Raw genomic sequence first — 129,902 nt, forward strand, 5'->3', positions numbered from 1 at the left:
GGAGCTGGCACAGGTCTGCGTTCAAAAATCCACCCCTTTGTGCAGATGCCTTGTCTTCCTTTTGCCACTTACCCTGTTTCACCCTTTTCCTAAGTTTCCATAAAGCTGATGTCCAAGATATGCTCTCAACAGGAATCATGGACATGCAAGGTAAACTTCCATAGGAAAGCACTGTTTGGTGAAAAAAAGTAAATAAATGTGTGTGACTGGTGTAACCAAAAGCCAGTTTAATTGAGAGTGGTTTCAGCCTTCTGTGGATGGTCTGGCAGCAGAGCAGCCTCTGAGGTGAAGAGGCATTAGAAAGATAAATGTGAATGTGGGATTTTTTTTCAATTTCTTCCAAACCTCTGCTAGCATCTAGCAAGGCATGCAGGCTGCTTGCATGGCCTGAGATGGCAGAAATGCTCCCAGCTGCTGTGCCAAAGCTCTTCCTTATCCCAAAGCAAAGCTCTGAAGGGATCAGAAAATGAACCTCTCTCAGCACAGGTCCCCACAGAAACTTGAAGATAATATCCACTAACCCCAACTCTGGAAATTTTTTCATTTCCAGAACGGGCAAAACCAGTAACAGAATAAAACAGAGTGAGAGAGTGTGTGGGAGTTGGGGGAGGGTGGGTGGAATCTGAGGCAATTTTATTTTTTTTTCATTTGCCCAGACAGATTCCACTGTGAGCATGTAATGGTTTTCACTGAGGCACTGTGTTATTTTAAGGTAAATCTGCTGACTTCAGAATGCATAATCAGTTTCATGATCGTAATAAATTATATCACAGTCATCTCTGGTGGGAACATGGAAGGAAACTCACAAAGCAAGGGTGCCAGGACAGCTTGCTGGGTAGGATGCTAGCCTAGAAACCACATCTTTCTTGCTTTTTTAAGGAAATCATTCCAAAAGCATCTAGGTCAATTAAAAGCTCGTTCACAAAGCCTTGTAGACACTCACAATTTAAGTCTGTCTGAAAGATACTTTTGAAATAATCGTTGCTGTTCAGTCCCACAGCTGCAAATTGGAAATTGCAGCACTTCTTGCAAAGCAAGATGTGTGAATAAAATATATTTGAAAGCAACTGGGAGCAAATAGAAGCTCTCTGCAGCCTGCACAGGCTGTGGCACTGACAGCATCATTCACTAGCAGCCACAGCTTAGGCACTGGGGGCATCCCCCCTCCTGGCAGGCTGTTCCCAGCTCCTGCATGTGCTGCCACAACTGTTTGCACAGCAGTACAGTGAGCTGGATCAAGGAACAGATCCAGCTGGTAAAAGATAGAATATATGCTGACTGCATGGCAACACAAAGCACTGTGCCAGCCAAAACACTGCTTGGCACATAGAGCCCAGCAAGGGCTGTGAGGAAGGAGGATGGGAGCTACTGAAGCAACCTGCTGCCAAATCACAGCCCCTTTTGGTTTTTCAGGTGCCTTAAGTGTTGATCTAGAGCAGTAAAAGTCGTGTTCTAATGTGTAAAAAGGACTGACTGTGGTCTGATGAGACAACTGGAAGATTTTTTGTCGGAGATTTCTACGCAAGGAAAGCTGGCTCTCTGATTTATGTGTTAAAAAACAGAAGTAAAATGAAACTGAATTTTTTTACAGTGGAAGTAGCTCACAAAAAAATACTGCTTAGAAGTCATATTGTTGTATTTTGATTCTTCCAAAGAATATAATAGAAAAGTTAAAAATGGACCACTGCCTCTAAAAAAGACAGTATAATTTTTTATAACTTTTCTTAGAAACTTGTGTTATATGTCTTTTCTAGTAGTACTTTTTAATTACCACTATCTAATTGTGAGATAAATCATTGCTGCATTACTCTTTTATATTTGAGATAAAGTCCTCATACTTTAGGCTTGTCTTTCCAGGCTTCAGTGGTGGCATGCTAAAAATGAATTTCATCTACTCCATGTGACACAGGTTGTTTAACAGGAAAATGTTTTTATTAGAAGAACTGGGTTAAGGGTCCATCTGGAACCAATTGAATTCTCTAATGGCCTAACCCTCTATTTCTAGAGGGAGAGAGGAGGAGAAGGAGAGAGCAGATTCAGGCTAACAGTTCTGCAAGTGAATTTAAGAACTTTCCCCTCTGCTCCCCCCCAGCCTCTCATTGCTGCTCCCCTGCTGCAATTTGCCACCTCTCCAGCTTTGTACACACAGCTATTTTCATGACTTGCTGGAAATTATTCTGTTCAAATAATTGCTGTTCAAAGTCATCATCCCAAAAAGGGTGGGGGACACTTAAATGGGGCAAATGAGGGAAGGGTAAATTGTGCTGGGAAAAGGAAATGAGTGTGGGTCTTGTCACTTGAGGCAGTCATCCCTTCAGCCCATGTGCCATTTAATTAATTCAGTGATCAGCAGCCCTCTTTAATAATCAAAGTACCCTGTACCTCCCAGGCCTGCATGCAGAGGCTTTCTCCAAATATGAAGCACCATAAAGATGGAAAGCCTCATATTGCAGCTGGATTCAATGGCCAGTGATGATCCCAGATGTATTTCTGTTATTCCAAGTGGCTTTGGCTGAGCTAAAAAAGGAAAAAAAAAAAAAAAAAGCCCAAACCAAAACATCTGCAATAACATTTCTTTAGAAAGGACTTAATATCAAAAAGGCATTGAGGCAGCAATTGTCTTGATGTTACATTGTGTATGAACTCAGAATTTATTTTTATTATTTATTTTTAATTATTTGTTTTTATTAATTTAATTTATTTTATTTATTATTTATTTTTTATTTTTTATTTATTATTTATTTTATTTATTTTATTTGTTTTATTTATTTTCATGTTCAGGCACAATGTTAAGCAATTTCTTTCTCAAGTGCAGAATGGCCTGTTAGACATCAAATACTTGTCCAGGACAAAAAGGAGTACAGCACATACATTAATGTATATCCTGGGATTCTCCATACTCCATACTAGATTATTACTTAGTTTCCTAGCAGGAAGTAAGAGTCATTTTGGATCTATCACCACACTTACCTTTGCCAAAGCCACCTTGAATGTTTGTTAGTGATAGAGAAAAGTGATAGAGAAAAAAAATTCTCCCAAAAGAAAACAATTTTACTTTCTGTAGCTGAAAACATTTTATTTCTAAGTCGGGTTGCATTATTAACTCATATCAGGGTGGACTGATAGGAAAATGTGGAAAAATAATATTATGTTGCTAATAGAAAAAAAAGCAGCTAGGAAGTCTGAAGCTGTGGTTTATGTGTAGCTTGTGTTCCTTAGCACCACATCTCTGGCAGAAACAATATAGGGTAGGGCACAGTGAGAGAAAATGAACTTAAAAAGTGTTGATTGTAAAATATTGTTGAGCATATTCATGTGTGTGTTTGGGGAGGAGATAACTGCAGTTCACTCCTTACCTTCTCTGCCTAAATACACCATGTAGTTGATTGAAAAACCTTATAAAAAAGATAAAATCCTAAGTGCAAAGAGCTAAAAAGGCATCCACATTGAGGAACTGTACCCAATTGATTATTCAGCTGGCAAAATGGGAATTTCAAGTTGCATAGACAGCTAATTGTGGCCTGCCTGTGGAATGACAGGTCTATAATTTTTAGTTTTGTGCACATTCAAAGCCAGTCACCTTGACACTTAACAGTCCATTATCTGCTGGCCACCGACCATATGATGATATTCAAAGAGTGACAGGTCTTTTCCATTACAGAATGATAAAATGCACTCTGCTTTATTTGGATAAAGCTGTCTTCAGAGGCAGCACAAACCAAATGCTTATCTGATCCTTGCATGCAACAATGACACTGAGACACCTTTTACTCCACAGGGCTGACCTGTTTCTTGTTGGATATTATTTTTTTTTTTGTTGTTGTTGTTCTTTTGGGATAAAGATGAGTGAAATTTGTATTCCCAGTATTGTTTTCTGGAAGAACAGACAGGCTGGCATTCATATCTATGATTTCTTTCAGTATTAAATAAGACAGATTGCAGGAAGCACTGGGACACAGGTCATGCAACTACATGATTCATAATCTAAGAGAAATGTTTGGGGGTTTTATAAAGAGATTGTTTGTTTTCAGCATGAATACAGAGCCAGGTCAAAAAGCATGTCCCAGGATACTTGCTATCAAATCACACAAAAAAAAAAACAACAAACCAGCAGATCAGGCTGAGGCTTGGCATTTGATTCCCAGTGGGCAGGGAATCAAATTCCTGCCAGCACAGTTTGGGTGCAGGAGCTTGCAGCTCTCCAGAACCTCCTGGGAGATGAGCCCACACCAGTCATCAGCTTCCCTGTGGCCTCAGCACCAGTTTCTGTGCCAAGCCATTCTCAGGGAAATTTATTTACTTATTTCTACATGTCAGTTTTGGGTTGTGAACCCTGAGTGTGCCTTTTGAATAGCTGTTTTTAAACTGCTTCTGGAGTTTCAACAGAGAGTCAGGATTGTTTTTCTTAGCCAGCAGGGCCAGCTCCAGCTCCCAGGGACATTAGTGAAGAGATGCTGACTGATTCATTATGTGCTGGAGCAAGGGCTATAGGAGGAACTGTGCAGAGATGAGTTTTTTGCAGGACATAACTTTTATCAACACTTCATTTTGTAGTGATATTAAAATGATAAAAATCCTGTGAATTGCAAATTCACAGAGGCCTTTTCTGGAGCATTTGGAGTGAGCAGCAGTGACTTTTGCCACTGGAAAAAATGATTTGTGGATTTTCCAAATAATACACAACTATTATTTCAGTGTTAAATATTATTTTTTAGGCCCTTGCTTACTCAAAAGTGAGTGATGATAAAACTACAATATTTTGACGATTTTTTTCCCCACAAAAATATACTTTGCATGCAAACTTTCAGTCTTTTATGTTCTTATATGTGCATACTGCAAGTATTTCTGCACAGCTCTGGAGGAAAGGCTAATGAACAGAGCACACTCTGAAGAGAGCAGGCAGGAGGCTTCATTTGTTCCCTACATGCTGCAATAATACTAATACACCTTTTACTCTGCAGAATGGCTTGTACTTGGGGAATTGTGTTTTATCCAATTTTCTTGCAAATAATGAACAAGTTCCCCCAGGTTTATTGGCACTATCCTATGCACACTTTTTTTTTTTTGGTGTAAATTATTTATTCTACTAATTTAACAGCAAACAGTCCTGGATAGTGAGCTTAGTGAGGCAATTTCGTATGTATTGGCTGTAGGTTAATTATTTAGGGATTGAGATATCTCTGGTAATGCCAAATAAGTGCAGACCTAATCAGAGAAAGCAATCTAGGTTTTCCAAATCTCAGATGATGCAACTATTATTTGATGGTCATTAGGCTGGGTGTTTTATTGCAAAAGCTCATGGATGTGTTTTGAGGTAGCCCACAAGTTAACCCTTGTAGCTCCTTTCCCAGGCAATCAAATTTTGGATCCCTTTGAGCCAGCTGGCCAGAATGTTCAAACCCACACACCCTGTTATCTGAAAGTGGAGGCTGTTTAGGGTGGTTTTGGATGTGTGTCTTGTGGGATGGCTTAATGGTTTGGGGGCTCTGGACATGTGAATGCTGATCAGCCAACAGATAAATCACATTTAGGGCTACAATAAACAGCCTCTGCTGATCTTCTCTAAGGTGGTGTGCTCACACACACAGTGGAGGTGGATTCACTGCTGTAATTGTCACTATTTCTACAGAGAGGTTTTGATGCTAGTAATTTGGAAAGCACTATAGCATCACTATCCAGTGACAGTTTAATGGGTTTCATGTAATTCTTTTAATTCACTGAGGAAAACATTATTCTTATGAGGACTTTTCATGCCATAACTGGGTGATTCATTCAAGTGAGCTTTGAGCAGAGCCTGGGAAGACACTGTAAGAAAAGCAGAGTGAAGAGAATTCTGTGAGCAGTGCTTGGTGAGGATAACATGTTGATGTTGAGGCACAGTTGTTTCTATTCTACCATCTGTATTTCTACAGCAAAATCACTGCTCTGTGCTGAGCTGTGCTGGGCTCCTTAGAAGGCACTCAGGAAAGCCCAGCAGGAGGGTGAGAAACTCATGTCCAGGTTCTAACACCTGTTCAGAAGCAGCTGGAGGTGTTTTATTTTTTGAGATGGGGCAATCTGCTGTGTAGGTTGGTTTTTTGGGGGGCTGGGGGTGGTAGGGTTTGTTACTCATTCTCTCTGTGCTTGATTTGGGGTGTTGTGGTTTTGTTTGTGTTTCATACAGGTGTGGATTCATTTTTAATGTTAAATTTAAAACAAGTTGCAGGTGGTGGGGAAGATTTGAGATGATGCTTTTCTTTTCCTAAGGCGGTTTTATTTTAGGTCAGCCTTTGCAGAAGTGCTTGTTCATTACAGATGAGCTGAAAAGATGCCCACAAGAATGGGTTTGTTAAGGCCTATCCAAGGTTCTAGGTGGAATAAAGAGACACTTCCAGCCATCAGCTTTGGCATCATTCAGCAACTTCTCTTTTATGGAAGCTTTTCCTTTTTCATGGGAACTAAAAACTAAAAGCATAAAAGGAAAACTGCAATAGTTGGAAGAGTATAGGAGAAATCTTGGTAAAATTGTGAAATAAAACATATACAGCTGTGCTAAGGAAAATATTGGACTCAATTTTAAATGCCATGAGTCATTAGGATGTGTTAAAAGGCCAAGTACAGCATAGTGAGTTTCTCCAGCAAAAATGGGGAAGGAAAGTTGAATCTCACTTCATTGTAGGAAGTTTTAATGACAGGAGTATGCTGTCCCTGGGCTCATATGTCCATCAGCTTAGAATTGTAAAATTACACATGGAAATTGAAGCACAGATAATTTAAGGCTTCAGAATTACACAGGGTGAATATATAGGAAAGGCTGAAGGGGTTATATGGGGAATATTTGATGGGATGTGTGCTAGTTCTTGTTGTTTGAGAATCTTGTTTTGTGAAGGTGCCAATGACAAGTAAGAAAAATCATGTTTTTTCATAATGCAAGAACTAAACCTGATAAATTGGAAGAAAAGAAAGATTCTCATAATACTTGGTTTATGTGGACTATTCACACAGTGAAGCTGTTTTCTCCTACAGAGTTGAGGATGTGTGGGAAATTGAACTGTGCAGTGTGATTAGAACCGAGGAATAATTTTGTGATACTGGCAGGTGAGTGAGCACAACAAATGCAAGACTTGACTTTGTAAAACAAATGATTTTCTGACTGTGATAAACCAGTATAAGGAATAAAAATAGATATGGACTCAGAGAGCAGTGATGGATTGGTCTTTAAAAGCCTGCTAGTTTGGGGAAAAATGTTAAATATTTATTTTACTAACAGAGATGGAGACACTTTAGCTAGTCCAGAGATTAAAACTGTGCTTGTATCTTAGAGTTCTGTAAAGAGCTACCTGAAACAGAGGTAAAGAAACAACCCAAGTATTGAAAACAATCTGGTTTCTCATAGCATGGAGCTCAACAAGCCCTAATTTAATTGTTCAAGAAAACAATGGGTTTAAATTCCTTGTGTTTTCTTTCCTGCTTGCAGACTTTAAATCATCAGTGCAGGATGAAATGGATGGGTTGCAGAGGTGCAGTTTTGTTGGTTGTGATGCTGCTTGTGGGTGAGTATTCAGGAAGAAAATCCCAGATCCCATTCTGCCCATTCAGGAAGAAAATCCCAGATCCCATTCTGCCCATTCAGGAAGAAAATCCCAGATCCCATTCTGCCCATTCCTTGTTTTGCCTTGCTGCTCTCAGCTGAGCTGTGTTTGCTGCAGTGTGACATGAGATCCAGCACTGACACATTTCAAGTTCCCCCTTCTCTCCTGGGCACTGACTTGAAATTTTGAAGAGGGAATATTGTAGGCAGCACAGCAGTGAGGATTTTAATCCTTCTTGTGAGAAAACTGGGTGACAATCTTCAGGAACTCCACAGTGCCTTGTGTGCTGGGCTTTGTGCAGTAATTGCTGCTGTGTTTGTGCTGGGATCACTCCAGTGCCAGCCAAGTAGGAATGGCTGTGCAGAAGGTGTGATGCTCTCTGCTGGATTGCCAAGCTCTTTCCCAGTTTACTCCTGTCAGTGGCACAGAGGCAAAGCTCACAGCCAGTCTGCCTGGAAAGGAGGGCACAGGGCTGGTTTGGATGCAGACTGATGAGGGAAACTTGAAATAAGGACACCTGACAGACTCAGGGGTTTCTGGGTGGGATGTAACCTTTAAAAGCCTCAAGAGAATAACACATGGTCTTTCAGTGACATGTCTTTCAATGGGTTCTCTCATTTTCCCATTGTTCTTTGGCATGAAATGTTTAACAGAGATTCCACCTGCCTGTTCCACAAGTAGGTCAGCATTTGATGACTGCATTAAAATTGTACTTTCCTAAATCCTCTCTCTCACTATAATCCTGCCTGTCCCTCTCAATTTTCCCATGTTCTAATGTGCCATTATGGAGAAAATGTGGAGCCTTTCTTTGAATTATTTCCCAGTTGTCACCCACAATGAAGCTGTTTTGTTTTAGGCTTGGATCACATTTCATCCCCAAAAGCTTCTGAAGATAGGCATCACAGATATGATGCCACACAGGAAAGGTTTTGTTATGCCCATGTAAAAGTCTGTGTCTTTTTGTATTGTTCTGGGAAAAAAAAAAAAAAAAAAAAATCCCACAAAGTGTTTGGGTTTGTGAAAATGTCTTAAAAATATATTTGGAATATTTAAATATTTTTGGTAATTTACCTCTTCAGGCTAACATTCAGCTCATTCTCAATGTGGCCTATCACTTCTGGTGTGACATTACTGAAAACCTTCTGATTAAAGCCAGCCCTCTTATGCATACTTTACCTCTGTGACCTATGAGTAGCTTGAAACCATTTGAACTCTGTCTAAATTGGATCCCCCTGGTTGTAAGTGTTACTGCATGTCAGTTCTGTGTCAGTTGGATGGAAATCTTGCTGCAGAGGATGAAAGTTCACAGCTCAGTATTAATCTACTGGGCAAACTACATCTAATGCCTTCAGTTTTCTTGAAATATAGCTTCTGATGACCTCTGACAGTAAAATACAATACAGGATTTTCTAATATTCATTTTTTAGTGCAGCTGTTGAAAATAAAGCATGGATCATCCTTCTGCACCAAATAAATGCTGTGAGAGACAAAATTAAGAATGGTGACAAGTGGATTATTGTACGTAGAGACTTTTGTTAATAAAATATGCCTGGGTCCATTACTTCACAATTATCTTGGAATAGGAAATGCAAATCCTGGCTTTGCTGGAGGAGGCTGTGTATGGATGAACTGCTGGCTGGGATTCCCTTGCTGTCTCTGGGATGAGAATTTCAAACTGCTGCATGTGCTTAACAGAAAAAAAAAGAAAAATCCTGAAGCTGCATGGCTTCTGGAGCAGGCAGCACAAATCACTGAGTGCTGCTGGAGTCTCTAACTCACAGATTTGGAACTTTGGATTTAGCACCAGCTACTGTTTAAAAGAGAATCTGTAGAGATTTGTGCAGCTTGGATGAAACCATTATCAACACCCTGTGTCACACAGTGACACCTTTGAAGAATTCCAAGTTCATTACAGTTGGGTTTGCTTTTGAAGGGACTTTTTTGGACTCAAAATCCAAGCCTAAAAAAGGAAAAATATCTGATGGGTGCAGGTTTGTAAGTCTGCAACCTTCTGTCACATCTGTTTAAACCAACAGCAAAACTCTTCCCTCTTGCAGAGCAGCGAGTCTGACTTCTGCATATTTGTTTAGAGTCTGAAAGGAAATGGATCCTGCATTCCTTGCAAATCCCAAACTGTGTCTAAAAAGAGTGGGGTTGGGTGGGAAGAAAGGAGTCACCCTTGAGCTCTGATTTGCAGGGGGATGATGATGGTGCTTTGATGCTTTTCAGGCACTGGACAGGAACCAAATCCATCTTTCTCAAATCCCTGCTTCAGTCCCACAGGGGACAACTGACAAAGTGTGCTTTGCCTCTGCAAGAAGCCCCAAGTGCTTTAGCCCCAAGTGAAAAAGAGAAATTGTAGTCTATTGAGAGTGTACCTACCCAACAGCATCCTTCTGGAGCTCCAGTTTGTCATTATAAACATTCCATTTGATAAGTCAGATAAAACATCTCATCTGATGGCTCTCATCCTGTCATTCCTCTTAGGGAAGTACAGAACAATAGCAGTAAATCAGTACTGGGGTGGCCAGAGGTGTTTTAAGGCAGTGGCAATTGGATCAGTTCTTGGACAGTTTAGGAGTATATTTTCCTGTTGTTTCCATTTTTAAACCAGACTTCTAAAATCCTGACAGCCTGGCTCTTTTTCCTGTGAGTCACACGAAGAAATAAATTTTTGATTACAACATGTGCAAGGGCCCAGATCCCAAAACCTTGGAGCTGGTTTCTGTCAGAGGCTCTGAGACCTCAAATTGAAGGATCTATATCAGATGTGGGTGCAGATTTGGGGTCACACTCATCCCTGGGAGCTCACCCAGTCCTGTAAGTACCTACACACCTGAAATAAATACAGAGTTACAGCCCAGGCACTCATACAGCAATGTAACCACAACAAAGCATTTGAAGAAATGGAAGATTAGGTAGCTTGCAGACTGTGGCAATCTGGTGGCTGGTGGGCTTTAATCATTGATTTTTGCTTTGTTAATTTGGCTTTATTGAGTGTGGGTAACTGTGGTGTTCAGACCAGACAAACAGGTGGAAAAGAGCACACTAATGAAAATCCATCAGAAAATAATCAGAGTAACAGGAGAGTGTGCAGGTGGATTCAGGAGTGAGGGAATCACAGCAGGACTGACAGTGGTGATCCCTTCCCTTGCTGTCCATTGGCTCACACTATTCATTTTGAGAGACCCCCAGAAATGGAGAAGTAATTTACCCATATGTGGGAAATCTTCTTGAGCTTACAGAGGGCTTTATGGCAGGCAAAACTTGAAAGGATAGAAGCCAACAACAGTGAATAAAACAGTCTGGCTTAATAGTTTTTGCACATGAAACAGCTGGCTAAAAAATAGTGTATACTGAAATGAAGTTTTTTATATCCACAACTAATGTCTAATATCAAAAATAAGAGTTTGACCTCAGGCAGGGCAGAATGTGTGCTCTCTTCAGTTTTATCAGTTTAGCTAGAAGTGAAGCCCAGGATTTCAGAGGGATGAATGTGATCCTGCATCTTCTGCTGCCTGACCCAACAGCATAAAGTATAGCTCTCAGTCTGAAGCTTGGCAGAAGCTTAATTATACATTTGTCCAGGATTATTCCAGATTTGACCTTCTTCAGGCCAGCAGTTTGTTCTAAATGGGAAGAAATCCCAGTCAGATTATTAGCTTATCCTGCTTGTGGGTAGAGACACAAGCTGGTCTGGAAAAGTTTTGTGCCTGGAGCTGTTTTAAAAGCTGCTTGGCCCTATACTGGACATGCCACTGGGGTTGTGGAAGGCTGGAACTGAACCCCTACTTTTCCTTTGCCTCCTGCATTGCCATATTTGTGTATTTAATTTTTCCCTTTCCTCTCAGTGGGTGGGTCACTGTGACAACAAGGTTGGTACAAACAGACCCTGGGCTTCTCTCAGCCTCTCCCAGCCCTGCCAGAGGCTGTGCAAGTCTGAATGCACATCAGGAATCCACAGGAACCCTCCCTGGGGGCACACAAAGGTGCCCTGGTTAAATTCTAACTGAGACTTAGAGCTGATTTTATGAACTGCTCTTCTTTGAGAAGGCAGATTTTGGAGTATGACCTCAGTTTTGAATTCTGCAGTAATGACATCACAAAAGATGGAATTGTGATCAGTAGGCTTGAGGGGGGAAAGAAACACTGAAACACTGAAAGGAGGCTCCTCAGCTCCTCAAACCAACTGGTTTGGGTTAGCCAGTGGAAAAAATGACATTTTGACACCAAGGTTTTGAGCTCACCTCATGGGAAAAGATACCAGGACCCACACCTAGATTAGTTTAGAAGCCTGAATGTATTAGCAGAAAGTCCTCTCAGGATTCCCTTACCATTTCTGTACTAAACCTCCTCTCTCTATGTACCCTGATGGAAAGGAATCTTCTAGGTTGTGGTTACACAGCTTTCTAATTTTACTGATAATGAATCTGAATAAATCCATGTGCAGAAATGTCTCATTACATGATATAGGACATTCAAGAGGAGTTTGTGTCTGGTCATTTTCCATTTCATGGTTTCTGCCATGCATGTGTCATGGTGAGATTGAAGGTAAAGTTTAGTTAAATTTTCAAATTTTATTTATTATTTATATATATATATATATATTTATTTATTATTTATCCACTGCTTGATCTTGACACTGTAATAATTATGAGAGATAAATATTTTAATTTATAATAACACTGTTTCTATAATTTCGGTGTGTTTTGTTTTGTTTCATTTTGTTGTTTATTTGTGTGCTTTTTCAGGGATTTTTTTGTTTGATTGTTGGGTTTTTTTGGGTTTTTTTTGTTACTTCCCAGTCTTTGCTCAGCTCTACAAGCACACTGTGATGTGTCAGGAGAAATAACATATAGCTTGCAGTCCATCATCTGCATTCCCTTTGCATTAGGTGTAACACTGGCATGAAAATCAGAGCCACTGCTCCAATTTTTCCAGCTGTCTCTGTCTCCCTGTGATCTTTTTGTACAAATTTTCTGGCAAGTCTACAAATGTGCACGCTTATATCCCCTTTCTTGGGCATACATACACATTTTTCTGTCTCAAAACGTGGGTAAAACTAAATAGAATATTTTTTTTCCAGTAATTTGAGTGTGTTTACTGATGTAGGCAAACATCAGTAAACAAAACATATGTATATAATATACAAAAATTACAATATCTTCTTTCTTTGTCCTCTTGCTCCCAGATTTCTATGTAAGTTTGTTCTGTTTTCATTCAAAATATATGAATAAAGCAATATCAGGATCTTTTCACTGCTATCTTCAGGTCTTACTTATACCTTTTCACAGCTTCAGAAATTGTTAAACTTTTAGGCAATAAATGCCATCTTACTTCTGAGGTTACATTTGCTTTACTCCCCTCAGTAATATTATTGCTTTAAAACTGTGATATGTTTTCTATTTTGGTATTTTTCTGTTGCCCCAAGGGACTGGAGCTGTAACTGGGATTTGCATTGGTTCTGTTCTTATTCTGCACATGGTAATGGGTAGACAGGAGAGAGTGCCAGGGCTGAACATGATATTCTATTGGAACAGCTTGTGCCAGGATTTTGGGCTTGAACAATTTGGAGGAGACATGATGTCACTGTCTCAGTCAAGTGCATTTGGGCAGGAAAGTTGTGCTGTGTTTTGGGCATGTGTTTCAAAAATAACAATTAAAATAATTAAAAAATAATAATGAAAATAATCCCTCAATTTTTGTATTTGCTCTCTGGTTTCACAGCCTCTGCACTGCCCTGCTTGTGTCCTGGTGGCATTTCTGTTCCATTATTTTTCGAGCAGGGTTTGATGACACTGATTTAGCAGTTTCTCACAGTTCACTGCTCCAGTTTTCATCAAATTACACTTGTAGTTATACTAGACACTTTCATCATCAATTTCCATATGCCTCAAAGACATGCAGGGACCAGTTTGCCAGCACTGAACTCAAATACCAGGCAACAACTGGAATACAGGATTTCTTTTCCTGAGGTGTCTGAAACAAAGAGTGGAAAATCCCTCAGTTCTTAGCAAGTGTTTTCAGCCTGGATGCACTCAAAATCTAGACAGTAACTGTTATGAATATTGATCCTTAAATGCCAAATCAAGGGATAAAAATGAATATTGACCAGAGATGATACCATAGGACCTTCACCAGGAGCCTGTCTTACATTGAGCACTGCCTGTGAATTTAAGCTTTGCTCTTTCCCCACAGAATGGAGGATTTATAAGCAATATGAGGTGTGTTTTCTGTCCAGCACAGTTTGATGATGATGATAATTAACACCCAGGAAAGATTTTGGCTTCAGGCTCTTAGGTTTATGTGTGCCTTCAGATCAGCAGGGATGCTGGGGACATTTAGAGTGACAAGGCTCCTGAGAAAGTATTTTTCTTTATTTAGGGAGTCTTGGTCACTCAGATTGGAAAGACACCCATGTAGGACCACCTGACACCTTTAAAGGATTTCTGTTATCCTCATCCTACAATTTTCTATAAGGGCACCACAGTCCTGACCCAAAGGGAATCTGGGTTCCATAAACCAGAACCAGATGCAGATTTGCTGGAGATCACAGTTATTTATGTCTGTCAAAAGCATAAAGTTAATTATGCAGGGCATGAAGTGAAGCTCTGCTTGTTTAGATGTAAAGAGGTTAACTCTGAGTAGCTGCTGACAATAGTCATCATCATCAGATGAATTTGCTGGCAAATCTGTAGTCTTAAAAAAAAAATCTTCAAGATAGCACAGGAGTAATACTCTGTGAAATGTGAAGTGCTTTATTTGCACTGAGAAATTAGATCTATTCCAGTTTTGCAATTCGCTTTCCATGTGGAATTTTGACTGACTTTGAGAATTTCATACAGAATTTTCCATGGAATAGGGACCTTCTCTCAGGAGTAGAGAGAAGAATTTTTCTCTGCTGCAGGAATTTCAGTTTGTGGGGCTTGACATTTGAAAAATGCACTCAGTATGATAGAAAACCACTTCACTGAATCTTCTGCCTGAAGTCAGAAGGACATGGGCAGAGCTAGAGTGTAGACAGGAGGCCAGCTGGTATCTCTGTGACTCCTCAGATCATGGGGACAGTTCATGTTACACCCAGGAGCAGAAGCTGTGTGTGGCCAGGGACTGCCACAGGAGGTAATCTATGTGATGAAGAGTTAAATAATTTGAAGGTCAAGGAGAGGAGAGGTCTGTAATACACTCTCCTGTAGTACTAGTGCCTGTTTTCTGACAGACCATCAGGTCTTGGGATTGTTTGGTACAACAGGCTTTGAGTGCCTGAACTGCAGGTGAATTAAACTGAAGGTTTTCTCATGCACTCAATGCATTATAAACTAATTAAATGATAAAATGATCACTTGGGGGAAAAGGCATCCACCTTCTAAGCAGGTGAATGGTTATGCAAAAATAGGATGTTCAAACACCTCAAGTGACTCCCACAGCTCATTGACCAGGGTGTGACCCCCCAAAACCTTTCCTTGCAGTGTGCCCTGAGCCTCCAGCACCTGGGAGCTCCTGCAGTGACTGCTCTGCATCCAACAACACCTGGACCTTAAGCACAAAACAAAACTGAAGTCACTGCCTTCTCTATTACAAAGAAATAAATCACCCATTTTCTTAATTCTGAAAAAAAGAATGTTCAGTGGTATGTTCAGGGAAAAAAAAAAATTAGTTATTTGACTATCAGTTACATTGGGAGTTTTTAGAAGGACAAACAATTCATCTCCAACTGGGGTATTTTTTGCATCACTTTATTCCTACAGAGGGTAAGTACAAAAATTCCAATCAAATATATAATTGGATTTAATTTAAAGGGGCAAGGCAGCAGACAAGCATTATCCTGTGCAAAGTTCTGGCCCATCAAACACAACAAGACTGCCCAGAGGGCAGCTGTTGATATTTCCTTCAGGAATCTCACCTGATGCTCTATCAGCAGAAGAATGATGTGCTCTTCTGCATCTGCAGATTCTGACAGAAGGCTCAAATTTCCTCTTGGCAATCAGCATCTTCCTCCAAAAGCTGCTGTGTTCCTATCTGGGTTCTTCTGAAGGTGTAGTGTTTGCTGGAGAATTGAACAGGTTAGTTTCTGGGCCCCTGTTTGTGAGGGGAAGAAGTCAGATAAAAATTCATAATGGGACAGTTTATGATAATCCAAAGCCATGAGGTTTGGGGGTTTTTTTTTCAGCTTTTAGGATTCAATTAGCTGCTAGTTCCAGTCTGCAATTTTGTTAAGAAGCTCTAAGAGCTAAAAAACCCAATTTGCAAAATTGGAATCCTGTTGTTTCGGATTTTTTTTTCCTGTTTGTTTGTTGTTTATAGGTAATACTCTGTTTTTCTGTTGTTTCCATGTTGTTGGCCATCATGCCCACCAAATGTTCTGTGACTTACAGCCTAGAAGTGAGAGAAGAGAGCAATGGAGAACTTTGAATCTATCCAACTATATTGCAGATTTGGAATGTTGTGGGGCTAAGTGGGGCATGAAGCCTAAACTAATGCAGTTTTCTGTTGTCTTCTGCTCCACAGTTAAGGAATAATTTCTGCTCTGATGAGGGGAATGAGCCTAAGATACAGTTTTTGGCAGAACTGCACTGGTCTGTGCTGACACAGTGACTTTGGTGAAGATTGCTACCAGTGGCCATCCACTGGACCAAGCTCTGATTTCCTGAAATGTTAGGAAATTAAAGTATGCATTGTCTAGTACTGTACCAGCACATCCCAGTCTCTGCAGGCCAAAACTGAATTGTCTGCAGTGCAAATGAGAGCCCTTGGTCTGGTCTTAAAGTGGCTTAAAAATCCAGGAAATAGAAATAACCACCCCAAACCCTCTGGTAGTGTGTCCAAGTGATCAGATAGTGTGGAGCACTGACTCTTTCAGGAGGTTAGCACACCCTGTGCCAGCCTTTGTCCTGCACTGCACACTGGGGCTCTGTGCTGTGCCAGCACAAACATTCATGATGCTGCTGTGGGCTGGTCTGCCTCAAAACCCTCCCTGCCCTTTTGGGAGGAGCCTTTTTGGAAACCAGATTTGTTCTTCATGTGTGGTTTGCATGTGTTTGAAAGGGTTTGTTTTTTTTTTTTTTGTTTGAATTCCTTTCTGTAAAAGTTCTCTCAAAAAATCTGATTATTTAAGGAATGAGTGCTCAGAGGTGGACTTCAAATTATGCTTTCTTGTACTGCTTTACTGATACTTAGGAAATTTTTTTCCTGAAGTAAATAGCAAATTAGGTAGTTGTCTGAACAACCCTGTGTGTGTCTAATAAGCTGTTAGCTCTGTCCTGTGCTTGGCAGTCACTGGAGGCAGTGATACCTATGAAATAGATTAAAGATGACATAATAGATTGTGAAGGATGTGTGTGCTCCTCAGGATACCATAGTGTTTTGTAATTTTCAACATGCATCTCCTAAATCTGTACATTTGAAGATACTCACTTTGGATTTCTACAAGTGAAAAAACAAAATTCAGTGCCAACTCTGAACATGACGAAAGCTTCATGTATAACAAACCCTTTCAGTATCATTAATAGGAAGTGTTAAGGTAAAGAAAAGCTGTTTGTTCACTGTTTTGAATTTCACCCAGCTAGAAAAATCAGCCCTGTGACACCCAAAATAAATATCTCGTTTACTTTTTAGTTTTCTGAATTTATCTCTAAAATCCTTTTGTTAAGTGTGTGTTAATAAATATACGTTCCAGCCATAATACAGATATTTTGTTTTTGTGTACTTGCTGCTCTTGTGAATTAGAGAAGAAAGGCAACAGGATTCAACTACTTTCCTCAGAAAACCCTTTAATCAGTTTAAGTAAAATATTTTTTCCTTCTTTTAGCAGCTCTGGGGCCAGCACATTACTAAGGTGAGTATCTCTTTGGAAAGCATAGTAGTTTGTAAAAGAGAAAAGTTTTGTTGTGTGCCCTTAACAGAAAATATTTCAGAGTTTTTCAGATCATATATTAACAAAAATGCTCCTGATGACTGTGTTACAGCTTGCTGTTGTTGCTGAGCACATTTCACTGTCTGCTGTGGAAAAGGTGTGACCTCAGAAGCAGGTCCCACTCTGGATTCATGGAAACAAAACCCAAATACCACCAACTCTGAGGCCACAGGGTTGCTGTGTATGAGGACAGTGAGGCAGGTAATGCTCATTTCAAGGCTGAGACCCCAGGGGAATGCCTGATCTCTCCCCAGGCAGCAGAGAGAAGGTCTGTGAGCTTTCTAATTCCCAATCCAATCCCCAGTTCCTCTACCCTGCTCTTCCCTCGGTGCTAGGAGCTCCTTTTTGGAGTATGTACAAAGACAAGCACAGAAATGTCCTTCTGCTCCAGGGCAGGGTCAGACCTGCTCCCCGTCTCCTCCCCTCCATGCTCCTGTGCTGCAGCTGGCCCTGGTGCCAGGAAAGCTCTGCTGCTTCCTTTCTGCCCTCGGCTGCTCATCTCATTCCCTGTCTAGTCCCAGCAGGAGAATCTGTGCAGCTGGGAAGTGGATTGGATGAGGAGGCTGACCCACAGCAGAGCAGAATGTTTTTCCCTGGTGCTGAATGGATCCAGGGCCATTTTGTCTGACACAGGAATTTTCCTTTGGTGGCTCACAGTGCTCACTTCCACCAAAAGCGATAATGGCAACAGTAAGGGTAAATTTGGGGAAAAAAAAAGTCTTATGCCATTTAGTCTTTTTTCTTCAGGTTAATTTTCTTAGTTTGCCATGCTTCTAAACAGGACAATCCACCCCAGTGGATTTCTGCCTGGCAATACAGAGGACACTTCTCATGGCTTTCAGCAACAAAGAAAAACCTGCCTGCTTGCCATGCATAGCTGAGGGTTGTCTAGAGTCAAAATTACTTATTTAAAATATATAGGTCACTCACTTACTGTCAGAGGCCTGCTATTTATTTTCTGTCTGCTCGACTATTCAAAAATATTTGGGGCTTTTTTTCATTCTTTCTTTTTCTTTCTTGCTTCCTTTCGTTCTTTCTCCTCTTGATATATTTTGGAAGTCTCCCCTTTGCCTTTGCTGTCTTGAAAGTAAAAGAACAACCACGTCTAATCTTTACTTTGTTACTGTCCTGGCTGTTGACACAATTTGGCGGGGGAAGAAAAAAAGGGGGAAAACAGAGACAACAGCCACGTCCCTGATTCTGTTTTTCCATCGAAAAGCCCCAGTTACCCTAAGACAATGTTCGGCCTCAAAGGCGAGCCCTGGTGTTGCTGAGGTGAGCTTACCTCCGGAGGAGCAGGGCACCGCATCCATACCAGTGGGCAAAGGGGCGGCCGAAGGCGTGTCCAGCATTTGGCGATTGTTTTTTGGTTTTTTTTTAATTGTTGCTGTTATTACTTATTTATTTTGCCATCTCTGCCGATGGAGCGGCGGGAGGGAAGGGAAGGGAAGGGAAGGGAAGGGAAGGGAAGGGAAGGGAAGGGAAGGGAAGGGAAGGGAAGGGAAGGGAAGGGAAGGGAAGGGAAGGGAAGGGAAGGGAAGGGAAGGGAAGGGAAGGGAAGGGAAGGGAAGGGAAGGGATCCTGGCGGGACTGTGACCCGGCAGAGCCGAGCTCGGTATGGGGAGGCTGTGCCGCCCTTGGGAAATGCAGCAGCGCTCGCTCCCTCCCTCGCCCGCTGCCCGGGGGGGTGAAGAGCGAGGCAGCGGGAGGAGCCGTGTGTCTGTGTGTGTGTCTGTGTGTGTGTCTGTGTGCGTGTCTGTGTGCGAGCAGCGCCGTGGCCGCCGCGTTTCCTGGTGCCTGCTCCCTGACCCCAGTGGCAGCCCCGCTCACTGCACCGCCCCGCCGCCGCAGCCCAGCCGAGCCCAGCCGAGCCCAGCCGAGCCCAGCGGAGCCAGCGCCGCCGCCGGAGCCGCCGGGGGTCGGGCGCAGGCTCTGCCCCGGCCGCGCCCCCGCAGCCCCATGGAGCGGCCCCGCTGAGCGCGTCCCCGAGCCGCCCGCAGCGGCAGCGGCAGCGGCGGAGGGAAGGTGAGCGGGGCACGGCGGGGCACGGCGCACAAAGCCGCGGGTTAGAGGTGCCGTGTCATGGGCGAGCGCGGGGGGGGGAGCGGGCGGCAGCTCCGGCGGCGAACAATACTGAGGATGGACGCGGGGCCGGCCGCGCTCCGCGCTCCGCGCCCGCCGGGTCGGGTCGGGTCGGGTCGCGCCGAGCCGGAGCGGCGCTGCCCGCAGCCCGGGGAGCCGGCACCGAGCGGGCTGCCGTGCCGAGCCGTGCCCTGCCGTGCCCAGGCCGTGCCCCGCTGCCCTGCCCCGCTGCCCGGGGGCCGAGGCCGGGAGGTGCCGAGGCTAGGCCGGGGAGCTTTGTGCTGGCCGGGGGCAGCCCGGGGGTGGCGGCGCGGAGGGGACGCGGGCGCGGGGGCGGAGGGGGGGACACGCCGCCGAAGTGAGGAGGGAAAGGCGCCTTGGTTCCGCGTTCCCCGGCGGAGTTTGCCCCCTGGCCGCTCCGCAACCTTGATCCCGGAGGCCTCAGACACTCTGAACCTTTGTGCGGGGGTCGGCGCCGGCGGAATAAAAAGCAGCGGCATCGCCCCGCCGGGCCGGCCCCGCCGCGCTGCCCGCGGCTGCTGCGGAGTTGATCGCATCCCTCCCCCGAGCATCCTCCTCCCTCCCCCCGGCCATCGGTCCGCGGCAGCGCGGGGCCGGGGGCGATGCGAACTTTGTGCGGCGCGGCACGTAGGGCAGGGCAGGGCAGGGCAGGGCAGGGCAGGGCGGCGATGCCCCGGTGCCGCGGGGCGGGGGGCGCGGGGCGGGGGCTGCGGCACCGGCACCGGGACGGGGCCGCGCCGGGGCCATTGGCCGCCCGGAGCCATCAATCAGCGGGGGAAGAGCCCGGAGCCAGGTACCGGGGGTCGGGGTACCGGGGGTCGGGGTCCGCATCTGCGCCGGGCTCGATGCCCGAGCCCGGAGTTGCCGGCCAAGTGCAGCTCAGCATCCCGGGGAGCGCCCGCGGATCCCCGCGGGGGAACAGCGCCGGCGTCGTGGATGTCGCGACAGGAGGTGTTGACACGGGGTTAACCCTTCCCAGCTTTTCCTTCAGCATTCTGTGCTGCAGCCCCAGCCCGGCTAGAGGCGAGTTTTTGAAATTCAGATGAGGAAGGCGTAAATATTTTATTTGGGGAAATGGGTTTTTCGCAGAGCTCGTGTCCGTGGCTCTCCGCGCAATGTAATGTTACACTGAAAATGACTTACCTGTGTTGATTTCCCGGCAGTTTCTCGACAGGGCGCCAGTGTCCAGGTTTACAATTAGCTGTGCCTGAGTTTGGGTCAGCCCTGTTTTCCCAAAAAGTGGTTTGTACCTGGAACACGGAGCAGATGTGTGCAGTGGCACATCTCCTGCCCTGCTGCCCGTACAAATAAATAGGCGCTGGGAAAGGATACAGCCTGTATCTGGGAAAACGCAACACGCTGGAAAGTCATCATTTCTGTTTTTAATGTAGTCATTCCTGCTTCAAACTGCCTCAAAAGGCGAGGAAGATATTACACGTTGTTTTACTTGATTGATGGGAAAATAATCCAACTTTTATTTTTTTGTACTCCTGTGTGTAACCTTCAAGTAGCGCTCATAGTTGGAGAAAGAAGAACGATAGCGATTTGAAGAAGACTTTTTTAAATTTTTTTTTTTTTTTTTTTAATCTTGGGCCTAAGATACGTTTGTTCTAAAGTTTTGTACTGTTCAGCTTCTTCTATTTTCTTCAGAGACGTTCACAGCAAAGAAGGTAATAATTAGATACTTCTAATAGTTGAGCTGTAGTACTCTGTGGAGCATTAAAGGGAAATTAAGAGAATTGATGCAGAAGCCAGCCTCAAATTATTATTTTTTTTTTTTTTTACCTCCGGTCTGGCATTTGTTGTTGAATTTAATTTTAAAAGGATGCTTTGTTCAGCTCAGTCTCAATTTTAGTAGAGATTTATTTTTAAGATTAAAGATTAGAACAATGGGAAGCAATTGCAGCTTATACACTTATAATCTTACTGAGAGTCAACTTGAAAGTGTTTAATACAGCTAGTTAAGTGTCCTCTTGTCATTTGTTTTATGCCAGTTAGTTGTAATTCCTTTCTGTAACATGGACTGTTACAAACATTGTAAAAAAATGCCTATTATCTTTATGTATAATTCATTCTCGTGAACAAATTAGATTTTTCTTCCATGAGTGAACTATAATATGAAATTTAATGTTTCGACCTTTCTTATGCTGGGTTGCTGAGAACAGTGTCATTTAGCTTTTCTGAAAGCCCAAGCATATTTTTGTTCTTGGTTTAACGCATTGTTTTATATTGCTGCTTTTAATTGCAGAGAAAAATAACATTACACATGTAGTTTTCACACTACTTCTTAATATATGCAGGCTCTAAAGTTCTTGCAGTGTAAAAGAAAAACTGTATGTTTTTTTTTCCTGGGAGCTCTGATGGCCAGCATTCTCATTAATGACAGTCATTTCTCTGGCATGAAGATGTTTTCATTTGTATTTACTTTTCAGCACAGGGCAATTATGCTGCTCTGTGTTGTGCACCCCTCCTAGTTTCTGTCTCAAAAGAACTGCAGCTCTTGGAACAGGACTGCAGTTTGAAGCAGGTGTTGTGTTTTACTGTTATGCAAAATAACACTAAAATATAATTGCAAAGGAAATTCAGGAAACAGCTGCAAACTTGGCGTGGCAACCACTACATTATGTGAGCAGTTGTTGCAGCATCTTACACCGCATCTAGCACAGCAAAGATTTGCTTATTTTTGCTGCTGAAACCTTGTTTCTCATGAGAGAGGTCCACTGGGTCTCACAGGGGAGGACCAGACCATAAACAGAGTTACAGTGCTGCACCATCTCTAGTGACAGTTTTTTAATTGGTGCTTTAACTTATAGTTTCGGTTTTTATATATATATATACTTTTTTCCTCCCAATGTTAAAAAAAAAAAAAAAAAAAAAAAAAAAAAAAGAAGGATAGACCCCAGTTACTGGAATGGAGGTTACAGAATGCCTTAACCCAACTAACATATGGAAGCCTACATAGGCCTGAGGTGGTAAAATAGTAAAATAAATGGCCTATAGCAGGCCATCTGCCATTGGCAGAGCGTTTTCATCATGCTTCATGCCAAACTGGAAATTAGGCTTTGTATTAAAAATATATTTTGAATACAAATCAAAGATTTCGAATGCTTAATGTTACACATGGCAAACACATTTCTCTCTGGGAGCTAGAGAAGCCCAGGAAAATTGCACTGGAAAAATATTGCTTGGTTGGATGCTTAGGGCTCAAGTCATTCTCTTCTCTTTCCCATCTCTTTGTCTTCCCTGTAAGCACCGATTTACTTCTGTAAAATTCACTCCAGATATGAAAAGTCCACTCTTGCATGTGGCAGCTAAAGGGAAGAATAGCAGTGGGTTGCCAGTGTGGTGATTTCATGTCAGTCCTTGCAGCCAGCACAGCGTGTCCCAGCTGAGGACCTGCCTCATAAACGGGGCTTTTAAAGAGGTGCTCGTCTCGAAAGTGTTCTTCGAGCATCAGCTGATCAGTTTGAACAGTCCCTCTGAGGGGAAGGCAGCTGAGGTATCCTCAGATTATCGACTGAAGAAATCGAAGCTCAGATTTTGCGCGAGAAACTCAGCAGAGCGTGTTTGGGAGGTTTCTGGATTTTGGGTTATGCTGATATTACATCCAGTCCTAACTCTAAATATGTTTAAGAGCACTCTGAAGAAGTGAAAGCCAGGGATGCAGAGAGAGGGAGAGCCTGTTTCTTTCATCTTATGCTGAAATATTTCTGTGTAAAATCGCGCTCGAGCCAGATAAATCCTTGCTGTGTGGTTACAGCGAATCCAAGCCAGTTTCAGCGCTAGTGAGCTCTAACACGGATATTTTGTTAACATTGCCTAGACACTCGCCTTTCTCCTTCACAGATACTTCCATTCAAAGGTTTTTGGGGCTACTTTTGCTGTGCAAGTGTAACACGTTCTTTACATCAGTTTCTTCTGTGTTTCTCAGTTGTTCTCTAAAGCTCCAGCAGCGCCTTGAAAACAAGCGTGCACATTTGTGGAAAGTCATTTGTCCTTCAGGAAGCTGGGTCCACTTGTGAGTTTTCGTGGTTGCAATTAACACAAGTTGTTATTTAAAACGAAGCGTATGGAATGGGGAGTATTTAACAGGAGCTTCCAACACAGATATTTCATTCCCCCCTTCCCCCACGCCCTGAAGATAAAGCCTTACTTTAAGCATTCATCCTTTGGATGTGTCTAATGATGATGGAGTTGGATGATGAGGTAATTAAAAAGGAAAAAAGTGAATAGTAATGCGTAGAGAGGGGTGATGGGTACACCACGAATACAGAAGAAGATCTCAGGTCTGAAATCGGGAGTGTGGAGTGTGTGTGTTCCCCTCTGGTGGCTCACAGCAGCCTGTGCTGCCCTTCTCTCCGGCAGAGGTCACGGAGTTGATGCGGAGCTGCCCGGAGCACAATGCCCTTCCCTGCCCCTGGCCTTGGCAAGTGGTGAGCCGCTCATGTCCATAAGGAGGAAGGATGGCTCATGGAATTCCCTCACAAGGCAAAGTTACCATCGCGGTGGATGAGTACAGCTCCAACCCAACGCAGGCGTTCACGCACTACAACATCAACCAGAGCCGCTTCCAGCCTCCACACGTGCACATGTGAGTATCCCTGACCTGCTGCTGCCTGAGACAGGGGCTTAAAAACGGGGACGTTTGCTTAGTTAGCCACGGGAGATAAGGGGCAGCATGGTTTTATCAGACCTGCGTGTCCGGGCTCCGTCCTCTCCGTGCAACTCGTGTTCTCAGGCTTGTCGCTTTACTGATCTCGCTTTAACTCGCCTGAGGGACCCATTGCTTTAAGGTTTAAGCTCCTTTCCCCCAGCGAAGTGGGCCTAATTGGGACTAATTGTCGCCCCATCAGTGAATCCTTTGTCCTCCTGGTTGCCAGTGGAACCTGTGCCGCCTTCCGTGTTCCACTTTCGGCACAAGAACTGCAGATCCTCCCTTTAAACAACAGCCAGACCATGGGAAATGGGAAATGGGAATGGGAAATGGGAAAGGGGAAAGGGGAGGCTGGAGGTTCCTCCTCTCACCTTGCTATTCCTGGATATTGTGGCACAAAGGGCTGGCACAAAAACTGCAAATCCTCCCTTTAAATAACACCCAGACCATGGGAAACTCACCTTGTTATTCCTGGATATTGTGGCACAGCCAAACCATGGGAAATGGGAGGCTGGAGGTTCCTCCTCTTACCTTGCTATTCCTGGATATTGTGGCACAAAAACTGCAAATCCTCCCTTTAAACAACAGCCAGACCATGGGAAATGGGAAATGGGAAAGGGGAAATGGGAAAGGGGAGGCTGGAGGTTCCTCCTCTCACCTTGCTGTTCCTGGATATTGTGGCACAATGGGCTGGCACAAAAACTGCAGATCGTCCCTTCAAATAACAGCCAGACCATGGGAAATGGGAGCTGGAGGTTCCTTCTCCCACCTTGCTATTCCTGGATATTGTGGCCCAATGGGCTGCTCGCTTAGCAAAGAGCTAAGTACCAGTTTCAACTCTGAATTCCCTTCCCATTGTTTAGTGGGGTTTGATCTTTATCGGTTATTTATGTGAAGGTTCTTTTTTTTCTGGCAGCATTAATAGACTGAAAAGCACGTGAAACTAAAACAAAGCCGACATCTCTTGACATCCTGCGGGCCATTGTTAGGCAGGATTTTGAACCATGTCCCACTGCTGAATTTGATAAGGATTTTGCATAATAAGGGGGAAAGTTGTATGGTACTTCGTTGCATTTTTGTTATGTAGAAGGCTGCCGGAAGAGTCACAATGTAGGAGTTCAGCACCTTCTAATAGGATTTCATGTGGTTACAATGTTCCTAAAGGCAACTTTGGGAAGGATGCTGAAGAGTGTGGTGCATTCACTTTTCAAGGTGAAAAACTTTCCACTAATTACATTTGATTTATTGCTACCATCATGACGTAACTTTGATTTTAGAAACATTTCCATGTCTTGATTCGCTTTTCTGACCTTTTGTCAGCAGATTTCTGTTGTGTGTTTTGCACTCCAGGCTGTGCTTCTGACTGACATGAAGTGCAAATCTTATTTAGAGAATGAATTCAAAGCAAACAAAAGAAAATCGGAAAGGAGTTTTAAAGAACCCTTTCCTATTGACATTGACCTCAGTGGGAGCTGAATTTAGGACTAAGTGTGGTGCTCAACGCTGTAAAAATTGTTCATGCTTTGTTTAAAAATCTCACAAACATACAGTCACTCCTCTAAGGGATAGTGTATCTCTTAAATGATACCAACTTGATGGATGTCTTGAAAGATATTTGTTTGGAAAATCTATGTAGCTGAAATAAAAAACTGAAACTTCAAAGCAAGGCGCAGTGACAATATTTTAAATAATTTTAAACTGAAATACTGCAACTTTCTTAAAATCAGAAGTTTGGTTTCAGCAGAGGGTGTGGCACACAAAAGGGAGATCTAAATTTTTAAAAGTTGGAAATGAATTAGTCTCAGATTCACAGTGGAAGCAGAAACAGCAATGTTCAGGTGAGTTCAGATATAGGTTTGGATAGCAAATGATTTTAGAAAAGCTGTTGAGAAAGGAAAGAGGGGATTCTACCAGGTGGGCAGAGGAAAGCAAGGAAGGGAGGATCTGAGTGTGCTGAGGGTTTGTGTGGTGTAAGAGCAGCAGAATTGTGCCTGGGGAGGGGAGGCTGGGCTATGTGGGAGCTTCAGATGGAGTCTCTATTTGTCTTCTTAATGTGCTGCAATGGAAGTTTTGTGTGTTCATCTGAGAGAGGTTGTCATCAAGTGAGAAATCTTAACAGAAAATTGGTAAAAGCAGTATTAACAAAGAAGCCATGATCTTTTTACCCTATTACATCTCTGTTAGTGCCACGTTGCTGCAGCTGCCAGGATTGATTTGATTTGGTTTTGCAGCCTGCTTTTCTTTGTTGCTGTCCCTTAAAGTAATGCCTGTGTGTGGTTTGTTGGTTTCATTTTGTTTGTTGTTTTTTTTTTTTTTTTTACCCTGAGAGGGAATTTGAAGAAGCTTTATTCTCTGGTGAAAAATTTATTTTGGAAATCCTGGGATGAAGAGAAATGAGTGAAGCAGCATGGGAGCTGAGTTTTGTGACATGTGTGAATAGCAGGACAACCTATTGCTGCATGCCATAAATCAGCAGCTGGCTGCAGGCTAAGGACAGTGCTCTTTGCTAAAGGAAATACTGTTTTTAGGAGTAATTCCTTTATGGATATGCATCCTTGTGTCCAAAGGTGAGCCTTTATAAGGCCTTGTATCCTTTGGGCCTGATTTCACACAGAGTGAAGGAGAATAAATCTGGTGAGCGAGGCACTGCTGGCAGTACTTTGCCTGTTCTCATGTCCTGGACTTTTCCTCACACTTTTATTTTGTGTTATTCATGTAGTTCCATCAGCTGGGATAGAGTTCTCTTCTCTTTATATGTATTTTTTACACCAGCACTCCTTAATTTGTTTAAGCATAGTGTCAGGTAGACAACAGTGAATTTATTACAGCTCCCTTTGCTTGGGCTGGCAGCAGCAGTTTTGTCAGTATAACTTTTTCAGTTTGTCCAGCCATTTAATTTCATTTTATTTCATTTCATTTCTCTGCAAATTAATGTTTGAACAGGCATTCTAAAGGCAGTTTTTGCTGCACAGTTGTTTTGCATAAAGGGATGCAATTTTAAATACTGTTTTGTCATCTTGAAGTGATGCTCCCACCCACAGGTTTCACTTACTTTCTGACTGTTATAAAGTGTCCAATTAATGTTTACTTTCAGTTAGTTTTAATTAGTTGCAGCATCTTAGTTCCCTGCTTGCAAAATAATAAATAACAACTATAATATGCTTTCCTGTGCTTCATGTTGATTATTGTTCTTTTGAAACTTCATACTTTCAATTTTCTTTTGTCAAGAATTGTGACTTACAGAGTAAAGTGCTTCTTGTTCCTCAGGTGTATGAGTGTGTGTTTGAGGGTTTTTTTTTGGTTTTTGCTTATTTGTTTGTTTTAAGCCTGTTTATACTTTTGAAATATTCTGTGTGAGGCTGCTAGCAGTGGTACCAACAATACTAGTGAGCAGCAATAGGATGCAGCCTGAAGACAAATTCAAATGAAAAACTACTTCCTTAGGTTTTAACCAGTCAGAAAAATCTTCCTATTTAGATACAACACCCATTTACTTGCAGGGAAAAAAAAAAAAAAAAAAAAAGAGAAGAGTGAAATAAACCTTGTGTATCTGTATGGAAAATTCCCCTTTGGACAGGGCTGTCTGCTGAGGATGAGGGAGTTTTGAGAAGATAAAATAGCTGCAGGCTGAGCCTTTTAGAGGAGTTCTTTAGGTTTCCTCTGGCCTCACCAGCATGGCTTGGTGCCTTCTTTTTAGGGTGGTTTGAATGCATGTTAACACTTTGTTATGGTTTAAATTCAATAGTAGGGGAGCATGAAAAATAGAAGTTTTGCCAGAGCAAAAGTCCCCTAAATAAGTTTATTCATACCTGGAGATACATTTTTCAGTCTGTGACTATATAATTTTACTGCTTTTTTTTGTACTAGAGCAATCCCTCATGTGAATATTCTTATTTTAAAACAAAGAGTATAAGCAGAGTTTTATATTGGTAGAAGTATGTGTCTGGTTGAATAAAGTACAGAAATATCTGTGTGCAAATGTGTAAATAATAATAATAATAATAATAATAATAATAATAATAATAATAATAATAATAATAATAATAATAGCAATGCTATTTGATCATAGAAGGAAAAACTTCCAACTGTGATGAAACCTTACATTGTTAGGACTCAGAGTAACAGTGATGGAGAGGATCTTGTTTGTTTTTTGTTTTTGTTTTGTTTTTCCTTGGGGAAACCATCCTGCATTTAACAGGCTTTATAAACTCCCACTGAGATTAGTAGGAAATCATCCATTGATTTGCACTATTCTGAATTTTTGTTTCATGGAAGGTGTGTGATATTTAGCAGGAGGGGAAAAGAGATGGCATTAGCAAAATATGAACTCATTTGACATTTACAGAAAAGTGTGGAGCTGGTACATTTAATATTATTGGCTGAGAGAATAAGAGATTTACCTTGTGTGCCTTGTGTGACTGGGCAGTTGTTTCAGCTGCTCCTGATGTGACAGTGTTGTAGCTTTGCTGGAAATTATTGCTCTGGCCATTAATAACAGTCAATATTTTTATTTTTATGTTTTTAACAAAAGCATACACAGCTTTTGACCACACATTTTTACTTATTTATCCAAACAAACAAATCACTATTGTCATTAAAAAAATTAATTGTCATTGGTTCTTAATTGTCATTAAGAAAACTTTCTGACTGGTGCCTGTGAGTGGAGATCTCTGCAATCTTACTGGTTTTACATTGTTCAAAGTTTCTTGTGCAAAAATCTAAGCAACATGGAAGTTCTAAACTTAAATTTTATATGTAAAATAAAAATTTTTGAAGCAGCTACATTTATTTGGGATGCTGGAGTGTGGAGCATACTAAAAGTGTTCATGCAGTGGTGATGTAAGGCCCAGGAATTCTGTTATTAAAATTCAAATTTAGGCCCTTTGTGTTTATGCACTGCAGTCATCATATGCTAAGCACTCTTGAAAAATGGATTAAATTTCTGACCTTTCTTTTTGTGATTAGAAAAAGGAGTAATACCAACCTCCCTTTAAAAAAAATGGCCTGGCACCCTTGGAAGGGCAATGCTGTTCAAGTGCCAATATTATTATTGTTATTGTTGTTTTTGTTCTTGTTGTTTTTATGAAGGTAGGACAGGTTTAAAATAATTTTTTGGCCACCACTGCTGATTGGTTTTAATTTTTTTTGTTGAGCTCCTTCCAGTGCTCTCTCTCTTGGTGTAGCCTTACCATGGAGGGTCACAGGGGCACAGGGAGCTGGCACTGTGCTTGTGGATAGAAGGAAAGGGACATTTGTTCAGCTTCCATACAAACTGATGAGTATTTTCATTGGAGAGTCATCCTGGCTGCTGTTGGTAATCCCTGAGAGGGAGGAAAAATGTTTTTGTGTGTTGGTGTTGTATTATGCTGTATTAATCATGCAGAGAAGCCTTCAGGTAACAAACACTTTATCTGTAAGGTCCCATCTCAGTAGCTATAAAAGGATTATAAAAGGAAATTTTCCTGACATTACCTCATAGTGTTATCTGTGGGGTTCATTTAGTCATACTGACCTGCACTTCCATGTTTATGCACAACACACAAATGTGTTCTCACCTGTGATGGGATCTGACCAGGAATGTTTCTTGCATGGCTCCTGCCACAGTACCTTGTGCTGGAGGGATGCTGCTCACCAAGGAAGCTCTTTGCTGTGAAGTAGTTTGACAAAAAAATGGATATATGTTGCAATCAGGACGTTTTACTGTCACTGGAAACTTAATTCCTTTTTTTTAAAGTATCAGGGCAGTAGGGGTGTTGTTGTGGAAGCAGCAGATTCTTGCTTTTATTTAGTACTTGAAGGGTGAGATAAAATCTGTCCTGTGAAACAACTTCTAGTTGTCCAAACAGAGGGTTAATAACTAAATTTGAGGCCCCAACTTTTGCTGATGCTTTTCTCCTAGTGGCAGGATGGTTTTCCCTGACAGCAGTGATGATGGAGCCTGTGACACATGGCTCTTCCAAGGAAAGTGCTGCATCTTACTCTTCTCTTTTACAAACCCTTGTTGGATTTTTTTTTTTTTTGTTGGACAAATAAGCAGAAGGAAAGCCCTGTAAGCAATGTGAGTTTAGATATTTATATGTTAAATTATTATATACACCTTCCTTATGTTTGATGCAAGACTGTTTCAGATGTAATCAAGTATTGGTCATGGACATTGTTTGTTTTTTTTTTTTTTTTTGCACTCAGTGTTGGCATGGTAATTTTTTGAGTTTACATTTCTGATCATGATCTCCCAGAGGTGGCATAACTTTGGAGCCAGTTGCCTAACATTGGTATCCATGGAAAAATTCAGAAATGGAGGGCTAGTGTGTCTCCTCTCCAAGGAACACTTGAACAGTTTGGTTTGAATTCTGCTATATGCCATATGCCATTGAGAAAATAAATGCTTTTAGGCACAGCAGAAGTGCAGTGGGGCAGGGACATGCCTTTAAAACTTGCATCTCTCCTAATTCACACCAGCTTTCCCCAAGCCCCTGGAGTGGATTTTCCAGCAAGCTGTGAGTTTTGGTCCTTGGTGCAATGACTTCTTGTTTGCAGTGGTTTGGATCACACTTGGCACGTGCAGCTGCAGTTTTATGGATTTCACTGAGGCTGTTTCTGCTTGCAGAGGGCCTGATAGTGGCTCTCAGGTCTTTTCTGTAAAGTGAATATGCAGAGCAGTGCAAAAGGGGCTGCCTGCATCTGTGCATGCACATATTTCACAGCAGGGATTTCAGAAGATACAAACTTGTTTGATTGGATTTGGAAATTCAAGTCTCATTTACTTTCAGTTATGATGTGGGACATTAAGGTTGCAGTTTTTAGATGGTGTGTTGTAGAGAGCAAGTTTTGTGTTACTGTGTGGTTGGTTGTAATTAGGAGGAAGCTGAATTATGGATTTGTTTAGGTTGGATTATCAACTCCAGCCATTAATCTAGCACTGCCAGGCCTGCCACAATATAAAACAATATGTTAACTGCTAGAGATATTAAAAAAAAAGTCCAGGAAATTAGGATCACATAAAATAAAACAGCACATGTGTGCATTTAAAACAGTGAAGTCAAACTAATTCTGTTCTGTGGTAAATGAGACTACACTCCATTTAATGGTTTTTATTTTGCTGCTTTTTTCAAACAAAAAGCTAGGGTAGGACAATCTTGCACCCAGTAACATTCCTGGAGCAGCACCAAGTGTTTGGAGCAGAAAAGGGCAAGTCTGGATTCCAAACAATAAAGTTTAGGTACCTGGCATTGCAGTAATTTTATTTATCTCCTGAAGAGTTGGCCATAAACTTGGTCACAACCTCGATAAACCTGGAGATTTCTCCCAGCCCTGGAGCTGAGTGTATCCTGCAGGGTGTCCAAAAGTGCTGCTGAAGCTTTCAGAGTGGGGCAGGGAGGATTCAGCTCACAAAACCCAAATAGGACCCAAAAATTTGGGTCCTCTTCCCAACTGCTGGGTCCTGTTTAATTTCTGCTGCCAGCAGAGTTCACCTGTGTGCTCTCCTCTGACAGAGCCATGCTTACCCTTGTTTTCATGCCCTATTTTATAATGGGCATATTTTCTAAATTTAAATCATTATGCTGGGGGGAGTGACAAATAAGAGCCCAGCTGTCTCCTGTTTTTACTGAAAGATTATTTAAATAACTGCACTGTCTTTTGAGCTTTGTTTTTGTCACAGGTCGTGGGTTTCATTTTCCCCCTCTTCCTTGCACCCTGGCTGACTTTAGGGCTACAGAGGATTCTGCTGGATGTTGACAGGGAAAAAAACAGCAGCAGAGGCTTCCTTGCAGCAGTCTCCACTTGCTGGGCATTAACTTCTATCCAGCACATTAGGCTTAAAAGCACAGAGCCATTAAGTGCAGCCCTGCCTTCCCAGGAGGGCAGCAGATGGAGGGAGGCTGGGGGAGGGAGGGAAGGAGGAAGGAGTGTGCTGGAGGGACCTGATCTGATGGATTTGTACAGCCAGGGAACTTGCTGTTTACCACCTTTACAATTTCCCTGGGATGAGGAATGGGGGTGTAGTGGCTGTGGGTGTGAAGGTCAGCACATTACCCCTGAGTGTTTGGTTATTGCATCAGTTTCTGGGGAGGAAAAGGTGCTAGCCCAGTAGATCTTCCCTTCTGCTCCTTTTATATAGGAGCACAAAGGAAAAAGTCATTACTTTTTAATTACTGCAGCCTTCTTTGTTTCTTAGAGCACGTTCACTTTTGGCCAGCAGTGAGCATTAACAGTGGGTTATTTGCTTTCCTGTGAATGGTGAAGTAGTAGTTTTGGGGAAAGTAACATCCAGAATTAAAATTTCATGTCATCCAGCTTATTTAATAAATAGGAGCCTTGTCCTGTTCTTGTAAAATGCAGTGATTGGTGGCATCATTATTGCTTCCAGTGAGAGAGGACCAGCCACTTAAAAATACCTGATTAAGTGGCTCCCTCAATTTTAAGCAACAATCCTTTCAAGGACTTATTTTCTCTGCTTGTTAGCAATGTACATATGATCATTGATGGATATTAAGGAAGAGGGAAATTTTGTCTTTGTGGTGTGTTTATTTTGTAAATTTAAAGTAATCCAGGCATTCACTCTTCCTCTTGGTGGAAAGCAGTGAATAAATTAAAATTAAATAAGCACACAATTATGTATGAAAAAAAAATATATATATAATAATAACCTGGGTGGAATCTTTTAATTACTTGAAAGCTTTTATATATAATTGTTTCATTTTGATTACATCTCTCTTGATATTAGTTTGATTTTCCATCATCTTGTTTGCTAAACAGGGTTGTTTTCAGCTTTGACAGGAAGAAGAATTGGCAAGAAGAATTAATTCTGTTCTGCTCCCAGTACTGTTCTGTGCCTTTAAAGTTTCCACTTACATCCCCTCTTTGGGTTTTTGAGGGACAGTAATGATCCAAATTGTAACCTGTTAGATGTTTTTCAGGTTATTTTAATTGTTTGTATAAAGTTCTGAAGGCAGTTTTTCTCCTAGAAATGCATAATGAGACTGCACAGATCAAATGCTGCAGTGGGAGTTTCAAACTCCCTCTGGGAATTAAAATGCTGGTGGTAATTCCAGGGGTGGTATATGATTTTTTTCTCTCATTCATTTTAGATATTGTTATTGCAGAGTGTATTTTCCTGAAAAGAATCCTTGCATCCAGTCTAGCCTGTCAAGAGGAAACATTAATTGAAGTTGAAAATTAATTTTGGATCACCTGGATTACTTGATAGTCTGTCCAAACCATCATTTCATACTGTCAATATTTTCAGTGAGTTTTAAAGCTCTCAGAAGCTTTTTAAGATGTCATTCTACAGCATGAGAGAGACTTCTTGTGAATAGTCTCATTCAGTGAAGAGTTAAAAGGTATGAACTGAAACCCTTATAGCCAGGAAGTTGGTGGAGCTTTTTTTATTTATCAGTTCACATTAAATGGGCTCCTAGAGAAGATTTACAATAAGACATGGCAATTTTCTGTACATCTGTCCATAAAGAGACATTTCTTTGGGTCCAGATACTTCTGTAATAAAATGCAGGAGGAATGTACTGGAGATGGACCAGTACAGAATAAATGGAAGTTGAGATTATAAATGATCTCAAATGCTCAGAAATAACCAGAGATAAGATGTTGGCCTGAGTTCTCAGCACACCTTGCACCTGCTGCCACTTTTGTTACAATTTTAGTGCCTGCATGTGTCTTTAAAGACTTTCCTGCCCTGGCATGAAGTGGAGCAGTGTGATATGTGTCACAGTATTGCTGTGGTGGCAGTGTGGGAATCTGTCTTTTGTGTTTGTATGTGTTTTTTTGTTTTCCTAACAAAAAGGTATTTTAGATTTTGAACCTCCAGACTTATGCCTTGGAGTTGTTTGCACAGAAGTGTGGCCATGCTGACCTTGAGGTTGTTTATAGGAATTAAAGAATTAAAGCAGAATTCTTTCTTGTATTTTGTTGATTTTTGTGGGGTTTTTTTGTTTTTTTTTTTTTTTAAGGCACCAAACAGCTGTCAGTGGGGTAGAATTTCTGTTTGTTTAGTGTGTTATTAGATAATGAGCTCTAAATGAAAAATCAAGCATCCTGCTATCTGTCCTCTGAGTCATCTAATCCTAAACAACATGCTCTGCATTCACACAGCACAGACAGTGCTGACAGGTATATTCAAAGAATTTGTGGGTTTTTTTTTTTCCCCTCTCTATTTTCCAAACAGAAAAAGACAGAAATTTAAAGAGCTAAACATGCTGATTCTTTAATGGCATAACTGAAATAATATTATGTATCAGCTGCATGGGGAGCTGCTGCAGTGACCAACCTTCTGATTTTAGCAAAAACTGCAGAAGATTTGAATGGAGCATGAAAAAGTTTCTTGAGCTTAGTTTGCAGTTAGTTTACTTGAATGCTTTGACCTGAAGCAGTGACAATCAAGAACCCATGTGTCTGGGAGAAGTCTAGAAGGGAGAGTAAAATCTAATCTTAAAGCAGTGAATTACAGAGGGCACAGCAAAACCCTTTTCTTTGCCTTATGCTGCTGCCTGTGTTTTGAAATCTGTTGCACAGCTACACTTGTATTTTCTCTGGGGAGCCTCGTGGCTGTAGTTTGGATGTGTCTTCTGCAATGTGTGATGCAGCTGCCAATTGACCTGGCAGCTCAAACTGAGCTGGGAGGTCAGCTGTACAAAGGAGAAAGGAACCATATTCATTAACCCCCGTGGATCTTTTGGTACTTAGGGTAATTACAGAAAGGACTTGCAGCTAAATGGAGACATTTCAGTAGGTATTTCCCCCACTGTGAGATCTGCCTTGGCCATGGCACGGGGTGGGGGGGACAGCAGTCCACATGTGCAGCTTCAATAGGTCTGGATTTTGCATCATAAATATGCACTGGAGAGAAAACCAGCACGTTCTCTCAGGATGCTGTTAGGGCCAGGCAGAATCTCATTAGGGACAACTTCAAAGATCAGTTCCTCATGTCCATAAAAACAAGGGTAAATTATCTTCTGTGAGCCTGCTGCCAGCAGTTGCACTCTTACATTATGCATGTAGCCCAGGCTGCACATGGTATCAGCAAACTGCACCAGCTTTCATTAGGGTTTCATTTTTATGCTGGCCATGGCAACTTTGCTATTTACTGTTGTAGTTTTGGCTAATGCAGTATTTGACTTAAAATTTCCTGCTGTGTTAGCTGCTGGTAGTGACACAGTGTCTGGAAAGGTCTCTTAGGGTTCTGCAGTGCCTGTGTTTTTATAGAGGAATGGCATACACACAATTCCCTGTATTGGCAGCTCTGGTTGCTTTCTCATCCTTCTGCTTCCTGCACTTAGTGAGAGGGTGGCTGATCCTGACCCTCTTGGAATGAAACTTGAAGGAGCTTTCAGTGATGCTGCTCTGCAGCAGGGGATTTAAATGTTTATGAAAATGATAAAGAGGGTAAAATCCAATGCTGTGTGCTTTCACTGGGCCACATGCCCTGTCCTATACATGGGAAAGGCCAGCTTCTAATTGTTGCTGGGGAAATGTTTTGAAGTGGTGAAATGCAGCCTCTGTGCATGGAAGTTTTGTGACCAAGTTTCTATGGGATCAGGATTTTTGACATTGCATTGGTTGTCCTTGCAGAAGCAGTAAGATGCCATGGGATATTCCCCTGAGCTATATTGCTGAAGAATGAATAATATATTTTTATATTTTTCTTTTCCTGTAGTATTTTTGCCTCTTTGGTATGGTTTAATCATGGATGAAAGAAAGCATTCACCTGGTCAAGGCTTGCCACTGCCTTCAGATGTGATGTTAATCTGACTGGGCCAGGAATCTGATTTGCACAGTGATTTCACAAAGACCTGCAACTTGGGGCTGCTCAGACTAAGTTCTGCTGCAACATCCAGTGTGGTTGAGTGTGTCTGATTCAATCCAGAATTGATAGTGCCAGGAGGCATGTGAAGCAATGGTTTTAGGAGATCTCTTTTGCCCTGCTTGTTTGGACTGCTGGTGCTGCTACATGGGTAGTGCTGCTCTGTGTGTGTATTGTACATGTGGCATGATTGGGAATTCAGAGCAATCCCTGGAGTTTGAAGCCCAGTTCAGCTCTCCAGCCCTGCTCACCATCTGTCCCTGTGCAGCACTGGCACAGCAGGAGCTGGGCACAGCCAGAGGGGCAGAGGCTGGCACTGCTGCTGGAGGGTGAGTTACTGATCTGTGTCCCTGGTTAATGTCTAAAGCACAGCACAAATGCAGCAGTGAGATTCAGGATGGGCATGGGATGTAGGGAGGGGGAACAAGGCTGCCAAACACCCCCAAAGTCCCCCAGCCCATTTCCAGAAAGGTCTGCAAGAACAGACTGTGCATGGGAACTAATTGGCACAGAAAGTGAAAGTCTTGTCTCCAGGATGAATAAATCGATATAAATCTATAATCTATCTAAATCTATAATTATATAATCTACAGGAAGGTACCCTGAAGCCTTGGTGGAGCTGTGGGCATGGTCCCACTGCAGGTGGAGTGAATGGGGCCTTGGACAGGAGAGGATGTTTTCCACCCTTAAAAACCCTCCATTAGAACTTCTACCTGAGGAGGAAAGGACAGTGAATCTGAGCAGAGGCCAGATGTGCACTGCAGCTGGAGAACTTCTAATGTTAATCATGTTAACAGATCTGAATGACACAGATTGTGATGGTAAAGCTTATAGTCTTGATAGGAAGTAGCCTGATAGAGAAAAAGGATGGTGACAAAAGTCTTGCTAATTCCTAGGTTTAGGGTTTTTTTGTTTTGGATTTTTTACTCTTACAAAAACATTGAAAAACTTATTTTCTCCATCAGGCGTCAAATTCTAGTGCAGAATTTTCTGAATTTTAATGGAATTAAAAAAATACCATGTCCTTTGCTTTGGAAAAGTTGCTGCTGCTTCAGCTATGCTTTAAGGTCTCATGAGCTAAAAAACTTCCTTTATTATTATTATTATTTTTTTTTTTTATTATTATTATTTTTTTAAACAGAAGAAAATTTGATTGAGGAATCAAAACATCCCCATGGTGTATATTTGTAATTTGTTTCCACATGTGTCTGTGTATGCACACGTCCATATAACTGGAGAGAATGTTTGCACACAGTGAGAGCTTTGCTGTTTTCTGGAATGCTGCTTCCTATTTGCATTCCCTTGCCTTTTTAAAGCCTCTAAACCCCCATCAGGGTTTGTGATCTTGCTGAGGAGTGATCAGTTTCATCAGAAGTTCAAGACTGTGTTGGGAGGAAGCTTTCATTTAACATCATTGTTTAGGGCTGGCTCCCTGTCTGCCCCCAGCAGCCAGTGCTTGAGCAGAGATAAGATAAGGAGTGGCAGTGATAGGCATGCTGCAGGGTTACTGGGAGGGCATGAAACAGCCTGGCCAGGGCCCTTCTGAGCTCTGATTCTGGCTTGGAATGGGAGATTGAAATGTTCTTCTCCTAGCTTGGCAGTTAATGTGGCATTCATGTCAGTGTGTCCCTCAGGGAAAAAAAAAACTGGTTGTAGGAAACAAAGAAAAAGCAGAGTCTGTAAAACTGGGCAGAGCACAGTTTGGTTTTTTTGTGTGCATGGTCACTTGGTGCTTTTACTGCTTAAATAACTACATGAGACCATGTGAGGATACAGTTTTGCTCAAGGAAAATATGAGAGGAATGAAGTGTCAGCAAAGCCTGGATGGTTAGGACTGAGATGCTGTGACCAGAAGGTGTGAAGAAGGTTGTGAAATGCAGCCCCTCAGCACAATTAAGAAACTGCAGCCAGGGCTCTTATTATCTCACTGTAGTAAAGATATTTGCTTTACCTTTTTTCTTTCTTCATGGGGTTTGTTTGCTTTTAATTTGCCTGTTTAGAAGGATGTTTCCCATCCCAGCCTAATACCATCTCTAACAGAAGGAGTCATCTGGAAGTCAAACATGCAGTGCAAGACCAAACTGTGTCTGCAGATACAGAAAACTCCCATTAGACCAAGGAGGTTCTTTTTTTTGCCTTAATAGGGTGAAAACCACCCCACTTACCACTGTGTTGATCCAGCTTCTGCAGAAAGGAGGCAGGGGCACCATGAGAAGGTGGAGCACAGGACAGGGCTCCAGCTCTGTGTGGCTGCTGTGTGAATCCTCCTTTCTAGGCTGTGATTCCTGAGGTCTTGGCTCACAGTGCTGCTGGTGGAGCAGCTGCTCTGTGAATGGGACTGGGAGGAGGTTTGGCTGAGCACATGCCTGGTGATGGGTGATGGGAGGCTGTGAGCTCCTCATGTAGCTTCTGGGTTAGTGGGAGAGGAAGCAGGAGTTACCAGACCCATGGTAAGCACCTTGATAGGCTTCCTGGTCTGTTATCTGCCATGAGTCAGAGCTTGGTGAGGCACTCAGAGAAGAGAGAACCACACTGAGAACGAGCAGGGAGAATCCAGGGCACAACAGGGCTTTGTGGTTAACACTTTCATCAGCTTTGCTCAGCAGTGTGAAGAATGACAGCACAGTTTATGGGTTCAGCAGCACTTCCCATACTTAATCCAAACTGTAGAGGTGGCTGTACATGGGATTAGCCTCAGAGTGCAGCTCTGACATCTGCTAAACTGGTGGCAGGCCACACATAATGTCCCAGGCTGAATTCCCTTTGTACCACACTGGTCCCTGTTCCATGCTTGGACTGGAATTCTGCTTTTGCCATCAGGCTGGGAACTGAAAAAGTGAGTGGCACATGGCACAAGTTAAATTCCTGTGGGGTTAGATTGCTTTCAGATACTTGGCTTGCCTGAGCTGAGCACAGCAAGGCAAAGCTCTGCTGATGTCTTGGGGCTGGTGGTGCAGACACCTGGCAGGCTGCCTCAAACTGAGACAGCTCAAAGGCAAGTTTGTCATTCAGGCTATTCTCTGGGCCTGGTTACTTAGCAAAGGTCAAGGGCAGAGCAATTTGCTGGATCATGTTTGCTGGGGGGGTGTGCACAGGACAGGAATCATGACACAGTGAGTGTCAGGGATCTCAGTGAAGGGATTTTGCTGTTTTGCACCAAAAAAAAAAAAATGCACCTGTGCTTGTTAAACTAAGTTGTATTTGCTGCTATCTTGGTGACACACTGCAAAGGGTGTGCAGACATCAAGTCACAAAGTATTGCTTTGGTAGAAATGGTCTTTGGGGAGGTTGTGATGTTTCAGACAAGAAAATGTCACTTGTGTGGGTGAGATGAGCACAGCTCTTTGGAACTGCATGGTATTCTCTTCATTGGTTGAAGGTGATCATTATTTAAAAAATCCATCATGTTATTTGACAAGGAGAGGAGTAGATGTGGTTCTTGTCACTGTGGGTAATACCAGTGGAAAAAAGCAAGTGCTGGAGATGGTTTCTGAGACAAGAGTGGAAAACCTCTGAGTGTGTCACCATTCATTTTCTACAGCAACATGCAGGCAAAGCCCTTCTTGAGGAAAGACTTAGAGCAGCTGATTTTCCAGAAGGTAGATAGAAACACTTTCCAGAGCATTTTCATTCTAGAAAGACATGGCTTTGCCCTTTAGTATAGCTAGTCTCAAGTCTTCACAACCTGCAGGAGATGAAGGAGCTCAAGGTTTTATAGGCTGGAGTAAAGCAGCAGAGTAGAACTGGATGGAATAATGAATTGCAGAAGGATTTCTGGAGCAGACTGGAGTATCTTGCCTGTTTTGCCCTTAAGGGCTGCATTCATTATGAAACAGTCTCTAAGTCTGTTCTTGATTGCCAAAACGCTGGGAGGGAGGAAGGAGGAGAAAGGTTGCAGGAAATTAGTCACTTCAGTCAAAGAACTGAGAATCTGAACTGCTGACTTTGTGTAATGTAGGTGGGTGTACCAGTTCTGATGTGAGCAGGGTAGTTTCCCTTAGCTCACATTCCTGACCTATTATGGGCACTGTGAACTTTGGCTTTATTGCCTGCAGTGAGCACCAGCAGGAGCAGCCCTGGTGCTGAGCAACTGGAGATTTCCCTGGCAATGCCAGGGTGCAGAAATGTAAAGGAAAAAACAGCCCAGTGCATCCAGATGTAAAGAAAGAAATGGTGAAGACAGCTGTTCCCAGGCTTTAAGTTGCATGGTTTTTGAAGTTTGTTTTTTTTTCTTTTTTTATCTCCTTAAGCAACTTAGTAAATTAGCCTGTTTCCTTAAAAACTACCCTACTAGTTATATCTTTTACAGAATGTTCAGTAATGATTTTTTAGCTGCAAACTCACATAAACTTTTTTTTTTTTTTTTTTCCTTTGCACTTCCCCATAGCCTTGCAGAGCTGTGGGATTCTGTTGTAGTCTGTCCCTGGAAGGTTTCTTTTCCTGCTCCTTAATGGATAGAGGCAAAAGAACCAGGATTTCATTTGCATGCTGAGAAATATGACTGTGGATGGGTAGGTGGGTGCAATTTTACATGTATTCTTAGTCAAAGCAAAAGTGGTTTTGATTGTTAAACTAAAAGCTACATACCCAAATTACTATAGCTGAGTTACCTGATATTCCATCTATGTATGTGTTTTGGTTTTGCCAGTTTCAGATTTATTGCTAATTTTCAAGAAGCTTTTCTGATTATTTTTTTTTTAATACCTACATAAAACATTTATTTTCTTCTCCTTTTAAGTACTAAGAGGAGTATGAAGATGAAAATCAATAATGTGTGTCCGTATAAGGGAGCTAATTCAAGATAGTTCCTACAGAAAAAGGCTGTTCTGCAGCTGTTACTCAGAAATTCCTCTTGGTGTGGACAGCCAGATTCTCAGGAAAAGTGCTTGAGCTAAATCAGAAAGCAGGCCTATGCCTAATAAATAGATTCCTTGGGGAGCCATAAAGGGAAAGCAGTGGTACTCTTAATTTTCACACAGCCTGACTTACTTCAGAGGACCTCCTATTTTCAAGCTTTGAGAAACCAGCAGATAAATAAAATCTGAAAAACACTCTTGTATAAAAAATATGTAGATTCTTGTATAAAAATAGGTGTGCAGTTTTGGGGTGTTCTTTTTGGTGGTGTTTTGTTTTGTTGGGGAGGGAAGACACTGGTTTGGGGTTTTTTTTGTTGGTTTGCTGTTGTTTGGGTTTTTTAACCTCACATCATGTGGGTTCTGAGGTATCTTTAGCTCATTTATGACAAATTTGGTGGAATTAATCCCTGTGTGTGGATGTATTTAGCACAGACTGTGTGAGCTTAAAGGCTGCAAAATTCAGTTTATGCCTCCCCAGCCCCCACAAGAGAATGCATTTCACCCACCTTGGTTATTCCCATCTAAATGTGAAATGATGGTTTCTATTTGGATGTTTTGTGGGTTTTGCATGTCTAATTGCACTGGCTGAAGTAATGAAATTCCCTCTTTTGTTTTGGAGCATAATCAGTGAGATTGCATTTGCATTGCTTATAAAATGAATCACACAAGTGAAATTACATTGCCCACATCTCATTCTGTCCCATAAAATGTTGTGTGGTGCAGCTCGTTCTCCTCCTTCCCAGAGCTTCCCATTGTCATGTTCTTTCTCTACATTTCAAACTTCAGCTATTTGCCTTCTGTGCTTGACACAGAAATTACTTTCTGCAGTGCCAACTAAAATTTTGGTGATGCACAACATATGGATTTGGGAGCAGGGAGTCTTCAGAGATTTCAAGGGCAATACTGAAAACAATATTCTGCTCATATTTAGCATTATTCAGCAACTAGCAACAACCTCTGAGTCATAGGTGGCAATGCCTTACTACATTCACAGATAGAATCTGTTGAATTGAGAGGTTCAGCTCATTTAGATTTGGAATTGTCTTGCAAAAAACACTGAAATCAAAATGATTCTGTTGTTCTTCCCTCTTTTCCCCTGCCTTTGTTTCTGGCACAGAGGCAAAAGTAAATGTGTTTTTAAATTGAGTTTTCTAAAAGTATCCCTGAGGTAAATTTCTATCTTGACTATAATTCATTCTTGGATTTATTTGATTTTTGGGGATACATCTTTGGAAATAAAGGGTTTAATGCAATAAGAATAATTGCTTGCTGCAGAAGCCAGTAACAGTTGTGATAAATATGAATGTCCCTGATACTCCCACTGAGGACTTTTAAGTCATTAATTTTTATTATAGAAGTATAAGCAAAACTCAAATGTTCTTAGATAACCTGTAACACTGTGGTTGCCCACAAACACTCTGCCTATTAACTACATTATTGATGAAACCTCCTGATTGTACATGCAGCACTGCTTCTTGTAATATTGTATAAATGTGATGTGTGTCAAATAAATGCCACAGCCAGGTTAAAGTGATGGTACAACTAAAATAGTCAGTGCTGGTTTTCATCCCTGAGATATTTTGTATTTTCTATAAGATGGTGGTTCTGAGTCCAGCAGCCTCTGTCATATATAAGCACTCATGGAAAATGAATGAGACCACCAAAAAATAATAGAAAATTAAAAACAAATGGGAAGAAAGCAAATCAGAATGAACTGTCCATTTCCAAGGAGCATCTCCAGCTGGAGTTTCCTTCATGCAGCTTTCTGCTAGTGAAGACATGAGATTTTTTTATCTGCCCCACCTGCTCCAGCTTTATCTACCCAGCTTTTTCTCACTTGAACTAATGTTTGTATCTTGAAATATTGTGGAATGTATACTATTTGACCTGAGGTTTCCTTGTCATAAGTTATTTAATGCTGGAGAGAGAGAGAGAAAAGGTGGAGGGAGCTGTGTGGTGGAATCTTCTTAGCTGGGAATGTATTTGGCACAGAATTCACAAACAAAAAAAACTTCTTTCAGTATCCATGGTCCTCTGCAGCCCCTCCAGCCCAGTCCCCAAGGAATTGCAGCTTTTTGTTGATTGAATCCAGTTCTGTCTGGGACTGGATTTCTTGTTAGACCTGTGTCAGGAGGATGATGTTGGCTGTAATGAAGACAATTGCACTGGAAAGATGAAGGATACAAAAATTAGAGTGCAAAATTCTCTCCAGCAGAATTTAAGCCCAAAGTTGTCACTTATGTTTCTGTGTCTCCAGCAAAGTTTCTGTGAAAGGCTGAGAGCATATCTTAAGAGCTATTGGTTTTTAGCAGTTAGGTGGTTTTTTTTTTTCTGTTTTTGTTTTGTTTGGATTTTTTTGTTTGTTTTATTTGTTTGTTTTTTGTTTCCTCCTTTACAACAAAGAAGATTATATGAGATAGGTATATATATGTTTCTATACAACCTGGGACTGATTCAGATCTCTCACTAGTCTAGCTCTAGAGTTCAAGCTGAGCTTAAGACAACTGGTGTCAAAATTTTTTGCAATGGAATTTCTAGGAGTACACAGATATTAGGCCAGAGCAAGACAGCTTACCTAATTCCCATTAACCATTTTAATGTGGTGCTGAGTTTTTTGTTGGATGCTGAGTGGGGAGCTGTATTTTGGTGCTGGTAGAAGGCAGTCAATAATCTCCTTTATTCCTATTAGACACTAGGTCTTAGCTTTAGATGTGGGGTTAAATGGTGTCTGAATATTGTCATCCTCCCTGCAGAAAGCTTCTTAACCCTTAGGAGGTAGTCAAATGAAAAGAAACCTTTGACAAGGGCTGAAATGGTTCATACACACGAGACTGAGTGGTGGAGGGCCTTTAAAGACAGCAGGGTTGTTCTGAAGGGTTTTATTTAGGAGGAACACTGTTAGATGCTCACATTTTGATGGGAAGCACTTTATGAGTAAAACCTTGGAGAAGTGTGTTAGGAGACAATATACATCCTAGCAGATTTTTGTACTGGCTCACAGACACAGGTTCACAGTGCAGATAACATATGCTAGGAAACTCCTTTTTGAGTTATAGGTTCCAGTCTGTTTGCTCACTGCTCTCCTGCTAACATCAACTTCACATGCTGATGGCATTCTCTGCCTTTAGGAACTCAGAAATGGGTGTTTGCCCAGCATGAATGGCCTCTCCTTTGAGCAGGTTTGTTTTTTTTGAGCCAGTTCCATCACCCTGAGGAAGTCAGAGCAGGGAGAGCAGAGAGGGGCTGTGATGAGCACAGTTCAGGAGCCCTTTGCCTGCATGGAGGTTGAATTGCATCCATCCCTTGGAGAGGGTGATGCCTGCAGGTCAGAAGCAAAAAGACTGAGAAGGCTGAGGGCAGAGATGCTGGCTTGCTCTGTATACTTAACTTAAAAAGGGACTCTTGTATTTCTGGAGCCAAATTTCAAGTAGCTGCCATACTTCAGGCTAAATATGTGTTGGGGGGAAGGAACCAGAACCAGCCTCAAGTGATTCTCTGGGCTTAATCCTGTGGGATCTAAACACTGAGGATTTGTTTCTGAAACATGGAGGTAAATTTTAGATTTAATAGCCAATTCTGAAGAGAGTGAGCTCTCAAAATTTTTCTGCACCTTCAGGTCCACTTGCCCAGTTTCAGTTTCCCTACACATAAGAGTTATTGTCTATTTGCTGAATTTACCATCTCCAAGAAGATATCATGAGTTATGCCTACGAATTCTGTACATTTTGTGAGATTTCAGATTTGATTCCTAATATAAATGGGCATCAGAAATGGAATACATGCTGCATTTCATGCTTATAAAATTCTGTTGTGACAGAACCTTGTGACCTTTGTCCCTCTGATCAGAATTGTCCTAATTTCTGAGGAAGATGGCAGGTCAAGTTAGAGCTAAACCACTTAAATGTAATCTGTCCTGGAGATCTGCTTCTGCTTGTTTTGTGGTGCATTTTTTTTCCCCGTTGCATTTTGGAAAAGCTGTTTTACTGCTCTGTTCCAGAAGTAAATCCAGCCCATTTTATGATTCCTGCAGTTGGAATGATTGGAGGGATACCACACATTAATTTAGCCTCTCTTGCTAAATATATCAAAATGTGTATTTTTCAAACCACATTGTCCTTAAATTAAAATTGGATCTAAGCTTGGGATGCCAGATTGTACTTTCTGAGTGTATTTCATGAGTTGGCATTTGGATAGCTTACAGTAGGGAAATAAAAATCTTTTTAGAGATTATTGACTTATCCTCTTAGTAGGTGCAGTGTTGCCAGCAAATAAGTTCTGTCAGGGTGGGAGAAAAACATAATTTACAGCAATCCCTCAACAACAGCAGCAACAGAATAGGGGAAAAGTGCTTAATGAGTTTTAATTGAAACCATACCAGCACAGGAATGGTTTGCTATTTTATTTAAAGGAAAATTCTGTCTGGGCCTTAGAGTGATGCTGATACTGGTGTTGAAACTTTTTCCAGTTCTGTTTCCCTTTTCTAACCTTTGGAAAGCCACTGATAGCTAAATTTTAGAAGATATTTTGTTGACTTAAAATAATATTTTTCTGCAAGGGGATGATTAATAGGATTTTCAAAAATGCTCAGGCAATTCTGTTTCTAAATTCCCTTTAGTATCAAAGGCAGAGGTTAGGTACCTCAGAAAAGGCCAGCCAGCTATTTGCTCCTCAAAGAACACCATGGCAAATCTGAATTTTAGCTCTTTCTGGTTTTATTACTGACCAGAATCTGGCATTTACAGAGTTTGGACTCTTAATTAGTTAAGGCTTAAACCTGGCTGAGAAGATATATTATTATTAACTCCTTATAAAGGAGAGTTTTCTTAAATTTGCCCAAATGATGACAGTGGGTGATGTAGGTCTTTTCTGTTTAATCTCATAAATCTCACTGGAAGTAAAACAGCTCCAGAACCTGTAATAAAAAGATCCATCATTTCCCTGCAGCTATAATTGTTGGAAGCATTAGCAGTAAGCTGCTGAGCAGTGCACTGAATCCTCCTGTGGCTTTGGAAATGGAATTTTTATTTTTTTTTTTTTTCCCCCACATTGCACCAAGACACAATTAATGCCATTTCTGTAATAAATATCAGACCTGTGTTTTACAGTTTGCAGAAGCCTCTAAGGCTTTGCTGGGTGACACGTGGAGGTTTCCAGAAGAGGAGGGGATTTCTAGCAGATTTGGGACAGCCTGTTCTTAGATATGTGTGCTTGTTCACATCAAATCTACCAGTGGGAGTGTTGAGAGGTATTTGCATCCCTTTGGTTTTGGTCAGAGAAGAAACCAGATGTTGGCTTGGTGTTTGAGCACACTGGAAAGCCAGAGTCAAGTTAACAAAAGTATTAATATCTATTATTTAAGTAATTAATGGCCAACTAAAGCAATACTATATTTTGGCATTAATTTTGTTAATAAATAATAAATATTATATATATATATATATATATATATTATATATTATATATTATATATTATATATTATATATTATATATTATATATTATATATTATATATTATATATTATATATTATATATTATATATTATATATTATATATTATATATATATAACTTGTATATTTATATATAAATACAATACAATACAGTATAATATATTTAATCTATTTAATATTATATATAATATATAAATAAATAAACTGTTTTTTTATTGAGAGGAAATCAGTATTTGGCTCTGAGGCTTCAGCATGTGCTGTATCACAAAATCAGCTATGTGTGTATGGCCTGGTAAATGTTTTTCTGAGGGGGGAACTTAACTGACACTGCATTTCTGTCCAAGTTTTGAAGATTTGTAAATTAAGATATTAAATTTTTATTTCAAAATGTAGACACATTTGCAGTTTGATATAGTGCTTCTAGTCTGTGGCCTTAAAAACTCAGCTGAGAATCATGAAGTTGGCCTGATAGCCTTGAGGTTTGGTTTGTTTGTGTTTTTTAAATAAGAAAATTTACCCATCTTTTGCTTTCATTCCCTTTCTTGGATGCTGCTGGGCATGCAGGTGCATTTAATGCTTTTTTTCTTCAGCTGAGAGACTTATTGATAAATTTTAATAAAAATTAATTCAGCCATAGATTTCACATGATTGTCCTACTCCAGGGGTTGGGACTGGCTCTAAGAGCAGTAAAAATATCACAACATCACAAAGCTGTGAGACTTGGATACAAATACATTAAGCAATGCAGCAAGCAGTTTTCACAGAAAAACCCATTCTTTTCTCCTGAATTTTCCATGCCAGAGGGAGCATGTGTAGAGACAAAGGTATGAATTCACAGAAAGAAAAACCCGAAGATATAGACAATATATTGCTTTTGTTCTCCCATTTAAAAAAAAAAAAATGTTTTCTATTGCCTTAGCTGAAGGAGAGGAAACTAACATCACTAAGAAACAAGCTTTTAGAAATGTTTTTGCAGAAAATATTTGTATTTTAATCCTAAAATAAATATACCAAGCTAATTGGCTCTTTGAAGAAGTATTTTGTTTGCAAATTTTGAAAACAGGAATGGCAAGAAAAGTATAAAATCATGCAAGAGGAAGCTAAACTGTAAATAAATACAATTATGTCTATTCACAGGAAGTATGAGTAGGATGCTTTTTAAAAAGCTAGTTATATGAATATGGTTTAAATATGGAGTTACTAGATGGGGTGTCTCCAAACCAGAGTGCAACAACACACATGGATTTTATGTGGCACACAGACTTGAAGCCTGGGCCTCAGTGTATGTGTAATGAATACTTATTTAGATGTCATAAAAAATAAACCCACAAATTCAGTCACAGATATACCCAGTGGAGTAATTATTGAGATGAAAAGCCAGCATATGATGTGATACAACCTGGGAAGGACATGGGATTATTTATGCATCTGGAGAGCCCAGGAGGAGTAAAATTATGTGTTTTTCTGTGCTGTTTGCCTCCTTGTTCACCTGTGGCAATGGCAGCAGGAGCAGCCTGCAGAGTGGTGCCTGCAAGCTGGAAAAATGCAGATTTGAGTTGTGGGAGTGGGGCTGGAGGAGGGATTTTCACCATCTGGTAATGGTTTGTCCAGCATAGGTGCTGCATTCATCTGAGTGATTTACTCAGTGTTAGGAACTGGAAATTTTTCCTGGCTTCATGTTTAAGGTTTTTATTCCATCTTCGAGGATGAATGGGTTTCCTGGGAATCCCTCTGTAGGAGGGGATTTGGAGCTGCATATCTCAAAGCCTGAGAGGGCAGGGCAGTGCACACTCAGCCTGTGGGGTTTGGCTCTCCAAGCACAGACATTCCCAGGGACTGCCTGGCCCAGCCCAGGACCTTCCTGTCAGCATTTCAGAACCATCCTTTGCAGTCAAGGCTGGCTCCTTTCAGGAAAAGGTGCTCGTGCATTTTCTGCTGTTCTGGAGCAGGTTCCAGTGTGCTGTGTCTGTGGCAGGGCTGCACTGTCCTGCCTGGCTCACAGCAGCTTTCCAGCATTTATCAGACATTGTTATGGGTAACTGGTGTAGCTGGGGCTGGAATGCACAGTGCAATGCCTGTTCTGCAGCAAGAATCCTAAATCGTGTCCTCTGCCCCTCTGAGAGGCCCAGGGTGCTCCTCTTTTGGGGGTTCCTGAGTTCAGCCCCCACTGCCTTGCTGTTCAAAGCCCACATCAGAGCCTGGGTGATGCTGTTGTTTCATGCAGTGTGTGAGGAACTGCAAATTTGAGGTTTGTACCTCACTCTAAATGAGAGCCACTGGTGGTCAGGGCAGCTTAGTAAAGCCCAGTATTTATCTGATAAACAAGGTTCTTCTGGAAGTGCATGAAGGTTACAGTGTCCCTTCTGATTCCTGAGCCCATGTCATAAATGCATTAAATGTGACAGATCTTACATTACTGCCAGGATCTCACAGAGCAGTCATTGCTCAACTGCCTTATGGGATTTCATCCTGGGTCTCACATAAACTTTTTAAAAACCAGCCAAGTGCCTCATTTTCTAAGGTGCAACATGACTTACATTGCTTTCTGTTTCCTGATTGCTGTATTAATCCTAATGAACATATAATTATTCTGAAATATCTTTCCCTGAGCATGCTATTCCAAATGGAGTAATCAAATAATCCGTGCAGTGTTTCAATCTGCCATGCCAAGATTGAAAAAAATAAAGTGTTGGTGCTGGAGAGCATCAGAGTTAGCTGGATGTACTGTGTTGGGAGCAAAGGTAAAGAATAAGTTGAATTTCTTAGGTACCTGCTCCAATTCAGCAGAATGGTGGTGGATGGGGCTAAAATAATGATTTTATCTGCAGCAAGGGTCAGATGCATCAAGTGTCACAGAGGTTGTAGCAATGGCAGCTGCTGGGTTGTGGCTAAATCAGAGCCCAGGAGGAAGGTGATGCTCACAGCCCAGACCTGCAGGTGAGCAGAGCCTGCAGAGCCCAATCCTCCAGGGATGCAGTGGGAAAGCAGACTCTCCTTTTTTTATTTTTTGCTGTTTGCCATGCTGTAGCTGGAAAGAAAACTTGAGCCTTTAGGACTGGCAATAACACCACTTTTATTAAGTTTCTATTGAAGGACTGTTTTGAGTAAGATAAATTGATGGACTGAACACAATAACCTTCAGTATCTCACTTTTAAATTCTTAGTAGGGAAGCACTGCTGAATAAGAGAAGGAAGGTAAGACATAGGAAAAAGGTTACTTGGCAACATCATAGTGTTTGTAAAGAAGAGAAAGAAGGGTCAGTGACTTAATAAATTTTGATTATAGAATTTTCTGTAAGTAAGTCATTGCATGAATAGAGAAATCCTAAACCAGATTTCAGTGCCATACTCTAACAGGGATTGCCTCAAGCAGAACAGGGTTTGTTTGGCTGCACTCTGCAGAGAATAGCAAAAACATAGCTGCTGTGAACAAACAAAATTGGACTCCCCAGGGCAGGCAGTGCTGGTCATAGCTCAAGCAGAGATATTCTGAACAAGTTCTGTGGTGATCATGAAAGCTGGTGTTCATTTTTTTTTTTTTTTTTTTTTTTGCTTGGAAGTAGGGAAATGTTGATTCCCATATTTTGGAAGGAAGACACCATGTAAAAAAGCACTATGGTCTCTGATTGCAGTTCTGCCCAGCTTGCAAGTACAATTTCAATGAGTAAATTAATTTTTCTCTGGAGTAATAACCTTATTCATTGAGAAAAAAAAAATATCCATTGATTGGTGGATTTTTGTCATGGTTTTCTGCAGTGGTAACAAGTTTCATGGCTCATGTAATTGTAGCTGGTGCTTTGGGTTGAACAGGAGGTGCAATACCAAACCCCAAAAAGAGTTATCTACCAAATTCTCTCCAGTCCAGCTGGCTGTAGAATCTGTTTTTAAAATAAGCATCCTCTTGGACTAATTAATTTTGCAAATTAATTCAGTGGCCCATGTCAATGAGGTATGGCACCTAAGAAAATGCAGTCTAACAAATATCTCCCCACTACTGCTTCCCCCACTAATATTTAACTGTGAGTAGCCTTAACAAATGGAATGGAATGGAATGGAATGGAATGGAATGGAATGGAATAGAATAGAATAGAATAGAATAGAATAGAATAGAATAGAATAGAATAGAATAGAATAGAATAGAATAGAATAGAATAGAATAGAATAGAATAGAATAGAATAGAATAGAATAATTCTAACAAAATTAAATTCTAAATCAGTAAAATCTTGTTTGTAAGTGCATTCCCAAGGACAGTTTTCCACTGGAGACCAGGACATACCCATCTAGTCTGATTTCTGGAACCACTCCCCAGAGCAAGGAACTGATTTGCATCCTGGAGGATGCTTCTGATCTTTCTCACCTGTGCAGGGAGCACTGGTAGAAGTTTTCACACAGTTCAGTGTAAAGTAAAAACTAAATGCTAGTTTGGTTTGCAGTTCAGTAGACAAAAGTAATCTTGAAAAAAGGTCAGTATTTTCTTAAGGTTTGTACTTTATTTTCTGTTACTGATCATACATCTCATTATAACTATGGGGATTTAGGACAAACATTCACAGTGTGGAGAGCAAAACTAATAAAACCTGGTTTATTTTTTTTTTTGTTTTGCTTTCAGGCACCTATTTTTGAATGCCTGTTGTGGCAGTTTGTCCAAATAGGTTTTAGGCCAGCATTATTTTGGATGCTTTAAAGTAGCTGCAGTTTAGTTTCACCAGCCTGATAATTTGAGATGTAAGTGAACTATTATTCTGACATAACTCCTAAATACCTCAAAATTTCCAGCTGAAGCTAAGCTCTAACCATGATCAAAGTGGCACATCACTGGAATGAGCTGAAGTTTTGTGGAATTGAGATGGGATTTTCTGTGGCACTAATCCAGATGCTGTGCTATTCAAGTGTTGAGCAAATCAAATTGTGGTAACTCTGCAGAGAAATAATTGCTATTCCAAAGTAGGGAATGGGTTGTCTTTTGTATTTAAGTTATTCTGTTACAAATTAGAGCTTCTAACCACTAAGTGTGCATAAAGCATTTCTCTTACTTATTATTGTTCTCTATTCTGCCTTAAAAAAAAAAAAAATCACCAAAATCTAAATGACCAGACATGATGGGTCACATGTAATTGATGAGATAAAATTACCAAATATAGCTTGCAAATTACCAATTGAACTAAATTTTAGGATCATTGGGTATTTAAAAAAAAAAAAAAAAAAAGTTTTATAGTGTGATAGCAAATCATGGATTCTGAGAAGACAAGCTCAGGATTTTTTATGAGTTTAGGAAGTTGTCACTAGGCTGGTTGTGCTTCATCCCAGCACTCTGAGTGTACTTGTGTGTAAACAAACACTCTGCTCTGGGATCTGCAGGAGGACAATGCCCTTGAACAAAACCAGCTGCTGAGCTCCTGCCCCACCTGAAACATGAATTCACAGCCTCCTAAATCCATTTTCCCCCGATGTTTAGCATCAGAAAGTGCCATACTGTGTGCATTGTCACCTTCCTTCCCCACCAGGTGAGTTTTTTAGCGGTCCCGATGCTGCCACGGCGTGCGTCAGCGGATGTGTGGCTGCTCTGGCTGTGCTGCTAACCTGAAACAATGGGTGTGGGGGGCTCCCCCCTGGTGCCTGCTGCTCTGCTAACCCCTGTGTGTGCTTTAGGGTGGACCCCATCCCTTATGACACCCCGAAACCCGCGGGCCACACGCGCTTCGTCTGCGTCTCGGACACGCACTCCAGGACGGACGGCATCCAGATGCCTTACGGGGACATCCTGCTGCACACCGGCGACTTCACCGAGCTGGGGCTGCCCTCCGAGGTCAAGAAGTTCAATGACTGGTTAGGTAAGGAATTCCTGCCTTCTGCTGACCCCAATTAACCCCTGCTGGCCCAGTGTCACTCGCTGCCTCTGATTGAATTAGCGCTGGAGAATCTCCCCCCCGCCCCGACGTGGCTTTTCCTCGTTCTAGCCTCTGTCTCATTCTCTTAATTGAGACAAATTTGCTGTATTTCTGGGAAAGGGTTCTGTCATTGCACAAGAGCTGTGAAGCCTTTTGGGAGTGGCACAAAGGACAGTGTCCCATGAGTTGATGCTGGGGGGGGTTTTGTATCCGCAGCCAAAACTGCTGCTCACCGTGTTTTGGGTTTGCTGTAACTTAAGTTATACTTGGAAATGATGAAAGTCTTTTTTTCCCAGCATGACAGAATCAATAATACTGTTTGGAAGAGGAGAGTTTTTTTGGGGGGTGATACTCATGTTCTTGCCCCTTTGAGCTGGAGTACTGGCAGCCTAACTTTGATCAGGGGCAGCCAGCATCTCTTTGCTAGGATACCTTTCATATTCTGCTGCATTTGACAGCAGTGCCCTGACAGCACATTGCTGGACTTGAGGGCAATTAAATAGCAGCAGCAGAAAACCAGAGTGAAGGAGGGGAACTTGTGCAGGAGGCTGCTGCTGTGAATGGCACTGTAAATGCACTGGTGTGCACTGCCAGGTCACCTCCTGCTCCAGAAATACCCAGAGCTGAAGGTGACTTGGGCAGCTGATTTTCAAAAAAACTTTCAAATTTTTAAAATTTTCAAAATTAATTTAGAGCCTCATATAAAAAATATCTCAAAGCATAGCTTTGCCATCAGGTTTTGCTGCATTCTCTCCTGCCTGCTGTGTGATGGCAGCATCTCTACGTGCCTCTAACAGAATCATTTTATTGCACTGGACTTCCTTGGCTGACCCTTCAAGAGAAATGTAAGGAACACCTGGATTTACAAAAGGAATTTTTTAACTAGCAGAACTTCTGCATTGTTTGTCTGGTCATCCTTCTTTGTGTTTTCTTCACACTCTTCTTTTTGCCTTGCCTCTGTTTTCCCCAACCTTATTTTAGTGTTTTTCCTTTTTTTTATTGCTGTGCACGTGGGAGTGGGGCTTCCTAATCATATCACTGTAACTTAACTTTATTGTTCTTACTTCTAGAAGGTGATATTAGATTTGATAGGCTCAAAACTATCCTTTTTCTGGGCATGTAGTTGCAGTTGTAGTTGTAGTGGCCTGTGACCAGTGCCTGGCATTTGAAAACACAGTGCTGCAGAAAGGCAACCCAGATAACCTGCCAGGATGCTTTCACCCTTCCATGGGGAATCCTTGTATCTATCATGATCATATTATTTTAACACACAGGTCCTTGACTTAGCATTCCCAACAGAAGAACTATAACCCTTTGAATAAGTTGTGTTCCAGCCTCAATAATTGATCCAGGGGCTTTCTTAGCACAGTTCTTGTAGAAGGCAGTATAGTATTTATCTGGGAAAGCAGATTTTGCAGTCATTTCCACTGAAACTGGAAGCTTTGGTTGTGTGAGGGCCTGCTGGCTTTGCCCTCAGGCTTTCCTATTTCAGATACAGAGAACATTTCTTTTTTTATGTGACAATACCAGTTATTAGGTTCCTGGCACAGGGTGAGCCAGCAAATTGATTCACCTGTGGGAATGCTGGTGAATACTTGCTTCAGTGCATCCTCACCAGGAATCAAAACACTGAAGTCAGGCATGTCCTTTTGCCTCTCTTTTTCAGCCTCCTGTCTGCAAAATGTGTTGTGTTTTACCATTTGCTATGTTTTTATTCATTAAGATTTAATACCTCCAAGGATGTGAGGTGATCATTGTTAAAAGGCAGGCAGGCAGGAGCAAGCAGAATTCCTTTTGCATCCTCAGTAGCATCTCTTTTCACTGTTGTTGGAAGGGACCTTATTCCAAATCCACACACTGAGAATTGCCATCAAATACAGAGTGGTCCTTATGGAAGAATGTTTGCCTGTCTTTCATGGGTCTGGTTTTCTCCACTGGTGATGGTGTTGTGAGGCTGCAATGAAGACCTGCATCATTTATGTCATGAAGGAGAGAAGCCAGATCAAAGCTGGGTTTTATTCTGCAGCTTATCTTACCTACTCTGTGGTAAAAACCAGGCTCTTGCCTCCATTAGAATGGGACAACTAAAACACAATGACTCTCCATCATTTTTCCTGGCAGTAAAGCCAAGGGCAAAGTTAAAAAAAAGATGATTATTCTGAGCTCCTGCCTTGCTTGTCTGCACTGGGCATTACAATGCCAGAGTTATACAGGGCTGGGAGCACTGCTTAAAGCTCTGCACTTGTATATTTTTGTGATTCTTGCATCCCTTTGCAACAATTTGGGTCTTTCACCTGGGAAAAATGTCCAGCATTTTGTCTGTCCATCCCATTAACACTTCTTCCTTGTCTCCACACTCTCCTTCCTTCTCTTCCAAGTTCTCAGCCCTTCCAGCAACTTTTGCTAGTTAAATGCTTTTTTTCCCTTTGGCTGTTGCATTTTCATTATTGGTTTTGCATGGAAGTCATCTGGGCTCATGCATTGAATAACCTCTGTGGTCACTCAGTGATTACATACACTGGCTGAGGTAATTTATTCACTTGGTTTTGGTGTGAACATGTCCCTTGGGTCTTGTAGCTGCTGTAATCACTTGACCTTAGGGACTGTTAAATGCTTTAAACACAGTTATTTTCAATTTATAATTGTTTTCATTAAAAATCTCTTAGACCAACTTAACTAATTTTGCAGTAAACACAGCATTATGTGCTGAGGAAGAATTGAGATGTTATTCTGTGCCAAATGTTTTTTTTTTACTGAATGTTTCAACTTACTATTATTGTCTCTGTTCATATTTTTCCCATCCATTCTCATTCAGCCATAGATGTGAAATGAAATAGAAGAATATCTAATTATAGCTCTGTCTTCATAGTGCAATATTTCCTTTTCTGGCTGATGGGAAGTGATTGAATAACTCACAGGGACTGAAGAGAAAGCAAAGATAAATTCAGGCAGATAGATCTCTAATGAATTAATATGTTATTTTGTTCAGTGACTATGGGCCTGATTGTGCATATCCTTGCTTGAGTGAATAATTTGAATTCAGTTTAGAAATTTTTTTCTCCAATAACCCATTTTTTACTTTTTTGTTTAGTGGTTATATCATACTGTGTTCATTTTTTTGGTTCTGGTTTGTTTGGTTTTTTCCCCCATGCAAGGTTTCTATTATAAAGAATATTACTGCATGAACTAGGCAGACTTGGATAAATTCAGTAGGTGACCTTCCTGCTGGTTATTGTCTCTGGAGCTTAAAGTTGAATTTAGCTAGGTTTTTCCTGACTTGTTCTAGGATTTAGAAACTTGACTGTTTTTTGGTTTTTTAAGTCTTGCTTTTGTTCTGAATGTTTATTTCTTTTAATTTCTTTGGGATAATGACTTAAAAACCTATAAATATATATATAAATATGGGTTTGTAATGGAGAAAATATTTCTTTACCTGTGATATGTGCTTGCCTCTAGTGTACACATTGTTACTAAAGCTAAAAAAAAATCTCCTTTTTTTTTTCCCTGTGCTGTAGTTCCTTGATCATGTTACTTGAAGTGAGAAGAAATGATTACATAATTTTAATGCAGAGGTTTTCTTGTTAAGCTCTGCATATGTGGATGTGGTGCTCAGCAAAGTATTGTCAGTTATTTTAAAGTTCATTTTTGTGTGACTATCAGTAATTGAAAACAGCAGCATCACCTTGGAATTGCTGGTTGTTAAGTGGAATAGATGACAAAATGTAAATGTGCTGTTGCTCTCAGAACTGTGGACAGACACTTGGTTCCAGTCTACACTTAAATTTATGCATTAGTGCTGTGGAAATTTGAAATTATATTCAGAACTGTTAAGCCAGACACCTGCCAGAATGTGTTTGATATTGAAGACAGTATAATTCAATTTGAAAAAAAAAAAAAAAGAACTGTTCCAGAATAGTATAATAGTAAGATCAAGCTCTTTTCTTATCACTGTTTAAAAATGCAGGGTCACATTCCACTTTTATCCTTTCTCAATCTCTCTGGTCTGCCTTGGTTATCTGGCTCCATCTCCTCTCCAGGCATGGCTCATTTAGGGTTTAGAGTAAGTGTGTTCCTTTTGCTGATGTACACTGAGAGCACTTTCACTGTGAATGAAGTGTTTTGCTCCCTAAAACTATATTTCTGATGTGAATTATTTTGCTGCCTGACATCACAGTATTGTATAAAAAAAACCAAACCAGTAAGTTCTAAATTTCTCCAGATTCAGTGGGGTATTAGCTCAAAGTGTTCTGAGGTCATTTAGAACCAGAAGGAAGCTTGTGAATATTTCCAAGTTAAATTATGGCAATAAAAACAAATCTCTTCCTTTTTTTATAAATTGATTTATTTCTGATTTTGTGTTTTTACCATCTGGAGCATATTTTGAACTCTATATTGCTCTACTTGTTACAGCTAGAGTGAATAATTGACTGAACATAAAATACCATTTTGATGAACAAAACTCAGTACTTGAAAAAAAAAAAATTGCATTCATTGCAAGTGAAAGAAAATGCTGAGGTGGCTTTAATGCTGTAAGTATGTGTGAGTTTTGAGCAGCTGTTCTGGGAGAGAGGGAAGCAGCTCCTTGGAAAATCTGTTAGTCCAATTTTGGAAATTGCTCTGTCTTCTGGTGAGAAGCTTCCTTAGGCTTCAGGCACTGGGAGGGGATGGAGAGATTTTACTGGAGATATTTTATGTAGAGGTGGAGCTGGTGCTGAGGAATTGTGGGGTTTTTACTGATTTAGAAGTTTTCTGGGTGATGTGTCTCACTCTGTCTTTTCCACAAAGTTTCAAAAAACTTATTCCTGGTTTTTTTAGGGTTTAAGAATATTTCCTTTGCTTTTGTTCTGACTTGAATTGTGCTTAATGCCATGGTTAAATTCCCATTTGTACTAAGTTTTCAATTCCCACATGGCTTGCCTGAATTAATAATCAGTGCTCAGCTTTTATTTGCATATACCTTTATATTATATATTGTTACTAATTTTTATTTATATTTGTTTTTTCTTTTAAAGGACTACAAAAATAGTTTGAAAGTTTCATTTGATTATGTTTATAAGGTAGTGGGAAAATACAACCATGTTCATTTTTGGTAATGGCTCAATAATTTTTCTTGATGCAACAATCTGTAGTGCAATGTGAAAACAAAAGTAGGAAAAAGTACAAAATTCTCCTTTTGTGCCATGGTTATAATAGCTGCTTCTTCATATTTATCCTCTGCTCTGGGTCAGGTATTAGATGCTTTGTGGGAAGCAGAACCTCAGAAGTTTAACTTAGAGGGTAAAATAGAAGGAATTGGGTAAAATGAATGTTAAGGCAGTAAAATTTCCACTGACTAAAATGGAATTTATGCCTGAGGAGCAGAGTAAGATCATTCATATCTGATCAGTTCTTTCTTGTTCTGCTCTTGTTATTCCTGGCAATTCTTCAGAAAGAGATTTCACAAAAATCTATTTCTGCTGTCTCCTAATGGGCTAAAGAGAAACTGAGGGGTTTTAAACTGTGTTTGCTACTCAAGTATAAAATTCTCCTTACAAATTGCCATGGTCAGTCAAACCAAATATAAAGGTGTTATTTGACAGCCATTAGAAAACTTGGCTCAGGTAAAATGTGCTTTCCAAGAGAATAATGTTCTGCAGTGAGTGGCTCTTTATAAGTTTAAGCTAATATATTCATTTGGTAATTTTCAATGAATGAAAGGAGCCAGTGAGTATTGCACAATTCCTGAATGGATTTTCAATCACAATAATTGCTTGGGCATTTCTTGGATCTGCTTCCCTGGGCTGCTGATGTTGTCTTAGAAGGGGGGAGGGGATGATCAGGTTTTTTATAACCAAATTTGTAAAAAAACCCAAAATAATTCTTCCTTTCAGCTCCCCCTTTCCCTCAAATCCACTTTGAAACAGAAAAGAGATTTATGGTTGCTGTATTGACTGGGCATGAAACAACTGATGCCACTCAGACAGAAACTTTTATAGACATTTCCATCAGATTCCTCCTCCAGCACTCCACATACTGTATTGAGAATGATTTCAGTGGAGAAGGAAAGATTCTTTGCACCCCATCAGTTTGTTTCTTGCTGATTGAATGTTGCAGCAAAAATACAAAGTGCAAAAAGCACTTCCCTCCTACCTTTTCACACTGAGCACACCATATTAGCAACAGCTAATTAAAATAAGTCTTTCTGCTAGTAGAGCATCACATTCCAGGCTGGAAAGAACAATGGTTTGGGGGTGGAGGAGTTGCTTTGAGCTGAGAGGGGCTGGGGAGAAAGCACAGCAGATTTTAGTATAATGTGTAGTGTTCAAAGAAATTTTATTTCATCATAAAGATTAGCAGGCTGTGTAATTCAATTTAAAGCTGGTTGGCAGTGTTCTGTCTATTACAAAGCCTTTTTCTTTCCTTTTTTTTTTTTTTTTTTTTTTTATTGCCACTATTTTTTTATGTTGTGTGTGACTACAAAACCTAGTAGACAGCAGGAATGATCTTTGGGTTTTGTACTTCCCACCCTCCTTTCTCTTTTCTGTTCTGCATGTTAGGAAATATGTGAGATTACCTTAAACTGAGCTACAAAGCAGTCTGTCAGTGAAATACCATCCTGGATTTTTTTGCCTTGTATAAAATAATAATTTTTTTTGTGGCCCAACAACCACTAATGCTAAAAATGTTCGATCAAGGCGGTTGAATGAAGCTTAAAATTCAAATGTTGGCATTTATTCACACTGCTTGTGGACATTACTGTGCTGCAGAAAAGCAACATGCAGCAATTTATGGTAATGCAAGGCTGGCAGACCTTTATCTTGCAGTAATTGCCTGTACTAGGGGGTTAATAAATGTTCCAAGAATTACTGACTTCTTTTTTTTCTTAAAGAAAAAACAGAGAGCTGCTTATTGCTGGCTATAACCTGCCTAGCTTGGTAATTAACCCTCTTGTAGCAGCAGGCTGAGTGTCTGAGCTTGGGCAAATCCTGGCACAACACCTGCTGGGGGACCTTCAGACCTTATTTACCTTTATTTAGGGAGTATATTGGTTTTGGAGGTGGGTGTTGTGTTTTTTGGCACCACTGGTGGGGAGGAAAAAAAAAAAAAAAACCCAACTGTTTTCTCAGAGCTAAAGGAATTTTTTTTTTTTCTTCAAAGTGGGGAGAGGCCAGCACAGGGGAGAGGATGGACACTGCACAGGAGAAGGGGACAGGGATATAAAGTACTGCACCTTCTCTTTTTCACCTGCTGCTTCCAGAGCTTCATCTCTTCTCTAGTTGATAAAATTAAAAAAAATGAGAGCTGTGGAGCACTCTGTACTTTGAATTTCCTGTAATTTTTGGCAAGTGAACCATAAAGACCTGAGAATTATGTGCATCTTTCCTAATGAACCAGAAGCTTCCACCTTTTAGGGCAGGCTGGGTATCAGAGTGCAGGAGCTCCTTTTCTCTTCAGTGTTGCCATCACATTTTATTTTTTTGGTGTAACCAGCCAACACAAAGGGTTCTTAGTTTAAAAGAGAGCTGTAAATGATAAAAAATTCCCCAGAGCTGCTCTGCCCATATGTTACTCTGAAGGCTCCTGCTCCCTCAGCAGCACTTGGCATTTGCCTTCTCTGCTGAGAGAGGAGCAGAAAAGCTGCAAGGAGAGTTTGCTGCAGTTTTGTGTCTGTGGCAGGGAAGGAATTTGCTCCTTCTGCTCTTCCCTGTCCCTGCTGCAAGTTTCAGTGGGAATAAAACAATGCAGCTGTAGCCATACCTGAGGTCCTGAGAGTGAAGGTGATGGGGACAGGAGAAGGAAAAGGTGTTGGAAGGGGTCTGGCATTGCAGTGAGATCCCAGAGTGGAAGCAATGCAGCTGGGAAAAAGATGCTTGCCTGCAAGGTGAGAGGGCAAAACCTTAGCAGAAAGGAGAATAAAAAAGGAATGAATTTGTCTTATGGGACTGAAATAGCTGCTGATTGCTTTGTGCTAATGAGCAGCTCTGGTGGACTGGAGTTGTTGTGTTATTCAGCAAAACCTAGTCTGTAAATCATGGCTTTTTGCACTGGGTTTCTCATCCCATTTTTTTGTTTTAAAGGCTAGGAAAAAATGGCTAAAATGGGCAAGTCAATCTGCAGAAAGCACACTAGGTGAAAAATTGCATTCTCCAACAATTAACCATAGCATGTAATTACAGAGAAATATTTATTTGTGGACCAGAATTCTCAGTGTCCTTCTGTGCACTAAAGTACAGGTGCTGCATCATTTTTCAGATTTTCAAGCACCTTGTGAAAACGTTGCTGTAAATCCAAATGCACAGTGATAAATACCATAAACCTCACACATTCCTTTAACTTGATTTGAGAACATTTCACTGCTAGGTTAGTGGCTTACAATTATCCTTATTGAAGAGCAGAGATGGCACAACAGAGGGTTTATCTCCTTGTAAGAAGGGCAGGAAAGATCAAGAGTTTTCCCTGAATTCTGTCACAAATAAAAGCAGGCAAGCTCTCTGTTGCAGAACAGAGTTTACATTACATACACTGCTTTTAATTTTTCTGTTTTGTCCTGCCTTTGGAAGGACAATTAGGAGGCATTTCAGCACATAGTTTTCTGCAATGAAATTCAAATATTTGGATTCTTAAAAAAAACTTCAGTCTGAATTTGAACTGTTGTGAGGCCCTGGGATGCTGCAATATAAATTGCAACAAATAAACTAATAATTGAAATTCTGCAAAACCAGAAAAGAGGAGGTGGCAAGAAACAGGGCAGAAATCCTTGGCCCCAATGTCCATAGTTCCCAAACCTTTATCAGGCTCAAAGCTTCCTTCTCTCTCTCCTTTTAGTGTTTAGTGTTTGTCCCTGTGCTTAAACTCCCAGGGAAGGGATCTGTGCCCTCCTGCTCAGGGAATTCTGGATGGCCAGGAAAAAACCCTGCACCAGAGGAATTCAGTTCCTTGCTGGAGTGATTTTTTAGTAGCTAAGAAACCTCTCTGTGAGCTGGGTTACTAAAAAGAATTTCCTTACAGGGCTCAGGAGATTGCTGGTATCCAAGTTCATCTTGAAAGACTATAATGGAATGTTTTGTTTTATTTAGAATAATAAATTTAAACTCAGGGCTCAGAAAGTAATGCTGCAGGTTCCTGAATATTTCAGTGGACTGTAATTTCTTTTGGATGCTCTGTGCACTCTCTCTCTCTGTTTTATCCTCCAGATAAATTCTGGACAGTTCAGGAAAGGACCATGGAGATGGAGTTTAGAATTGGAGTTTAGCTCAAGCTTTCAGTTTCTGCCCTTCCAACTTAGCAAAGGAAGAAACAATTCCCAACAAGCATCAGCACTGCCATGTGAAAATATGTTTAAAACTACCTTTGAATATCAAACTTGCTCCTTAGTCTTTAATGTGTACAAATAAAAGCACAAGCCCTGATCACAGGGTAAAAATCTCAAAAGCAGCTAATTGCTTTAGCACACTGGAGAGTGTTACACTCTCAGAGTTATTAAAAAGCTGTTGTCCTGCTTTTAGGCAGCAGTTCATGCTTGTAAAGCCTTTGGGATATTTAAAAAACATTTTATCTTATTCCTTCTCTTTATTTTCCTTGTGATTATTCTTGCTCTCTCTGCTTTCATCTTTCCTCTTATCATTAGGGATATTTATCCACATAACACTGGTACTGATAGTTGGTTAATTATGAGCCCCAGAATGTTTTGTGGTTTGCCAACAAAAATCACAATTTTAAAGGAGGGATTTCAGTTCCAGGTGTAAAACCATGAAGTTGTGTAGAATATAATGTATCACAATATAATAGAATATATTGTATCACAATGTAATAGAATATATTGTATCACAATGTAATAGAATATATTGTATCACAATATAATAGAATATATTGTATCACAATATAATAGAATATATTGTATCACAATGTAATAGAATATATTGTATCACAATGTAATAGAATATAATGTATCACAATATAATATAAAGAAAATAGTTCTTAGGAGCTTCTTGTTTGTGTATTTTGAGATTTTTCTCTTCATGAAAAATACTCTGAATATCTTTCTGGAAAAAAAGGAGATATTTTTTCAGAAATACTGACTGGGCTCTACCAGAGCACAAGGTGATTTCTTACTGCTTTGGGCATTTGTAAGTCTCAGAGACTTTCTTCTAAAAATGAGAAAACAAATAATGGGAAGTAGCTGGAAGACTTGGGAAGCAGGAAAAGGTTTTGGCAATCATAGTTTTCCTGGCTGGTGTATTTATCATGTGTTTCCCTGGCTGCTGTATTTATTTGTTCCTATTGAGATAGGTGGGTAGAGACTGGGAGAATCCTGATAGGATGTGTGTGTTGGTCCTGGAAAAGGAAATTCTGCTGCTTGTTTAAAGGTCTCTCTGTCAATAAGGTGGAAGAATTTGGGGAAGAATGTAGATCTGGGTCCTGCACTCATAATTCTCATTTCCTTCACTAGAGAAGAATTGATATCAAACCTTGTTTCTGTTTTAAATAAAGATTTCACTTTTTCTGAAAAAAATCTTGTCCTTAGCTTTCTCTAGCTTTTTGCAATGTGAAAATCCATGTGCATTAAAGTACCAAGACATTGTCTGTGATAATTATGATTAGCTTAATTACTTTCTGTATAATTGTTTCTCAAGATGACCTCCTTTTTGGTGACTTCTATTCATTTATTTTAGGGGGGGGGGAAAGACTTAATTGGAATTGTAGATTGCAGAGATAAAAGGTGTGTTATGGGAAATAGGTCCAGACCTGTTTGTGCCAGGCAGTGGAAGTTGTTTTTTTATATTCTTAAGATTCATGGAGAAAAAGAATTTAAATTGATACAGTGTGTGTGTGCACAAGGTAATATCAACAACCAATATATTATTTCAAAATCTGGTGAATTTCTTTATGGAGGAGTAGGTTATATAGTGTGGGGGGCTCTGAAAAGAAAATAGAATTGTGTATTGATGCCTTTAGAAATATTATTTGAGGGCAATAAAATGTTCTCTGAAATTCCCTCCTGAGTGGAGAAAATGGAGTTTGTTTGCAGTAATTGCATTTTCTAGCATTTGCTTTTGCACTTTCCAATATGAGTTAAGCCAATTGGAACCTGTGATTTTGTTTTGCTTATTGGCAAAAGTACCATGTAAATTGATCTGTGATGCATTTACTGAGAATGCTTTGAAAATTTTGAAAGAGAGATGCCTTTCTCTTATTAGATTTAGATAGTATTAGGGTTCATTTTTGTATTTTAGCCTAATGTAATAGTAACCAAAAATGTTTCTTTTCAATTAAGTCTAAATTAAGTCCAGAAAGGACATTTCTGCTAAGCCCTACTGGCACTGTGAAGGCAGAGCTTAAGTTCCTGCTCTCAGCCTTAGTATTTGGAGTTCAAGGTCACAGCCATTTGAAACCACAGGATGGGCTGAAATTGGTCCAAAATTTGTCAGCCCAGGTACATCAGGATCCTGATAGTGCAAGGGAAGAATCTAAAGTTCTGTTGGACAAAACAGAATGTATTTCTCTGAACTGCAGGGGGTTGATGCAAGTGTCTTTATTATTGTAAATAAAATTCTGTTTAGGGGAGCAGCCTTCAGCTCTGCCAGACCAAGGTTGTTCTCACCTGAAAATCTCTTCTAATTTTCAAAGTTTCATATTTTTCATTTCCCTTAAAGGATCCCTTAGAAGGGATCTGGGAGTCCTTTAGGGGTTATTTTGCCATGGGAAAGAGGAGAGGAGAAGGAGCTACCATTAATTGGAAAATGAAAAGGGACAGACAAATCTATTGAGATTTTCAGGCAGGGTGGTGTCTCAGAATTTGCTAAATTTAAAGAGAAATTTAACAGCTGCCAGCTCCTTTGATTTTTAAGTTACGTGATTTGTTTTTTTTCCCCTCTTGAAAGCTCCATCTTTTAGGTTGCATAATTAAAAGCCTGAAAAGAAAGCCTTGTACTAGCAAGCAATCTGTGCTGCTTGTGTTTCAGATTTCATAATTTTAAAGTCAATTTGGGGGGACTTTTTACACCTAAAGTTGTGAGCTGCAAAATCTGGAGGCCTTTTTTATTTTTTTGCTTCTGAGGTTAGACTGAACAAAAACTTCAGATTCTGTTTCAAAACAAAGAGGTGTCATATATGAATTGTTAAAACTTTAGTGAAGATTTCTGTGTTTTAAAAAAGAAACAAAACAGGTTTTTCAATACCAGCAGCCCAGTGAAGTTCAAAACCAGCTGGAGATCAAAACCCAGGACAAGTTCTGTCAGAGTAATGCTAAGGAAGGGAAACAAAAGCTTGTGGCTTCTGTAGTGCTACACTTTTCAACAGACAGGAGGGGAGATATTAATCACAAACAGTTACATTAGAATAATGTTATGGTTGAGGTATAAAAACATAAAAGCAAGGAATGGTTGCCAGTGGCAGAGTGGCTAAATCAGAGCTGTGGTGCAGGGGGGCTCTGCAGCTCAGCTGCACCTGGGGATGCTTTGCCCAGTGCCAAAGTCACTCCGTGGACTTGTGGAGGAGAGAATGAGTGGAGGTGTTTGATGCCAGGCCCCAGCAGTGCTGCAGCATCAGCCAGAGCTCTGTGCAGGTGGGAAGGGACCCTGTGTGTCCCAGGGACGTTCCCTCCGTGCTTCCTTGCTTTCGTGGGTTTATGGCTCAGCCTCGGCACTATGGTAACGTAGTTTTTTGTGTTTAATGTTTCTCAGACTTGGTTTTCCATTGCCAGCATGGAGGAAATCCTAATGCATGAGTTTCAGAGGAGAAGGCAGCAGACTCTGAACCTGCTGTGGGGCTCGATCGCAAGTGTGAGTATTAACGCTGGAGCTGGCAGGGCTGGTGGCAATTGATGGAGCCTGACACTGCAGAGGGAAAGGTCAGAGGCAGAGCTTGCATTGCCTAACTCTTGTGTTTTGTTGTGTCTAACAGTGTTTTCAGCAAAGGGGAGCTTTAATGTACCAGCTTTGGATTTATCACAGGAATTCCAGGGTCTCAGCCTTTGCTTCTCCCTGTGCTGCGAGCTGATGTTTCCTTTGCACACAGGCAAAACAGTTTCCAGTGTCACTCATTCTCTCCTCTTGCTCTGTTGCCCATGTGTGTTTTCCCTTTCTTTTTTTTCTCCAAAATTGGAGGGGAAAAAAAAAAAAAAAAAAAAAAAAAGAGAAGAGGCATCTGAACTGATGATGGAATGCTTTTCACTGAGAGATCTTATACTTCATTTTTTGTACAGTTTTAGAAGCATGCTCTGTTTTTGTGTTTCTTATTTGCTGCCTCTTTTTTTTTTTGTTTGTTTGTTTTTAATTGCTTGATTCTGTAGGTTTTTACAGACACAGGGAGCTAAGCTGCATAGAAATTCATGTGTTTTCAGCCAGTGTGTTGGTTGATACCAGCTTGAGCTGTTCCATTGAGGACATTTGTGACTTGATTAAAACAGCCAAAATATTTTCACAGTCAGTTGGTCAGTCTCATCTTGGAAAAGATGGTTTTTTAACTCAGTTTTGGATCTCAGTACCTGAAGTGGGTTGTTGGTGGGATAGGCACAGCTTATCCTGTGGAAGCTCAAGTCTGTATAAATGCACTTAAGCATCTAACTCAGCTATTGCTGCTGAAGGAGAAATAGCAGCCTTGGAGATATTCTGTCTCTGTTTTAAAAAGCTGAAAGGAGCTTCTGTGTGTTGTGACTGTGCTGTAAATGCTGGGAAGGGAGAGTGGCCGTGTTCCTGTGGTGCTTTCCATGGGAAACATCTTTAGGAAGAGTTGCAGAGCTGCTGGCCAGTGGTGGGAGCAGCTGCAGCTGTGGGGACTGGGAATCTGCAGGATCTGCTCCTTCCCTGTTTATCCCTAGATGGGCTTGGTTATAGGGGAATGCTCCAGTTTTGCACTTTAGGGGCATTTACAGTGTACAGTAAATCTGAGATGCTTCACTTGCACATCTCTCCCTTGCACAGTTTCCCCCTCTTTATGAGGGGACTGAGATTTATACTTCAAGGCTTCTCAGCCTATTTCTCAGCATATGGCTGAAGGGTTTATGAGGCTATGAAGCAGGCATGAAAAAAGCTTGGTGTTTCATGGAAGTGTTGTGTGGTTTGAATAGTTAATGCACACATCTGCATATTCAGGGCTTTGCATCAAAAGCACTTGCATATCATTTGGGTGTAAATACAGGTTTCTACCACTCTATAGACAGCTAGTGTTACATTATTTCTCATTCCCCTACTTCCCTGTGGGGTTTGCAGGTAACAGCAGTCGAAAAATAATGTGATTTTCTACTTTTATAGGGACTCAGCAGTTAATGTTCACTGCCAGGCAGACTCCTTTTCATGTCTGGCAGCTCTGTAGAACTTGGGCTGTGTGACTAAACTGTGCTCATATGAAAGATTGTTATTGAAATGGGAATGGTTGTTCAACAGATTAAGGCTGCCTGGGATCCAAGTGCTTAGGGTGAGCTTAAAGAAACCCACTGAAACTACTTATGCAGGTTAAAAAAACCTCACCCCCAGCTTCTTCCCTTGTCCCATGTAATGGATAGATTTAAAGTCAGTCTGCTGTTCAGCTGGCACTTGGAGTGGTGTAAGTGGTTGCAGCCAGCAATAGGAATTCTGCCTTAGCAGCACTCTCAGACCCCCCACTCCCTGTTTGCTACATCACTTTTCATGTGGATCAGTGCCCTCTGTGCTCTGTGCCCACCAAATCCTTACAGCAGTAAAAATGAACCCTTGGGGGACAAAATTACTTGGGGCTGCTTGGGGGTTGTTGGCTTGTCAGACCAGAAGTCACAGGAATCTTCTGAGACTGTGCATTTACTGTGAACAATTCCATTTTTGCAATTCAGAGATAGCCATTGTTGCCTTTATTTGAGCAAGAGTGGTACTGACCTTCTGGCTCCCAGAAGAGAACAACTTGTCTAATTGCAGTATTTTCTTGATCAGTGATTACATTGTGCCCTTGCTTGCACTGGTGAGAGTAGATGTTGGAAAACATCTTAACCAAAAAAAGAGATGTTTTGAGGATACACATATGCACACCCTTTGTGTGTGTGTATATACACATAAATATGGGTTTCAGATACTCCAGTGTAAGTGACTGCTTCACAGACTTAGTGCCCTGGTGATTTTTGCTAGTTGTAATTTTAGTTTTTATCACACCTGTTAAGCATTTAAGTATTTTAAATGAACTCAGGTATTATGCTGTGAGTTAATAATTGGGGTTTCTGAAGTGCTCAGCCCAGCAAACACATCACACTTTCTCTAGTTTGGAAAAGGATTCTTCTAATTGTTTCCCAGAGTCACAGTGTGAATTGGAATGAATGATGTTACTGGTACATAATGCAAGTTTTGATGGTTAGGAAATCAGGTGAATAAAGACCAAATGCTAGCAAAGATTTAGTGAAGGAAAATGAGGAAAAGCCTTTCAACCTGTGCAGATACACAGAGATTAATCTGGTCAAGATAAAACTAAATTACCATGGAGGAGGAGATTTTTGAAGATGACTGTTTATGTTTCCATATTAAACACCAGGCCAGCAGATTATGGACAAAGGGCTATCAAAATACATGAAAGTGTAAAACTTGGACATGTATCAAGTAAGATGAAGAGTTTTCTGTGTTAAAACAGGCAAATATTGATAACTTAGCAGAAGCCTTAACATCTCCATGCTGCTTCTCTGAGAATATTGTTACCCCTAGCTTGTTTTGGGGGATTGATGGTTGTGACAAGTGTATCAAATTTCATGTTGGTGATATCTTTTATGTTTCCTGGGAGAAGAAAAAATAGCAATTTTTATCTTGTGCCCAGGAGTCACAGGAGCCACACAGAGTTTTTAAATAAAAATGCATTGCAGAGCAGCACGTAGTAGAGATGGGGAAGGGGAGGAAAGTGGGAAAGGATTGAGTAAAAAACTGTAGGAAGAGCATTTATTGCATCTCCTGAGCTTTTATTCTAATGCAGCACCACAGAGAGTTATGAATATGTACAAGCTGTATTTTGTTCAGATGTGAGGTGTCTATAAAAAACATAGTCTGCTTGGGTTTTTTTCAAGGCATTTGTAGCTTTTTGGGTTTCTATCCAGAATTAATTAATTTTGCAAAGATGACGTTTGCACACACACCTTGTGTAATTCCTGTTTCTGTGCTGTAAATATTGAAATAGCAGAGGGGCTTGACTGGTTCCCCTGTAAGTCTTGTTTAGGGGAAAAGTTAATCTTGTTGTATATACTTACAGCTTTACTCTGAAGCTTACTTTAAAAAAGAACCCAAACAGTTTCAAAAGCTGAAAGGCAGGTTTTAAACTAGCAAAGCCACTTCTGTTTAGGAGGACTGTTCTCACAAGAAATGTATAACATCTGATTCTGCCTTCCCTGGGACAAATGTTGTGAGTTCCAGAACTGGAAGATGAGCCCACAGATTTCTACATACATTTTGCTGCCTTTATGAAAAAAAGCAAAGACAAACTGCAGAAAAATCCCCATTTCTAAATGATTATTAGTAATAAACAGCAAAATGCAGGCTAAGGTATGAGACTTATCAAGCTTATTGTGGAGGCAGTAGCAGCTAGCTCTGATGCAATCTTAATTGTGATTTTTGGCAAGTCACAGTGGGACAGATTTTGTAAAGGACCTAACTTCTGTGAAGACACCACACTGTGGGACTGTATTTTTAAGGGAGCTCAGCACCCAGTATGTTTATTTGGAGGATCTGGCACTGACTGCTGGTGCCAAGTGCTTGAAAATCTGTTCTGAACTCCAAAAATCTGGCTCTGTGAGCATGATCCATGCCTGCTTCCAAACAATGGTATTAATTCCCCTGAACTGAGGGGAGCAAACATGTAATTCTTTACTTCTGACTCTGATGGTAAATGAATTAACCAGATTTTCCTTTTTCCTAGTTTGGCTGAGTTTTTGTGGTTGCTTCTACTTGTGTGCTTTTTACAAGAAATGAGATACTGCCACGAGCATAATAACAGAAATAATAATAATAGTAATAATAATAATAATAATATAAAAGTATGTTGCAAATGAATTGAAGCTTTGGGGAATAGACTAGGTCTTGAATAAATACTGGAATACAAATCAGCACCATGATTTAAAGACCCACAGCCCCAGCTGTCTGCCTTGGTGCTGTCAGGGCACATCTGGCAGGAATTCTGCATCTCTGCTCACCTCTGGTTCCTCACTGCAGGTCAGCCCAGGGGGCTGGCTCTGGATCAAAGCCTCACTGGCACATGCAGGGTGTTTTGTGCCACCTTTGGAGCTGGTTTGTCTGCTGGTGGTGCTGGGCTCTTGGCTGTGCCATGGCTCTGTGAGCTGCTCCTGTGCATTTTGAGGAGCAGCCTCAGTACCTGGGGGTTCCACTCTGTCACTGCTAGCTGTCTGCTTGTTGTGCCAGCAGCTCTGCTGTGGGAGCAAATGTGCTAATTAAGTCCTCTCTGTGTTTTTTTATTATTTCAGGAAACCTACCATATGAATATAAAATAGTGATTGCTGGGAATCATGAACTGACATTTGATAAGGAATTCATGGCAGACCTTGTTAAACAAGATTACTACCGCTTTCCCTCCGTGTCCAAATTGAAACCAGAGGACTTTGACAATGTTCAGTCACTGCTGACAAATAGTATTTACCTACAAGATTCAGAGGTGACAGTTAAAGGATTCCGGATATATGGTGCCCCGTGGTAAGTCTCAATTTAAACACTTTTTTACTGTTTATTTCTTGAACCTCTGCAGGAGTCATTCCTGTTCCATGCATGAAGCTGCTTTGTTGCTTTTTGCTGCTTTTTTGCCCTGCAGAACAGTGTCAGACTTAGCTGTAACCATTCTGAAGCAGTTGCTTTCCTTTTTTCTTCTTTTCTTTTCTTTTCTTTTTGGATAATCTCTATGTAGCCACGTGTGTGAAGTAAGACAAAAGGAACTGTAACTATTTTATTCTTCACTTAAACTGTGCAGTCAATACTGACTCTGTGCTTGTGGATTAACTGTGGTGGCATTTTGGGATGTATTAAGGAAACTCCATGACCTGCTATGCTGTTGAGCTATTTATATCTGCTGTGCTAATAGATTAGTGTGGTGGCATTTAACACCCACACAGCATAAGGGCACAAGGCAGCAGGTGCTTTAAGCCTTATTTTTGATCAGTTCTAAGCATTGTTTTCTTTTGCAAAGTTCTGATAAAATTTCCAAGCAGTTTTGGTCTCATTCCACCCACGTGTCAAGCATGTCATGCAGGAAAGATTGCTGCCCAGTTTTGTGCTAAGGAGATCCTTCCTTGTTTTTTCTACATGTCATTTAATTGTGATTCTTGACATCTTTCTGTGGAGCCTTGGGTGGCACTTGTTCTAAATTCTCCTGCTGAGAACAGCCACAATCCTTTCAGGCTTTACCAGAGACCTGAGCTTGAGTGATGGTGATAATCATTCTGCTGCCTGGCATTCCCAATTGTCAGCAGAAGCACTGAGATGCTAATTTATGCACACCTATAAGAAGGGCTTATCATAAGCTTACAACTTATTTTTGATGTCAGGCTTGCTTTAAAGGTGAAAGTAGGAGAGGAAGGAGGGATGAGAGGGGTTGAGCCAGGAAATGGGACAAGCCCACACATGCATTAGGAATTTTCCCCTTCATCTCAGCTTTGTTGTCTTGGCCTGCAGAGCTTGCTGATGCTGATGCTTCTGACAGTGCTTTTTCCTGGTCATATTGTGCTGGCTGGAAAACTGTGATCTAGCTCTGTATCTCACATTCTTGACTTGAGCTGCTAATCTTTTAATTTAAGTCATAGCCTTTAGCTACTAGTTTAAATCAGCCTGACATTGCTTAGCTAAAAAAAAAAAAAAAAAAAGTGATGCTCTAAATCCTGCCATATCAGCAAATTGGGAAAGATGATCTTAATTCAGGTTAGGAATCATCTCCTGGAGACATTTGAAAGTAATTTTTTTTGTAATGGCAGCACAGAAGGCAGGGCACTTTAGGGCTTGGGTGGTGAGGTGGGTTTGGGGTTTGCTGCCAAGGCTGAGGGTGTGTTCAGCTGATTTTGTAGGTGTGCATCAGACCTGCAGGGCCTCTGCAGGAACTCAGTCATTAGGAAGTGTAGGCATATTTCCAGATTTATTCAGATTTACCTGAACTCAGCTTCCTGCTGGAGACACCTGGAGAATCCAAGTCTGGAGGAGAGTGGGTTTGGTTTTCTCAAAGGCTGGACCCTGTTATGCACTGTTACATTTACATTTATATGTACTGGCAATATATCATGTTCTTTTTTATTTTCCTTCCCAAATCTACCATGGAAATCTGTCATTCTTTTATCTCCAGCTGCATTTCTAAGTTCTTTCAATTTGCAGGTGTACACATGGATTTAGGATGTTTGCTCTGGAATATTAAGGGACATCACATCAAGGCACTGAGTTGTCTTAGCTGTAAAAAGTGAATGAATCTGTATCCTGACCTAGTCAGGGAAGACAAACCTGAATTAATCTTTCCTGTAATCCATTGATAACTGAATTTTTCTGATTAGTGATGCATGATAAATGAAGCCAGATTGTTAGAAACTGACACTGAGCTCGAGCCAAGTGTGGACTTCTCTCTCTTGAATGATACTTCATTTGAGTTTAGCTGTGAAAAATTGTCAAATCATGTTTTGAGCAATGCTGGTGTGGAGTTGAGGATCCCATTTTCAATACAGCTTTTTAGGTCAATCAGTCAGTCTGTGTTGAGAGCAGAAATTTGGTATTGTCCATGTGTTTTCTCTCTCCCCTGCCCTCCATTTATTTTTTTAATAATGACAATTTCTAGAAAATGTGAAAATTTACTAGTTTTTTTGTATTTCAAAGGAAGGAAAAGTCCCATCAGATATTAGAAAAATCTGCTCTAAGTTTGTTCTGTGCCTGGAAACTGAGACGGAATGATAAGACAAGCATTCTACCACTTCTTAAATTTTTACCCTCTCTCCCCTCCAATCACATCTTGCTCTATTCCTATAAATCTTCAGATTGCCCCAGAGGAAGAGAACTTGTGGGGTTTTGTATGTATTTATGGCCTCCTTACCCCAATTAGTTCTGTCACAGAAATGGAACCCTGGCCATTAACCCAGAAGGTGTGCCAACCCTAACAGGAGATGAGTTGGCACATTCAATTTATGTGCAGTTTTGTAAGTATTTCCAGAGGGGGGGAAAAAAAAATCTCATTTGCTGATAAAGCTACTGGTTTTAATTTAAAAAAGAGGGATGAAACCAAGAATAACAGATGTGATTCTAGAGGTTTCAGCCTGTCAGGGGTTTCTAAGAAGTAATTGCCAGAGTACTGGGAAGGCTGGCTATAAGTCATCTACCTAGAAAATGTAAATTGCCAACTCAGTGTAAATACAGAAAAGAAGTATCAGTTCATATTCATTACATGTTATTACTCATGGTACATCTAAAAGCTTTCTAAAGACCAAAGAGAATTCAAGTAGTGCCTCCTAACTTACAATTTAGCAGAATTTGTGAGGAAAAAAAAAAAAACAAACTTGCAGTACATGGGAGCATTCATGTGGATTTGCAATTGGGATGTGTGGTGGTGCATAACAACAGCCTCTAAGGAGCAGAAAATTTGAATTTAGCCTGATGGCTCTGAGAGTATTAAATGGCATTGGCTGGAGGGAAGTTGAAAAGAAGAGTATCAGCCCCTAAAAGAGAAAAGTGCAAGGGTGGGACATAAATCACATTCAGAGCTCTGCTCATTTTCTGAGGTGAAGAATGTAACTGACATTTTCACACCTTAAACAGGAGATTCTTTGATGTACCTTGAAGGAATAAAATGGCTGAAGATTTTCCATTTGGTCTGCAGATAACAATCCACAAAAACATTCCCCTCCTTTCTCTTCCTTCTGACTCTGCCCTATGAACCTGGCTTGTTTGGTGGGAAAATAATTGATAGTTTATGCAGGGAAAAAATCTGTAAGGTTCTAGTGAAAAACATTTTCTCCTTGGGAAATTTGAGATTGAGGTTTCTTATTAAACAGGACAGAAAATACAACCAGTGATGGATTTATGAATTTTTAAATCTTAGAACTCCCTCTGTGAAGTAAACATGAGCATAACTCATGCTGATGGATCTGTGAAAGGGTAAGGAGAGGCAGTCTGTTTTTACTGCAGCTTTGGCTGCTGAATATGCATAAGTGAATTAGTGTAAGTTTGACTTAAATTCAAATGTTATTTTAAAATACGTGTTGTTTTTTAAAATTATATTTGAAATGGTTCATCCATGCTAAGGGCTGAATTTACCCTAGTATGCTGTAGACATTTGAATACAACATTCTCACAATGTGTGTTTCCTAATGAAGCTTTAAAAGCATTCAAACCACCAGAGGACTGCAGTTAACTGGAGCCAGAATTTGTTTAAACCACATTTTGACAGAGACAATTGTTCAGGGAGAATATTTTTCATTCTTTATTTTGTTCTGCTGATCGACTCTATAGGTAACTTTTGTGGGTTTTTTGCTTGTTTGAAAGAGAAAAGTAGTTGGAAAGAAGAAATGTTCTGATGTACTTTATTTTGTGTGCACTGAAATTCGTGATTTTTAGTTTTATGAATAACGAGGCAATAGCCTTATTTATGGATTTCAAATTCTGTTCTGCATAAAAATTTCACCAAAAATGTCAAAAGCTGCAAGTGTAAACTGATCTAACAAAGCAATCCTTTACATTATTTTCAGCTATGGGTGTCTGTGAGCAAATTCCACTCACAGCTAACAGAATGAGAAGTAAAGCTGGAGATCTGGGACTTTCAGCCTATATATTTGTTTAGATAACTGGAGATATATGTACCTTTCTGAAGGAAGAAATGTGTGGTGTAAAAGCTAAATCAGTATAAATCAATCAATGTGTGTTCATGGTTAACAGAATCAGCTTCATGGGGATAACTCCAAAGCACCACGAACCTAAAAGATGACAATCAATTATTTAAATAATGACTGAAATCTGTGATTTTTGCATCATTGAGGTGAAAATGAATGCATCCTGAACGGAGCTGGGAATAAAGCTCTTCCCTCCTGGCATTTTGTTGAGTTGTAGCTTGTTCAGTCTCAAGAACAGAAGCACAAAGCTGGCCTCCCAGTTGCTTTTAATGAATACTAGTGGGTTTTTCCTATGTCCAAGAATTTGATCTGTAGGGTGATCCAGAGGTCAAGAACAAACAGCTCACTATCACTCACGTCTCTGGAGCCAAGGCTTTCATTTGCTTTTTTTAGTAACTCTAGAGGAAGTGCCCTAACTCTTTTTTCAGAAGCAAAGTTTTAATTGGCATAGATAATGCAGCCTTAAGAATGTGGAGACAGGTTCAGCCATCTCCTTTAAAAATAATGTTCTCTGAAATATTTTCCTTTTTTTTTTTTTTTTTTTTTTAGCCCAGTGTAAAATTTGGGGTTTCATCAAATGATTTTACATCACTTTAAAATTATTTCTCTTACTCTGTTTCTCTCTCTGCTTCATTTGCAATGATATTTTAGTACAAGCAGCTCTAAGTTAGTTCTTCTGCCTCGTTCTGATCAGTGTTTTCAGACTCTGTTTATCCTGTCAGAAAAGTGTCAGAGGGTTTTTTTTTTTCCTTTCCAATTATAAGTTTTGTAATGCATCATGGATTTTGCTGACAGTCTTCAAGTTCTTGAAATAGCAAGCAAATTAACAGCAGATATTGAGCGTGAGGACTGGAAAACCAATTGGCAACTCTCATGATGGGATTCAGATACACTGATGGCTTGGAATGGATCTCATTTCTTTTATTTTCATGGTCTTAGCTGGCAATTAGCTTGTGTCTGAAAAAAGGAGGGATAGAAATTGGACTATTCAGCAATAAAGTTCTGTGCTATTTAGTGGTGAGGAAACCAGGGGAGGCTGGATAAGGCTGTGTGTGTTGCACCAGTTTTTCAGGAATTCTGGTGTTTATGCAGCAGAAGTCAGCAACTGATAAAATTATTGGCAAAGACAGAAGTCTCCTGTCTGTGTGTTAAACAAACACACCACCACTGCAGCGTGGTTGTGTTTAAAGGTGCAGGTTTCTGTTTCATTTTTCTTGGCACTTGTCTGCCAGGTCTCAGTTTGGAATCGAAGAATGAATTCCCCCTGGTCTAGAATTGCAGTGGTTTGTTTACATTTTTTGCCTTGTTGGGAATGTAGCTGATTTTTCTTTGGTCTCCTTGATACCAGATTCACTTCCAAGGAAAAAAATTGTCCTGCTTGCTTTTTAAAGGCTTTCTTTCTTTTTTCTTTTTTTTTTTTTTTTTAATAAAGAGTGGGATGCTTGGTATTTTAAATACACTCACTCCTAAGTAATTTTTAACACTGTGATGCAAACCTGCCCTATTTAATTCTTTGGAAAGCTCTGCTTCATGGCACTGGGGCAGATCATGAAGTTTAGGTCTTTTCTTCAGGCTTGACTTAATCAGAAATAAGAACTTTAGAGTATTCATTGCCAGTGTTAACAAATAAACTGTACCTATTTGTGAGTGGAATTCTAGCCAGTTAAATTCCAGCTCTTCTAGCTCTTTTGAATCTTTCCTGGTGTGGGAACAGGGATTTGAATTCTTCCACATCAGTACAAACAAACGATTGTGGAAATCTGCTCTGAGTCTCTAATTCTTGCTCCATTTTCCTCTAGTTCAGCTTTTTGCTGTGCAAAAAAAGCAGAGAGCCAGAATGAGCATGAGCTGTGGTATTAGGGTGCTGATTATTTATGGTGGCCTCCTCATTTGTAGGTTAAAGTGTGGTTTGCTCAACAAGAAGGACATTTTGATGGGCAAGTTGTGCTTACACCTGTAGTTTTGCTTTGGCTGGTGTGTTTTTACTTGCCAGGAACAAGCAGTTTGCTTTCCTTTAGCTGGACACTGGAATAACAGAGTGGTGACTGTGTGCAAGGGGCAGGCTGAAAGCATTCACACCCACTGAGGGGTCACCAAGAGTAGGAGAGAGAATATTGCAAAACTCCTGACATTTCTAACTCTGCAGCATCAGAGTGTGTCTTGGGAGGGGGTTTGAAGCCCCTTAAAGAATGGGAGCTGGGAAAGAGGAGTGATGCAACAGTTAACCCAAACCTGAGACAGGCTGTTCTGTACAGGGCTGGACTCCTTGCAGTGTGTTGATGTTTGCTTGAATAAATCCTCCTGTGCAGCTTCTGCACTTCAGGACTCCTGCTTTTCCCTTTCCTTACACCTGCACATGCACCATACCTCTTTGTGGTGGTCTGGTACAGGAGGGAAGAAAGACAAAGCTGAAAATACCATGCTGTTAAGGTTAACTGGAAAATTACTTCTCTCTACGACAGCCACCTTTGCAGTAGGAGAGAGGAGAAGTAAGAGAGGGGCTCAGCTTTGACAAGCTGACATCAGAATGAATTTTGCATTGCGTGGAGCTCTTCAAGCCTCATTACTTTAATTGCTTCATTTCCCCTATGCCCTGAGCAAGAAGAATTAGGGAGCAGGTGGATGCTTTGAGTGACAGGCAGAGAAGCCTGTTGGAGGCTGTGTGGGTGAGTGCAGTCAGGGTCAGACTGCTTGGAGATGGCATGGAAGGGTTCAGGGCTGTCTGGCAGAGCTGCTGAGCCAGAGGAGCCAGGATTGCACTGAGGAACTGGGTGGGATAACAAGACTCTGCTGTAGGGCAGGGAGGTCAGGCACGGGCTGTGTCTGTGGAAGGGTGTAATGGTTTGAAAGCAAAACCTGTGAGAGACTCCAAGTCAGAAATACAATTTAATAAGAGAAAAAAATGAGAAGAATAAAATACATGCAGTAGTAGTAAAGAAAAACCACTGACAGAGTCAGAATACAACCTGACACCTGCTAGTCAGGGTGGTGGCAGCAGTGCAGATGAAGTGCTCTTGTTGAGCAGTGATCCTGTAGAAAGGTCTGGTAGCTCTTGTCCTCTGGAATCCAGTGGAAAAGGGCAGCTTTGGTGTCCAAAATCTCAGTTTTTCTCTGGGTAGGAAAGGCTTGGCTCCTCCCCTGGCTGGAGCATCTCCCAGTGGGATGATGGAATTTTATCAGTCATGCCCTGGGACTCACTGGCCATTAACAGGAGATATCTCCTGGAGGGAGGATGGGCTGTGGGAAGATAAAGATGATTGCCCAGCTGGTTTAAAGATGGCCCATTAGCAGAGGATATCTCCCACAGAGATCAGGGTCGCTGGTTTCAGCAGATGGTGATAAAATACACACTTTTGGGCACATCTTTACACTGTAACCCAGGACAAGGGGCAAGGCCCATCCAGTTTGTGTTGGGTCTGGCTGAGCTGGAGCTCATTTCCTCCCAGTGCTGTGCTCTGCACTGGGAGCTGGAAAGGTGTTGATAACACACCTGTGTTTTGGCTACAGCACCAGCACTGTTTTCTCCAACATCCCTCCCCTCCATCAATAGGCTGTGCAAGATTTTGGAAGGGGACACAGCTGGGACAAAGGAATTTGCCATACCATATGACAGCTCAGATATAAAAGCTAAGGAAAGTGGGGGGATGATTTTTGATATTTACCAGCACTCCATGTGATGGAGCCCCACTTGCTGGGAAGTGAAATGAATGAAATTAGGATGGAGGAGGTGGCAGGGAAGAAGGTGGTTGGGGTATGTGAAACAGATGCAATCTACAAGTGATTTGTTTCACAGTTCATCTATTCAGGAAAAACAGGAAAAAAATGTGGAAGAATTATCACAAACAATAAAGCTCACATGATGTGATGGTGAAGAGAAATGGAGAAGCAATTATTTTTTATTTTCTTTAAATCCAAAAGGAAGTCAAAAAGTAAGTGCCTAGATTTTGTTAGCTCCCAGTGAAGGGTAAGATTTCTCATTACTGTCTTCTAGATGTTTTGGGTCATATTTATCTAATACTTATTGATTAGAATGCTAACTTTACCCTGACATGTGTATAAAATGCTTCAAGTAATTCACAGAAGCTGTGAAATAAAGCAAAAATTGCACATGCACTTTAAATAAGAGACCACTGATTGTGAATCTGAGCATAGACATAAAGGTCAAGAGTGACAACTACATTCATCAGATTTTCATGAGAATCTGTTCAGTAGAATAGACCTGGCACCTTATTTCAGAAGTGGTCAACACTCGTGGATTCAGTTGAAAATCAAAGAGACCCATGGGTATTTATAACCACCTCTAAAACACTTAGGTGCTGGTCCATATTATATAATTATAATATATTAAATATTATAAATAATATAATATAAATAATATATAAAATAATGTATATTATTTTGTATCTGCCACCCTGTCTGTCCTCTCCTCCTGGAGAACTCTCACCTTCAGCTTTTCTGCTTTGGCAGCATTTGTGGGATGGGTGGAGCTAGCAGGAAGGTTGTGGGGTCTGGTTCTTCAGAAAGCCAGTTTATCTGTGTTCATATAGAAATCAGTGTGTCTCAATGACAAAAGCAGATATGTACAGCTGCTAACTGTATTCATTCTCTGAGTCAGGTTTATTGGTTTGTTCCTTGAGAAGATACTTGTGATTGTGTATTGCCTCCAATTTTACATAAGTAATATATAAAGTGAGCTTTATGTAAGAAGGAAGGCTGTCTTTCAGTCTCCTTTTCCTGGCACAGATTTTAATGCATCTTGTTTTCAAATACATTTCAAGAAAGGTGTTCTCTTTAACACTTCTCTTGGAGCTCCATCTGGGCTGCTTGGGGCACTTCCATGACCTGCACTACAAGAAAAGGGAGAAAGGCAACCTGAGTTGCTAGGTCTGAAAGCTGTAGAACTGAAGTGTTCCCATTTTAATTTGGGATGCCCTAAAACACTGTAATCTTGAGTTATGGCTACCTGAGTTTGGATTTTCAGTTTTCAGTAAGTTTGGCTCCTTCTTCTGACTATAACATAAGTTTTGTGTTTCTTGAGAAACCTGCTGAGTGCCAATTTTAGGAAGATTGTCTTCCACTGCCTAACCTGCAGGTCTTTTTTTGTAAAATCCTAGATTTATAGGGTTCAAGAGCTTATATTGCTGCATGGATAGAGGTGGAACATTTGGAAAATGACAAGCATAGATCTCTCTGCACAGCTCCTTGGGGGCCAGATGGGGTATGTGGCATCTCTGCTGGGCTGTAGCATCTGGTCCCATATTGCAGGGCTTGTGTAACATGCCAGTATTGTGTTTCTGATCCACATATGTACAGCTGAAAAGTACTGTTGCTACAAACTTTAGAATCACCTGATATCAACCTAGAAATTCAAGTGAGCCTGAAGGAGTGGGATGAAGGTGTGACTTATTTCAGAGAAGTATTTTGTTGTTGTTTTGTGCATTCTGGAGATGGAATATTCAGAGATACACAGACTGATGGTTCATGTGGAAATGATCTAGCACACAAGAGCAAGACCTAGCTGTAAGGATGTGCCTGTAGCTGATAATTACTAGCAGTCAGTCTGCCTAGAATGTACACCTTTTCTTATTTATATTCCAGTCCTGTAACCTTCCCTATTCTCTTGTGCCTTTGTTCTATTAATCTACAAAACAGGGCTTGACTTGTGATTAGTCCTCAGAGGTTGTTTCTATTAATCAGGCTGCAGAACAGGTCTGCTTGGATGTTCTGCTGCAAGTGCTTAATGTGCTTTCCTCATCAGCCCCAGCTCAGAGCTGCTGGGGCTGTCCTAAATGGCACTGAAATCAGTGAGGTGTCTGCTGCACTTTCTTTGTTTTTACATCTTGATTTTGTTGCTTTAGGAGGGGGGAAAATAGAGGGAAGTGATTGCAGTCCTGTTGAAAATTGCAGAGTGACATGTTGCAGGACGGGTCCTGTCACAGCAGAACCACTGATTACCTGTGTTTTGAATGTGAAGAACCTGCCCAGTTAAAAGTGTTAGGTTTAAAATTCAAACTTTGCTCATAGTTTGCTGAGTTTAAAATTCTTTGTAGAATTTGAGGGATAAGTTTATCCCCTTAACTTTCAGAGGGTCATTTAAGAGAGTGTGTATTTCTCTGCAATAGAGGTAGAATAGGTGGAAAGCCAGAGAGATTTTTTTGTGAAACATACATATATATCTAAAAAATAAAAAATAGTCTGAGAGCTGGTTTAATAGAAAAAAACCAGACAACCCCAAACTGAACTGTTTGTCACACTTCAATTATTAGAACTTACCATAAAATCTGAACAATAAGCAGCATATGTAGTGAGAAACTAACCTAGTTTCATTGTAGAAGAAACTCCTAACTATAAAAATGTAATGATTTATTCTTCTAATTAAATGCCTGTAGGAGGAAAGTGCATATTTTAAAATGTATCAAAAGAAACAAACCAGATCCCTAGTTATTTTATTCTATATTGTTCCTTTGGCTTTATTTATTATTTTTTTTTGTAAGTTTCTGTTGTGTTGGTGATGTGCCCCTTAGCCAGCTCAATAGTCTGTCACTGGACTGAAGAACTGCTGTCTGTCTTGTTTTTTTTTCTTTCCCCTCCTTACCATTTCCCCAATTATCAGAGAAATCAGTCTTCCTGCATTGATTCATTTCGACCAGAGTCTGCAAGGCAGAGGGAATCAAATTAACTAATATTTTACTTTTGCATGTGATTAATGCTAATGCTTACAGAGAAGAAAATACTTTGCTGTGATTTAATTTTCATTCTCCAGTTGGATCCCAGTGATTTAATTTTGCAGAGGGTTGTCTCTCTGCTTATTGTCTCCTAAGGAATCATAGAAGTTAGAGATGGAAAAGACCTATTAAATCATTCTGCTATTGCAGGATTGTGTCCTACACTATATTTTTGAATATTATGCCCAGTTTCAATGAATGAAGAAAAGCAGTTTATTCTTTTTGAGATTGTACCTCAGTGTAGTGAAGATATTACTGATGGGAACTAATATTCTGCTTATATGTTTCTTATACTTATTTAAAAAAAAATCCAAATTGTGCCATGTGTGATGAGTTGAGCCTAAAGACTTTTTGTACCCTTCATGATGTTAATTTCTTGCAGGAAGTCCAGGCTTGCATCACACTATAATGTTGTGGTACAACCACATGTGTAGCTCAGATAATTTTATTCTTTTCCCCATTCATGTTGCAAGCCCATGCATAATTTGCTGTCAGCTGCTGCCCCTGAGTCTTTTATTTTATCTTAACAGCTTTGGGTTTCTTCCTCTCACTGCTTATTTGTGGTTTTCAATTCTCTTCAGATGCATTAGCCTGCTTTTTTTTTTTTTTTTTTTTTTTTTTTTTTTTTTTTTTTTTTTTTTTTTTTTCCCAGAAGGAATCCCCTTTTCTTACTTATCTCAGTGTTTGTAACCTCCTTTGGCATAATTTCTTTCCCCACTGTCATGTTTATAACACTTCTCACTATATTGAAATCTGTGAATTTAATTAATGCACTGTTTACTCGTTCTTCCAGATCATTAATAAAGATGTTAAATAAAACTGATCCTAATACCAATCCCTGTGGCAATCTGCTAGCACCTCCCTTGTGCTGCTGCAATCTATTTATTTATAGCCCTTTAGCCACTATTCAGCCATGTGATAGTCCTCATAAGCAAGCCAATTTTAGGGTTTTGAAAAGGGATTGTGTCACATTTTGCCAAAGTCTGGGTTGATACAATCACTGCATTATTTTAATCTACTGACTTGGCTGAATTTAATATATGTACAAAAATTAAATGTAATGAAATGGAGCTGTGGTTTTGGAGCACTTTGAGCTCTTGGCAGCTGAGTAGCTGTAATTCTCCTTTCTTAGAGCAATTACACCTCCTCCACCCCCACCCACCCCAGTTCACCATAATTTTATTCTGTGCTGCTTTTTTTACTAGGAGCCAATCTCAGTCTTGCTCTGTAATTCACAGTGTACTGATCAGTGCTTCCCCAGGATTTGACTTTAAATACCAAACTACTATAGATGGAATTGTTCTGTTAGTATTTGAATTGTCTACTGACAATTTGAGTTGTCTGTTGATTGTCTGCAGTTGTCATTTTCTTATTTTTTATTTTTTTTCTATAATATATACAAGTATACACATGTCTAGTTGAAATTTTATTTATGTGCTGTAAAAGCAATAGAAAACTCCGGTCTTAATTTTAATCTCATCCTTGTGAAATTTGTAAGATTTACCTGTTTGTTTAAGTTCAATGTGGGTTAAGTGCTTACTTGCTGTCCAGCTTGGGGGGTATGCATGATTTATTTAATAACATACTGAATTTGTATTTTGCTTAAATTTAAAGATATTTAAAGTGGAGTAGGAAACATTTTGCACCTCACAACTTCATTGTGTGCATCAGTATAAACTTGAATAATGAGTTGTGTCACCCAGCAATTGAATTAAACCAATCTTGTGACATTTCACCCTCTCTTCCTATATTTGGCTTGATTTTACAAGCTCTGTGCAAAAGCCCATTTTCACTCTATAAATTGTAGTGTGGAGAACCTGTTTATCCCACCTTGGCTGGAATGGGATGCTGTGCCAATCATCACACCTGGGATAAGAGCAAGTGCTCAGATCTGGGTCACAGGCCTGATTTAGGGCTGTGCTAATCCAGAGCCAGAGCACTTGGCACTGCTGGCTGGGCTGGCAGCTCTGCAGCCTGACAAAGTCACAGGGGTGCTGTGCTCAGACACCTCTGACCACTTGGAGCCAGGATTTCTCCCTTTTCCCTGAGAGTGAGATGCTGCATTCAGTAAATACAGTGATTTTGATGTCACCCTGGGTGTGACAGAGTCATGCTGAGTCTGAGCTCTGCCACATTTCCCCTTAACACAATTTCCTCCAAGTCAGCTGGGACTCTGCTTCACTCTCCAGAGTACATTTGGGAAGTGCATGCTCCAAATTTTGAACTGGCCAAGTTTATCCTGGGTAAATGCTTTGCACCTTATTGCTGCTGTGCTCTGGTTTGGGGTTCAGGGGCTTGCTGGAGTTCTAGTGTCACCAAAATAGGATTTACTGTCTGGTTGAATGCTGACTTCAGAACAGAATTAGTACTTCAGTGAGATCTGCTAATAGTGAAACATTGGTTGCCCAGAGATGTGGAAATCTGGAAATACTCAAAGCTAACTTGGATGGGGCACTACCTCACTCTACAAGGTGCAGGAAATAATTTATTTAATCTCTCCATCTACCAAAGAAGGCTAGTGGCAGTTCCATGATTGCCATCTGGACAGGAGTTTCAGCACATTAAACACTTGGGAAGTGCCAAGTATTGTTGTTCAACTTATTTTTAGTGAGGTGACCCAGCAAATACAAGCCTTTCCTCCCTGAATGATTCCCAAGGAGCCAGAGGGAGTGTTTGCCCCTTGGAGCCTGTGTGCTTGGCTGGATCACTGCCCTGGGAAGCTGAGTGGGTGTCTGTTTTCTGCAGGATAAGTTTGAGATGCTGCTGAAGTGGGATGGAGAGCTGTGCTGCTTGAAGTGGGAGCTGGTAACGTGTGATTTCAGGACACTTGAAGCCATCTTCTCCCAAAAAGAGGAAGGTTAATAAAAACCTGTGCTCTGAGTTTACTTCCTGAAATTTCTTTGGGTGGTAAATGCATAACTGGTTAAGAATGAGTTTATTAAGAAAGATTGGGAGAATGGAGCACAGAAATACTGGGCTCTGTGCCCTTCCTGCAGAAACTCTTCCTTGACTGCTGAAAACTTCTCCCAAGGCACAGATGAGTTGACAAAACCTTCCTCTCCCCATCCTGAGCTCCAATCCCAGCCCATTTTTTTCCCCCACAAAGCTGCTATGATGTTTTGTATTTTTAAAATACACCCACCTTGGCACCTGATTATCTATGGGGAAGATATTGAGACTTCAAAGGAATTTAGGGTGGGAAGAAATGCACCTTTGTACCTCACAAAATAATACAAATATTCATTCCTACCTACTAATAACCACGTCCTGCTCTTTATTTAAAGTCAGACTAGGAGTGGAAGATTCAATCTTCAATGAAAGGCACTTAGCAGGTATTTGAGCAAAGAGTCCTGCAGTCCAGGCAGTGAAAACTGACCCTGCTTCTTACCTTCTATCAAAAGCCCTGTTGAAATGTAGGGGCTGTTATTGTATATTTATTCAGGCATCAATCACAATCAAGCCTCCTGCTAGTTCATCTGGAAGGGCATTGTAATCCTATTTTTATCAGTTCCTTCCTGTACAACAGACAGTTAAAACAGCATGAGTAGGGGTCACAAATATCTTAATGGGTTCTGTTCCCAGAGGTATCAGTGACCAGAGGAAGAGTTTTGCTGAAATTTCTTCCTGAGCTGATAAGGTGGATAAACAGAGCTGGGGCAGCTCTGCAGAGAGCATTGCTGAGAGAAAAACCTCAGGAGCAGACAGAAATAAATGCTACTCTTTGGGAAATGTCAAACATTCATATTTTTGCTCTTCTTGTATATGCACTTAAATATTTGCTTATTATAAAGTGATGAATTATGCTTTTTAATCTCATTCTTTTCATGGATTCCAGCTTTCTTTTGATGCAAATTATTAGAACTAATTTATAAATGAACACAGAGAATGTTTTAAAATGCATTCTCTTACCAGAATGAAACTAGCACAGGACTTGTAAATGCATAAGGAAAAAGTTCATTACAGCAAATTTTATCTTACAAGATAAGATATTGCCTTTGTCTCAGCTTTTTAAACTAATCTATTGTTCCTGGTCAAGCCAGTCTTTCAAGATTAGAGAGATAATGGACATAGTGTTTTATACTTAGATTTTATTCATAAGTGGTAGGTGGTACTTTTCCTTTTTTGATTCCCAGGTTTTTGGGGGATTTTCCTTTTTGTTTTAATAAAGTATTACTATGTACTACTTATATGAACTAAAATAAAAAATGTATTATTTTCTAGAAAAGCAGAAATGAATCCTGCAAAAATTTTTGCAGCAAACTGTAATTCTAAGAGTTTATTCAGAGAATTCTTTCAGTTAAGTGGCTTGACTTTTAACTTAAGGAATAAGTAAATATTGCTTTTTTTTTTTTTTTTTTGATAGTAATGATTTTATTATATTATTGTAAGTGCAGACTTAATGTCTGTCACATCTTTAGGGTAAATGTTAAAAACAATTAGCTGCCCAAAACAGTAATAGTGCACTTTATATAAACTAGAATTTGGTTTGTAATAACTCAAAATAATGGACTCCATGAGCTCAAAGGTCTTTTCCAATCTAGTTAATTCTGTGATGCTGTCACAGGCACTGCCCTTTCATACAGAAGCATCATGCTGAATTGTGCACTGGAAACCTTAGATAATCAGAATTTTGTAGCAGCTGACCTTACAACATGGTCAATTAAATCTTTCTGTCTGAGGTTAGGTCAGGAAGAAATTGTGCCCATTTGCAGTAATCTAGGTTTTCCTTTTGTTGCTGGCCTTAACTATCCTTTCAAGGAGTATTAATCATTTGTGGGGGTGTGGCATGTAAGTTAATTTAAAAGTTGGTCTGACTTTTCTTTCTCTTCAAGTGACAAGAAGGTGAATATCTGTGTGAGCAAAGATGTTATTCCAGTTGGAATAAATAGTGGGGGTGGAGGGGGTTGTGACTTTCCTATCAGAGCTTTCACTTTGGTCCTAATAATTTTTCACTTTCTTCTCACCTCACTCTGGTGATTATATTTTTGGGTGAATTCATACTTCAGCAAAAGCTGACAAGAAAGGGCAAACTTTGCAGGGAGCAGAAACTGCTCATTTTGGTGTTCTGTCCCAGCAACCAGATTTTTTTTTCTGATGAAAAAACCCAGTGATTCCTTAAAGGTGATTCCTTAGCAGAGCAGCACAGGGAGCTCCCAGGCTCTGAGCACAAGATCTGTGTTGTGCTGGGCTCCTGGCCCAGACTGTGCCTGGGGAGGAAAGGCTGATGGCAAAACTCAGACTGAAGTCTGCACACTCTGCTTGACTTCTCAAATAAGCAGATGAGCCCATCCTGCAAATTGTGGTGTGAAAAGTTTCACTTGCTGCAAGCAGCTCCCCTGAATGAGTGTCAGAATCTTGTGCACACTGGGCTTGGGTCTCCTTCCACTCCCTTGCTCTGTTTCCACTATCCATTTGCAATTTTTACAGGGATTTTATATAAATAATAGGTAAGATGCCACTAACCCTTTGTGTTAAATTTTACTAACTCTAGAATAGGCAAAATGGGTCCAGACCTTATTTCCACTGACTTCCATGAGCATCCTGCCTAGTCTTTCTGACTTCACCTCTATGGATTGCCAATGTTTTAGTGCCATTGCCATTAATGAAATGTGTTTTGCAGTAGCTCTGCAGTAAATGTCTTGCCAATATTCACCTCAATTAAATCCTGATTCACTCTAAATCGTTGGGCAGATTTCAGAGGGAGATGAAGTCTCAGTCTCTGCAAATGACTGTCAGATCTGGGATGAGAAGACAGAGGAACGTTGTTCCCCCCCTCTCCAAGATAAACAGGGAGACTGTTTTGATATATTTTGCAGTCAAGCAGAAGTTAAAACCTTGTATAAACCTTGCCTTGTGTGCCTGGTGCTCTCCAGCTGAAGAAAGCCATTGTGCCTGTGGAGGTTTTGGTAAACACATGCTTAAAGGTTAAATGGTAGATTATAAAGCACAGAGAATGGCAAAGTGTATTTACCCATGTGCACAGCTCTTGTGAGACACACACTGACCCAGGAGGAGGATTTGGACAAGGGAATTGACTGCAGTGCAATATTGATACTGCAGAGAGAAATGTGTCTGGCTCTGGATGGGACTGCACTCACAGGCTGCAGGGATTTCCACTTTTGGCTGTGAAGTAGTGTCTGATTTTTGGCATCATGCTATAAAACATGGCACTCATTACAGATAAATGTACTGTTCATCATAATGAACTATCAAATAATTACCCTGTGTGAACTGCTTTTCATAATTTAGTATCTTTAAATATGCTAAAAAGTGTATCTGCTTCCATGAATAGTGTGAGCAGAAGCCCCTGATAATTAAGTCATTTTCTCTTTGGGAAGAATGGAATTACCACCTAAAATATTTATAGGAAATACTTCAATGTCTATACCAAGTTCACTTGGAAATCACCATTTCCTACAGCTTGAGTTCTGCAGCAGTTAAAATATCTTTAACACCAGAAGTGTTACTGGTCTCTATTTGATCATAAATTCTATTGTCAATGATAAAATTCCCAAATGTACCAAATATGGAAGAGGGGAGAAGAAAAGACACTAGATTTTTGAATAAGGAAAATGTCTGATTAGTAAAGTTTGGGATTGAAATGTAGAAAAGTTGAGATGAAAAATCAGAAGTCTCATTGAAGCCAATAGGATTTTCCCACTTATCCCAGATGAGTCTGATCCTGAAGTTCTTGGACAACAGATGAGAAAAATTTCAATTCTGTACTTGGAATTCTGCCTGACTCAGGGCTGCAGATTTACATGTGAAATACATCATGCAGGCTCAGCCATGTCTCACCCTGATGCATCTTGGGCATCTAAAGAGCTCAGGAAAATATCTGGGAATCTCCAGGCCTGTAAGAACTCGAAAAAGGTTTTTTCTTTATGCCTACAAGGGATCCTTCATTGCAGTTCTAGTCTGAAAATCAGGTGAATGCTGTGCTTTCCATGTTTTTCAGAATTTTAGGATGTTATTTAAAGAACTGCCTTGCATTGTGCAGGATATTTGTTCATTATGCAGATGAAAAATAAAAGATTAAGGGTGAAAGTCAGCTCCCTCTGAAATCTGCACCATTTGCTCCTCACTTCTGTAAAGAAAGGATGTAATTTCAAAAGTTAGTTGGGAAGACAAATTCTTTCCAATAAAGGCAGGGGCAATGAAGTTTTATACTAGAGGACTAAATTAATAGAGTACCCTTCTAATTCTGACTTTTTCAGCTGTACAGTTACTTGTTGGAAATATAAACACAACTATTTGCAACAGTGTGTGAAATTCCTCTGAATTTCTTAAAAACTGTCAAAACATTCAATAAATAATTTTAATTTAAAAAATTTGTTTTTCAATTTCTGCTTGTGATGCAGCCCAATATAATCATGCTTTGGGAAGGCTGAGGGAAACATCTAGTCCACACACCACTTTTATAACAAACCCATTTCTAATGTGGGTTGAAGAAGAGAGCTTTTTAAGTTAAATTGTGTGGACTTGAAAACATCAATGCTGAATATTTTATGTGAAGCTTGTCAAGGGCCCTTACTAAAATAGCTTAAAAGCAGCATCACACTTGCCTTCTTATAAACATTGCACACAAGAACCATGCTGCTGAAGGGTTTTCAATATTGCCAGAAGTTGATATATATATTTTTTTAGGTGTCAGATTTTATGTGCTGTATATATATGTGCATGCTCATGTGAACAAACACCCATCTCACCACATTCTTGCAGAAGCTTTAGTTTATAGAATGTGTGGTGTCCCTTAAGGTACAGTAAATTTGGGGTTGGAGGCTTGATACTGGTTTTTTATTTAAAAGTTGCAGGGTGAAACTAAGCAAGAGTTCCTCAGCTCTGTATTTTCATTAAAGGAGAGTAAAAGCAGCACCTGCAATCCATCCCAGCTGCTTTTCACACTGGCCTGTGAGTTAATTGTACCCTTTGTACAAAGGGTTTGTCTCTGTTGCCCATAATGGAGCCAGGGCAAACCTGCCTTGCACCAAACATTTGACTTCTGAATTTAGCTCCAGTATTAATAGATCTGCATGCACTGTAACTAATGAGAACAGGTCATATTTGGTCCTGATGCATTAGAAATAATAATAATAATAGATATATAATAATACATAATAGATACATAATATTACATAATGGTAATTAGATATATATATTATAAATTAAGATATAATATAATATAATATAATATAATATAATATAATATAATATAATATAATATAATATAATATAATATAATATAATAATATATAATAATATATAATATAATAATATATAATATAATAATATATAATAGTAAGATATATAAGGGTATCATGACAGTGATTTAATCATTGCAAAATGTTAAACACTGTGGAAAAATGACTGACAGACATTGCTTGTATTTGGCTAATTCACCTGGCCAAATACATGTTGCAATTAAGCAACTAGGCAGAGTCACAACAGAAAATGCTGCTCCCCCTTTTGTAAATTCATATTTGCAGGCAGAGGTTGAGCTGCTCTAACAAAAGTTTGGTAGGGCTTGTATGTTCCCATATGCAAAGTGTGTCAAACTACTTCAATATGCCAAAAATCCTCCTGTGATTGCATTGTAGATATGAAAAAATAAATATTAACTGTTCCATATAAGTGTGTTTCTGCATGCATGGCCTTTTTTGTAGGAGAAGTCAAGGCTGCTCCTCTAGTTTTCTGTTTGGTTTTTTGAGTGCTTTGTTCACACCTCCTGAATGAGAACTTTCTAAAGAAGTCAGTTTTTTAACCACTGGAGTGTTGTATGAGGCACCATCCCTGCAGTTTTCCCTTTTTTATCCCAGGTGCAGCCAGGGAATGGTAAGGTAAGGAAATGGCTCTGGCTCTGGGGCAGGTGTGATCTCCTGCATCCCTGGAAGAGGAAGGTTTCAGATGGGATCCCACTACACTCTGAAAATACATCCCCAAAATATGGTAGAACTCATTTGTATCATCTCAGTGATGGAAAATTCTGGCTATCTTTTAAAGAAAGGAGTGGCACAGATTAACTTCTTCAGGGGAATGTAGCCAAGATATGGTGCAGAACTTGATTTTTACCCCACCTTCTACTAAGAATTTTGTTTCCTAATGCTTTTAAAAGATATCATGGTGACCTCAGGGCTTTACTGTGCTGGTCAGAATGATTTCTTCTGATGATAAAGGCAGGAGAAGGCTGAGGAGCAGCAGGGCCTTATAAAGAGGGAAGCAAGCCAGGTTTTAAAGTGGATGCTGCTAATAGAAATGCACCTCTTCATATCTTCTGTGCTCTCAGAATCAAGGCAGAGGATCATTATTTCACAAACCCTAGTTTGGTCATGAAGTTGTCCTTAGAACAATTCACTGTACTGATAGAAATATGTGAGTCCCAACAGTGAGAAATGTTACTGTGGTCTCTCCCTGCTGTCACTGAAGGGATGTCTGAGGTTCTGAAATCCCTGTGAGCATGAGACATCATCTCTTACAAAAATGTTTTCTGAAGGATGTTTATTTTTTGGTCACTGCCATCCAGGTCTCAGTCTATTAATCCACATAAAATATTCATTATGGCCACATGACTTAATCTCCTGTATCCCAGGGTGTTTATGGCTGCCAGAATCTGATAACCTGTGGTAATAAAGGAAAAAGTATTGGCAGCATTTGACCATTAGTGGTGTTTTTAAAATAATGTGAGTATGTATATACAGACACACAAAGTTTTCTAAACTCATACTGTACATTTCAACCTGTGTGAAGTCACATCACAGAGCTGTTACCATCAATACCTGGGGGTGGGCCAGGAGCCAGGGGCAGAAGTGAATTTTCACATTTGCTGACTGGAGAGAGCAGCTCTGTTGGTTCCCTGTGCCTTTGCTCATCTGTCACCGTGGCAATGCACAGTGACATTTCAAACTGCTAGCATGGAAATAAGATAAAAAGTGTTTGGGACAACTGGGAAATTTCATTTAGACAGAATGTCAAGCCCTAGTCTTGAAAGTACTGTAGGTTTACCATGTCCAGCTTTGCAATATCATTTGATGTGAAATTAAATCAGAGGCCAGCCATGGACAGGAAAGCATTTGAGTTCAGTTTTTGTTGTACAATTCTGGAACTCTTGATCACTGTGCCCTGCAGAAGTTACAGTGGGTAACCATGTATAGAGAAGTCTGGAAAGCAAGATTCCCACAGAAATGTGTTTTAATGCCTTGCCTTGAAAAGTTTGTTTTTTGAAAAAGCGTTTTGAGAAGTTTGTTAAATCTCCAGAAAACCTTCTTGTGTCCCTCACTGTTCCTGTGGCTCACAGTGATGGTGCTTTGCACAGTAACCTAACACTGATGTTTCAGGACACACAGGCACCACTGTGGCTCCTGAATGGGGGAGCTACATGTATTCATAAGCTGTTCCATTCATTTCTCTGCCATGGAAAAAAGGGTAGGGCTGCTTTCATCCTCCTGCCAAGCCTTTTATCTCTAAAGAATCAAATTTCAGGAAACCTTTCTGCCTAGGTCAGAATTTCAAAGGGTTCTGTAATATTTTAACAGTTTAACATCTTAATTATTGTAATTTTAAGAGAACATTTCTCTGAGAAGGCAAAGCAAAGCAGCTCCCCAAAACAAAAAAGAGGAACCAATGAAAATGGAGATGTGGGTTTCAGTAAAAATGTGTTTAGTGGTACTTCACTTCCTACAATTCAGGACAGTGCATTGTTTGAGCTGCTGCAGTGTTTATACACATTGTGGTTATGGCTGTTGTTGAAGGATGTTATACAGACATTTATCATGGTATGGCAGTAAACCCATTGTAAAAATGTCCTGGTAGTTAAATGAGGCTCAGATTTAATGAGGCTGTAAGAAAAGACCATTTTTTAATCATACTGTAAATAAGGCTCCTGTGGCAATGTCATTGGGATCTACATGCAGGTTTCCTTTTGTTGCAAAGTGAGAGCAGGTCTCCATGAAGTTAGGCTGGCATTTCAGGATACACTCCTGCCAGGCCTTTGAAGCAGGAGGTTTGTGGTCATACTTGGACTACACAGTGTTTGTAAGTGAAGATGTGGCATCACAAAAAATCCAGACCTCCCCTCCTGTGAGCTAATATAGGTAATAAAATCATTACACTAACAGAACAGTGTGGTGATGGCTAAGCAATACACCAATGACACAACACCCTCTTCAGTACTTCTTTAAAAAATACTCAACATATACTCAGGATACTCCACTCCCAAATTTTTGTGCTATTGCATTTGCTGACAGTGAGCTGACTTGAATGTTTTTAAGACCACTGCTGCTGAGAAATATAAAAATGCAGCCCATAACCATTAAGATTTTACACATCAACATTTATTTTTCTTGTAGCTGTGAAAGCAGCCATCTAAAGTTTTAAAAGGTAGTTATTTTAACTACATTTGAGCTTCCTGCATATAATGTATTTTCTGTGAAGTATAGGGTGTGTGCCTTATATTTAAATTAAAAAGCATGAAAGTCTCAGGGAAAATATAATTTTAACTGTTCTAAAGGGCATTGACAACAGCAAATTGGGATGGGAAGAGGGTCTTTATTGTCCTTCATATATTTGTTTTACAGCAGGAGTGCATTGTTCTCTTTAAAGCTGTAGTTTGATGGTAAAGCTGTGAGTTTGGCTCTCAGGGAAGCAGTTCCTGCCCTGAACAAGCAGTCCTGAATTCAGTGCTGTATTTCTCCATGGGCTGCTTGAAGTTTTGAAGCCTGTAAGACCAGCTAACCAAAAAATGTTCCCATTTTTGTCAACAAGGGTGTTGTCAAGGGAGCCAGGAGAGAAGTTTTAAGTTATTTAAGTTATTTTAAGTTATTTAAGAAGTTTTGAAAGTTGTTTTGCTAACAGAGGAAAACACCTTTCTGCCAGCATCTCCCCTGTAGCCTCTGCAGATAGAATAATTTCATTCTGCTTCTACTACTGCTGGCTTTAAGAGGAAGACTCAGAATGGAGAAAAAGAGAAAGATAATTCAGGGTGAGGGTGTTTGGATCCATGGCAGCAGCCAAATCCACAGGAGCTTTTCTTTTCCACCAAGAAAAATTTTGACTCAGCTGGGGACCTGCATGCCCTGTTATTTCTCCTTTGGCAATATATTTCCTTTCAGCTGCTTAAACCTTTTTGGGGGCATTGCTAGGGTGGTGATTCCAAGTGCTTTATCCTACAAGGGTAGGTTCTTGCAGCTCTTATGTAGAAGGCTATTTAATGTTAGCTCTCTATTCATTTGGAAATAATGGTGCTGGGAGGGGCGGGGGAAATAATTAAAATGGCTTCAGAAAGTTGTTAATTCATGGCCTGAAGTATAAAATACATTGCAATCTGAGAAATCATGTAGGGGAGCATTACTAAAATAATTAATTGAAAATTTTACATATATCACCCATGCAGCAAATGCCTTGGCTGCTGCTAAAATGAGTCCAGTGCCCTTCAAAAACTGAGCATCCCCTGTATCTCCCACTCACTCCCCTTTAGATATCCTTTTCTTCCTCACTCTGGGCATGCATTTTGTGTTCAGAACATCAGTTTTGGAGGAAGGTTTTGGGCAAGAAATTAAATCCTAGCTGTGTTTATTTCACATTATCACAGCCTGGCACACACTGACCCTGCCAGTGCTTCCTTCATCCTGCATGGATCTGGTAGTGTCAGCCCTTGAACTTCAGCACTCCTTCACCAAATTTAGGGATTTTTTTCTGATTTTATTGCAAGGTCTCACCTCTGAGTGCAGGAAAACAGCTGGTGGGGTTTGCTGTTTGAGGGTGGGGGGTTGTTTTGTTTTGTTTTGAATTTCCTTTTGCATGTGTCCTGTGCAGGCTCAGGCTCTGCTCACACCCAGCCCTGCTCCCAGCAGTGTGTGGTGATTCTTGCCTCTTGTCTGATTCCTGCTGGGTGCAGTTCCTGCCACCCAGAGCTTTATCAAACACCTCTTGCTCCTGAGCTCAGCTTTGCTAATAAACAGCAACATCAGGGCCATATTTTCTGGGTGCTGTCAGAGCACTGCTTTCCTGGGTGAAATAAAAGTCCCATTACCATGCTCCTCCTCATGGGCTCTGACAGTTTGATTAATTAGGGCCCCTCTTTAGATGACCTCTGCACTGACACGACAAGGAGGTGAATATAAAATGAATAGTTTGCCCACATAATGGCCTGCTGCAAGTTTCAGATTTTTATCAGGTCAGGCTGAAGTCCAGACTGTGTTCAAGCCCCCAGTGTGCAGCAATATATGGCTGTGGGTTGTGAGCTGAAGCTTTTTACAGCATGCTTAAGGAATTAAAACCAAACCAGTCCTAGCCATCCTGATATATTGACTTCTTCCCTGAGAATTAATCTTTCCTTTACTCTCTTGGTCGTGCAATACAAATCTAATTCATTTACATTATCTAATACAATGACCTTTTGTTTTCAAAGGATTTTTTATTGCCAGAAAATACAGTATGTTAGCTCTGTGGTTATTCAGCCTCCCATAAAATACTAATGTAAAGCCATTATTTGAGTGCCACTCTATTTAAATGTCAGTCTGCCTTTCTATTATAAACCACCAGTTCATAGGCTGGTAACTCATCAGTGAAAAATCTACTTCAGCTGAGAACTTGTAATGGGAGCTCACAACTTTCCTTTGAATGCATCTTTTTTTAAAAAAACATGAGTATAAAATAACTCAGTGTAGTGTGAAACTGGAGCAGGGCTGGAGCACCTCTCCTGGGGGACAGGCTGAGATTTGGGGGTTGATTTGCCTCTAGGAGGCTGCTCAGGCTTTTAATAAAATCTGGAATTTTGGCTGGTGCTCACTGAGAGAGACATCTTCCCTGCATCTTTGTTCTGCTGTTTGCTGCCACTTAATTATTCTCCATTAGCACTCTTGAGAGGAATTAGGTGTGGCCTCAGAGGGATGGGGGGCTCAAATCTTCTCTCCCTCAAGGTGAGAACTGGGACAAACATGAATAATATTTTGATGATCAAATAACTGGCACAGATGCAGAAGTTCTGCTACATTGGTTTCTAATCATTCTGTTATTAGAAATATTATTCTATTATTATTATTTTTTTCAGCAGAAGAGCCAAATTAACTCTCCCACAAACCTCATTGAAAGGACAACAAGAAGGTGGGGGAACCTTAAAGTGAAATGTAAATGACCCAGTTGTCATCAGAGTTCCTTGTTTAATCTTGAAGGCAACAAAAACAAGTGACCCATTACTTAATCAGATCCTTTTCAATTAAAACAATGCTCTGTTTACCTCCATGATGCTGGGTGATCTCTTCAGTCTTTTCAGCTGCATTTTTTCATGACCCTTATGCTTTCCCCTCAGTCTCTTCTGTCATGTTTTTTCCCTTTGTGTTGATGAAGGAACTGCATTACTTTAATTGATTTGCTGAATTGGCTCATACAGAAGACAGCTCCTCCAGGTAATAACCTGAAAATGTTTGCTGACATTACTGTGGCCATGCTTGAGTGCTGCAGCACTTGGAGTTCTCATTGCTTTGGGGAGTGCACTGAAAGTTGTTTTTCAGTTTCCCTGATGCAAGCAGAGCAGCAGGGAATGAATGTTTATTTAAAGTAAATATAAATATAAATATAAATATAAATATAAATATAAATATAAATATAAATATAAATATAAATATAAATAATATATAGATATAGATATAGATATAGATATAGATATAGATAATATAAAAATATAAATAATATAGAGAAAATATAAATATAAATATAAATATAAATATAAATATAAATATAAATATAAATATAAATATAAATATCCACACACAAATGCATGTGCTGTGTGCATCAGGTATAAATCAGGTGTAGGGTTTTCTGTCAGTGTGATCAATCAAGCCTTGCTGAGCTGAGGAGGAGGTGTGAAGTGCATTTTGAGATCCATGGTCATCCCTTTCCCCAGATGACTTTACAGAAAAAGTTTGCTGGTGGACAGAATTTAGCAAAAAGGTAGCAGTGGTTTTTGGTGAAGGCTGGACAGGAGCTGGACAGGTCCTGCAGACCTCAAAGCTGGATCAGTTTTCAGCAAAGGTGAAATTATTTTGGGCATGCCAAATGTTAAATTTCTGCATGAAGCAAGGTCTGTAATAAATAAGGAAAATGAAATGAATCTGCATAGCTTTCCAATAAATGCCACTTCCTAAATTTTATCATTGAACTGTAAACCAGTAAATTATGGCTTAAGACTGAGCCATGATATTTTATACTGTACCTAAATGCCAACTCAGCATGTATTGTAAATATGATATGATATGATATTTTATACCTAAATGCCAAATGAGCATTTATTGTGGCACTGGAAACTCGGTTTCCATCTGGTTAGCAAAGGTAGGAGACTTTACACTGAGCTTCAAGAAAAAGCTGGAATGGAAGGTAGCACAGACCTCAGACAAACAAGAAATTCTGGGAGTATCCTGTGACCTAATTATAACTAACTGTTCCCATTCTTTTCTGTAAATATTTAGAAGATTATGTTACAGGTTCCTACAATTAAATATTGTGGGTTGTCTGGAAGATTTAATGCATGTGAGCCTGGTTTGGTTTTCCAAGCAGGCATTCTGGAAAGTTTCAGTTTCTTATTGAGGAATGCCAAGCCAGCATTTTGAGCAAAACATAAATAAAAGTAGTGATGGTATTTATAGATAAACAGCACCATCTGGCAATCAGCAATCTCAGTAGCTCAGAATAATTGAGTTATTGGTAAAGACTAGTGGTGAAAATCATGGAGGGCAGGATTCTGTGTCTCCCATCTGATGGACTTAGGCAAATATTTTGGCAAATTTTTTCTTGGGTTAGCCAACCTAGTTCTGCACAGTGCCTTTATAAACAGTGCTCTGTCTAGACTGGTCTGATCCTGAATTTTTTATTATTTATAAAGCACTTGAAAGAGTTTTTGAAAGCCTTCAAGTTCCTGTGATTGTGATGTAGGTTTGTGCCCAGTGTGTTCCTTTGGGTTGGTGTTGGTTTATTTATTTTTCACAAACATTAGACTGGTTGGATAACTCTGGAAATTGGAATGGGAAAAGCATGGGGCAGCTAAGACATCCAGAACATAAAGGCACAAAGACCCAAACATTTTTCTTTGTGATGTTATATGGTATATAAAAATAAAATATGTGGTATATAAATATAAAAAAGACACACCTTTCCTGCAGGTGCCATTGAATGTTGCGTGTGTTAGGAGCAGGACAGGCTGCAAATATAAACATATAAAAAGGTGCTGAAACTCTGCATGAAAGTATGTCTGGAATTCATCTGGGCTGTGGCATTAATTAATGAACAAGCTATCACATCTGCTGACCCTCACAGCCTTTTGGAGGAGCTGCAGAGACTCTATCAGTGCTAAAGAATTCTGTTTCAAGGAGCATTCCAAATTATTAAATATCTAGAGGCTGTTTTTAGGAGCAAGAACTAATTTTACTAATAGGACACATTGACATAACTACTTTGGAGTGTTTTATTTGTTATACTAACTTATATCTGGCAACATTTCTTTCATAACCCTCTGAAATACAGCTTAATTGTTTTAAAGGCCAACATGTTTCTGTTAATATTTTCCAAATGCTGCTTCTACTACAAATGTATACAATATTCAACAGAAACTACTGGATGTAATTAGACCTGTTCAGATTTTGCTTTTTTTACATGTCAAACACACAGACTACCCCAGTGGATAGAAGATGTGCACCATTAATGTGTGTTGGGGGAGAGACCTTTACTTTTTGGTTTTTTTGGGGTTTTTTTTCTCTATTTTATTGTGTGTTGTCATCACAGAAGCAGGATTGCCAGTAAAAGCCTCTCCCAGACTGACCTGGGCTAGAAGCTTTGTCAATTCACATTTCCTGCACAGATAATAAGAGGAATGTAGAAAAATTAATGTAAGATGTGGTACAATAGCATATTATGATCATGCTTACTACAAGAAATCAAGCATCCAGGCATAATTCTTAAACATGCAAAATTGAATCAAAATTAGAGACAGCTGCTCTTTTTTTTTCTTTTGTTTCCTCTTTCCCCTGGCATGTCCCTGGGAACAGACATTTGATTTATGTTGTGGTGAGCTTCAGGACCAGAGAGCTCCTTCCTTTAGATATTTTAAGATTCTCAGTGTTTTTATGAAGACCACAACATTTCACCATAGGAACTTGAACCATCTGAGTTCTTTTCAGCACTGCAGCATCCTTTGATGCTTCAAGGGTGCACTGGCAGTGAAGGAGTCAAAGTGCTCACTCCAGAAGGAGAAGCAGTTCAGGGTGTGCTCTGTAGGTCTGATGTCCATACCTCAATGGACTTGATGTATGGATCCATTTGAGTCTGGTCCTAACTTAAACCAGGTCTAGACTTCAAGCCAGCCCCAGCTACACACAGCACAGGAATGTCTAAGGTCTGATGCTTCTATTTGCAGGCCTTTGTAATTCTGTTCTTTATAAAAAGTAGAATGAAATTAGCCCTTGAGTCAAGTTTGAATTATTTTCATATTTTTGGGATATCAAAATATCTCCCAGATCTCATTAAGTAAAGCCCTAAATAAAATAATTGCAACACAGTTAGGGATTGGAAAGCCTCAGAAGGTTTGGAGGAGATTTCCTCTTTGATGAGCAATTTGGATATTTAAGCAAAGGTTGTGTGGATCATAAGCTTGAGAAATTCATCTCCTCCCTTCCTCCCTTTTCCAGTATCCACTGGATCCCTGGTGCTGCCCACTGCTCTGCTTCACTGATTTTTTACTGCTGTGCTCTGGGAGCCCTGTGCTCTGTGTCCTGCTGTCCCCAGTGTCTTGTGATCCTCTGAGACATTACTGGAGCCTGTCTGCTCCTTTGCTTTGAAGTTTCTCAAACCCTTCATGGGTTTTTATGTGTTTCTTAACTCAGATTCTTTTGGTTTTTCTTTTTATTGAAACACATCTTCCCCACAGATGAGTTTTCTTAAATACTGTCTGTGGTGTCCTGGTATTGTTAATATGTGAACTGAGTGGACAATCCCTGCCAAAAAAAGATCACTGACCATTCCAGACATAGGGGAGAAGAGAAGAGAAGAGAAGAGAAGAGAAGAGAAGAGAAGAGAAGAGAAGAGAAGAGAAGAGAAGAGAAGAGAAGAGAAGAGAAGAGAAGAGAAGAGAAGAGAAGAGAAGAGAAGAGAAGAGAAGAGAAGAGAAGAGAAGAGAAAGAGAAGAGAAAGAGAAGAGAAAGAGAAGAGAAAGAGAAGAGAAAGAGAAAGAGGAAGAGAAATCAGTGAGAGGTATCCCCAGAGGCTGCAGATTTGGGGATCAGAGCTGTCAGTAAGAGCTGGGGCAGCCTGGAGGCAGCAAGAGCAGAGCTGTGCAGACACTGGGAGAGGAAAGATGCAGGAGGGAATTATTCTGGATGGCTATAGCTGCACTTGCTCCTGTCCTGTTCCTGTTTTATGTGATAATCTGGTCCAGATCAGCACAGCCATGGCACATGATGTACAGCTGTAAAGGTTCTGGATTTTTCCTTCTTTCCATGGCTCTCACAGATCCAGGCATGAATCTCTGTCTGCCAGGAGTTTAAACTAAAACCTCACTGACCAGTTTGTGCATCTGGGGCAGAAATGGAGAGTGGCTTGGTGCAAGGAGTGTGCCAGGTCACACTGGTGCTGAGGAGCTGCTCCCTGGGGAGAAGGCACTGCATGGGCTCTCTTCCCAAAAACACAGGGCAGGGTGGGGGTCATGCTCCTCAAATGCTTTGGCATTTAGACAGCCAGCACTCAGAAGTTACAGAGGGTAAGTTAAAGAGGGAGAGAGAAAAACCTGGGGGGAAAAAAACAAACCAAGAAAAAAAACCTCAGTCATAATAACCAGTGGGTTGTTGAGGTTTCAGGATTTTCTAACCTTGTAAAAATAGCTGAACTCTGTTTTAAAGCTGTTTTAGAGGCTTCCTGACTTAAGTGCAGCCTGGTAATGAGGAGGTACATGTAGTAGCATGGCTAACATGACTGCAGCACTGATAATTCACTTTTGTGAGGGCTTGATAAAGATGCAGGGTAAGCACAACCCCAAGGCAGCAGCTCTGAGATGCTCCTCTCTGTTCTGTGTTATTATTCTGGCTTTCCAAATGGGACACTGAGGCACAGCAGGTAAGAGCTGGGGGGATGGCATCAGCTGGAGCCCCCAGGCTGTGCCTCTCACTGCTGTCACAACATGTAATGAGCACATTTAGCAAACAGTTTAGCCTTTACCATTTCCTGGTGGTTGTTATATTGTGATAAAGCATTTGAATCTTCGCTGTAAAAAAAGGAGCTTAACAAAAAAAGCTTTCCTAAAAGATTGTATAGCCTTAAAAAATGAATGAATACTTGGGAATGAAGGCCTATGAGATAATTTATTTTTTCTAATCCTGTTTAGAAGTAAGTATTGAAATAAATGGATTTACTGGTGGAGTTAAGAGGAAAATGTGACTCTAGAAGGTCTCATTGTACATTTACCTTCTGAGTTGTTGAACTCTGAGGATCAGGTAATTAAATTCATGAGTCAGAGCAGAGATGAAAGTAGGAGTTGTAGGAGTTGCCATCCTTTAAAAGCAGTAAAGTTCCAGAAGGAGCTGACATTTCTGTGTTACCTGGGTGAATTTGGCTGTGGCTCTGTGTCTCCTTTCCTCATGGAAGTGTTGCTTCTGAGGTGAATGCACTGAGGAGCAGCTGTGATTTTTTTTTTTATGCCATGAAATGATGCTGTGATTTTGTTGTGGGGTAGTTTGGGGTTTTTTTTAACGTATTAGTAACATAATAAAGCTTACTTGGGAGTTCTGATGAGCTCAGTTTGGTTCTTCTGCATCAGCTGTGAGGACGTGTTCTGGTCCATCAAATGTAAAATGACAAAATCATTTGTAATCTCTCATTACCCTGTGGTTTTTGGGAACTTGCTGAAATCTTTTACTTAGGGATCTATAGGAAGAAGAATTAGGTCAGATCTGAAATCTTGCTACTAATGACTAAGTAGCCTTTATTAATTACTTGTCCTTGATTGTAATTGACCACAAGTGGGTGTCTGTGCTTTTACCCCTCTGATTCTCTCTCCCACCCCCTGGGAGGTGATGGGCAAAGGGCTGTGTGGTGCTTGGCTGGGGTTAAACCATGACAGTGCAGCTCAAGTTCATTATCTGCATTTCTTCCTGGGTAGGAAGTGGTTTCTCACAGTAAGCAATCAGTTTGAAAATACATTGCAGAGGGCACCCAGCTCTGAAAGGCAGGGACCCTCAGTTTGCCTGCCCAGCCTGCAGGAATCATGCACAGTTCCATGTTTTAAATGCCTGAAGCCTAAATCTGTAATCCAGGTGTAGTCTGCTCTTCTCTTTGATTTACCCATTTTTTATGAAAATCTGTAGTACATTAAATAAGTACTTGACCATCTTTTTTTTTTTTTTTTTTTTTTTGTGCACATGCTGCATAATGAGGAAGGTTTCTCAAAAGTTTGGATTCCCATGTGGTGCCAGTTAGTCACAGCTAATTGCAGAGGCTGGTGAATGAGGAATATATCTGAGCTCAGGTTCCCCTCCTCCTCCTCCTTCCACAGTGCTTCAGAAGAAAATAAAATAAAATAAAAATCCTCCAGACAAATCCAGGTTTTTCTGTGGTGGCAGTCTCCAAAGAGCTCCAGAGAAATCACAGCTGTGGTTTCATGTTCCAGGTTTAACTATGTTGTAATAACTACAGTCTTATCTGCAGGAGAAGTGCAAGTGGGGAAAAGAATCATTAATTGACAGTGAAAAGTTTGACCCAAGCCCTGTGTGTTTGTTAGTTTTAAGCAGCTGAATGTTTTTTTAAATGATATTTTAACTTCTGCCTGCAGCCTTGAGGGTTACAATCATCTTGATAAGTTAAAACCTAGGAGGTGCACCAGCCCTGCTTGCAGCACAGGAAGGTTTTTAGGCTCACATAAAACCTTTGGCTGAGGTCTCACTTTCCTGTCTTCTGTCACTGTTCATTCAGGAAGTCTGCTGGCTTGAATGAGTTCCTGTGTGTGTGAATATGAGTGTTATCCTGCAGGACTACATGGGACATGTCTATTATTGGTTACAAAGGCACCAGTGACCTTCCTGCCCCTGTATTAGCAGTGCCTGCTGGTTTTCCATACTGCCAGTTGTCAGGAATGCAGATCATCCATGGAGCTGGCTGCAATCCTCATTGGCCCAATTATTGGCTCAGGAAAGCAAAATGCTTCAATTATTTAAAAAAAAATAAAAATTAGAGATGTAATCTCAGCAGACATTCTCATTTAAATGCATATTTGGGGCTGGAAAAATGACTAATTTAGTGGGTAGAGGGACAGATTACATAATGAAATTACATAGGGCTCTAATGATCTCTGTTTTTAACAGGTGTGGGTTTTTTCCAAGGTTGGTTTGTGGTTGTTTTTTGCCTCCAGTTTTTGCTTTCTGCTTTCAGAACTGCAGCAGACAGAAGAATTCATCAGAAATATGAGCAGGGCTAGGAATATCCTACCTAGAAACCAAAGTCTAAAACTGTTCCTTGAACTCTAGAAAACACACACATGGATCAAACTCTTAAAATTAATGCAATACTAAGAGCTGTATGAATCAAAATATTCCTGTATTTCATCAGAGCAATTGTTTTGTGTACTTATTTGATAGGGAAATGCTTTATTATGATGTACCTGTATCAAAATTATTATATGTTATGTGTTGAAAAAAGTTATATGTTAAAAAAGTACTACTAGAAAATGTACTTGTCATTGCTACATGCTTGGGTTGGTGGATGAAGAATGTCTCACAACAACTCTGGAGAACACTGAGGGTATCAGTTTTCCTGGAGAAATTCTAAATGAATTTTAAATTATATAGGGAAGGAGTTCTTATTTACAAACATTCCTAAACTTGGATAAAAAAGCTCGAGATTTAGACTTTGTTATTTTAGTATTTTTTCCTTTCTCTCCAGTGAGTAAATTCCTCCAGGGCTGAATTCTCTTGAAGTACAAAAATAACACCAGACATCAGCCTAAATTCAAATGTATATTTTAACACATGTTTGTATTTGAATCAGTGTATGTTAAAAGCATCCCCTTCAACAAGGCTGTCTGCAGGTAATCTCTGAAGCACAGAAATTGTTTTAATTCATAAAAACAATCTGGGCAGGGAAGAGATTTTTATTTTACACTGATGCAGTTTGTCTCATTTTCCCCAAAGGACACCATGGTTTAATGGATGGGGCTTTAATCTACCCAGAGGTCAGTCTTTGCTAGACAAGTGGAACCTTATTCCTGAGGGAATTGATATACTAATGACACATGGACCTCCCCTTGGTAAGTGGAACAAAAGTTCTGTGTGATTTTTTTGCATGAAAATTTTACTTTCAAACTAAGCAAAGTTGATAATGCTGTAAGATATACTGTAATTGCACCTAAACTAAAAACTATGGATTTAAAACCTTCCTGAAAGAAGTGGGAAATTATGATTAGGCTTAGCTGATCTGCTGAGTTTCCATAAAAAAACTTGATTTTTTTATTAAATTCAGGCTAGGGAAGAGCAAATATCTGACTCCATAACCATTATAGCTTGACATTTTTTTAAGAATAGTGTTCATCTGACAGCCAGTTTCCAATCCCATATGACTTTTTAGAGATTGACTGAAACTTTTGAAACCTTTTCTCACTACAGTGCCATGTTATTTTAAGGTTTGGGAGTAGCAATGAAGAGCCTGGAACTGTGTAGTCACATATTCTCCTTGATAATTTCCTTGTAAACTTGGAATATGTAAGAATAATTTTAAAGGCATTAATTGGCTCATCAAAAATTTGTGAAGGAATAAAATCATGTTCTTAGATAATTGTTCCTAAGTTGATCTAGTGACAGGTGAGCACCAGTCTGTCAATGCATAATTTGTTTCTTCATTAGGGAGATGAAGTTTCTCATTTAGTTGAATTTTGCTTGTCTTGTCAGTATGAGTGACTCACTGATCTCTGTTTTAACCCTTGATATCTAAACTAAATTCTGGCAGTCTCAGAAGGACACTGGAATTTTAAGTGCTTCCAGTCTGGCTCAGTGTTCTTTTAGAGCTTCTTGGTGGCCATGGAGTCAGGAATTAATTAAATTAAATTAAGAGTCAGCAATCTAAGCCAAGCTAAGAAAAAAAAAAAAGTTTTTGTCCAATGTACTTACTGCTCCTTTTACATTCTGGTTATTTTTTTAATACTACTTAGAGAATGTTGTAAGATGTTCAGCAAATTGCCTTTAACCTTCCTGGAGCTTCCCAGCTAAGGCAGTGACACAGCATCCCCTGACAGCTGACACTGGATATTGCAAACCAGGGCTCTGAACTGCACTCTCTTAATTGTTTAATTTTCCCAAAGAAGCAAAAAAAAAAAAAACCCCTGCAAGTGTGTTTATAATGTTTCATGGGTGCTGTTTTAAATGGGCTGTTCATCCATCTGCTCTGAATTGGGTTCATGCAGAAATACTGTGATGCTGCAGACACTAATGAGTGCTGTAATTGAATAAGGGTGCTTGAATTTTGTGTTTGGAGGAGATAATGAAGTTCAATTTCAAAAGGCTGGAACTGTATCTTAACTACAGGCACAGATTAGGTGTCAGTACTGTGCCTAAAATGAGGGGCTTTAGGTCTCAGCCTGCATGACAATATTGACAAAATACTGCTTTTTAAATAAGGGTAGATTTATTAATATTAAACAAATATTAAGGGAGGTAGAGCTGTAACTGGACTCTCTGCTCACTCTAAAATGTACCCAAGTTCATGTCCCAGCATGTTTTTACTAACTGGGATTAAACTTGGCTGTAATTATGCTAAAGTCAGTGGAATGGTGCCACAGCTGGATGTGGCTCCAATTTCCCTTTTCTTGCTTCTTGTTCACCTGGCCCTGCTGATCCTTTTCCTCCAGGCAGCAGGCTCCTGTGGGCACTGATGTCAGGTTTTGTTTTTTATTTATTATTATTATTATTATTTATTTATTTTATTTATTTTATTATTCATAAAACCAAATGGCAATGTGGTCAGTTAGCACTGGCTACTTGGGAGCTGTTCTGCAGTTTTTGGGTTGCTTGAGGCTGGTGGTGAGGGCTCAGAAGAAACCTGATGCTTGCAGACACAGCCCTCTGGAAACTGGAAGAATCTGTATTTTAAATCTTTGGGGTGGCAGCTGTGCTGGGTCATAGCTCAGCTCTTCTTCCTGAGCTGTTTCATTTCTGGAGTGACCACCTAGCTGGCTTGGGAAGCCAGGGAAAGGGAAGAAAAATCTGCAGCAGGAATTCTGCATTTATTCTACCAGGAATAAATGTCCCAGGATTTCAATGTGGAAGGCAAGTTTAAACCTATATTAAAAAAAAAAAACAAAAAACCAAATCACATCCAGAAAAATATTAATGTAGATGGAGGGAGGAAATCTTAAGGAAGACAAAGTGACTGTGAACCATTTCTTAAAAGCCATTGTGTGCTTTAATGGGGAGGTTGTGACTAGAGATAATGTAATAAACCCTGTGTGAATTATGACTTCCTGAAAGAATAGATGGAGCCTTACCTGAGCAGGGAGAATGAGCAGCACTGATTGCATTTTGCCCTCAGGGTTTCGAGACTGGGTTCCCAAGGAGCTGCAGAGAGTGGGTTGTGTGGAGCTGCTGAACACGGTGCAGAGGAGAGTGAGGCCCAAACTCCATGTCTTTGGTGGGATCCATGAAGGTAAGCAGCAGTGCCATTCCCTGCTCCCCCTCATCCTGATGGTGGATAATGTTATCTTGGATTAAAGGGAGGTCAGGGAAGTGACTGCACGCGTGGCACTTTGTAAATTTATTCCAGAATTCAAGCAGGCTGTTTCAGGAATGTGTGCTACATTTAGCCACCTACATCTTCCACTCTGCAAAGGTTGTTCTGTACAGGTTATTTGAAAGCAATTCAATTTTTGACAAACTGGGTTGGAGAAGCAGGTAAGATTCCCCACACTTGCAAGCCAAAATGAAAATTATCCCCATTACTCCAAGTGCAGGGAAAAAAAAGAAAATCAAAGACAATTTGCTGCCTCTGCTCCCCTCCCTCAGGGTATGAGGAGAAGAAGAAGAAGGGAGGGCATCTTGAGTCTCATGTTTTAGAAGAGATATTCCCCCTCTGCCAGTGCCAGGACAGGCAGAGTGTGAAGCTTCAGAAACAATGAGCTCAGTCTGTGGCAGTGGAGGAGACTGAGAGATTAAATATTGAATATGATTTTGTAGCTTTCATGTGGCTGAGAGACAAACACTGGGAGTTCTGCCTGAGAGGGAGTGTTAGACTTCATGACCCTACAACTCAAAATTACACATTAAATGTTTTATATTCTCCCCCCTGGAGGCTTCTCCATTGTCTCTAACTAGGTTCTCCATAGGCCTAAAGATTTCAAGGACTTCATAAAACTAAAAAAAGGACAGTTTTCTCTGCTAGTGGTGTTGGTTTTTCTCAAGCCCTCATGACTTCATGCAATGATTTCCATGCTTGGCATCTGTAAATAAAGAGTTTATGCTGGGAGTGCTGACATGACCTTCTGCACAGAGGCATAAATATCAGTCCTTTAAGGCACCCAGGAAAACACTGGGTATTTTGTACAAATATTAGTCCTTGCATATTAAAAATAAATTATTATAGCAAGGCTTCCAACTAAATGTGTAAATTGTCTAGAGAGGCACATTGGGTGGTGAAGTTTGTGGTTGTAGTAGTGCTGAGGGTGGGAGGGGAGGGTGTTTGAATGTACAAATCATCATTAGGAGGAAGCACCAGGGAACCATGTGCAGCACCCTACATTTAAATCTCCAAGGAAAGGCAGCAGCACTCATTAAAAGTGAACATTCAAATAAATTCTTATAAGGATGCCAACAAAAAGTTAAAATCATTTCCACTACTTACACAGAAGACATAAGAATGGCTTGTTTCACTAGAGGAAGAAATAGCAAAGTATTAAGAGCATTATCTTACAGTGCAATTAATTTTTATCCAACTCCAGCTGAGGTGAACATGCACCACATTCCCATGAACCAGTAGAGTCTATACCCTCATTTTGGTGATGCAGGTTTTTCCCCCCTGCTTGATAAACAAAACAACCACAAATAAGGTTTTTCCCACCATGAGATGATCTAAATCAAAATTGCCAGTCTAAATAAATAAAGTGATAGAGGTGGACAGTGCAGCAATTCTGAAGTGATTATTCTTTCTGATAGGCACTGTGGGTAGCTGTATTTATCTTAGCTTTCAGACAGCAGTGATCTGTACTGTATCATAATGGTTTGAAAGAAAAACATTTTTCCTCTGGGGGTTTGCAGTGGGAAACTTTCTTCCTCCATGAAACTCTGGGGTATTTTTTCAATTCATATATTTTTTTTAAGTACATTTGGGTCAGATACTTCCTGGATGTTTTCAAGCTTCTTTGTTAACTTTTTGTGGGTATCAGCTTAAAATACACGCACTTTTATAAAATTATTTTTAATAATATATATAAATTAAATAATATATAAATTAAATAATATATAAATTAAATAATATATAAATTAAATAATATGTAAATTAAATTAAATAAATTAAATCATAGAATGGTTTGGATCAGAAGGGACTTTAAGGATCATCTCATTCCAAACCCTCTGCCATGGGCAGGGATGTTTTCCTCTAGACCAGGCTGGTCTGAGCCCTGTTCAGCTGGTTTTGAGCACTTCAGGGATGAGGCAGACACAGCTCCCCTGACTATGTGCATCTGTGTATTTTGAACCTGCTGATGAGTTCCTGAGGTCTCAGAAGCCAGTGTGAACAGCAGCTCAGCAGGGCCAGGGTGAGGAACTGAGTGATAAGGGCTGGCACAGGAGAGATGACAGAGTTCAGGAGAGGCTAAACCAAAGTTAGTTCCAAATTTCGTGTTCTGAATGATCTTTTTCTTCTGGCAGACATGACAGGCATGCAAAATACAGCTCACTAATTAAGTAATTAGAGGAAGAACATGTGTGGTTTGTGCTTCTGCCCCACCCAGTTGCAACAGAGGATTTTCCAGGGGTGAAAAAAAGTTTGCACATAAATCAAAAGTACACTGATTTTTTTTGTCCTGGTTTGAAGGACAGGTGTCTGCTAAGAAAGGCAAGAGCTTCTCTTTGAAATGGAGAATGTAAAACCCCTCCCTCCAAATTATTGTAATTTTGATAATTAAGGGGCTCTCAGGCAAAGATATAGGAATTAGGAATAACAGTTCTTTACTAGGAAAATTAAAATAGAAATGCAGTATTGCACAGAACAATCCCAAACCCTGCCAGAGTCAGAATCCAAGCTGACACCCGTCAGTCAGTCAGGGTGTTGGCACAGTCCCATTCAATGGTGGCTGCATCCTCCTGCAGGGGCAGATGTGGTTCAGCTGGAGCAGTGCTCCTGGAGAAGGTGCAGTTTCCTCTGAAGCTCCAGGGATGATGTGGAAAGGTCTGGTTTTCCTCTGGAATCCAGTGGAAAGAAGGTGCCTTGGTGTTCCAAATCTCAGTTTTTATCTGGGTAGGAAAGGCTTGGCTCCTGCCCTGGCTGGAGCATCTCCCAGTGGGATGATGGAATTTTATCAGTCATGCCCTGGGACTCACTGGCCATTAACAGGAGATATCTCCTGGAGGGAGGATGGGCTGTGGGAAGATAAAGATGATTGCCCAGCTGGTTTAAAGATGGCCCATTAGCAGAGGATATCTCCCACAGAGATAAAGGTCACTGCCCCACCTGGTTTAACAGATGGTGACAAAATCCACATTTTGGTCACATCCTGTATTGCAACCAAGACATTTTTTTTTTCGGTTGAGCCTTTGTGGCAGGGATACCAGAAGGTGTCATTTTGCAGGGGTTGGTTTGCTTTATTGCCCAGTGGGGATGGCCCTGGGTGCCCTGTGAGTCCCTGGCAGTGAGTGTGCCCCTTGTCCCCCCAGGCTACGGCATCATGACCGACGGCTACACCACCTACATCAACGCCTCCACCTGCACAGTCAGCTTCCAGCCCACCAACCCTCCCATCATCTTCGACCTTCCAACCCCTCAAGGATCCTGAAGCACTACTGGGGAAGGTCTATAAACTGCCATTTTCTAATTGCAAAACTTACATTCAGTTCTGTGTTTATTTCAAAATAGGGGCTGGGGGGGGGGGTGATTTTGTGGGGAGCTGGGGATTTTGTTTCGGGGTGGGGTTTGGGGTTTTTTTTTTTTTTTGTTCTTTTTATTTGTAAATTGCTGGTGCAAAAGAAACGAGAAGAAAAGTTAGAGGTTGTGCTTTTTGGAAATGCAGCATTCGTTTTAAATTGATAAAGCGTTGTGAATTTGTAAAATGAATTTTGTTTTTCAATAAATTTGCCATTGTAAATTGTTATAGTATTCTCGAAAGGACAGCCAAGCTTTCTTTTAATAAGTGAGAGACCTTATTTTAATATTATATTATAAGCTAAAAAATAGGCAGCAATTAAATACACCCAAATTTGCACAACTTATGTTATTGTCGGGGTTTTTTAAGTGTCTCCTTTTTCCCTAGGTTTAAATGTTAACTTTTTATCTCCATTTATATCAAATTTTTTAGTAGCACAAACAATGTTTTGGGGTCCATTTACCTCTTGACATGTGTGCATGTACTTAAACTTGTTTCTGTTCAGAGTAGAATGCAGCAAGGGGAGAACAGACTTCTCAGTCATTTCTCTCTACCTGCTTTATAAAGACTGATCTAGATAGCCACAGCCTGTATGTGATATCTACCTTCTGTTGTTTCTTTTTTTAAATTATTTTAGCTTTAAAAGACTGGGGGTGAAAGCTGCAAAGAGCAGGTATTTCATGCAGTAAAAAAAAAAAAAAAAAAAAAATTGTAAATGCGGACTCCTTTTAAATATGAATTTATATATATATGTATTTTTTGTGCATTATAACTAAGCTAGGATTTAATATTGCCAGTATAGCATCTGCAAAATTATGCTGTACAGCACATCTAAATTATGAAGGATGTGACACATTTTTCCAAGTGCTCAAGGCCTTCAAGAGCCTGAGTTAAATCTTTGTTGTAGTTCAGGCATGTATAGAATCAAATGGATACAATCAAGCCTAAATAAAATAAGGCTTAGTTGTCCTTTATATTTAAATATCCTTCTTGTCTTTTTTATTTCCTTTTTCTTATTTTGCACTGTGTGTAAATGCAATCTCACTAGCACAAAATATTGTTGAAGATAGTTATTTCTGTTCCACCACTGTAAATGCTATTGAGCTTTGTTCTGTTTTATGTTACCTTGTTAATGGAATTTAGAAAAGCAGTTGTTTCTTTTAAATTTATTGTGATATTATATCTAGCGGCCTTTATATGCAAATAAAATTGCAAGATTTTTAAATATGTGGCTCAAGGCAATTTTGTGGTTTTTTGTGGCATGGATAATTTTGGGGAGTGATGATAAGGGTAAATAAGAAGTTTTCTATTTCTCAATAAATTTATATTGCAGACCATTCATCAGTTGGGTCAAAAGAGCACTCAGAGTTTCCCTTCTGTTTCTCTGCCATCATCTCTTCCTTATAGACAGAAGGGATTTTGTCTTTAGGTGCTGATCAAGTTTGTGCTGTTCAGCCTTGTAGGACACTATTCCAAATGACAGGAGGAGGAATTGATCAGGCAGTAACCTTTTTATTTATTTTTTTTTTTCCACTTGTTCATTAGCACTGAGCTGCAGGTGTCTTATGCTCATCCACTCTGGGTTAGAAATGAATAGTCAATAGGTGAAATACATCACTTTTTATGTGGATCTCTTGTCAGTTTGTGGCTACAATGGGATCCACCACTGGCAGGGGAATCTCAGGGCAGAGTGGTTGTGTGTATTCCAGTGGAATGACAAACACTGCAGGAGCTGCTGCTGTTGCTGAATACAGTTATATAGATAATAACAACTCCAAAACAGGAGTTATGGCTGTAAAAATCTGGTTTCAAACATGAGAAAATAAGGCACAGGTTTCATGAATCTGCATCTGCAGTAACATCAGCAATACCTGGAGAGAGACAGAGCATCCCCATTTATCTTAACAGGATAGTAACTTTTGACATTATTTTGATATAAAGGTTATAGGCAAAACAAATCCAAGGCTCTGAGAGCAGAGTACAGCTCAGAGGGCCATGTATTTTGAATCAATGTGCATGACACTTATCTGTGGAGTTGGCCAAAATCTTCAGATTTATAAAGCTGCCATACCAAAAAGTCTTTTTTTTTTAGGAAGAAGCTGCTGAATCTCTTAATTCTTGTTCTGTATGTGGAGTTTCTTGTCAGGTTTCCTCATGAAATAAACACCTTCACACCCTAATGAAATGTCACTTTGCTTGCAGTGCTGGTTATTTTATCAATTGAGCCAAAGGAAGAAAGGTCACCAAATATTAGTCCTTATTTTTGGATGTAGATGCAGGATCTGTCTTGTGGGCTTTTTTCAACTAGCAGTGAGAAGATGAAAAAATTAGTTTTGACAACCACAGCTTTGTCTGCTGGCAAAGAACTTTTGAGATGGCTGTCTTGGGAGAAAAGCAATTTTTGGGGCACACAGAAATCATGTATGTGGCACACCTTAGATTATTGTTTCACTGGTGTGTTGCCAGTGGAAGTTCATCCAGGAGCCTGCCCTGGGGAAGCTGGCAGTGAGGACAGAGCAGGAGCAGACCTGCAGCAACCTCTGTGCTAAACTAAACTGGTACCTGTAGCCACAGATGTCCTAAAGGGGGGAGTTTTGGTTTCAGCTCTTTGCCACGTGGCTTTTCTGGTGTGTTACTGAGTGGTTCTGCACTGGGGTGCACTGGGTTTGTAATGAGGGTAAGACTTTCTCCTTCCATTTAGGAGACTCTGATCAGTTGATGCTGGTGCTAAATGCAGCTGTTCATTTACAGAAATCTTCAGGGCTGCTTTCTAACCCTGGGTTTTCTCCTGGTATTTTTTTCTCTCAGGCTCTGTCAGCTTCACCTTGCTGGTGGTTCAGCACTGAGCTTGTTCTCCATGCCAGGGTATTTTAACTTCTACTCCTTCAGTTTTCTTTCTTTCAGAAATTGATCTAATTTTCTTCTTCTGAGGAAGTTCTCATTTTGGCTAGCAGCAATTACAAAAAAGGCCAGGAAAATATCAGCAGTTTGGCTTTTTCTTTTTTTTCTTTTTGTGCTCCTTAGAGATTTTGAAGTGTATAGGTGTCTGTGCTGTCACAGGCAGGTAATTTTCCTTTTCTGGATACAAGCCAGGGTAACTGGGACACAGTAAGGTTTGTAGAAGTTTGGTTTCACAGGGAGGCAAAAGTGTGTGATGAACCTGCTTCTTTTCAAGGACCTTTCACTACTAAAAGTAGCTTGATACATGCATGCAGAATAAACCTTGGGTGATAGGCCTTGCTTTGGGGTCTGGCCCAAGCCCATTGCACTCACCAGGAGTCTCTCTATTGACTTCAGCTGGCTCCAGGTCAGACACCTGGCATCTCCCTGGGTTGTGTTTCTGTCTGTTACTCATCCCTCAAGCTGGAGGAGAGCTGGTTAAGATGCAAGACCCTCTTGGCAGGAAGAGGGCCCACCTATTGCAAGTGCTGCCTCTTTCCAAGGGATTGATTGCCAGCAGTGCAGCCATTAACCTTTCTTCCATCTCCTCATCTCCATCAGGCTGAGAGCAGCCAAGGCCTTCAGCAGGGGAGGGCTGTGGAACAGGATGTTCCCCAGAGGAGACTGGCTCCCAGTTCTCTCTGCACAGTGAATTTAGTGAATTCAGCAGACCTGGGGGTCAAGCATTTATTAGGCTAAGAGACTGTCAAATCAATCTGCTCTACTCCAGGCAAGTTCTACCAGGAGAAAGGGTTTTGCCAAGGCTGTGTCTAAGCCATGGATTGATGGCTGACTCCTGGTTTAAGCTGCCTTTCTCTTTTCCATTTCCCGTGAATCAGAGTTTTTCCCCTCACTGACACCAATATTTTCTCCTTAGACAAATTTTATTAAGGGAACTCTTGGAAACTATCTGTAATTTAAGTCACAGGGAAAGTTCCAAGCTGTGTATCCTTCCATTCTGTGTTAAATTGACCCTTCTTTGAGACCTGTTCGAATTATATTTCTGGAATTTTTTTTCACCCCTTCTCTCCCCACCCTCCCATTTTTTTTCCAACTTGATATCCTCTAGCAGTTATTGGCAGTTATTTGATTCTGATTTTTCTCTGCCTAACATCAGAGCTTCTTAATGGAAAGAGAAATGCATTGCAAAAGCAAGTGTATTTTCTTTCCTTTATACTAATCCTAACTTCCTTGCAGAAGTTTAGTTTCCTGCAGAAACCAAGGAAAAGGACTCTAACACCAGAGTGCAGCCTAAGTGCAGCATGGAAAACTACAGTCAGGTTTTAACATTTTCATCTTCACTTCCTGCCAGCCTAATCAAGAGAAAGTGCAGGAGAAGTCTGAGTGAGCTTAGTGCTCTAAATCAGTGTTCAGTGATCCATATTGATTTGTTTTTTCCCCATCCAGTTATCCCTTTCTGTCCCTGTAATCATTCTATTAGGATGTGGCTATGAGGATACATCTCATTTTGCTTTACCTCTGGTTTTCCTCAGGCTCAATTTACTTTTGGTTGATTATGGAATAGAATCAGAGGAGTCTTTCATTTCTCTGTAATTCTTACTACACAGTTCAGTCACTTATTTTGTGAAAGTTTACTGTGCCTGAGTTTAGGATAACTGAATGAACAGCCCACATTCATCTCCTCAAACCACTGTTTCCAAAAATTCCAAAAATTAGACTAGAAAGCATAGGCTTAAAAGTATAAAATAAAAGATTTTTGTCTTCCTCAAATTGCATTAAGGTGTATTTTTTATTACCATTACTATTGAAGTGTCTCAGCAGTGTCAGTCTGTTGCCAAGGGCCCTCAGTTAATAAAGGAGCACCACCACAAATTTCAGGGGTTTTGTGCTCAAGCATTTCCAACATTCACTGTTGTGGAGCAGCAAAATATTTTATTTTCTGGTGAGTTACTGCAATTGGAGTAAGATTATAAACTTATTTATGAGCTTTATCGTAAGTTCTTTAGGAGGGCTGAAGCAGGTACAAAATCTGCATTATTGTCAGTAGCAGCACATTGTTATTGGATTTGTTGGGAGGTATCTAGGGAATTCTGGAGGCAGCTTGTTTGAGCATCATATTGACACTGCAAGGCTCAATCCCAGCTCTGGCTGGGAGAGGGGCAGTTCCTAAGAGGAGCTAAATTGTATTGATGAAGCTCTGCTAATCAACAGAACAACTTCTTGCACAAAGTGCTATTGAATTTTCTGCAGAGTTGAAACTACAAAATACACGGACTTAATCAATTATATTCGATATAAAACTTAGAAATCCAAGAGATGTATCAGCTTAAAATGAAATTCAGGTTGTTTATTTTTATTTGTGATTTGTGTTTTATCAAATTGAGGCCAGACTTTCAGCTGTGTTTATGTTGCCAGTAAGATGTTACTCTTGAACATCCCACCACTTGTGCATTAAAAAAATTCTGGTTTTTTGGCATCCCTTATAAAAAAAAAATCTTACCTGTTCTAAGATTTCTCTGGGGTGCTGTAGGTACCAGTCAGACTTCAGCAGAGGGGATAATCAAGAGATAAAATTTGCTTTTCTTAGTCTAATGCCCTACAGCAAACTGTGAATAACAGCTATGTGAATAAAAGCTGGAGCTCTCAGCTACACTCCAGGAGCACAAAGACTTTCCTGACTTGGTGTTCCTTGTCAAACATGGTCAGAGAGCCCCTTCACTGTGAAGCCCCAGTCAAACAAGAATCAGGGAAAGCAAAAATCCAGTAACTGAGCTATTTTTACTGTTGGAGCAGCTGTGGGAGGAAAATCAAGTTGATTAGCCACAGTTACACCAGTGGTCTGTAGCCAAACTGAGGATGGAATCCTTATTTTCTCATCTGCCTTTTTGCTGCTGTTCAGTTCCCTCACAACTTTTTATTTAGAAAGATCACACAGTGAGAAAACCAGTTTTCTAATCCTAATTTGGAGAAACAAAATAATTTAAAAGCTCAGGAAAGATTCCACATTAAAAGTATCATTTGAAGCAATGATAACCAATAGATAACAGAAAGGGCATCAAACTGGATTTCCAGGCTAAAATACACAATTGGCAAATGTTAGACAAACAGTATTTTATGATTTGTTTACCATAACCTTCCTTCTTAAGGGTGTGTGCCAAAATGCCAGGGCAGGAACAATTCCAGGACTGATTTTCTTTTGTTTGGAGAGGGGAGGTGGAGCATTGGAGGGTTTTTTCTGTGTGTGTGAAGTAGTTCCCAAGCCACTATTCCTATTAGTAGGAAGTGCTCTTTGTTGAAATCTTAATCCCAGTTTCCTTTTTTCCAGACCAGCCAGTTGGACTTGTACATGTCACACAGTAATTTTTTTTTTTTTTTTTTTTTTTTTTCTGAAACTGCATTTTGATAGATTTTGTTCCCGGCTTAAAGCCAAGCCTGAACAATGGGGGCAGGTACATGGCATGGTTGCACTGATGATTTAGAGTTTGCTGGCTTTTGTATGGAACAAGAGGAAAGCTGGTCTGGTGTCAGCAGTCATTACCTTCTGTCTGTGATGTGCTTTCCTGACACAGAGGCACTTGAGAGGCTTTGTAACCACGTTACTATGAAAACAGACTTTTCCAAGGAGCAAATTATCCACCCAGAGTGCACTAACCATATGCAGACAGCCCCAGCTGTAGGTCTGGCTTCCACTGGTATCATTTACAGACCTGAATATTTGTATAAATGCCAATTAAGCTGTGGTAGCACTGTTTGTCACAGAAAGCTTGGCTGTATAATAAAAATATCTCAGTTTCTGTTGCCAGACAATTTGAAGAGGCTTTCTGCTGCAGTACATCAGCCTTGCATGGTTACAGGATTGTGAGATGAAGTTTCAGCATTTCTGGGGATCTGATTTTGTGAAGCTGGTGATGCTGCTCCTGTGTGTTAGGGATGCAGGGCTGGCTGCTGTGAAAGCACATACAGAACAGTGAGACCTGACAAGTTGTGAGAGCACTTCTATGGGACAGAACAATCCTAAAGGCAAGAATAGGGCAGTGGAAGAAATGCTGGAAGTGTGTCCAGAGGATAACACAAAGTTTACTCCCTTCCCCCAAGCACACATTCAAACAAGAACATCTTGACCCTCAGCAATTACAGCACTGAATTTAGAAATTACTGTGAAGGACTGTGCATGTGCCTGTGAATCATCTGAATCATCCTGTGTAAACTTCTAAAAATCAGTTTGTGTGCATGCTGTGGAGTATTTGTTACTGCACACAAAGATCAAACCATGCTGGTAATGTGATATACATCTGCAGTATGGTGTTCCTGATTCCTGACCTGCCATCCAGGTCAGCTGGTTCTTTCCCCTTTGAGGAAAGGCAGCAGCTCTACATGGCAAATGAAGCCTCTCTAATCTTCAACCACTGTCCATTTACACATGAGTAAACGGGTTAAACTGCTCATAAAATGGTAGAGTCACGTGAGGAGTAATACAAAGTGGCAGTAGCAAAACTGAAAAGAGAACAAGCAGTAGAAATATGTTTTAGAGTGTGTGGGAATTAACAGCAGCACAGCTCTCCTCCAGGATACAAATAAAGAATATCAGAATTACAGGAATGATTACCTGAGCCAGGCAGTTTCCCAAGTCCTTTGTCATCCCTCACCCTCTAGAAAGTTGCTGTGATCCCATAATGATCACTGGACATTGTTTTTTCATTTGGGAAGTCTGTCCAATATAACTCAGCCTCCATGGACTTGCAGCTCATCCCTGTTGTGATAGGCCACCATATGTTTCACATCTGGTCCTACAAAAGAAGCCACATTACAGATGACAACTGTTTTAGGGCACAGCCTCCAGAGACTGATAACTGTGACTAGCAGTCTTGACAATTTAGCAGTTTCATTAATCAGCATTAAAATCTCATTTTACTGTTACAGGCATAATTACTACTAATCCAAATGTTGACTAAAATAAGCAATTTCACAAGTTTTTTTATTTAGCAAGCTGATATAGACATTTTTTTTCTAAAATGCAGGCATTTAATAAAAAGCCAGCAGCAAGTTCACTGCAGTGTCTCATCCAAAATTGTTGGACCAAGTTGACCCCATCAGTGATGATAGAGCAGAAGTGTATTTAATCAGAAACAAGCAAAGGATGTAGGCTCCATATATATGTTTTTCAAAATTCAGATCTTTCATTTGTCATGGAGGAAAGTGCTGCTTTAAAATTGCCTGGAATATCTGAATATTTGCTCTCAGGTGAGTATTTCAGTTTACATTTGGGATCTGACCCTGGCTTTTATTGGTGAGGGGAAGGGAAAAGAAAAAAAAACTGTTTACAGACAATTATATGCAGGGAAATTATGTCTCCTCTTGCCTCACATAACACATCCTGGAACCCACTGGTATTTAAAGTTGGAAGCACTTATTTTCTGTATGTTTTCTATAGGGGATTGAAACTTGTTGCATCTTCTTTTTTTGGAATTCTTGAAGTCATTCTAAGAGGATAAAACACTGGATTACTGACTGACTGCCATGTACAATTCCATGTTTGTGGTTCTCCAACATCCTGACAGCCTTTTCCTGTCATACATCCACTAAAACATGAACAAGGGGAGGCTGTGCCAGGTGGGCAGGAACATTCTGACTCTCAGTAGTTCTTATTGAGAGGCAGCTGCCTGCAGAAAGCCAGCCTGAAAAACTGAGATAAATGTCTTTAGAAAGAGCCAGGGGAAAATCATTTGGTTCTCTTCTTCATTACTCATCAAATCAAAATCCATCCTGTGTGGGCTAGAGAAAGGAAACTACTTTCTTTTGAAGTAAAACTTTCTTCTTCCCTGTTGAAAGAAGGGTTATTTTCTATTGAATTTACTGAAAATTTGCACCCAGGTTCAGTGTAGCAGCAAGGTAAATACAGCTCTTTAAACCTCTGCAGGATCAGGGCTAGTTTGCAGGTGGTTTGTCTAAAGTCTGGAATTGCAGACTGCTCTGTGTGTATCCTGTGGGCACCTCTGAGAACAAACAATTCCTACAGCACTTCCAGCTGGAATTTCCCCTTTTCCTGCTGAGGGGCAGAGAGTTGTTTCCTTCTCCCAGCATAAGGGTGACTAAATGCATTTTTCATGAATGGCTTTTAGGTATTATTTATTGCCAGGTTTTAAATTTTAAAATTTTGCCATTTTAGATTAACTATGTTACAGCTACAAAGCAAGGAAAGACATTTATCCCAGGCACTGCAATTAAATTTGGTTTTCCCTAAATCCCACCTTTAAATAAGGGAGCTGTTGGGGTAAATGAGCAGGGATGCTGGCCTGGAGCTATTCCATGAGGCTCCCCTAAAGGCCACTTGCTGTTTTTCCTGGCTGACTCCCTGCCAGGTTAGAAACTGGAGGGGGAGACACTGGAAATCCCTTGAAAACTCATTTTTTCCAGCTGGAAAATACAGGTGATGTACTGGATTCCTCATATGAGCAGCTCTCCAGAGCTGAAATTTATTTTAAGCTTTGCCTATTTTTAGAGAGGTTTTTGCTGCTGTTGTCAAATCTATGCTAAAGCAATTACTGTCTGTGAGGGTCACCTGGAGTTCAGTGTCACTGAGAGACTTGGAGCAGGGCAGTGAATGGCATGAACTGCTCAGCAGAGGGGCTGACACAGAAACAGAACAGCTCCCTTCCTGCCCTCCCTGCCTCCTTGCTTTATTTTTTTTTTTTTTTTTTTTTTTCAAATTAGAAGCAGGTTTAAGCCCTTTTCTTTCATTGCACCAAGCCATGCTGTTGAAAAATCCCTCCTCTGCTCCAAGTAGCCAGCTCCCCCCCAAAAATGCAGACCCTGACATTACTGGGGGCAGCTCCTGTCTCCTTTTGCCTGGCCCCTCAGGGGTATTGAGCAAGCCAAGGTATCTTTATTTTCAGAGCAATCCACCAGGACAAGATCTGCTGTGACACACAGCCTGAAAGGGACGAGCCCAGATGTGACAAAGAGCAAATGAAAGCCAAGACAGAAACATGGCCATCCAAGGGAACTCCTCAAATGTGCTTTTCCCCCTCTTTCAGCTGCTCCTTCCCTGCCCAGCTGAAGGGGTTCCCCCCCAGTTTTGTCCTAAACTTGGACAGGTGGGCAGGGAGCTGGGCTGTGTGTCACTGCTGGTGGGAGCAAGCACTGCCCCAGGGAACCTCTGCTGCCTCCATGCAGCTCCATTCCAGCGTTCTCTAACTTCCTTCAGGGCCAAAACTTTTACATTTAGATGACTAAAGAGACTGATTTTTCTACTCAGTCCCTTGGCTGGGGAATCACCATGTAATGCAAGGCAGCTGTTCCTGCACTCTAATACTTGCACAAAGAGAGAAACCTGCCCTGGGAGGAGTGGGATGGACACAGCAGGGATGCTGGGCTGGCTGCTCAAAAGAACCACAGGGACCATTTTGTGAGGCTGTGTCAGAGCCCTGTCCATGTCCTCTCCTCCACAGGTAAGTGCATTCCTGGTGGGAAAGCCACATATTGCTTTTCTCCCTGCCACAGAAAAGCAGCATTGGTGTGGGGCTGTCCCAAAATGTGTTCTGTTTTAGCAGCCATGTTCCAGAGAATTGTAGGATGGATGTAACTGTTCTTTGAGGGGGAAAGTTAAAAAGAAAAATAACCACACAACATTAATCAGAAAATTGCCTTGTCTTTTTTTGCTTTTCTTTTTTTTTTTTTTTTTTTTTGGAGGGTTGAGGAGTTACACTGCTCTATTTATAGCAGCTGCAAGTGGAGAGCTATTTTACACCTGTGTAATTTTATATGTGTATAAATACAACAAAGTTTTCACTTTTATTTATGTGTTTATAAGCCTGCTGATGGTTTGTGCTTTGACAAACATCCTCAGGTGTTAGGACAGCTGGTTTTGTGGCATATCCACAAACACACACACAGACTTTGAGGACTTTTTTCATTACACCCAGCCATGAGGATTTTTAATAACAGAACTCAAGAAGTTTCAAGAGATTTATTTTCAGCCTCTCTGTCACTCATGAAAATACCTGCTCATAGATAAAACTGTTTATTAACTCAGAGTGGTGGTTCTAGGCAATCCTCAGGGCACACCTCTCAGACATTATAAAAATGCCAAAATTTTCATCACAGCTGGATTTTGTAAGTCCTGTGCAACTGCAAATGAGCAGTTTTTCTGTTAATCTCCAAACTGCAGGTAAGCTGCTGGTCCTGGTCAGGCACGTGGGTTTTACTTGGTAAGTGAGAACAGAGCCAAAATAAGAGTTTTGATACCACTTTTGGTGGAAATATAATACATGTTGTTCTCTGATCATCATTCTCATATTTAGTAGTGAGGAGTGTATCAGGTAAGCACAGCAGGATTAAAATAATTCCCTGATGAAGAGGTGGAGGCCAGGAGAGGGCCAGGCTTTATTGTCTGTGAGGGTGCTGTCAGCATAAATAATTACCATGAACTTCAAGCAATCAAACTTCATCCTATTGAAGGAGCCCCATTAAATGCTGAGATTGTTCTTGATTTGATCTGGTGCAGTCAATTCCTGAGGGGAGCAGAGACTGCAGAAATCAGTGGGGCACTGCTGAGTAAGCTGGGGTGTCTTGGTCATGTCTGCCAGGAGAAGTGGAGCTGCCTAAGGAGGGAGGTTGTCTCATCCAAAATGCTCAGGAACCACTTGAACCAGAGGGCTGAGGGAAATCAGGCTCAAAGCTGTTTCTTCTAAAGCTTGGCTGAGCTGCTGTTCAGCTCCTCTCTCAGGTTTCATTGTCCCCCAGCCAGGTTGATGATGGCATCTGCTCAGCCATCAGAATGTGTAATGGTTTAAAAGCAAAACCTGTGAGAGACCCCAAGTCAGAAATACAATTTAATAAGAGGGGAAAAAAAAAAAAAAAAAGAGAGAGAGAAAAATAAAATACATGCAAAAATACAAAAGAAAAACCCCTGACAGAGTCAGAACACAACCTGACACCTGCTAGTCAGGGTGGTGGTAGCAGTCCAGATGAAGTGCTCTTGTTGAAGCAGTGATCCTGTAGAAAGGTCTGGTAGCTCTTGTCCTCTGGAATCCAGTGGGTAAGAGCAGCTTTGGTGTCCCAAATCTCAGTTTTTGTCTGGGTAGGAAAGGCTTGGCTCCTGCCCTGGCTGGAGCATCTCCCAGTGGGATGATGGAATTTTATCAGTCACGCCCTGGGACTCAGTGGCCATGAACAGGAGATATCTCCTGGAGGGAGGATGGGCTGTGGGAAGATAAAGATGATTGCCCAGCTGGTTTAAAGGTGACCCATTAGCAGGAGATATCTCCCACAGAGATCAGGGTCGCTGGTTTCAGCAGGTGGTGATAGAATACAGACTTTTGGGCACATTTTACACTCTAACCCAGGCAGGATGCTTTCCCAGCACTCACTCCATGCAGCTGGCAGGCTGCTGGGTGCTCACTGCTGCCTCAGCTCTTCTGTCTCAGAGACATGCAGAGTATGATGCAGGCTTCAGTGCACCCCCTGTTCATTCTCTCTTTATAATTGTTTGAGTCAAAACTCACTGCTGGTTTCCATTTACTGCTTTTTATGTCCCCACTCACGTTTTCTTCAGAGGAAATAATGCAATGCTGGACATGAAAGGTGCTCAGCCTTCCCCAGGAGAGCTCCATCACATGTCAGGGTTACTCTGGAGGACAAACACCATTGCCCCCCTTCCCTCTTTCTTCCCCCAGCTCTGGATGTGAGTGTGATGGTCTGGAACATCCCTGGGGTCAGCTGTTCTGTCTGTGTCCTCCCTGCACTCCTTGTGCAGTCTAACTGCTGCTGGGCTGGGGTGAGAGACAGAAAGGGCCTTGACACTCTAAGTGCTGCCCAGCAGGAAGGAAAACATCCCTGTGTTATCAGCCTTGTTTCCAAAACACAGCCCCACACCAGCTACTGGGGAGGAAATTACCTCTGTCCCAGCCAAATCCAGCACGTGGATAAACACCCCCTCCCTAAATCTTCTGATACACTTCTTGTAGCAACAGCAAAGTTGAAAAAATTGGCACAAATTTTTGTTAGAACTTCTTTTATGCCTCATGATTTAAAAACCACGCTTTCACTTTGTTATTCTATTAATCAATGTAGTCATATTGAAACTCTTCTAAATAAAGTTTGTGGTCAGTAGATTATTTTTTCCCCTCCTATTTTGATCACAGAACCATGGAAAAAAAACAACTTAACTTAAAAAGCAGCCTGAGAAATAAATAAGGACAAGGCCATTTAGAAAGTGAAATGCCTTTTCATTTGAAAGCTCTCTGTTCCTCCCATTTACAAGCACGGCTCCTGCACATGTGCATTCAGCTTTGTGGATCCAATTTTTTCACCAAAAGAAGAACATGAGATGCTTCTTCTGAGTTCTGCCTCAGTTACCTAAATGTGTTTAATGTCAGAAATGCTTCAAAGGACACAGATAAAGGTTTTGCAAACAGATTTAATAGATTTTCCCTTTCTGATTGCTGGTTGAACATTGGGAAACTCGACCTAATTCAGAGTAGGAATAACATGCCCTATTCTTTCAAGTGGGCTTCAGGGCACAAAGAAGCCTTGCTGCAATCCTTGTGGGTAAAGAAAGCAGCTTTCATACCCTGTTAGCCTTTCCCCCCAGCAGGTTCAGAGTGCAGGCTTAAATCTGCAAAGAGAGCGTGCCCAGCCTTCCCTGGCCTTTTCAGAATAAACCAACAGAGCTCTGAGCTGGCTGGTCCCACACAGGCACCTTTTTGTGTGGCTGCTGACTGACTGGTGTGGCAGGTGCTGCAGGAGCCAGGACAATTCTGCATTTCAGCCCATTGTTGTCACTGCCAAAGCCTATTATCTGGGGTAATAAAGTCCAAGATTAGGGGATTCTGCATGTTTGTGCTGTTCTCCACAAAACTTATCTCCTAATAGAGCAGCTGCTTTATTAGGCTTCCCCATTGTGTGGGGAGGATTCAGTGACAGCATTTGTCTTCCCAAGATACCCTTATGGGGCTGGACCCTGCTTTCCTGGGATGGCTGAGCACCTGCCTGCCCATGGGAACTGGGGAGTGAATTCCTTGCTAGGCTTTGCTTTCCCTGTTAAACTGTCCTTACCTCACTGTCACCCTTCCCTTTCTCTCCCCCATCCCTCCAGGGGGATAACTGCATGGGGCTTAGCTGCCAGCTGGGGTTAGACCTCAACACCTTGGAAAAAAATGTCAAACATCAGAAAGTACTCAAATGAAACTGCCAGCCATCCATCACAGAGAATTTATGAATGGCTTCCCCTCTCATCTTAAACCTTGCACTCACCGAAGGCCACAGCATCCAGATATTATTGCCATGTATCTTACACAAGCAGGGACTCAACTAACCTGAGGTCAGGGAAGTGGGGAGATGCTGTCACTGTGTCCTCCTCCCATTTTTTTTTTTTTTTTTCCTCTGGATGTATCCTAGATGCATTTTAATAAGCAGGAGCTGTCAGTGTAACATCTTGCCTTCCTCACATCGAATGTGGGAACGTTGAAATAACATTAGCATTTCATTTTTGTTCCAAAGATCTTGGAGTGTTTTGAGGGACAGGAGCAGACTGGAGAATGGAATGGGAACCTGGAAAAATCCAGCAAGAGCAAGCACAAGTCCTGCACTGTGGAGGGACTTTGTTGGAGTGGGCACAGCCTGAAGAGGAGGTTATTAAATGCTGTCCTCAGCATTTGTCACCTACAGCACAGCCCATTGTGAGATTTGGGGTCCCTCATGTAAGGAAGGAGAAGCTATGAAATGCAGAAACTATTTATCTGAATTCTGCATTAGCCCCCAATCCTGTCCTTAATAACCCCCCTGCAATTGGGGGGAGGGGAGTATAATAGAATTGTCAACCCCAAAATCCCTTCATTCAAGGCCCTTGGGATCAGATCTTGCCATATTTTATGACTTCAGAATAAAGACTAGAGCTGGCAGCCTTCATCTTTGGGGATGTCATTGCCTTTTAATGACTTTAATTAGCAGATAACACTACCCCTAACTGAGAAACTGAGCAGCCTTTGTGACTCACATAGCACAGCCAGAATGAACTGTCTTAAGGTTTGAGAACAGCCTCAAATATCACTTATTTCCATCCCTGATTCAGACACTTTGTCTTCAAATTGGCTCAAGAGAGCAAGCACATCAGAGATCAATATACTTCAGGGAGTGTGTGGGAGGAAGGGAAGAAGAGTAATGGTGAGATGATTCCCATTTACCTTGGGGCACATTAATATTTCTCTGGCCACAAAGCACAGGTGGGCTGAACTCCAGAGCAAGGTAGATTTTGCTGCAAGATGCACAATACTTGTGAGAGCTGGGAGCCCTGCAGGAATCTTTAATGGGGACCAAACATTGATTGAGGAAACAGGAAGGAAGAGTGCTAATTTAGGACCAAAGCAGTTGGCAGGGGCTCAGTGTACAACACAGCAATGCCCTGTAACAAATGCAGGCAATAATGTGCATCATTCTGCACAGTCAGAGCCACAGGCTCTAAAACCAGGTAGGAATTAACCAAATAGCAGGAAAAAAAAAAAAAATAGCAAAGAGGGTATTATCCTCCAGTAATTCATTTTTTGGGAAAGGGCTGACTGGTGTGATTAGGGCTTGAGAGCAGGGCACAGGGTGTGCACTCACTGTGGTGGCAGAGCCAGAGTTCACACTTCTGAAAGAGGCTTTGTCAGAAGGCAACAGCACTTAATTTTGCTCTTAATAAAAAACACCAGGAGATTAAGACCAAACTGAAGATTTCTACTGCCATCCTGGGATTTAGAGGTTATGCTGAAATCATTAATACAACCACTATTTGAACTCTTTTGATCACCAAGTATTAAATTCATCCCTAAGTACATAAATCCTAGGAAGCAGAAAAGCAGAGCTACCAGCATTGCTGGTCCTTTTTCATCTGCTTTTCTCATCATGGCCAGTGGTTGGAATGTCCCTCAATCATCTCCTGAGCTGCATAAAGAGCCAATGCAGCAGTCCCTCCCCATAAAAAGCTCTCCTAAATTATCTTAGAAGACATGTTTTTTTTTTTTTTAATTTCAGACTCTCAGAGCATCCATTAAAATCTCAGGTGGTTTTGTTCCCTCCCTGGGGCTCCTGTTAATAATTTGTGCTGCCCCAGAGCAGCAGGTTTGGCCCCCTGCTCTTTCCAGCAAGCAGGTAATTCTCAAAGCAAAGAGCCTGGGTGCATCTGCAGCACCCCCAGTTGAGCAGTGTGCTGGGAGAGGGTGAGACACATTTCCTGGGTCACTATAGGAATGTACTCCTGTGTTGTGGTGATAAAGAAGAAAACTTTTTTTTCATTTTTTCTTTTTTTTCCTTTTTTTCTTTCGTTTTTTTTTTTCTTTTTTTTTTCTTTTCTTTTTTTTTTTTTTTAAGGTAAAATGAGTGCCTAATAGAAAAGTTGTGCTCTAAAGCCAGAAGACCTCAAGCCATTTATTAAACCAAAAATCTCCCTTGCAAGTAGATGAGTCAGCACAGTAGTCAGGGAACTCTTAACAGCAATTTGTTGTTGTTGTTGTTTCAGAAGTTCTTAACAAATATTTCCAAGTCAGACAAAGGATTATGCTAATGAGCCTCCTGAGCTTTTCCACAACTCTTTAAGACATTGGCCACATTTTCTTCTAAAAGCAACTTTTTCATTAGCAGGAAAACTCCAGAACACATGGGTTCTCACAGAGAAATAATTCCTCTAATTCATTTTCTATTTGACTTCAAGCAGGATTTGAATAAAGCTGTCACTCCAAAATATTATGGCATTGTTCTTCCTTTTCACATCCTTTTCTGCCTTTGAAATGAATTATCATATGAAATAATATGCAGCAAACTCTTGTTCTGTTTGTTGGGTTTTTGTGAGTGCCCCTCACCACGACACTGACAGCTCAGGTGAGATTACAGGGTCTCTTAGGAGGGGAAATGGACTTAGCAAGGCTTTAGACTTCCATTACTCAGCCAGAACGTGGAGTCTATCAATTACAGCTGCATTGACATGCTGGTGAATTAATTGGAGTGTGTGACAAGGACAGCTATTACCCCGTGTTGCTCTGACAGCTGGGCTTGATGTCAGGAATTTGTCAACCTTCCCCTTCTCATGAGCTGCTGGGGGAACAGCTGAATAGATCAGGTGAGGGCTTTGCAAGATTTCCCCACTACCCAACAATCTCAACATCTGGTGGCAACCTACACCCTAAATAAAATTCTGGACGTTCACAACATCAATAAGCAAGCAGCAATGCCAGAGCTGTGCTATAAACAACCTCCTGGCTGGGCTGACAAAGCAGCCCAGGAGTCAGAAAACTAATTCATTATCATCAGAAAAGTTAGCACCTTTCAGGAGTGACTTTCCACATGTCCTTCAAGTGGCAATGATACTTACTGGGTAGGAGAATTTCCAGCTTGTCTGAGTTTGGGGACTGGCATTTACAAAAGTGTTGATCACTTAAACCTCACCTCCCTTAAGATCAGGAGCAAATTTGAGTTGCATTTGGATGTAAACAGCCCTAGAGTCTCCTTCCTCTAGAGGGAAATACCTGAGCTAGTCCCCAGCCTAGAGAGAAGAGCCAAAGCCCCCTCTGCTCCCCTTGATGCCTTGGGATTTTAGCTTTTATATTTTCCAGATCCTGTACTGCATTAGTGCATAGCTCTAAACTCCATTTAAAGTGTAGTAAACTGTCTTTGCATTTTGGTTGGACAAAGCAATCCCTCTGGGTCTGTAATCCAGGGATATCCCACAGCCTCAGGCCAGGAGCCCCATAAAGAAAAGTGAACTGGGGGGGAATTGGGGGAATATGGCTTCATTAGCTGAAGCTGTAATTGGAGGATTAACCCCTGATGTGTAAATGGACCAAATTTATATCTGTGAAAAACTCATGGCCATCTTGGGTGGAGCCTCAGAGGCTTTTGACTGCCCAAGATGTACATGTATGAAAGCCTTTAATAAATACCCACTTTATTATCTTCATCTTGTCCAGCCTCTGTTCCAGGTAGACACTCCAAGGGATCACTCTCTGCTGGGCACAGAGAGGGAGAAATGGCTCAGAAGCAAATCCTGAGATAGAAAACTCCATTAGGTCTAGAACTTAGCACCAGTCAGGCTTAAAAGTTAATTTCTAAACAATTGGGATATGCTAAAGCTGCTAGAAAATAAGGACTTGCAACAATTCTGTGAAAAGGAGAAAAGAAAGATGTCCCAAACTTCCTAATTCCCCAGCTCAGCAAACAAGTCCCAGCTACTTGGCTTTCCCCAGACCACAAGGTAAATTGCACATTTACCATGGAGAGATTTTTCTTTACATAAAATGACATTGTTTTTTAAGTCTGGAGGGTTGGTTATCAGCATCCACTGCCCCAAGAATGCCAGCAGGGACAGACTCCACTGGTCTCTGTGCAGGTGATAAGTCCTTTATCCACAGCTGTGGTTCCACTCCCTGAGAACACACAGCAAAGAGGAGCAGCTGCCCTTCACCCACCAGCCCTGTGAGCCCTGAACCCACACTACCACTAGCTCTGGAAATTACTGGTCTTTTTAAGGAATAATAATGCAGCCAGGTTTTGATTTATACCTTTCTTGTTTTGCTAGGAAGTGGTACAGGGCAAAGATTCAATCACCCAAGGCTTGGTGGAAAGATACAGAAGACACACTGTCATGGTGAGGGGAAATTACTGTGACCAGCACATTTATTTTCTTTGACCAGGTCATGTGCTTGTGGCCAGCAAAACCATTTTATCCAGTAGATGGGCATGTGGTTACTACCAAATTCCTTTAGCAGGTAACCCAAGAAAAGTGAAGTTTGAAAGGCCCTTTACAACACATTAAAAAAATAGCAGAAAACAATCTGGCAAGCTCAGTCTCACAGATTCTTGGAGAAAAACTTGGCCCTGTAGGAGTCATTGTTCCACTTTCACAGCCAAGAGCTGCTCACCTGGACAAGGGTTTCCAGGAAAAAACAAGGGGATGCCTGCCTGCCTTGGCTCAGACCACAAAAATGGATCCCTGGACTCTCGTTCTGCCTTTCATCCCAAATAAAATTCCCTAAGCTGGGGGAGGAATGCAAGGGGAGCAGCTTTCCTATTGCTCCTACATCTGGCTGCAAAGCTGGTGAGTGATAAACTGCAAAAAACTGGAAATGTGCAATGGACAAAATGTGTCCCAGTTTTTGCAGGTCTGGTGGTATCACCTCCAGTTTAAAGGGGTATTTTAAACAGATGGTTCAATCAGCAAGCAGAGAAAGCTGCAAAAATTAAATGCAGTTCAATGGTGGAACATTCCCATTTTTGAGGCACTACCTTGAATAATGCAGCAGTGCATCAAACTAACTTTCAAGTCAAAGTGACCTTTGGTCAAAGTATATTGAAATAATCTTACTTTATAAAATATTGGTTAGGGGAAATCCCCCCAGCACCTGGCACACATAGATTTTGCCATTTCAGAGACTTGTCTTTCCAAATGAAAAAATGCAGCCTTGTAGGTGTTCATTAGCAGCAGGAGCAGCATGGGGATCCATACATACAATTAGTGTGACCAAACTCAAGTGTTAAATTACCTAAGCAAGAACTGCACTGGTAGATTTCTCTTAGAAAAAAAAAAATAGGATTGTCAAGTAGAAATAGGCAGTAAGATTACCTTTAAAATGTTTTACTGTAGATCTAAAATAGCTATCCAGCTCTGAAAAAAAAAAAAAAAAAAAAAAAAAAAAGTAAAAATAAAAGAGGGAGAGAAGGGGAGGGGGGAAAGAGAGAGAACATAATTTCCAAACCCTTAGCTTATTTTTAATTTATAGTCCTTGGAAAAAAAATAAGTGGATAGCCCAATCATTTATATGCCTGGGCAAAAGCAATACATCTATATAAAAGCACAGTGATATATTTCTGTTGCTAGTTTAATGTGCTGCTCTGTGCCCTGTGTGTTCTGATTCATTGGAGAGCAGCAATCATGTCGACAGGAGCTGTTCTTCAGCTCCCATCAGCGACAACTAAAGGCCAATTCAAGGTTGTGGTGGGGTCATGAATCTAACACAGTCACTGATAGAACAATTTTCCTTCTGCATGGCACTGTCAGTGGGACACAGAGGGAATATACAGCAAGGACTGCTGCAGGGATGTCTTGTTTCCTCATCCTGCCTCCCCTCTCCCCACCCCCCTCCTCTTTTTTGTTTTGGTTTTAATTTTTGGCAATGATGTGTGCTGTTAACAAGCAGCCTCTGGGGAATACAGAATGCAGAAAATAAGAGAGGAAACTTCCAAGGCTTTAGGAGCCCAGCATACTCCTGTGCAGGGCAGCTCAGCAGCATCAGTGTGACAGCTGGATGCACTCCAAGACAATCTGATGTGCAGCCCTATAAAGAAGAGAGGTGCTGGACCAAACTCCACAGTGTTTTCACCTCTGGCCCACCACCCTTTGAGTTAAATAAAGAGGCATTTTTATCTGGCTGTTGCTGTCCTCCTGTGGTGTGAAAACAAGAGCTGAATTTTGCCTGACAATATCATTTTCCTGCATGGCTCACCTGCATCCTAGGTGATTCTTCCAGTGAACTGGGCACAAGTTGAAAACAAAAAGCCAACTCCCTCTATTATTTATTCTATGTGAGTCTCTGAGAGAGGTGATCCTGAAGCTGGTGAGGGTTATATTTAGGTTATTTTATTCTCGTTACCTGTCAGCACAGGGCTGCTCTGGTCCAAGGCACTGCTCTAGAACAACCATCCAGGGCAAGGTGCAGGGTTATACTCACTGCTCTGCATTTCCCATTTCTTGAAAGCCACAATCCTGGGACCTAGTGAGTAGGGACAGACCCACCAGATTTCCCTCCCCTGTGCATCACACTCATTCACACCTGCAGCAAGGCCATGCTGCACAAATCTCTGCAAAAGCCACGAGTGAACTTGACCTCAGCAGGGCTCAAGCTCCTCCTTGAGAGGGCAGAGCACAGAACAGCTGGAGGAAGGATGACTTCTGTTCCCATGGATGCTGCTCCACAGGGGCATGGCTCACAGGAGTTCTCTTTCTGGTGCAGATGCACTGAGCAGAGAAGGGAGAGGGAACTGCTGGGATCTGCTCTCTTGGGGGATCTCCCCAGCTTTTCCTTCCAAAATTAGGGGGTCCCCTCCTTGTTCTAAGCAGGTGAGACCCAGCCTGCCACTTCCCTTTTGTCCAAGAAAAATTCCATTGCAGTTGACACGGTCCCTAAGCAGGGATGTGTATT

The 129,902-nt window shown here is 40.7% G+C and overlaps 1 protein-coding gene across 1 annotated transcript; it reads left to right on the plus strand.

Moving 5' to 3' along the window:
• Positions 1 to 19,234: 19,234 nt before the first annotated feature.
• On the plus strand, positions 19,235 to 110,063 carry MPPED2 (metallophosphoesterase domain containing 2). Its single transcript, XM_056491885.1, has 7 exons — positions 19,235 to 19,509; positions 23,953 to 24,178; positions 52,012 to 52,193; positions 69,649 to 69,874; positions 102,905 to 103,020; positions 105,294 to 105,407; positions 108,629 to 110,063. The coding sequence occupies exons 2-7, from the start codon at positions 24,051 to 24,053 to the stop codon at positions 108,745 to 108,747; spliced, it is 885 nt and encodes a 294-aa protein (XP_056347860.1). The 5' UTR covers positions 19,235 to 19,509; positions 23,953 to 24,050; the 3' UTR covers positions 108,748 to 110,063.
• The last annotated feature ends 19,839 nt before the right edge of the window (positions 110,064 to 129,902 follow it).

This window comes from Oenanthe melanoleuca, chromosome 5 (assembly GCF_029582105.1).
Source record: "Oenanthe melanoleuca isolate GR-GAL-2019-014 chromosome 5, OMel1.0, whole genome shotgun sequence".
In the NCBI taxonomy this organism is placed as follows: Eukaryota; Metazoa; Chordata; class Aves; order Passeriformes; family Muscicapidae; genus Oenanthe; species Oenanthe melanoleuca.

Excerpts from the sequence above, each read along its gene's own strand:
- MPPED2 (XM_056491885.1), top strand. The coding sequence starts at position 24,051 with ATGGCTCATGGAATTCCCTCACAAGGCAAAGTTACCATCGCGGTGGAT. Across the intron at positions 52,194-69,648 it reads GAAGTTCAATGACTGGTTAG|GAAACCTACCATATGAATAT; the intron begins GTAAGGAATTCC and ends TTATTATTTCAG. Across the intron at positions 103,021-105,293 it reads GACACATGGACCTCCCCTTG|GGTTTCGAGACTGGGTTCCC; the intron begins GTAAGTGGAACA and ends TTTTGCCCTCAG.